At 46.9% G+C, this 142,919-nt stretch overlaps 5 protein-coding genes and 1 long non-coding RNA gene across 29 annotated transcripts; 5 read left to right on the forward strand and 1 right to left on the reverse strand.

The window, feature by feature from the left end:
- The first annotated feature begins 1,956 nt into the window (after positions 1-1,956).
- LOC109747723 (disease resistance protein RGA5) lies at positions 1,957-7,841 on the forward strand. 3 transcript variants are annotated; one of them, XM_020306741.3, is made up of 9 exons: positions 1,957-2,208; positions 2,339-2,489; positions 2,599-2,664; positions 2,756-2,840; positions 2,943-3,065; positions 3,169-4,028; positions 4,787-6,798; positions 6,907-6,984; positions 7,466-7,841. In XM_020306741.3, exons 6-8 carry the CDS (start codon positions 3,199-3,201, stop codon positions 6,930-6,932), a joined length of 2,868 nt encoding a protein of 955 aa, XP_020162330.2. In that variant the 5' UTR covers positions 1,957-2,208; positions 2,339-2,489; positions 2,599-2,664; positions 2,756-2,840; positions 2,943-3,065; positions 3,169-3,198; the 3' UTR covers positions 6,933-6,984; positions 7,466-7,841. The 3 variants fall into 3 exon arrangements, with proteins under 3 accessions (XP_020162330.2, XP_040259300.1, XP_045090778.1); XM_040403366.2 differs by having other exon boundaries at positions 2,756-2,831; XM_045234843.1 differs by lacking the exon at positions 1,957-2,208 and having other exon boundaries at positions 2,215-2,489; positions 2,756-2,831.
- A 40,893-nt stretch (positions 7,842-48,734) lies between these two features.
- LOC109747722 (tyrosine decarboxylase-like) lies at positions 48,735-51,040 on the reverse strand. Its single transcript, XM_073506589.1, has 2 exons — positions 50,963-51,040; positions 48,735-49,673 (listed from the first exon to the last, which is right to left on the reverse strand). Exons 1-2 carry the CDS (start codon positions 51,038-51,040, stop codon positions 48,735-48,737), a joined length of 1,017 nt encoding a protein of 338 aa, XP_073362690.1.
- A 1,614-nt stretch (positions 51,041-52,654) lies between these two features.
- On the forward strand, positions 52,655-73,298 carry LOC141026756 (uncharacterized). Its single transcript, XM_073503605.1, has 3 exons — positions 52,655-53,009; positions 71,285-71,559; positions 73,095-73,298. Exons 1-3 carry the CDS (start codon positions 52,655-52,657, stop codon positions 73,296-73,298), a joined length of 834 nt encoding a protein of 277 aa, XP_073359706.1.
- Positions 73,299-82,190: 8,892 nt separating this feature from the next.
- On the forward strand, positions 82,191-88,429 carry LOC109747728 (wax ester synthase/diacylglycerol acyltransferase 11). Of its 5 annotated transcripts, XR_002229213.4 has the most exons (8): positions 82,230-83,144; positions 83,224-83,290; positions 84,494-84,567; positions 84,685-84,900; positions 85,077-85,214; positions 85,394-85,554; positions 85,630-85,709; positions 88,136-88,429. XR_002229213.4 is itself a non-coding variant. In XM_020306763.4 (7 exons), the coding sequence occupies exons 1-6, from the start codon at positions 82,254-82,256 to the stop codon at positions 85,538-85,540; spliced, it is 1,533 nt and encodes a 510-aa protein (XP_020162352.2). In that variant the 5' UTR covers positions 82,230-82,253; the 3' UTR covers positions 85,541-85,554; positions 85,630-85,762. The 5 variants fall into 5 exon arrangements, 4 of the variants coding, with proteins under 4 accessions (XP_040259727.1, XP_045090932.1, XP_020162351.2 ...); XM_020306763.4 differs by lacking the exon at positions 88,136-88,429 and having other exon boundaries at positions 85,630-85,762; XM_020306762.4 differs by lacking the exon at positions 88,136-88,429 and having other exon boundaries at positions 82,219-83,144; positions 85,394-85,762.
- A 2,812-nt stretch (positions 88,430-91,241) lies between these two features.
- LOC109747726 (disease resistance protein RGA5) lies at positions 91,242-100,839 on the forward strand. Of its 18 annotated transcripts, none has more exons than XM_020306757.4 (14): positions 91,242-91,823; positions 91,932-92,113; positions 92,233-92,338; positions 92,671-92,888; positions 93,741-93,871; positions 93,987-94,058; positions 94,147-94,264; positions 94,419-94,517; positions 94,606-94,713; positions 94,871-94,960; positions 95,031-95,873; positions 96,909-98,902; positions 99,016-99,100; positions 100,454-100,839. In XM_020306757.4, exons 11-13 carry the CDS (start codon positions 95,047-95,049, stop codon positions 99,054-99,056), a joined length of 2,862 nt encoding a protein of 953 aa, XP_020162346.1. In that variant the 5' UTR covers positions 91,242-91,823; positions 91,932-92,113; positions 92,233-92,338; positions 92,671-92,888; positions 93,741-93,871; positions 93,987-94,058; positions 94,147-94,264; positions 94,419-94,517; positions 94,606-94,713; positions 94,871-94,960; positions 95,031-95,046; the 3' UTR covers positions 99,057-99,100; positions 100,454-100,839. The 18 variants fall into 18 exon arrangements, with proteins under 18 accessions (XP_020162346.1, XP_020162342.1, XP_020162344.1 ...); XM_020306753.4 differs by having other exon boundaries at positions 94,629-94,713; XM_020306755.4 differs by having other exon boundaries at positions 94,797-95,873.
- Positions 100,840-106,284: 5,445 nt separating this feature from the next.
- LOC109747730 (uncharacterized) lies at positions 106,285-109,175 on the forward strand. The gene is made up of 2 exons (XR_002229214.4): positions 106,285-106,896; positions 108,719-109,175. It is a non-coding gene; the product is annotated as an uncharacterized lncRNA (long non-coding RNA).
- Positions 109,176-142,919: the final 33,744 nt, after the last annotated feature.

Here is a 142,919-nt window from a genome sequence, read left to right on the forward strand (position 1 = left end):
GGCACTAGCCATACAACCCTATACCTTGAACAAGGTGGGACTCCGAGCCATTTACAACTCAAAAGAACACTAACAAAAACTAATTAGTGGTTTGATTAACTCTTACCTTATTACCTTACATGTAAAAAGAGGGGGTAAGAGGGAGCATATTAAAGATTGCCAAAAGTAAACTGACCAACCCAACTGGCAGGGGTACGGGCATCTCAAACGACGGTAGTCACGCATACACCCCCCAAATGTCTGCAAGGCACTAGCCATACAACCCTATACCTTGAACAAGGTGGACTCCGAGCCATTTACAACTCAAAAGAACACTAACAAAAACTAATTAGTGGTTTGATTAACTCTTACCTTATTACCTTACATGTAAAAAGAGGGGGTAAGAGGGAGCATGTTAAAGATTGCCAAAAGTAAACTGACCAACCCAACTAGCAGGGGTACGGGCATCTCAAACGACGGTAGTCACGCATACAAAAAAGTTAAACTTAAATGCCCTACTCCTCTATATTGGAGGTGAGGCTGATAACACCCCGAACCCCCCCCACCCCCCCCCCCCCCCCCCCCCCCCCCCCCCCCCCCCCGCGCACGGTGCCACAACCCTCATTATCGTTGGTCGCTTGCGCGAACCCACAGAAGCCACTGACGTGTGCCATTTTTGCATCATTGTTGTGCATCTCCGGTCCTCGCCCTCACGAGCCTTGAGCATTACCTGGTTGTTGTGGATGGTCTCCGGGTCCTTTTCAGGAGCACCCACAACGACAATGTCATCTATGTCCTCTGCCTTGAGTTGCGCCACGGCCGCAGGGTTCTCCTCCAAGAGCATGACGCAGACTTGCTTCTCCGCCTCTACCATGCATGGACAGGAATCCATCCACCCCGCCGGCTAGAGTCGCATCCTTAACAGTCATTGCCTATGCCTTCTCCTTAGGAACATCCTCCTTCGTGAGCAAGTCTTCCCCTTAGACCTCTGCCATCACCTTGGGGTCGCAATCGTCCTCCTCATCCTCCTAGCCCGCCTAAATGCAGGCATGGCTCCGAGCATTCGTGCCATACACCTCGGCTGTTATTTTGGTGCGGCGCTCCTACGTCAGCTGCTTGTACCAACTGATCTTATGGCTGCCCTTAGCGACGACATTCGGCGTCCGACAGGGAGGTGGGTGTGAGCGCGGGGGGGGGGGGGGGGGGGGGGGGGGGGGGGAGGGGAGGGGGCTCTACTATGAGCGATGTCGGTGTGGATAGGTGGAGAAATGAGAGACAAAATTTTTGTTTGGGGGGTCGTCGGCCGACATTTAATAGTTGGAGTAGGCTCCTCAAGCGGCTTGCCGCCTGCCCGACAATGATAAATGTGGTAAGAGGAACGACTGGGCTTCAATTTGGGTAGGTGGATAACTGGTGTGAATGCGACGACAGTTCATGAGCCAGCGAGGGTTTTCGGTGGCACCAGTGTGATGTAGTCCGGCGTAACAGACCTCTGGACACACTCCCCTCTCTATTTGGGGCCACCTTGAGGATTTCGGATGTTTGGACCGGTCTATCCAAAATGGGCATTTGTGGTGGAAGAATAAAAGTGTCCGGACCATTCCCTCTAAACATATATGGTCGATTTGGTGAGCCGCGTCGGAGGTGCCCTTAATGTAGTGAAGCATGTGTTGTTTCCCCTAAATGGCCCTTTCTAAACTTATTTGTTTCATTGGCTTCTTGAAAAACTTTTTTCAAAATATGGCCTTATATATAGATGCTAAACCGTTTGATGTTTGGTTTAGCATCACTACATTTGTATCTTTTTTCGAAAAGGAGGATAACCCCGGTTAAGCATAACTTCAAGCTGTCAAATGGTTGGATACGTTTTTGGAGGATTATGCTTAAATTTTAAAAGGGCAATTTAGGGATGATGATAAGTGAAGTGAAGCATGGCTGGTGGTACTGCATTATATTTCTCTGAATGTGTGTCTCCAATAAGCACATCAGGCTTTGCAGAGGGGCTCGGTATCCCCTCCCTCTAGTACTATTCCAAGAGCGTGCCGACTGAGTAGAGTAGTAATTTTCTCTCTTCATTGACTGCCGCCTGTGGTCTTCATCTGCTCCTCGTCTCCACTGAGCGCTCCCGTCCTCTCCTCCACTGATCGATCCGCCCTATTGGTTATCTCATCCAGCCTCCCCGGACCACGCCCCTGCCAACTGACTGCCACAGACCGTGGACATTTTTGGGTATATTTCCTATCGACTTGTTTTGCAGCTAAAGTAGCAATGCTTGGATCTAAATGTTACAGTATTAGTTCTCCTGCTTGAGATTCTGATCGATTTGTGTTGAGATCATGCCATTTTCGAGCGTCAACAGATTGAATCCAGGGTGGGATCGTGGGGCTCTGTATCTATCTAGTACAGAGTAGAGTACTACTGTATTCCTGTGCTCCTCGTCTCCGCTTCCTCTCGGTCTCCTCCATTGCGCTGCTGTTGCTGATCTTGTCCAACCTCCGTGGACATTTGGGGTATGTTTCTTGTCGATTTGTTTTCCAGTAAAGTAGCAATGCTTGGGTCTAAAAGGTTATTGCTTCTCCTGCTTGACGAGTCTCATCGGTTTGCATTGGCGGAATCCAGGGTGGCGGTTTCCTGTCATTATCCAGAGCAGCATGCATCGAAGGCACTGACCCAGATAGCGGCCTGGTAAAAATTTCCCTCCCATCTTTCTTGCTATTCTTTTCTTATGAATCTGCTGATTTGCTAGATCTTAAGTTCTCATTACTTATTCTTCCAGATCGAGTCAAGCGACCTCTGTTCTGCTCTGCCGATGACGCCGCCGCTGTCTTCTGCTCTGTCGTGAAGTATCAAAGGTGGGCTTGGTATGGATCTCGCAGTTCTGATTGGGAACTCAGTTCTAGAGGGGCTCGTTGAAATTAAAGCTTGGATTGGATTACAGCTCCCCATATTCATCTATTTTGCAGGTTTCCGGTTATTATTCAGAGCCTTTGGTGCCCAGCCGTTGCTCCCGCTTCATAGTTATTATTCTGACGACCATCCGACGAGGACACCGCCGCTGTCTTCTGCTCTGCCGCGAAGCACCAAAGGTGGGTGGGCTTGGTCCAGATCCCCACATTCATCGATTTGGCTTGGCAACTTAGTTCTAGAGCTTGGATTGTGTTACGGATCCCTACATTCATCGATCTGCAGGTTTCCAGCTGATTGATCCAGAGAGCTCTCATGAATATTGTCACGGGGGCCATGGGCAGCCTGATCCCCAAGTTGGGCGAGCTGCTCGTGGAGGAGTACAAGCTGCACAAGCGCGTCAAGAAAGATGTCGAGTTCCTCAGGAAGGAGCTTGAGAGCATGCACGCTGCCCTCATCAAGGTTGGCGAGGTGCCGCGGGAGCAGCTCGACAGGCAAGTCAAGCTCTGGGCCGACGAGGTCAGAGACCTCTCCTACAACATGGAGGATGTCGTCGACAAGTTCCTCGTACGCGTCGACGGCGACGGCATTCAGCAGCCCCATGACAACTCCGGCAGATTCAAGGAGCTCAAGAACAAGATGATCGGCTTGTTCAAGAAAGGCAAGAATCACCATCGGATAGCTGACGCCGTCAAGGAAATCAAGGAGCAACTCCAGGAGGTGGCTGCTAGGCGAGACAGGAACAAGGTAGTTGTTCCTAATCCTACGGAACCAATTACTATCGATCCTTGTCTTCGAGCTTTGTACGCAGAAGCAAGAGAGCTAGTTGGCATCTATGGGAAGAGGGATCAGGAGCTCATGAGGTTGCTCTCCATGGAGGGTGATGATGCCTCTAACAAGAGACTGAAGAAGGTCTCCATTGTTGGATTTGGAGGGCTGGGCAAAACCACTCTTGCTAGTGCAGTATATGAGAAGATTAAAGGTGATTTTGATTGTCGGGCATTTGTTCCCGTCGGTCAGAACCCTGACATGAAGAAGGTTTTAAGGGATATCCTCATTGATCTCGGCAACTCTCACTCAGATCTTGCGATACTGGATGCTAATCAGCTTATTAAAAAGATCCATGAATTCCTAGAGAACAAGAGGTATGCATCAGTTACAACAAAAATGTACACTATATGATATATTTGTTTCGCATGCTAGCTGTACAAGTAATACTGTAATAGTAGTGTGTAAATATATTGTACTCACACGGAAGGGTTCAGAATAATTTTCAAGGTCACCTTTACTGATGTATGCAGTTTGCAGTAAACTGTAAACCTTATAGGTGCTCTATTTCAAGCCTGTATAAGTATATATGTTTGATTCTTCCCTCCTTTCTCGAAATAATTAGTAACTACCTCTTGTTGCATTTGTTACAATGGCTGAAACTTATTGGCATTGGTCCAAGAAATCCATCTAAACTTCTTTAGAATCTTACTATCAGCAAAATATAGACAAAAGGATAATGCTACACAATTTGAGTGAGTCTCCAAGAGGTTCATTAGCTGTCATATATTAAATTGGTGGGCTAATCTGTACTAGGGTCGTCCCAATATATCTACCTGACCATTTTAACTTCCGTAGTTAATTGTATTTTACGTGTGATCACTGATCCAGCAATTTGCTATTTGCGTTTTACTCCCTTGAATCTTAAATATTAGTTTATTTTGTTCATCATCTGATTGTAGGATCATAATGCATGCTTCATGAGAATCAGATTATCGAGTTTGAGACGCACGCTTCTTACTAGTTCATTTTTTAATATATGCCCTTATCGATGTATAGTTCCATCCATATATTCGTATGGCCCTCAGCTTTGTGATATGTATAGACCTTACACTGATACTCTGAACTAATGTAGGTATCTTGTCATAATTGATGATATATGGGATGAAAAGTTGTGGGAAGGCATCAACTTTGCTTTCTCCAACAAGAATAGTCTAGGTAGTCGGCTAATCACCACAACCCGCAATTTCGATGTCTCCAAATCATGTTGCTTATCGGCTGATGATTCAATATATAAAATGAAACCTCTTTCTACTGATGACTCCAGAAGGCTCTTCCATAAGAGAATATTTCCTGATGCTAGTGGATGTCCAAGTGAATTTCAACAAGTGTCTGAAGACATATTGAAGAAATGTGGTGGAGTACCACTGGCCATCATTACTATTGCAAGTGCTTTGGCTAGTGACCAGCAAGTGAAACCAAAGCATGAGTGGGATATTCTACTCCAATCCCTTGGCTCCGGAGTAACCACAGATAACAGTTTGGTTGAGATGCGGAGAGTACTATCTTTGAGCTATTATAATCTACCGTCTCATCTGAAAACTTGTCTACTATACCTATGTATATATCCAGAAGATAGCACCATTGATAAAGATAGACTGATATGGAAGTGGGTGGCCGAAGGATTTGTCCACCATGGAGATCAAGGGACCAGCCTGTTATTGGTCGGATTAAACTACTTCAACCAGCTCATTAATAGAAGTATGATCCAGCCAATATATGATGATTTCGGCCAGGTACATGCTTGTCGTGTACATGATATGGTTCTTGATCTTATTTGCAACTTGTCACATGAAGCAAAGTTTGTTAATGTATTGGATGGTACTCGTGATAGCATGTCTTTACAAGGCAATGTTCGTCGTTTGTCCCTTCAAGATAGAAATAAAGATCATCAAGGCACACCTCTCAGAAATTTCACGGGTATATCACGAGTGAGGTCAATTACTATCTTTCCACCTGCTGTTAGTATCATGCCAGCTCTGTCAAGGTTTGAAGTTCTGCGTGTACTTGATATGTCGAACTGTAACCTTGGGGAAAGTAGCAGCCTGCAGCCTAACCTCAAGGGTGTTGGACACTTAATTCACCTAAGGTACCTAGGTCTATCAGGTACCGGAATTAGTAAACTCCCGGCTGAGATAGGAACCCTGCAGTTTCTGGAGGTGTTGGATCTTGGATACAATCATGAGCTAGATGAATTGCCGTCCACTGTTTGTAATTTGAGAAGATTAATCTGCCTAAATGTTTTGAACAATAAGGTGGTTCCAACTCCTGGTGTGTTGCAGAATCTGACATCCATAGAAGTGTTGAGGGGGATCTTGGTCTCTCTGAACATTATTGCACAAGAGCTTGGCAACCTGGCAAGGCTGAGGCAGCTTCGGATTCGCTTCAAGGATGACAGTTTGGATTTGTATGAAGGTTTCGTGAAGTCTCTATGCAACCTGCGTCACGTTGAAAGACTACGTATTGATCGCAATTCCGGAGAAACATCTTTTGAACTGATGGATCTCTTGGGAGAACACTGGGTGCCTCCTGTACATCTCCACGAATTTGTATCTTGGATGCCCAGCCAACTCTCTGCACTGCGAGGGTGGATAAAGAGAGACCCCTCGCATCTCTCAAACCTCTCCAAGTTAATCCTCACGGCAGTGAAGGAAGTGCAGCAGGAGGACGTGGAAATCATTGGGGGGTTGCTGTCCCTTCGACGTCTCTGGATAGCGAGCACCCACCAAACATCGCGGCTGCTAGTCATCCGTGCAGATGGGTTCCGCTGTATGCTAGACTTTGAGTTGGTTTGTGGATCAGCCGCACAAATAATGTTTGAATCAGGAGCTTTGCCGAGGGCGGAAAGAGTTGAGTTCAGTCTCGGCGTGCGGGTGGCGAAAGAGGATGGTAACTGTGGTTTCGACTTGGGCCTGCAGGGGAACCTGCTCTCCCTTCGGCGGCGTGTCTCTGTTTATGTTTTTTGTGGTGGAGCGAGGGTTGGGGAGGCCAAGGAAGCGGAGGCTGCGGTGAGGCGCGCCCTCGAAGCCCATCCCAACCATCCCCCGATTGAAATTTACATGTTCCCGATCCCGCATATATTAGAAGGTACTGACGCTCCACCCAACTAATTCCTCGTGCACTTACGAATGTGTTCTCTCATGAGCGCCTGACCTTATTACTTTCTGCATTGATTTGATCTCCAAATCTATCAAGGTGCTCAAGATGATGATTTAATGTGATTACCCGGTTGGAGGACCGATTTCTGACCCAGAGTGACTGACATTGCTTCAGGTGTGTTCTCAATCTGTTCATATTTACTCATCATATTATTCTCCACCTTTTTTTCCATCTCTAGAGCTCAGCTTGTCATTGCATTGTTCAATTGTGCTTCTCTAGCAGCTACGGAAATTCTGAACAGGCAAAGGTAATTTTACAGAAGTTTCTTTGGCATAAGTATCTGAGAAAAATGCACTTGGCACAATTTACCTTTTCGCAGTAGAAAAGAGTCAGTGGATCATACCTTCTTAATTGTTCGATTGCTCGTAATACTTGGGGGCACTCTATGATTGCTGTGTGCTTTTAGTTTTGATATAGTTCCTGTTAGCATGGACAGACTGTGTGATTGGTTCATGAATTTCAGGGTGGTTCTAATGAGGAAATGATGCTTGCTTCAGAAATAGTTTCCATTTGTACCTAAGCTGTGTAGTTGGTAAAGTTGCATTTTGGATGTTCTGTTGGTATAGCTTACAGAAGAAAGACTTGCGTTGTGCAGGTACCAGGGGCGCAGGTTACTGCTAGTGGCGTCTGAGATGTTTCATAAACGTTGGGTGGGCACCGGTCATGCAAAAAATTGAAGGATAAAAAGGTTCCGAGAGGTTGTGTGATGTGCTCCTTTTAAATGGCAGTCGCTTGCATAAAGAGATGTTGCTTGGTTTTTTAGTAAAGCGTTGTAGTAAGTTGCTCTGTTTCGGCTGAGAGCCATCGTTGTTGCTGTCTGTTACATCGAATGGCTGGCTCATGTCATGTTGATGTTTTTTTTATCTGAACCGGACAAACCTGAGGGTGTAGTATCATGTTTGTAATGACTGAAATTCTGGGCTCACCCGAGCTCCTTAATTCGTAAACAACTGCGACTCATTGTTGGATTCCTTACTTCAGAAAATATTTACTTGCTCTGGCTCATACAGCTCTGCATGTTTTGTAGTGGTTTGTCGCTGTTTAGGTGCTGCTTCAGACTCCTGGTACCTTTGGCCGCTGCTGCTACTGCATGAGCTTTGTATGGCATTGTTAGTATAGTTTGGTATCATTGGGTTTTCGCCCCATGGTGAGTGTCCATTGCGCGCACTCGCAGCGGTTTCCTGGCGATAAGTTGAACTTGATCTTTCTCTTTCCCACCTCCTAAACGTCTATTCAGACTTGTGTATATTTGCATTACGGGGATTACCCGAGTTCAAAAATAAATATTATTTACTAGTTCTGCCAATGTGTTTCCGTTACATACAAATAAAAGGGTGCTTCCAGCTACAAGTATATTTTTGAGAAGGGCCATTGCAAAACGAAATGAAGCCCAAATTCTACCAACATGTTTCTGTCACATATACATTAAAAAAACGGTGTAGATGTCCCGTCAAAAAAGGGTGTATGTAGGAAAAGGAGTTCGACGCCGCCAGCTCCCTCCTAATGAGGTGAGATGACAAAGGAGAAGGTCACCGCTCGAGTTCCTAATGAGTAGCCAAACTACATCAGCACCAGCCGACTGTCTTTGTTACAGTCAAATAGAATTAGGCCTTTGGCATAGATCTTTTGAGTTTAGCACTCTGTTTATTTCTAGGATTCAGTATCAGTACCTGGTTATGAAGACTTCCTTTTGTAATTCAGTGTCAGGATCATGTAATACTAGATCATATGGATATGATCTGTCCTCTGCAGTATTTTTCTTAGCACTATGCACTCCATCATTTATATATTTCAGACCTTACTATGAGCTACTCAGCAGTTAATCAGTTATGTCAGCCTACAGTGCATGGATAATATTTTCTTATCTGAATATATATGATCAACCTGCCTGCCCCAAATGCATATTGATAGAGACATACTGATGATAGTGTTCAGCACCATTTTCATATGCTCAGCAACATATCTATGTAGTCCCCTGAACTAGCCCACTGAATTTTACAATTTTACTGCACACCTCAAGACTGGAGCGCCGCGTTTGGAGGAACATTCAAGACAAACATAGATGGAAGAAGCTGAACACTTCCTACCATTGTGAGTTTGCTTTTTGTGTGTTCTGTTTCCTCTCTTGCAGTACTGTTTGCAAGGTATTTTGCTGCCACTGCCCAATTACTGGCCTTTAATACTGTAAGGACAAGCAGAGTGACTACACAATTCAAGATTTTGGTGTATTTGGTTGTATTGTAAGGACAGGCAGAATGACTACAGAATTTCAAATTTTTAGTAGCCTTAATTAGTTGTGCAGTACTAGTTACAAATAGTGTGTGTGTAGTACCTAAGGGTAGTGTCAGAAAAATATAATGCTGAACTGGATAGCCTTTCTCTGATTTTAAGTTTCCTTCTAGACAATAAAACATATATTTGTTCATGTGTGAACGAGAGGTACAATCATCAATGCCGTGTAGGTTTCCGGGAGCTTAGCCACAATTTTTCCCAAATGGTAACCACACCACCATCAGTGATATGAGAATACCTTGAAGTGTATACAGATTGATCAAACACTCAATCTTCATCCCCTAGCTAGCCTCACAAGTATCAGCAAGTGAGTGCCTCATACATATTTTTTTCGAAAAGGGGATCTCTCTGGCCTCTGCATCAGAGTGATGCATACGGCCATCTTATTAACGAAATAAAAGGTTCCAACAAGGTTCCAAGGTCTCTGACTGAAAAGTAATAAAAAGACAACTCATACAGAGCAAAAGAGGCTGGACACACAGACTAGCCAAGATAAGATGCCACAACCGGCTGGCTAAAGATAGATAGGTAAACTAATTGCCTATCCTATTACATGACCGCCATCCAAACCGGTTGAAGATATCCCGAGCTACCATCTTCCAGCGGATAGATCCAATAACCAAATGCTCCCTGGCCGCCATCGGAGTGAGTAGCGACCATGAACGGATCATGGCCGTGGCTCGGAAAATAACCTGCAAAAAATGAATACGTGATGTTCTGTTAAATACCAAATCATTTCTGCAAGTCCAGATAGTCCACAACATAGCGCAAACTCCAACACGAATATGTTTCGTTAATTCAGGCTCAATCCCAGTGAGCCATGTCCCAAATAACGTAGTGACAGAATTCGGTGAAGTAATATTAAAAGCAATGTGAACCGTCCGCCAAAGTACTCTGGCAAGCGGGCAATCAAAAAAGAGATGTTTGATCGTCTCGTCCCGATCACAGAAGCTACACCGCGTAGGTCCTGTCCAATTACGCTTAATCAAGTTATCCTTGGTTAAAATAACCTGTTTATGGACAAACCACATAAACACTTTTATTTTCAAAGGAACTTTGACATCCCAAACATGCTTGGAGGTAGGAATGGAGCTCGAATTAATTACATCAATATACATTGATTTAACCGTGAATACTCCAGACCTAGTCAGTTTCCAGCGCAATTCATCGGGTTGTTGAGAAAGATGGACATCCATTAGTCTCCGAACTAGACGGAGCCAATCTTCCCAACGATTGCCCACTAACGACCGTCTGAACTGAATATTAAGGGGGATGGATTGAAACACCGTAGCAACAAACACCTCACGTCGTTGAACAATACGATATAAAGACGGATATTGAATGGCCAAAGGTGTCTCACCGAGCCAAGTATCCTCCCAGAAGCGTGTACTAGCGTCGTTGCCAATAACAACCTTTGTCCTATAAAACAGAGATTGTTTGACTTTCATCAGGCCTTTCCAGAAAGGCAAGTCAGTTGGCCTGACTGTGACCTGGGACAAGGACTTTGTCTGTAGATACTTGCTGCGAAGGATTTGGGCCCACATGGCATCAGTCTCAAAAGAAAGCTTCCACAGCCACTTGCTAAGAAGGCATCTGTTCTTGACTTCAAGATTCTCAATACCAAGACCCCCTTGGTCTTTCGGTCTACGGATGATATCCCATTTTGCAAGTCTGTATTTTCTTTTTAGATCATCACCCTGCCAAAAGAAACGCGATCGATAAAAGTCCAGTCTTTTCCTAACACCAACTGGGACTTGAAAAAACGATAAGAGAAACATAGGCATACTCGTGAGCACCGAATTAATCAGAATTAATCGGCCTCCATATGACATGAGCTTGCCCTTCCAGCAACTCAATTTCTTCTCGAACCGGTCTTCGATGCACTTCCATTCTCTATTGGTCAGCTTTCTATGGTGGATTGGAATACCTTGGTAAGAGAAAGGTAAATCCCCCAAGTCGCACCCAAACAATTGCCGATAAGCCTCCTGCTCGTCTTTGGCTCTACCAAAGCAGAACAGCTCGCTCTTATGAAAGTTAATCTTTAACCCGGTCAATTGTTCGAAAAGGCATAACACCAGCTTCATATTTCTCGCCTTGACCAGGTCATGCTCCATAAAGATGATAGTATCATCAGCGTACTGAAGGATGGATACACCTCCATCAACCAGATGAGGTACCAAGGCACCCACTTGACCGTTCTCCTTAGCCCGTCCTATCAAGATGGCTAACATATCAACCACAATGTTAAACAAGATAGGGGACATCGGATCTCCTTGTCTTAGGCCTTTATGTGTCTGGAAGTAATGACCAATATTGTCATTCACTTTAATTCCCACACTCCCTTTTTGCGTAAATGATTCAACCTGGCGACGCTAGGCTTCATCAAAACCTTTACGCAATGCCTGTTGGAGAAATGGCCATTTAACCTTATCGTACGCTTTCTCGAAATCCACCTTAAAAATGACACCATCTAACTTCTTGGAATGGATTTCATGGAGCGTTTCATGAAGGACGACCACCCCTTCAAGGATGTTTCTGTCCGGCATGAAAGCAGTTTGGCAATGCTGCACCACAGAATGTGCAATCTGTGTGAGCCTATTAGTCCCGACCTTGGTAAAAATTTTAAAACTAACATTGAGAAGGCAGATCGGCCTGAACTGCTCAATTCTCACAGCATCTGTCTTCTTCGGAAGCAGTGTGATAGTTCCAATGTTCAAGTGAAATAATTGAAGCTGTCCAGAGAACAGATCATGAAACATAGGTAGCAAATCCCCCTTAATAATATGCCAGCACTTCTTGTAGAACTCCACCGGAAATCCATCCGGTCCAGGAGCCTTATTATTTTTCAACTGTGCTATAGCATCAAACACCTTCTTCTCCGAAAATGGAGCAACCAGAATATCATTTTCAGCAGCCGAAAGTTGAGGCACATCCTCAGTTCTGGACTCATCGAGAGATACACAATTATCCTCCGGAGGTCCAAACAACTGCCTATAATACTCGGTTATATATGTTTTCAGGTTATCCTGTCCTAAAATAGTGCCCTCATCTTGTTCAAGTTGGAATATTCTCTTCTTTCTGTGCTTACCATTAGCAATCAGATGAAAGAATTGAGTATTCGCGTCCCCTTGGACCACTTTGCGAACCTTAGCCCGCAAAGCCCACTTCAATTCTTCTTCGCGGAGAAGTTCTTTCAACCTCTTCTCTGCGTCAGTTTTAACCTGGCACTCAGCAGGCATCAAAATCGTGGATTCAGCCTTAATGTCCAGATTCTGTATAAGAGAGAGGAGCCTGTCCTTCTCAACCTTATATACCCCACTAAGGTGCTTAGCCCAACCCCATAAGAAACTTCTCAAGCTCCTAATCTTATTTTGCCAACGCTCGACCGCGGTCCTACCGCCTACACCCTTCGCCCATTCCCTAGCGATCAGGTCTAGGAACCCTTCGCGTTCGAACCAGCCCATCTCAAAAAAGAAGGTATTTTTGTTTCCCACGTGGTTCGGCTCCCCTGAGTCAACGAACAGGGGTGTGTGGTCGGAAAAACCCCGTGAAAGAGCTTGAACCGTCACAAGCGGGAACTTCTGTTCCCACTCCACACTCGCAAGAACGCGATCAAGCTTTTCGTAAGTCAGGTTGGGCAAAGAGTTAGCCCAGGTAAACTTTATACCAGAAAGCTCTATCTCTCTCAGATCCAAGCTTTCAATAATAGTATTGAACATGAACGACCACCTGCCGTCAAAGTTATCATTATTCTTCTCCTCTCTCCTCCTAATGATGTTGAAATCACCCCCAACTAAGATTGGAAGCAGCTCGGACCCACAAATCCGAACAAGATCCGCCAAAAATTCCGGTTTAAGCTCGGGCTGTGCGGCACCATAAACCGCCACTAAAGCCCAGTTGAAACCATCAACCTTAGACCTGACTCGAAACTTAACCGCAAAGTCGCCCATCACTACACTCCGAACCTCGAGCGAATCACATCTCACACCCAGCAAGATACCACCCGATCTTCCTCGCGGAGGGAGGCAATGCCAATCAAAATCAACACCACCCGTAAGAGAGGAAAGGAACTGGGGCGCAAAGTTGTCTCTACCAGTTTCTGATAGAGCAATAAAATCTAAACGATGCTCCAGAGATGCCTCAGCAAGAATCCTTCTTTTAGCCAAGTCTTTCAGACCTCTGCTATTCCAAAAGATTCCTTTAATCACTCATCATGAAATTTTTTAGTAGTCCGAATCCTAGCACTCCGACGAACTGCAGAATCGGGGTAAATTTTCCGTTTCCACTTACGCTTGGGTTTACTAGGTCCTGACTCCCGATCCTCATAACCGGGCTCAGCGGAACAAAAAACTGCATTCTCTATGGGCATATCATCATCCTCAAACTCATGATTGGATGGTGCTAGATCCACACACATATTATCGAGCACTCTAACCCCTAATGCATCAATCTCATTGTCATTCATTGGTTTAACCGCTGCAATATTACGAATAGTTTCTAAGGCACGCTCCGCCTCCAAATCTAACAAATCATTCACCAAATTGGAAACCTCACTATATGTATCCCCGAGTGAAACTCCCAATTGGTTTGCATTATTTATAATCTCCTCATTAGAAAAATGCAATAAAGAATTAGATATGTTGACGGACATACCAGCAGAAATAGCAGCGTCCTGAAGCTTGGCGGCCCTCATAGCGCACCGCTGCTGCATATCATCCACCTCCGGAAGCTCGTGGACGCGCTCACTAAACCGTCTCCCCATCGAGGCAGGGTCTGGGATCCCGCCAAAAGCAACGACCTCCTCCATGGTAAAGCCTCGCACTGAGTCCCTCAGAGGAGCAACCGAGGTTACCGTAGGAGGTGGCTGCGGGCTCCCAAACCCCACCGGGGGATCCACGTCCACGGGGATAGACGGATAAGAGACGGCGGGGGCCGCCTGCCCGTGCCCTCCTCCCACCCCCCTGCCGATGTAGAGGGTAGAGCCGTCGGTGAAGGAGTGACGGTCCTCCTGACCGCAGGGGAAGAAGGGAGAGCCAGGGCCACCTGCCCCGCCCCCCCCCCCCCCAGCGCAGCAACTGGCTCGGGTGGCAGTGCCCCAACCGGGGTTGCAAGAGCCGAGGCCGCCTGCCTCGGGCTCCCTCCCCCGGCGCTAGCCGACCCCACCTGGATCGGCGTCCCCACAGGGGGGAAGGTTGGGTCCTCCTGACCCATGCAGCCCTCCCCACAGCCGACCATCACCGGCTTCACCGGTGCCACCGGCGCCAGACGAAGAGAAGGAGAAACCGGAGCCACCTGCCCCCGACTCCCCTCCCCATACCGAACCACCAAGTCAGTGGACGCCTGTCGTCCCGAGACCACTGAGATGGTAGGAGAGAGCACTCCCACGGGCGTCCCCAACACCCCATCCTCCATAGGACTAACCACAACATCAAGCTCCAACGGTGGAAGCATACACTCAAAGCTATCATCAGACTCCACCCTGTCGCTCCAGAGCCGGGGAGGAGCCGATGCTGACTCAAAGGATCCAAACCTCAGCGTATTCATTGGTACCGCCGGGTCCAAGGGAGACTCTACTCCAGGACCATCACCAGGCAACTGAGCATCCGGACTCGACCCCTTGGCCTTGTCGCGACCCGGCTCATTATGCGGGTTCCCACGAGCACCGGCATCATCATCCCCCTCGTGCAAATCCATAACATCATCGGAAACCACCTCGGCAAACAGCTCCGAATCCTCGAACTCAATCTCAAGAGGAAACACCTCTCCCCCATAGAACCAGTTGACCATATCTGGGACAAAATCGATGTCCAAAACACCCACTAAGAGCCGAGCCACCCCATGGGAACGGGTGAAAGCCATGTCCACATCCTCAGTCTTACCAACCATCATACCCAAACTCGCCACAACGCGAGCATCTGTCAGAGCCTCAGACGGGGCCCCTGAAAACCGCAGCCACACCTGAGCGAGCGGTTTGCCCTTAGGTTCCACCTTTTTCCACTCGTGAAACTCCAGGATGCACTTAGTACCCGGCACCTTACACAACCCAAAACTCTGCAGCTTCTGCAAATCATCCACCGAAGGGAAATCAACCCTAAACACATTGTCCTCAATCTGGACGAGCTCCCATTGAAAATCACCTCGAGCCAGTTCATGGAGGCGCTGCACAATTTGAGCCTCAGAAATCACTTCACATGTAGCTTTCACAAGTCCAGTAGTCAAACTTTGAGTCTCAACTCGAATCTGTGAAGTGATTTCTGGACTTGTGACTCAAAGTTGAGACTCAAAGTTTGACTACCGGGACTAAAGGGGTCTGACCTATAGTCCCGGTTGAAGACACAAACCGGGACTATAGGGCAATTTTCAAACTCTACCACCCCCCCATGTATCGCTATTTCAGTTTTGAAAAAATCAAAAGAAAATGGTAAAACTTCAAAAAATAAAATCCTTCGAGAGGTAGTTATATTACTACATCTACTAGTTAGGAAAATTTGAAAACTTCAATTTGGACATGTTTTGCAAAAAGTATAGGGAAAATTTAAAACGGCTATAACTTTTGCATACGATGTCAGAAAAAAAGTATAATATATCAAAAAATTCAGCACGAAAATCCGCACACGATTTTGACAGCCTACGGCCTGTTTGCAATTTTTTAGAATCCTCAAATTCAAAAAAGGAAAAAAAGATATGCTCAAATTTTAGTTTTTTTGGTTAAATCTGGTCAAACTATGGTCAAACTACTTATTCAAGAAGTATTAATGTTACTACATAATTATTCAAGAATATTAGTGTTACTAAATAATTATTTCAATTTTTTGAATTTTGGTCAAATCTGGTCAAACTATGGTCAAACTGTGGTCAAACTTATTCAAAAAATATTAGTGTTACTAAATAATTACTGTTTTTAGAATAATAGTTTCAAACTCAAACGGTGAAACGAGTGACCTAATGCTCAAGCTAAACTGCTGAGGGTTAATAGGATTGTCAGCTTACATTTGTCAGGAAAACAACAAGTGCAGACTTGAAAAGTAGAGGGAATAGAACTCCGAAGTTAAGCATGCTCAGGCTAGGGGAGTGAGAGGATGGGTGACCGGCCGGGAAGTTAGACGATTTGGAATGAGTGATCCACACTTGAGTAGTTAAGAGGGGTGATTAGAGAATAAATCATCAAATAATTCAGAAAATTGAAAATAAAAACCCAAAATTTTCAGAAAAAAATTTCAAAAAAAAACCTTAAGTACCGGTTGGTAACACCAACCGGTACTAAAGGTCCCCCATACCACAGCGCGAGCTCACGCCACGTGGTGGGCCTTTAGTGGCTGTTCGTGCCAAACCGGTACTAGGGGGGGGGCTTTAGTCTCCACTCTTTAGTGCCGGTTGCCCTTACGAACCGGTGATAAAGCTTCGTTTTCTACTAGTGTCTCTCTCCGATGAAGTGCTGCAGCAGGTGCATCGCTTTGAAACCTCTCGCGCTGTCTGGGTGCATGTCGAGGAGATGTACAACATCCACTACCGTGCCAGCATCGTCCAGATCAAGCTGGACATGGCGGTCTTCCGGAAGGGCAACCTCTCCATGGCGGACTACTTCGCGAAGATCCGCGCCAACGCCGACCAGCTTGCTGCCGTCGGCCATGCCATGCGTGATGAGGACATCATCACCGCTGTCATCACCGGTCTCGACAGCGACTACGAGCCACTCATCACTGCTACCACGACTCGTCTTGATGGCATGTCTCTTGGGGAGTTTTATTCCCACGCCATCGCCTTCGAGCGCCGTCGTGAGTACAACGCCGCTCGCCTTCATCCCAGCGGCTCCTCCGTCAACTACGTCGCTCGGGACTCCAACAGCAACACCAACAACAACCCTCCCAATCGGGGCAAGGGAAACTTCCGCGGCAAGGGTCGCGGCAACGGCGGTGACCGCGGCGGCTACAACAAATCTCGCGGAGGTGACCGCGGGAACCGTGGCGGTGGTGGTGCGCGCCAGCAAGGCGACTTCGGCGGCAACCAAGGCGGTGACCGCGGCGACTACGGCGATTGCAGTGACAACCGCGTCCAGTGTCAGCTCTGCCGCGGCCCTGGGCACTATGCCTGGGAGTGCGGCCAGCGCTACAACCACGCCTTCCAACCCCAACAATCCAAGATGGCTGGTCTCGCTGCTGCATCTCCTCCTTCCATCTTAGGAGATCCCGCCTGGTTCACTGACACCGGCGCCACCGACCACATCACCGGCGACCTCGATCGCCTCACGATCCGGGAGAAGTATCCAGGGAGGGATCACATCCACACAACCGATGGCTCAGGTTTGCACATAGCTCATCGTGGTCATGCAATCCTTCCTACTCCCTCTGCCAATCTGAAACTTCGTAATATCTTGCATGTTCCTAATGCTGACAAAAACCTTCTTTCCGTTAATCGCCTTGTCGTTGATAATCATGCTTATCTAAAGTATTACCCTACTCATTTTCTTATGAAGGATTTGATCACCAAGAGGGTTCTACTTCAAGGCAGATGTGAGAATGGGCTCTATCCCATTCGGCCATCACCTCCTCGTGCTTTGTCTTCGGTTAGGTTATCTGCTGAAGATTGGCATGCAAGACTTGGCCATCCCTCCACGCAAGTTGTTCAGCAAGTTTTATCTTCAAATAAGCTAGCTTCAGCTAGTCGGTCTTTGACCCATGTGTGTAATGCTTGTCAGCAAGGCAAAGCACACCAGCTACCTTTCCCTAGATCATTGAGTGTTTCTTCCTTTCCCTTAGAACTTATTTTTTCGGATGTGTGGGGACCTACCAAAACCTCTTCTGGCGGGTTCCAGTACTATGTATCATTCATTGATGATTATAGTAAGTTTGTTTGGATTTATCTTCTCAAACGGAAATGTGATGTTTTTGATGTCTTTCGTGATTTTCTTGCTCACGTTGAACGCCTCTTGTCTCGCAAAATTCTATGTGTTCAGTCTGACTGGGGTGGTGAGTACGAGAAACTCAGCAACACCTTTTTTCGCCAACTTGGTATTATGCATCACGTTTCCTGCCCACACACACATTAACAGAACAGTTCTGCCGAAAGAAAACACCGTCACATTGTTGACATGGGGTTATCTCTGTTATCACATGCGTCTATGCCTCTTCGTTTTTGGGATGAGGCATATCTTTCAGCTTGCTACCTCATAAATCGACTTCCTAGTCGTGTCATTGGCAACATAAGTCCTATGGAAAAACTGTTTAACACCAAACCTGACTATACATCTCTCCGTACGTTTGGGTGTGCTTGTTGGCCCAACTTGCGCCCATACAACACACACAAACTAGCTTTTCGATCTCAACAGTGTGTCTTTGTTCGGTACAGCATTCGTCACAAGGGCTACAAGTGCTTACACTTGCCCACTGCCCGCGTGTCCATCTCTCGCGATGTCATGTTTGACGAAAAGGTTTTTCCATTCGCTAGTCCTCTCCCCTCTCCCATACCACCCAGGGTAGCCGAACATGCCATATTATTATTTCCGCATGACCACATGAACTATTGTACACCTGGTTTGCGTGCTAACTTGGATGCAGGATCTCCCACGGCACAGAAAATCCCAGGTGAAACCACCACGGGATCCCAGGAGGATCCTGGTGACCGATCCGAGGCTGATCCGGTCATGGATCCCGCGCTGTCGGCGGACAGCGACGCGTCTTCCCCCGCGCCAGGCAGCGGCGGTGCAGCAGCCTCCACAGTGGGCCGCGTGGCGCCTACTGACGGGCCGGCCTCCTCTCCACCCGCACCCGCGGCTCCACCCGCGCCAGTGGCGGGGTTCACACCTAGGCCGGCCTCCCTCCAGCCTGACATGCCTCGGGCCGAGCCACAAGTGGCTTCCGGGCGGGCTGCCGCCCCGCCAGCTTCCGGCTCAGGATCCCAGGCGGATCTCGGTCCCGCTCGCTCTGCCGCTGGTACGGTATCCCAGGAGGATCTCCCGCCTGGATCTTCTGCTCCGTGCGGATCCGATGCTCCGCCCGGCCACACCATGGTGACTCGCCTACGTGACAACACCCGCAAGGCCATGCAACGTACCGATGGCACGGTCATGTATGACCCGTCTCGACGTGCGTTTCTCGCCTCGCGGGAACCTACCGATCATCGTGAAGCTCTCCATTCTCCCGCGTGGCGTGCGGCCATGCAACTCGAGCTTGCGGCTCTTCATCACAATGGCACTTGGTCTTTGGTTCCACCACCATGGCATGTCAACGTAATTGACTACAAATTGGTTTTCAAACTCAAGCACAAGGCGGATGGAACAGTTGATCGTCATAAGGCACGACTCGTTGCAAAGGGGTTCAAACAACGATATGGCTTGGACTATGATGATACGTTCAGTTCTGTCGTCAAACCGGTCACTGTTCTCTTGGTTCTCTCCATTGCGGTCTCTCGTGGGTGGTGTTTGCCTCAGCTGGATGTCCAAAATGCCTTTCTTCATGGTGTGCTTCAAGAAGATGTGTACATGGGACAACCACCTGGTTTTGTGGATCCCAGGGCCCCACGACATCTCTGCAAGCTCAGGAAGGCAATCTATGGTCTTAAACAAGCTCCTCGAGCGTGGTATTCCAGGCTCAGTTCTCGTCTTCTTCAACTTGGTTTTGTGGCATCTAAGGCGGACACCTCCTTGTTTGTCTTTCATCATGCTCGTGTCACCATGTTTATGCTTGTTTATGTGGATGATATCATTGTGGCCAGCTCGTCTCCTACTGCTACCACCAAGTTGCTTGCTGATCTTCAGGCTTCCTTTGCTATCAAAGATCTCGGTCCTCTGCATTACTTTCTTGGAGTTGAGGTGAGATCATCGTCAGGGGGGATTGTACTTTCTCAACAGAAGTATATTGGCGACATTCTTCATCGAGCAAATATGGAGAATTGCAATATCTCTACCACACCCATGTCTTCGGCCGAGAAGCTCACCAAGGAAAGTGGGTCGCCATTGTCTCAAGATGATAGCACCAAGTATCATAGCCTGGTTGGTGCTCTTCAATATCTAACACTTACCAGGCCAGATATATCATTTGCAGTAAACCGTGTTTGCCAGTTTCTTCATGCACCCACAACTATACATCTCTCAGCAGCCAAACGGATTTTGAGATACTTAAAGTATACTCGGAGCATGGGTCTCTCTATAAGGAAATCTCCTTCAATGTTGTTGAGCTGTTTTTCTGATGCAGATTGGGCAGGGTGCAGTGATGATCGGAGATCTACTGGTGGTTTTGCTGTCTTTCTTGGTCCTAATCTTGTGTCCTGGAGTTCGAGGAAACAAGCCACGGTTTCTCGCTCAAGCACAGAGTCTGAATATAAAGCACTTGCAAATGGAACAACTGAGATAATCTGGATCCAATCAGTCCTTAGTGAACTTGGGGTTTTCATGGCAAGATCACCTGTGTTGTGGTGTGATAACTTGGGAGCTACTTATCTATCTGCCAATCCAGTATTTCATGCCAGGACTAAGCACATAGAAGTAGACTTTCACTTCGTTCGAGAGAGAGTTGCAGCCAAGGCACTAGATGTTCGGTTCATCTCTTATAAAGAGCAAGTTGCTGATAAATTCACAAAGCCATTGGCTGAGACAATGTTTGTCTCAAATAGATACAATCTGAATCTTCTTGAGGGAAGTTTAGATTGATGGGGGATGTTAAACAGAATATTGTTACATATTAGGAGGCTGTTAATGTTTGTAGTTATCTCCTTATCTCTCGTAACAATCTATGTAATCTCGGCTATGCCGTGCCCTAGAGGCTGCATATATAAACACTCCCCCGGCCGCCCTATGGGCTGTGCCGAATCCCAATCTCTTTCTTCTGTTTCACACCACTGGCCCGCCAGTCGGTGACACATCCATCCCATTTCCCTCCCTTTCCCAAAAAAACTCCGGCCCGCTTGATCTCCCGGCCGCTCGCCATGGGCGAAGCGCCGATCCTCGATGCCGCCGCAGGCCTCGCCTCCACCGTGGACAAGCTCCGCCTCATCTGATTTCATGTCTAAATAGTTTAGTCACTCAAAACATTTTCAAAGTTGCATATTGGAGTATTTCAATTTCAATAGTATTTCAAAATCTATGCTTCAACTATTAGGTAGCAACATAAATATTTCTCTAGCCACTTTCCATTATTAAAGCTGTCAGTCGGTTTTCTGCATGGCTTCCCTATTATTCATATTATATAGTGATAATATGCATGAAGGACACTTGCTACAACCAAATAAAAAACTTAGTACATCCGTGTTATACTCATGTTCATCATTTTCCTCCGCCAGATCCCTCCTCCTTTGCCACCTTCCTACGCCACACCTTCCTCCCCCACCACAACTCCACTCGCCGTCGCCTGAGGCGCCCTCCGGCAAAGTCTGGATGGCTCTAGGGAAGGTGGCGGCGGGGCCCTTCTCTGGCTGCTCGGGCTGCCCTGGGTGGTAGGGGCGGATGGTGGAGCTCGGATGCCGAGGCGGCGGTCCGAGGGTCCTCAGTTGTGGCCGTGGCTGCGCCCGATGGCGCGGTGGCTCGGTTCCTCGGTTTGGCGGGCTTGTTGATCATGGTTGGCTGTGGTGTGCAGCGGATCTGGAGGCGGCCGGCTCATTAGCGTGGTAGGAGGTCCAAAGCAATTGACCAGGTGGCAGCGCGGGAGGGATTGAGGCCCTTGTGCCCGGATATGATGATCGCGACTGCGGTTGCCATTGTATGGGCGACGACAGTGGCTAGTGCGATGGTGGGTTCTACCTATAGAGTGAGGAATCGGGGCAGTGTCCCCTCTTCTTCAACGGCGGCGGACTCCGTGGACGTGTGGGCATCTCAGAGACTAGATCTTGAGCTAGTGATGGCCTTTCTAAGGCCGGCGGCAGTATGCGACAGCCCCTCCATCAACAGATAGGGTTTATGCGGCTCAGCATGTGACACATGCACCTCTTTCGGAGGGGTCAACCAATGTCTGTCGCCGGCAGGTGAAGCCATCGGTGGATGCTATGCACAACGTCTAATGCAGACACGTCAAGTCATGCCTGCTCCTGGCTGGTGTTGAACGGTGGCTCTGGCAGAGGTGTCAGGTTTAGCATGTTGCTACTAGATCAAAGGTGGCGCGACAGTACCGGGAGGCAGGTGGTATGGGATGCCTTTGTCTTCAGGTGTCTTCTCTAGAGGTATCTGACTATCGAGGCGTTGTAGCCAGATAAGCGATGATGGTACATATGGCTTCAACGACGAGTTTATGCACTCTGGTGGAGACACAAGAATTCCGATCTGGCTATGTTGACGCGGCTGCGTCGTGACCTTACTGAAGGCTGTGGATTAAAGCTTGGCTTCAGGAATGAGAATCCAGAATTCAACCTGGTATTGGACTCGCCATCATTGGTGCATGCGCGACGATTCCTTGTTGAAGGCGTAGTCTAGAACTTGTGTATTTTTCGTTTCCGATGTCGTCTTATAACATAGGGTTAGTGGCTATCTGGTGGAGCTACTGTTGCGAGGCATGCATCCTCAGGTTTTCTTTTAGCTTTTTTTCCGGATTGACGTTGCTTGGCTGCTAAATTTTCCATTATTAATAATATATGGTTGTATGCATCATCCTGAGGCTGAGGCCGGGGTAATCGTCCTTTTCAAAAAAAGAAAAAATCCCTCCAATGGTGTAGCATCATAGAGCTTTCAAAGAACCAGAGTATTTGCGGTTGAGTGGAATAGCATGAGTGGGAAGATATTAAAAAAAAAGAGAAATATTAGTGGATCAAATATTAATATTCGCTTCTTGCACGTGTCACTAACAAGTGTATGTATTTATGGTTCTGATATTCACTTCCAAATCCAAAGTGAAAAGATGCACAAAAATGTATGTCCTTGAATCAGCTGTTCTCCATATTTCTTTGGTAACCAATACTTTCTAACTGTTTACATCTTTTGCTTACAGTTTTTGGGAAAGAGATATATTATGATTTTATACACAATTATGTTATTTACAAAAAATACACTAAATTTATCAAAATATGACAATGTAACTATGGAATGTTGAAATATTAGGGTGGGCCTTGGGCTCATCTAACAATTTCATAAAATCTCTAAGGACCCATGTGGGTTATATGGTTTGCTCAATAAAAATGTGGGTTATATGGCACTAGGTGTAGTGGAAAGTTTAGTCCCACCTTGCCGTTGGAAGAGGAGTTGGACCACTTTATGAGGGATTCTCTTCCACATGCTATTGGAGCTTGAGAACAGAGGAGGTCATCGAGCGCTCCTCCACCGCCGCCCACCCCGCCACGGGAGTGAGCCGAGCCGAGCCGAGCTCACACTTATGCGCTTATTTTTGCTTTGCCGGTCAGTAACGGAAAATCTTTGACAGGTGGACCATGATCTGAAACGTCAGATCGTGGGCTGTTACCGACTCAGACGTGGGTCCAGCCCACGTCTCTCCACGCGGCTTCGCATATATATGTGGGGCGTCTGCCAACCCTAGTCGCCGTGCGAATCAGACCACATATGCCTCCACGCCCACGCCGTTCCTTTGCTGCTGCTGCCGCCGGTGACTCCATGCCATTCACCGTGTACACGGTTGACGGGCGAGCATGTCTCCGAAACCTGTGTGTGCGGATCCTGTACATGAGAGGGACGATTCGATTTTTTGGGAGGCGACTACGCGATTGCTCGCCACCCATCCACTGCTTCCCATACGCCTTCGTCATCACCATGTCTCAGCCAACCGACGCCGACCGTGCCAGCCGAGATGCTCGAGGCCGAGAAGAAGGCTGCCGCTCCTGCCAGCTCCGCCGCCGCGGCCTCTGCCAGGCCTATTGGAGGGTATAACTCGTTTATCCCGCTCCTATTGATTTCTGCTTTAGCCATGCTAGTGTTATACGTAGATGGATCTGCTATTAGCGTAGTATGTGCTTGCATGATTGAATATCAGCATGTGTTTATTTCTGTCAATGCGAAGCTAGTGATTTATTCTTGGATTAAATTAATTGTAAAATTGCCTATTTACTCAGCATGGAATATTGTTAGAGTAGATGACACAGTAACTTTATGGGATTTTTCAAACATAATTATGAAAAAAGGAACTATTGACAAATATCATTACTGCCCACGCTTTTTCACTGTCCACATTGCTAGTTTTAATAATGAACAGATGAAGTCTAATCTATATAAATTTCTACACTTTTCTCGAGGAGTTATTTTGAAGCAATACTCTTACTTCCTCCCACTAGTAGAAAAAGAGGCTTCCATACGCCCCCATTAGTCCCCAAAACAATCGAACCGCGACAAAAGGGGCCTTTAGTTGCGGTTCGGGAGGAGACCCGCGACCAACTATCTGGGCCCAGCGCGCTCGGTCGATAGCTAGCGGACGGGAGGGGCTTTAGTCCCGGTTGGCCTGGCCAACCGGGACTAAAGGTCCCTGTTGAGGATATAGACCTTAGAGTCACCCGCCAGGAGGGGCCGGGTTACTCGTAGGGTCGATGCCAGAAGCCCGGAGCCAAGTTTCAAGATAATGGGCCAGAGATGGGCTGAGACCCGGATATGGCTTAAAGCCTGTAGTTACAATCATTGTTATAGTAGACTTGTAGTGTAAGGCAAGTATTGTTTAGAGTCCGGGCCGGATGCTCTTATGAGCCGGCCGGGACTCTAAGGGCTGCTGGGCGTCAGCCTCCCTATATAAAGGGAGGACCCGGCAGCAGTTTAAGGGCGACAACAATCTGATCGAGAGCCGGGCATAGTTGTTAGCTCCCTGGCGATCGTAACCCTAGACAATAACATCTCGAACTGGACGTAGGCTTTTACCTTCACCGTAAGAGGCCGAACCAGTATAAATCCCCGTGTTCCTTGTCCCACATAACCCCTTTAAGCTTCCTAGCTGCGATGGCTCCACGACTAAGTCCTAGCTCGAGGACATCTGCCGAGACAATTCCACGACAGTTGGCGCCCACCGTGGGGCCAGCGCACGGTGGATTTGAGTTCTTGGAGGGCGGCTTCGATGGGCTCAAGGGATACGCTGTGGGCCGGATGACTAAGAGTCGTCGCGGCAAGCTCTACATCGACGACGAGGGCTGGGGCCCCGACGCCGGCTCAATCGAGTACGGGTACCGGGTCCCCTTTGGCGGAATTCATGTCTTCATCGGCAAGATTGGCGAGCCGGGCCCCGAGCAGGATTTCTGCGCCGATCTCGTCGAAACGGCTCAGCGCGCACGACCCGCCCGGGCCCGGCCTGCCTTAAGGCGCGCTTTTGTGGGATGCATCCATGGAGGGCCCTCTGATCCATCCGGGTCTGGTGATGAGGCGGCCGCCGGCTCTGACGGCGAGTCGGCCACTGGTGAATCAAACTCGTTGTACCAACTTCAAGATGGTAGGCTCATGGGTTGTTCCGATGGCGACAGTATTCCGGACCTTTTTGAGCCGCTGAGTCAGGTTGGAGTTTTTATGGCCGGTGCGCAGCCTGTTCAGAACCCCGCTGCTGGATCGGGAAACCCGGTGCCTTCTCCGGCCCAGGTGCTGATGGATCTCACGGACAAGATGACGGCCCTGCTAACCGCCACGGTCGACCCGGCGGATCAAGCCCAGCATGATGCGGAGGTGGCACAAGTAAAATTAGATCTGATAAAGGCTAAGGAGGATCTTGCAGCGGAAGGGATCAGGCTGGCTGCGGAACGGGCGGCTCTTGATACCCAGACTCAGCTAATTCAGGCGCAGTCCTTCCAGCTCACGATGGATCGGAACGCGGCCAACGAAGTCATGAGGAGGAGGCATCAGAAGGCCCAGTCTCGACTCCCGCCGGTCTACGATCCACGCAATCTCTTCAACACGCCGGGTGCAGGGTCTAGCAACCCGCCAGGGATCATCGCGCCCGGGTCTGGACCCCTTATTCAGCCGCGAGTGATGGGGCCTCCCCAGGTGCCCCCTGCCCCGCCTTAGTATGTGCCAATACCCCCGGGACATTATGATAACCCGCTGGAGAACATGGTGGCTGCGGCAGCACGACTGGCGGCTCTCCCCGTTGACGGCGACTCTCCGGCGGCCATCGAAACCCGCCGGGTCAGGGAACTCCTGCAGACGGCGCTGGCATAGCAAGAAGCGTACTCCTACAGCCGGGATAGGATCCACTCGACCCCTCGTCCGGGTCAGAGCCCGAGTTACAGCCGACACATGGTCTCAGCAACCGGCTCAAGTAATGTCCGGCGCCATGACCCGCCCCCTGGCCATGGCCCGGCGCATAACGGAGCCTTCTACGCAGCAGACCAGGACAAGGCACGCCAAGAGGCGGAGCAGGTGCCTCAATTGACGGCTTACCAGACCCCCCCGGCTTATCCGACGACCTCTGTTGATGTGGGTATCCCTACCAGGACTGGGGGTGTCCCTTGTTTGGTGCCAGCTATCCGTAATGAACGTCTACCCAAGGACTTCAAAGGCCCTAGGAAAGTGCCTAACTACACAGCAGACTTGCAGCCCGCAGCCTGGATCGAGAGTTACGAGATGGCCATGGAGCTCCTGGAGGTCAGTGAGGCGGCCATGGCTAAGTACTTCACCATGATGCTGGATGGGACTGCCCGCACTTGGTTGAAAGGGCTACCACCGAATTCCATTGGGTCTTGGGCGGAGCTGAAAGCCCGGTTCATCCAAAACTTCAAAGATACCTGCAGGCAGTCTATGTCAATTGTGGACTTGACTAACTGTAAGCAGCAGGAGGGTGAGTCCACGACCCATTGGGTTCGTCGGGTCAAGGAAATCATACATTCATCAGATAAGATGGATGCCGGCTCTGCAGTCTTAATGTTGGAACAAAACTGTCGCTTTGTGCCCCTTAAGATGAAGCTTGGGCGGCTCAAGCGCGACTGCGCCGATATGGGTACCCTAATGGCGGCTCTTGTCAAGTACGCCGATTCCGATGGTACCAAGGATCCCCCTTCAGACGATGAAAGGGCAGGGAAGGGAAAGAAGAACGGCAACGGCAAGGGTCCCCAGTTTAACCCGGGGAACCAAGGAGGAGGCAAGCGTAAGGCCGATGGCAGCCTAGAATTTGTAGCCAACACCAACTCTCAAGGTAATAACCAGCGACGCAAGGGGAGGCCCCCTCCCCGAGGCGGCGGGTCAGGACCTTCTCTGGAGCAGCTGTTGAATGAACCTTGTCCGAGGCACGGCTCTAGAGAGAAGCCAGCAACTCATCTGTGGAAGGATTGTGCCATCATGAAGGCCTTTAAAAACTACAATGGTCCGGGTGGCGGCTCAGGGGCCGGCGGCTCAGGCGCCGGCGGCTTTCATGGCCCTGGGGGCGGCTCAAATTCCGGTCCTCAGAACGGTCAAGGGGGCTTTAGTCAGCAGTCTGGCCAGGGTCACCAACAGCAGCAGGGGGGTTGCCAGACCAATCCAAAGCAGCTAAGCGGTGGACAATATCATGTATTTACCACTAGTCTGTGCAAGCGAGATCAGAAGATTCACAAGAGGGCTGTGAATGCTGTTGAGCCGGCAGTCCCACGCTACTTACGATGGTCTGAGCAGCCCATAGTATGGAGTAGGGAGGATCATCCTCCTCGGGTGGATAACCCGGGCCACCTGGCCTTGGTGGTAGCTCCTCAGGTGGGAGGATATAAGTTCACGAAAGTACTCATGGATGGAGGCAGTAGCATTAACATCCTTTATTATGAGACTTTTCGCCGTATGGGGTTAGTTGATAAGAACCTCAGCCAGTCAAACACTATCTTCCATGGGGTAGTGCCTGGTAAGTCGGCTTACCCAGTTGGCAAGATCGAATTGGAAGTGGCTTTCGGTGATGACAATAATTACAGAGTGGAGAAGTTGACCTTTGAGGTGGTTAAAATAAGGAGTCCATACCATGCTATATTTGGACGGCCGGCTTACGCCAAGTTCATGGCACGGCCGTGTTGTGTGTACTTACAGCTCAAGATGCCGGGTCCCAATGGGACCGTTACGGTTCACGGCAGCCGGAAGGTGGCTCTGGAGTGTGAGGAAGGTGATGCAGCTTATGCAGAGTCTGTTTGTGCTACAGAAGAGTTAAAGTTTTATAAAGACAATGTCGACCCGACAGACATGACCTCTCTGAAGAAGCCAACTACGGAGGCTGAGCCGGCGATGAAATTTAAATCGGCTGATGAAACTAAGCTTGTTGATTTTGTTCCAGGAGATTCATCTCAGCAGTTTAGCATCAGTGCCAATCTGGATCCAAAATAGGAAGGCGCGCTCATCGAGTTCATCCGTGAGAATAGGGACATCTTCTGGTGGAAACCTTCTGACATGCCAGGTGTACCTAGAGAACTCGCTGAGCACACTCTCAATGTTGATCCGAAATGTAAGCCGGTCAGACAGTTCCTTCGGCGGTTTAATGAAGACAGGCGAAAGGCTATTGGTGAAGAAGTGGCCCGGCTCTTGGCGGCCGGGTTCATTGTTGAGGTTTTTCACCCAGAGTGGTTGGCTAACCCGGTGCTCGTACTCAAGAAGAACGGCACCTGGCGAATGTGTGTGGACTACACGGACTTGAACAAGGCGTGCCCGGCTGATCCTTTTGCTCTCCCCCGTATTGATCAAATCATTGATGCTACGGCAGGTTGTGCACGCTTAAGTTTCTTGGATGCTTATTCCGGGTATCATCAGATCAAGATGGCAGTTAAGGACCAGGAGAAGACGGCGTTCATCACTCCCTTTGGAGCCTTCTGTTATGTGTCTATGCCCTTTGGACTCAAGTGTGCACAGGCGACTTACCAGCGTTGTGCACAGAATTGTCTTCATAAACAGATCGGGCGCAATGTTCATGCATATGTGCACGATATTGTGGTTAAATCCATCAAAGAGGAAACCCTGATAGATGATTTAAGAGAAACCTTTGATAATCTCCGGGTCTATAAGATGATGCTAAACCCGACCAAGTGTGTCTTTGGTGTTCCTGCAGGCAAGCTCTTAGGTTTCTTGGTTTCTGACAGAGGCATTGAGGCTAACCCGGAGAAGATCAAGGCCATCACCTCCCTGGCTAAGCCGGCGTGTATAAATGACGTTCAGCGCTTGGCGGGTCGCATCGCTGCTTTAAGCCGGTTCATAAGCCGCTTGGGTGAGAAGGCTATGCCCTTATATCAGTTGATGAAGAAAACTGATAACTTTGTCTGGAATGATGCAGCTAATACCGCCTTTGAGGATTTGAAAAAGCAACTGGCAGAGCCCCCCGTCCTTGCTGCTCCGGTTGATAAGGAGCCCCTGCTACTGTATGTGGCGGCAAACACACGAGCCGTCAGTGTGGCTATTGTGGTGGAGCGAAAGGAGACGGGTAAGGAGCATCTGGTTCAGCGGCCGGTTTATTATGTCAGTGAGGTGCTTATTGAGTCCAAGCAGCGGTACCCGCATTGGCAGAAGCTCGTATATGGTGTGTTCATGGCAAGCCGGAAACTCAAACATTATTTTCAGGGTCATCCTGTCACTGTGGTAAGTTCTGCCCCTCTTGGGGATATTATCCAGAACAGAGAGGCTACAGGGAGAATTGCTAAGTGGGCTATAGAGCTTGGACCTCATGGCCTCAAATATGTGCCACGCACTGCTGTTAAATCTCAGGCTTTGGTGGACTTCATCAACGATTGGACAGAGTCACAAGTGCCCGAGCAAAAGCCGGATAATACATATTGGACTATTCACTTTGACGGGTCCAGGCAGTTGGAGGGCTCGGGGGCTGGCGTTGTATTGGCTTCCCCTAGGGGTGACAAGTTCCAGTATGTGCTACAATTGATGTTTCCTTGCACTAACAATGCGGCTGAATACGAGGCTTTACTCCATGGTCTTCGAGTGGCTAAGGAGATGAACTTAAGCCGGGTAAGGTGCTTCGGGGACTCATATTTGGTGGCTCAACAAGTATCAGGCACCTGGGATTCTAAGGATCCTCTCATGGCGGCTTATCGCCGCGAGGTTGATGCCATTGCTGGGCACTTTCAGGGATATCAAGTGGAGCACATTGATCGCAGGAAGAATGAGGCGGCTGATGCTTTAAGCCGGCTAGGCTCTCAGCGCAAGCCGGTGCCGCCGAACACTTTCCTGGATGTCCTGTATAACCCTTCGGTTAAGTTGCCTACAGAGGAGGACTTGGCTATCCCTGACCCGGAGGCACGGCTAGTGGCGGCTCTTCACGTCATACCAGACTGGACAATGCCATATCTGGCCTATATAACCCGGGGAGAGTTGCCTGAAGATGAAACTTTGGCCAGGCAAATAACCCGGCGGGCCAAGTCAATGATTGTTATTAACGGCGAGTTGCATCATCGCAGTGTTTCAGGGGCGTTTCAGCGTTGTGTCTCCCCTGAGGAAGGTCAAGAGATCTTGCGCGAGATCCATGAAGGGGATTGTGGCCATCATGCCGGTTCAAAATCTCTTGTGGCCAAGGCTTTCCGTCATGGTTTTTATTGGCTGACGGCTCACGCTGATGCAGAGGACTTGGTCAGTAAATGTGATGGCTGCCAAAGGTTCTCACGACGGGCTCATGTGCCGGCTCAGGAGTTGAGGATGATCCCAATCACTTGGCCCTTTGCGGTATGGGGGCTTGATATGGTTGGGCCTTTTAAACGGTCCAAGGATAAGAAGACCCACCTCTTGGTGGCGGTTGACAAATTCACAAAGTGGGTGGAGGCTGAGCCAGTTAGCAAGTGCGATGCAGCCACGGCGGTTCAATTTATGAAAAATGTGATTTTCCGCTTCGGCTTTCCGCACAGCATCATAACTGACAATGGCACCAATCTATCCAAGGGCGCTATGGAAGAGTTTTGTCAACGAGAGCATATCCGGCTTGATGTTTCCTCAGTAGCTCATCCCCAATCCAATGGTCAAGCTGAGAGAGCTAACCAGGAGATTCTGAAGGGCATCAAACCCCGGCTTTTGGTCCCTTTGCAACGGACGCCGGGTTGTTGGGTGGAGGAGTTGCCCTCCGTCTTATGGAGCATCAACACTACTCCTAACAGGTCTACAGGCTTCACACCTTTCTTCATGGTTTATGGAGCAGAAGCAGTCCTCCCCAGCGACATCCGTCACGATTCACCTCGTGTGGCGGCGTATGTTGAGACGGATAATGAACAGGCGCGCCAAGATGCTCTGGACTTGTTGGACGAACAGCGTGATGTGGCAACAGCCCGTTCAGCGATTTACCAACAGGACCTGCGCCGTTATCATAGCCGCCGGGTCAAGTCCCGGGTCTTCCAGGAAGGCGGCCTTGTGCTCCAGCTCATCCAGGATCAAACAGATGCACACAAGTTATCCCCACCTTGGGAAGGGCCCTTTGTGGTCAGTAAGAACTTGCATAACGGGTCGTATTACCTCATTGACATTCGGGAGCATAAAGATTCACGTAAGTCTGAGGAAGAGACCCGTCGGCCATGGAACATAGCTCAGCTTCGGCCTTACTACACTTGAGCTACCGGCTCTTGTGGTGTACATACCTATCTCAGCCATGTATATATTATGATAAGCAATAAAGCAGGACCTCTGTCCTTTTTCTCCTCCAATTATGTGTGTCATTTTTTACATGCTAAATTGAAAGGAGGATCCGGCTTATGATCGTATTCGAGTCTAGCCGTAAGCGGTAAGGTCACTTGGGGGCTTCCTGTTCAAACATGGGTCGTATTCGAACCAAAGAGAACATAGCTGTCGATACCCATTTGATTGGTAAAGTGCCGAGCTCATTGGGAGGTGGCCTTTGGTCATATTTGAATCACAGTGCAACCCCTCTGAGAACCGACGTGGATCATATTCGAATCAGCGTCGTTAAACAATTTTCAGAATCACTTGGGGGCTTCCTGTTCAAACATGGGTCGTATTCGAACCAAAGAGAACACAACTGTCGATACCCTCTTGATTGGCATCGCCACACCCACTGGGGGCTATATGATCGCATCCGAATCTTAGCTTAACCCCTTTGGACTGGGTTTCTGGTCGTATTCGAATTGGAAGCCCCTAAGTTTTTATATTTTATCATAAGTCTACTCTGATCATGTCAAAGTATGTACTGCCGGGTCTCACTTGCCGGCTTAATTTTGGTTTATCTTGTTAGTTGAACATCAGGGATGTCATCAAGACAGGTAAATTCGAGTTACGGTACCAACCAAGCTATCCGGGTTATTTAAACCGGAAGTATGTTACAGGCCGTTAAGTGTGTTATCACGGCTATGTTCAGAGTATATTTAACGACCAGTCTTTTTGGGTTCGTTTGCCGGGTTATACATTTTAAGCACCTGATTCTCAGGGCGGTAAGCCGCCTCGAGACTTGTGATTTACCTTTCTATGTAGATATTTGAAGGTACTTTTTAAGGTGGAGAAGGACAAAGGGATAATTATAACCCGGAGGAACACCAAAAGAATAACTTCAAGGGGTTTCAGCATTCATTACGTGCACGATGGCACGGCAGAGATAAATTGTTGCACCTATTCTATTACAAAAATCTTTCAAAGTCTCAAGGGTGGAGCATTGCTCGGTGAAACGCCAGCCACTTTATGACGCCTGCTGAGTTGAAGTCCCCGGCTCGTCTTTTGCTCCGGATGATCCCAAGACCCCGAAGGTTGATGACTTCCAGTCGATGCCGCTGAGAGCTTCGAACTGGGCTTCTTCGTCGATTAACCCGGCCGGGTCAATCTCCGGGGCGAAGGTGTGCTGACGAGCCGGAGGGATCAGGTTGAGGGCTTCATAGCGTGGGGTTGGAATCCTTCGATTCTCCGCGTCAAAACCCGGCTGGTACTTGGTCAAGTCGGTGTCGTTCCCAATGAGGGTAGCCACCGGGCGTACAGCCTTCACGCATGCCGCGAAGTCCTTTTGGTCGAAGGCTGAGCCGTCTTCTTTCAGGCTGGGGTAGCCCAGGGCGATATCGGCCGGGTCTAGCTCTGGTAAGAATGCCTTAGCCCGGCTCAGCGCGGCGATTGCTCCGGCTCTCGCGGATGCTCGTCGTAGCTCCTGGATCCGCTGTGGCAGAACTGCGAGCCCGCGCAGGACTTCAGCCAGGTGTGTTGGCACCTCATTCGACAAGGCCACCACCGCTAGGGCCCGCTGTGACCCGGTGTAGAGCTGCTCCACCAGGGTGTACACGGCCTTTAGTTTGGTGACCACGCTCTGGTTCAGGTTGGCGCTTCTGGAGCCTGTTTAATAAAGATTAGGTAAGTCGGCGACAAGGATGAATCATAACATATACAGACTTGATGAAAGCTGGCGAGGCGACTTACCGAAGATGGCAGCCACCATTTGGGAAACCTGGCGCTTTAGGCCGGAGAGTTCAGCGGTCTTCTCAGTGAGGGCCTTCTCCGCCTGTTCGGCCCGGGTCACCAGTGCGTTTTTCTCCTCCGCCCAGGACTTCCGCTCAGCATCGAATTCAGTCTTCAGCTTCTCTTGAGCGGCGATGCTGGAGACAAACTTGGCGTTTGCCTTCCGGGTCTCCATCTCTTGTGTTTTCAGCCGGCTCTTCAGATCCGCGAGGTCCGACTCTAATTTTTTGCCAACAGCCTGCATATATTTCCGGGTTATTAACAGTCATTTTATAAGTCCCAAGCACTTTCCAAGCAAAGACACTTGGCACTTGGGGGCTAATGTGTATTGAATGTATCTATCTACATACTGCCGGTTCAGTTAAGTAAGCCGGAATCTAAGTCTACAGCATATTCAAGTATAAGTTGTAGACTTGGGGGCTGGCATGACAAGGATCATTATGCAGAAAATAAGAAGACAGCAGAAGGTTACCTCAGATTTTTGTTGGATCTGGTTGACCATGGCGATTTCGGCGTCCCGGCTCTTGTGAACTTGGCTGATGTAGCCAGAGACGAGCTCTCCAATGCTCAAGTCAGTATAGTTGGAGAAGTCCAGATTCACCTGGTGGGGCTGTAGCAACTCCCCCTTTGCAGAGCATTTGGCCAGCACGGTCGGTCTCCCCGGCTCAACGTACTCCGTCCGGGTGATCACCACGTCCGGGTCGTCCGTTGATGGGGCGGAGCCGGAGGCCTCCGGGTTAACCGACGTTCCGGTTGTTGTCTTGGTAGTTGGGGCAGAGGCTTCAGGTGCCGTGTCCATAGGACTGGTGGCTTCGGGGGCGGCGGCAGCTGGCGGCTCTTGAGCCGTCGTCTCCGGCTCAGGCAAGTCTGGCACTCCGGCTGACCTGGTCTTCTTTGCTCTTTTGGTGAGCTTTGCCTGGGCACTGAAAAGACAGAAGTGTTAGGCATACAAAGAGTAAAGTACAGACGGATAATGTAAGGGGATTGTTATTACCCGGGTGCAGTTTTGAAGGCCGGCAGACTTGACTGCATGGAGTCACCCGAAGAGGGGGAGGTCTCCTGGTAATTAGAGTCAGAAGAGTTGAGTGGCTGATGGATGACACCCGCCAACGGATGAAAAGGGTACAGGTGAGAAAAAACCTCAGTACGATGCTTCCTTGTTGCGTCGGGTAACCCGGCGGAGAGGTCGGTGTCCTTGTGGGCCCGGGTGTGACGCCGGCTTTCGTGAACCTGCTGCTTCAAAAGAAATTGAGGGTCTTGATGAGCTAACGGATGAGAAAAGCTTACTTTCCGGGTTACTCTTCGGACTTTCAGCTGTGGCAAAGGCTCCGAGTCGGAGGAAAGTGATGTTACCTCTTCAATCACCGGGTTACTAGCGCCGGTGTCATCCTGTCAATAAGCAAAACGTTGATAAGGAGGACAGCAGCAAACAAAAAATATGGCAAGAGTTTAAAGGTTTACGGGTTACCTCTGACTCGGAGCTATCGCTTAATTGCAGCAGCTCCGAAGCGGTGGGTCTGCTTCCCTTTCTGCGAGGGGCGGCTTTCTTGGCGGCTTTCTTCGCCTTCCTGGCCTTCTTGGCCGCTTCATGGTCGTATTTGACCCGCCAGAATTTGTCATCAGCCTGAGAGGTACAGTAATGAATTCTTAAAGCGGTCCAGATCAACGTGATGTGCAAAAGAAGTTGAAAGATTAAAGTCAGCGGCTTACCACTGGTGCTGGATTGGTCTTGCAGAACGGGGCTAGCCCGGTTCTCCCACAGTCAGCCAGGCTCTCGTTTAACAGAGCCTTGGTCTCTTCTTCAGCAACGTCTTCCGGAAGGTCGTTGCGACTGTGCCTCTGCGGGTCATCCTTTCGCCCGGTGTACTCACACATTAAGCCGGGGCGGCAGCGCAATGGGATCACCCGCCATGAGATCCAGACCCGGACTAGGTCAATTCCGTTCAGACCGTTGCCTAGTAGAGCCTTGATCTTGTTGATTGTTGGAAGCAGAGGCTGGCGTTCCGCGGCGGTAAGTTTGTCGGATAACGGGTGCGTGGATTCCAGGCGTGTTGGGCGAAAGCCGGGCAGTGGATTCTCGTCAGCCGGGGACGTTTCTTGGCAGTAGAACCAAGTCATATTCCAGTCTTTAGGGTGGCTCGGCGGTTCTGCATAAGGGAACAGGCAGTCCCTACGTCGCTGGATGGAGATGCCGCCTAACTCTAGACTTGGCCCGTTGGCACACTCATTTTGGCGGTTCAAATAGAACAGCTCTCTGAAGAGTAGCAGGCTCGGCTCTTCTCCAAGATACACTTCACAGAAGACTTGGAAGTTGCAGATGTTGGATATGGAATTGGGTCCTATATCCTGAGGCTGAAGGTCAAAGAAGTTGAGCACGTCCCAGAAGAATTTTGAGCCGGGCGGTGCGAAGCCCCGGCTCATGTGGTCCGCAAAGATCACTACCTCCCCGTCCCTCGGCTGTGGTCTTTCTTCTGATGGATCAGGGGCACGGTAGGACATCACTTCTTTCTTGGGCAGATACCCGGACTTAACAAAGTTGGCTAGGGTCTCCTCAGTGACATTGGATCTCGTCCAGTTGCAAGTGATGGGGGCCTTGGGAGGCATGGTGAAGGTTGGTGGTCTATAATAAAGAGAAAAGTATCCGGGTCAATTATAAGCCGGAGATCTATTGTTCAAGTAAAAGTGGCGGCTTATGAAGGGGACTAATGATATATACTCATGTACGGTGAGTTATTTGAGCCGTAGGAACATTCAGAATAAGTTGGTCATCTACGGTTTACTACAGTTAAGCCGGAGGAGTCTACAAGAGCATGGTTCTCTTTAAACCGGAAAGTTCTACGGCGCGTGTTTCTTTAAGTCGGAAATATAAGCCGCCAAGATTCGAGGGCTGCAGTTTTTACTAAGTGTGGTAAAACAGATTTCACATATTGCAGTAACTTTTTCGGATCAAAATGGTCGGGCGAGATGAAATTTTTCTAGACCTAAAAACAGAAGCAGGGGAAGTTCTTGAGGTTGAACACAGTCCTTATGCAGTGAAAAGAGGTGTTCTTGCAGATGAAATGAGTCTCAAACATCTACCGCGGTGGTTCTACGCAAGGCTAAAGATCAACTAACTACGGTGACTACAGGAGCTACTGAAACTTGTGGCTATGGTGACGAACACGAAGAGCACAGACAAACTCTATCACAGATCTATGCTAGTAAGGCAGAGGGGACTCACCGGAGCTGGAGAAGAGCGGAGGTCGCCGACGTTATCTGGTCCGAGTCAGGGTGATGCAGCGGCCGGGTTGATGAAGGACGAGGGAGCGACGGCGGCGGCAGTGACAGAGCTCGGGCAGAAGAGCGACGGCGCGAGGAGGAAGAAGGAGAGCGTGAGAAGAGAAGTGTTGGGCCGGCCTATTTATAAGGCAGGGTCATAAGTGGGCGCGAGATTCAAGGAGACCACGGCGTGGTTATCTCCCCCTCACGGCGCCTCGATTTTCGGAAAGACAGTAAAAGCGAAGATCTGTTGCGGATCTGGCGGAGTAAAAAACGGACTTAATGGAGGATGACGTCACGGCGGATTATCCGGAGTCCAGAGGATGATGTCACTCCGGGTTATGGCCTCCACATGAATGGTGAGCCGGAGATTTTCTCGGTCGGCAGAGTTGAAGATTGACATGAGCCGGCTCAAGTCAATCTGGGGCCTAATGTTGAGGATATAGACCTTAGAGTCACCCGCCAGGAGGGGCCGGGTTACTCGTAGGGTCGATGCCAGAAGCCCGGAGCCAAGTTTCAAGATAATGGGCCAGAGATGGGCTGAGACCCGGATATGGCTTAAAGCCTGTAGTTACAATCATTGTTATAGTAGACTTGTAGTGTAAGGCAAGTATTGTTTAGAGTCCGGGCCGGACGCTCTTATGAGCCGGCCGGGACTCTAAGGGCTGCTGGGCGTCAGCCTCCCTATATAAAGGGAGGACCCGACAGCGGTTTAAGGGCGACAACAATCTGATCGAGAGCCGGGCATAGCTGTTAGCTCCCTGGCGATCGTAACCCTAGACAATAACATCTCGAACTGGACGTAGGCTTTTACCTTCACCGTAAGGGGCCGAACCAGTATAAATCCCCGTGTTCCTTGACCCACATAACCCCTTTAAGCTTCCTAGCTGCGATGGCTCCACGACTAAGTCCTAGCTCGAGGACATCTGCCGTGACAATTCCACGACAGTCCCCGAGGGCCTTTAGTCGCGGTTGGCCAGGCCAACCGGGACTAAAGGCCCATCCAGCTGGCGGACGGGAGGGGCTTTAGTCCCGGTTGGCCTGGCCAACCGGGACTAAAGGTCCCCGAAGGCCTTTAGTCGCGGTTGGCCAGGCCAACCGGGACTAAAGGCCCATCCCTGTATATAGGACTCAGCTCACTTCACTTCACTCAGCTCACTTCACAATTTTCAGAAGGGGGTGGTGGGTTTGCTTTTGGTTCCTCCTATGCACACAAGGTGTTCGATGAAATGCCCGAGAGCCTGAAACAAACATGATGTGAAGTGTCCGAGCCACACTTGAGCTTTCTCATTTATTTTTCCTCCGCGATCGCGGTTAGCAACTTGAACCTTTCATGTGTCATTGATAAAATATGCATGTGTGTAGTTCATTGTTTAATTTGTATTATTTCTAGCTAGTTAGTTTAACAAATGCATGATGGTTAATTGTATACTTTATATAATAATAATGCAGATGAATCGGCAATGGATGTACGGTCCCCGACTCTCCGGCGAGTTCACTACGGGTTTGAAAGATTTCCTCGTAGTGGCAAATGCGAACAAGCAGCAAGGTTTTATTATCTGTCCATGTGCTGTCTGTAAGAATCAGAAGGGTTACTCCTCCTGAAGAGACGTTCACATGCACCTGCTTCGGCACGGTTTCATGCGAAGCTATAATTGTTGGACCAAGCATGGAGAAAGAGGGGTTAGAATGGAAGAAGATGAAGAAGGGGATGATATCGATGACAACTATCATGATCATTTCGGTGATACTTTCATGGAGGATGATTCTGAAGGTGGGGAAGGGTTAGGTGAAGGTGAAGAAGAGGCACATGATGAGCCCGCTGATGATCTTGGTCGGACCATTGCTGATGCACGGAGACGCTGCGAAACTGACAAGGATAGGGAGAATTTGGATCGCATGTTAGAGGATCACAAAAAGTCGTTGTATCCAGGATGCGATAATAGTCTGAAAAAGCTGGGCTGCACACTGGATTTGCTAAAATGGAAGGCACAGGAAGGTGTAGCTGACTCATCATTTGAAAATTTGCTGAAAATGTTGAAGAATATGTTTCCGAAGAATAACGAGTTGCCCGCCAGTACGTACGAAGCAAAGAAGGTTGTCTGCCCTCTAGGTTTAGAGGTTCTGAAGATACATGCATGCATTAACGACTGCATCCTCTACCGCGGTGAATACGAGAATTTGAATGAATGCCCTGTATGCACTGCATTGCGTTATAAGATCAGAGGCGATGACCCTGGTGACGATGTTGAGGGCGAGAAACCCAGGAAGAGGGTTCCCGCCAAGGTGATGTGGTATGCTCCTATAATACCACGGTTGAAACGTCTGTTCATGAACAAAAAGCATGCCAAGTCGTTGCGATGGCACAAAGAGGACCGTAAGTCCGACGGGGAGTTGAGACACACCGCTGATGGAACGCAATGGAGAAAGATCGACAGAGTGTTCAAAGATTTGGCAGCTGACGCAAGGAACATAAGATTTGGTCTAAGTACTGATGGCATGAATCCTTTTGGCGAGCAGAGCTCCAGCCATAGCACCTGGCCCGTGACTCTATGCATCTACAACCTTCCTCCTTGGTTGTGCATGAAGCGGAAGTTCATTATGATGCCAGTGCTCATCCAAGGTCCAAAGCAACCCGGGAACGACATCGATGTGTACCTAAGGCCATTAGTTGATGAACTTTTACAGTTGTGGGCCAGACCTGGTGTACGTGTCTGGGATGAGCACAAAGGAGAGGAATTTGACCTACGAGCGTTGCTTTTTGTAACCATCAACGATTGGCCTGCTCTCAGTAACCTTTCGGGACAGACAAATAAGGGATACAATGCATGCACGCACTGCTTACATGAGACTGAAAGTGTACGTTTGTCTAATTGTAAGAAGAACGTGTACCTGGGTCATCGTCGATTTCTTCCCCGAAATCATAACGTAAGAAAGAAAGGCAAGCATTTCAACGGCAAGGCAGATCACCGGCTGAAGCCTGCGGAACGTACTGGTGCTGAGATATTTGATATGGTCAAGGATTTGAAAGTCATCTTTGGAAAGGGTCCTGGCGGACAATCAGTTCCGCGGGGAGTTGACGGGCACGCACCCATGTGGAAGAAGAAATCTATATTTTGGGAGCTAGAATATTGGAAAGTCCTAGATGTCCGCTCTGCAATCGACGTGATGCATGTTACGAAGAATATTTGCGTGAACCTGCTAAGCTTCTTGGGCGTGTATGGGAAGACAAATGATACAAAGGAAGCACGGCAGGACCAGCAACTTTTGAAAGACCCAGATGACCGGCATCCGGAATGGTGTCAAGGTCGTGCCAGCTACGCTCTTACCAAAGAAGAGAAGGTCATTTTTTTTGAATGCCTGAGCAGTATGAAGGTCCCGTCTGGCTTCTCGTCGAATATAAAGGGAATAATAAACATGGCGGAGAAAAAGTTCCAAAACCTGAAGTCTCACGACTGCCACGTGATTATGACGCAATTGCTTCCGATTGCTTTGAGGGGGCTCCTACCGGAAAATGTTCGAGTAGCCATTGTGAAGCTATGTGCATTCCTCAATGCAATCTCTCAGAAGGTAATCAATCCAGAAGATCTACCACGGTTACAGAACGATGTGGTCCAATGCCTTGTCAGTTTCGAGTTGGTGTTCCCACCATCCTTCTTCGATATTATGACGCACCTCCTGCTCCACCTAGTCGAAGAGATATCCATTCTCGGTCCTGTATTTCTACACAATATGTTCCCCTTTGAGAGGTTCATGGGAGTATTAAAGAAATATGTTCGTAATCGTGCTAGGCCAGAAGGAAGCATCGTCAAGGGCTATGGAAATGAGGAGGTAATTGAGTTCTGTATTGACTATGTTCCTGACCTTAAGCCGATTGGTATTCCTCAATCGCGGCACGAGGGGAGACTAAGTGGAAAAGGCACGATCGGAAGGAAATCAACGATATGTATGGACGGTCATTCTATGACTGAAGCACACCACACAGTTCTGCAAAATTCCAGCTTGGTGGCTCCGTTCTTCGAGCAACACAAGAATATTTTACGCTCGGACAACCCGGGGAAGCCTGAATCCTGGATTACAAAGGCCCACATGGAGACTTTCGGCAGTTGGTTGCGAAAACATTTAATGAATGACAATGATGTTGGAGATCAGCTGTACATGTTGGCCAAGAAACCATCTTCGACTATAACGATTTTCCAAGGGTACGAGATAAATGGGAATACATTTTACACCATCGCCCAAGATAAAAAAGAGCACCAACCAAAACAGTGGTGTCCGCTTTGATGCAGCAACCGAGAATGGGCGAAAGGTCACATATTATGGTTACATAGAGGAGATATGGGAACTTGACTATGGACCCTCCTTTAAGGTCCCTTTGTTCCGGTGCAAATGGTTCAAGCTAACAGGAGGTGGGGTAAAGGTGGACGAGCAATACGGAATGACAATGGTGGATTTCAACAATCTTGGTTACCTTGACGAACCATTCGTCCTTGCCAAAGATGTCGCTCAGGTTTTTTATTTGAAGGACATGAGTAGCAAACCGAGGAAACGGAAAGATAAGAAAACGATCAGTACATCATGCGATGATCCAAAGCGCCACATTGTTCTTTCAGGGAAAAGAAACATCGTGGGAGTGGAGGACAAGACAGACATGTCAGAAGATTATAATATGTTTGGTGAAATTCCGCCCTTCAAAGTGAACACTAACCCAAGCATTAAGTTAAATGATGAGGATGCTCCATGGATATGGCACAATCGTAAGCAAGCAGGGACACAAGGGAAGAATTGATGTGTAATAATTTATTGTACCAAACTTTGTATTTGGTCGATGAACTGAATGATGTATCAAACCTTTTGTCAAACCTTCAAGGGATCGATGAACTGAATTTTTTGATATATTATTTGTATTTTTAAGATTTTAAAATGAATTAGTTTTATTTTTCTGATTTTTTTGATATATAATTGTATTTTTAAGATTTTAAAATGAATTAGTTTTATTTTTCTTATTTTTTTGATATATTATTTGTATTTTTAAGATTTTAAAATGAATTAGTTTTATTTTTCTGATTTTTTTGATATATAATTGTATTTTTAAGATTTTAAAATGAATTAGTTTTATTTTTCTGATTTTTTTGATATATTATTTGTTCAAGATTTTAAAATCGAAGTATTTTCTGTTCAAAAACATTGAAAGCTAAAAGAATTTTCATAAAGAACTTTTTTTGTTAGAAACTTTAATAGCAAAAATAATTATCATAAAGTAAAATAAATAAGTAATTAGAAACAAAATAAAATAAAATAAATAAGTTTCTTGTTGTAAGTAGAAACAAAACAAAATAAATAAAGCAAAAAAGAAAACAAAAAACAGGCAAAAAATAAAAAATATGCCACCTACTGGGCCACCACGGCCTGAATACGACTAGAAACCCATCGATGGGCCAGGATTCAGGCCCGCAGAAGGCCTAGTAGGCCCATCAGGCATAGCAGTGACAATTAGGCCCGTAAGCCTGCAATGGAGAGGAACTCAAGAGGGGAGCGGCAGTGTGGCTTATAAACCACTGCGCGCCCCTCTCAACTAGCGAGGTGGGACTAAACTTTCGACGCGGGCGTAGCAGCACAATGCCTTTAGTCCCGGTTGGGGAGGCGGACCGGGACTAAAGGTACCCTTTAGTCGCGGTTGTTGTCCCCAACCGCGACTAAAGGCTCTTTGTGCGCGGGAACAAGCGGCGCCAAAACCCTTTAGTCCCGGTTGGGGAGGCGGACCGTGACTAAAGGTACCCTTTAGTCGCGGTTGGTGTGGCCAACCGCGACTAAAGGGTACCTTTAGTCGCGGTCCGCCTCCCCAACCGGGACTAAAGGTATGTCTATATATACTGCACTTAGCAGTTTCCGCCACTTCCCATTCTCCTCTCTCGACGCGGAAGCCCTGCCCCGACGCCGATCGACGCCGAAGCCCTGCCCCGACGCCGACGCCGACGCCGAAGCCCTGCCCCGACGCCGACGCCGACGCCGACGCCGAAGCCCTGCCCCAGTGAGCGCCGCCGCCGCTCGTGCCCTGCCCTTAGCGCTCCGCCGCCGCCGCAGCATGCCCCTGCCCTTGCCCGCCGCCCGCTGCCCCTGCCTGCCGTCCTCCGCGCGCCTCCCGCCGCCGGAAAAGGAAAAGAAGAAAAAAAAAGGAAGAAGAAGAAAGAAAAAGGAAGAAGAAGAAGAAAAAAGGAAGAAGAAAACAAAAGAAAAACAGAAGAAAAACAAGAAAAAGGAAGAAAAAAGGAAAAAGGAAGAAAACAAAAGAAAAAGGAAGAAGAAAGAAAAAAGAAAACAAAAGAAAACAGAAGAAAAACAAACAGAAGAAAAAAGGAAAAAGGAAAAAAGGAAAAAAGAAGAAAAGAAAGAAGAAAGAAAGAAGAAAGAAAAAGGAAGAAGAAAAAAGAAAGAAGAAAAAAAAGGAAGAAGAAAAAAAAAGAAAACAAAACAAAAGAAACCAAATGAAAACCAAAAAGAAAGAAGAAAGAAAACCAAATGAAAACCAAAAGAAAGAAGAAAAAAAAGGAAGAAGAAAAAAAAGGAAGAAGAAAAAAAGGAAGAAGAAAAAAAGAAAGAAGAAAGAAAGAAGAAAGAAAAAGGAAGAAGAAAGAAAGAAGAAAGAAAAAAGGAAGAAGAAAGAAAAAGGAAGAAGAAAAAAAAAAGAAAACAAAACAAAAGAAACCAAATGAAAACCAAAAAGAAAGAAGAAAGAAAACCAAATGAAAACCAAAAGAAAGAAGAAGAAAAAAGGAAGAAGAAAAAAAAGGAAGAAGAAAAAAGGAAGAAGAAAAAAATGAAGAAGAAAAAAAGAAAGAAGAAAGAAAGAAGAAAGAAAAAGGAAGAAGAAAAAAAGAAGAAAGAAAAAAGGAAGAAGAAAGAAAAAGGAAGAAGAAAAAAAAGGAAAGAAAACAAAAGAAACCAAATGAAAACCAAAAAGAAAGAAGAAAGAAAACCAAATGAAAACCAAAAGGAAGAAGAAAAAAGAGGAAGAAGAAAAAAGGAAGAAGAAAAAAAGGAAGAAGAAAAAAAGAAAGAAGAAAAAAAGAAGAAAGAAAAAGGAAGAAGAAAAAAAGAAGAAAGAAAAAGGAAGAAGAAAGAAAAAGGAAGAAGAAAAAAAAGGAAAGAAAACAAAAGAAACCAAATGAAAACCAAAAAGAAAGAAAACCAAATGAAAACCAAAAGAAAGAAGAAAAAAAGGAAGAAGAAAAAAAGGAAGAAGTAGAAAAGGAAGAAGAAAAGGAAAAACAAAATACTTGGCAGTGCTCAATAATCTTATTTTTTAATTACTCCTCCTCTATGTCCCCTGCATCTTATTTTTTAATTCCTTTATACTTAAAGAATTTTTACTACATGCAGGAGTGACATATGGCGGACGATAGAGCCGAGCCGCTTAGGGATCCGGAGGCTGAACATTATTTAATGGGCATCATCAACAACGAGATTCCTTATGTGCCGGGCTCAGAATATGAGCAAGAAGAGGATGTAGTCTCTTCTTTTCTGAACCTTGACGGTGGAACAGAGATTGTCGATGATCAAGAAGGTGAAGGAACGGACATTGTCGACGGAGGTCAACCGTCAACAAACGACGATCTCGAATTGCAAGTAGTAACCACCTCCGGCGAGGTATATATATACATTGAGCCTCTCGTGATACAAACTTACTGAAATGTGAATACATATGTATTAACGCGCGCGACTCTCTTTCTTTTTTTAGCCCTCCGGATCGAGTACGACAAAGCGTGGCAAATCCAAGGCGATGAAAACAGGAGAAACATATGCCATTGAGTTTGTCAGTGAAACCGGCAAGCCCCTACAGCACACCTCAAAGTTTATCAACCAATGCGGAGTCGTTGTTAGAGACAACGTCCCGATCACCGTCCAGGAATGGAAGGAGCCAAAGAAGGCACGTCTTGGTTTCAGTTTTGTCGACAAGAGAACGAAAAAGGATTGCTGGAGAAAGCTTATGGAACATTTCATTCTACCTCCGGAATACAACAAAGTCGATGAATTCGGTAACGAGGTTCCGGGTGGACGTCAGAGGAGGAGGCTAGTTAAAGAGTTCGCTCTTCAGAAGATGGGCGAAGCATTCCGGAACTTCAAGAAAAATTTAACCCGTGACTATGTCAACAAGGGCAAGACTCCGGATTTCAATGGACAACATGAGAAACTGAAAGATGATTGGCCAGAATTTGTGAGGCAAAAGCAATCGGAGCATTTCAAGGAAATATCGAAAAAAAATAAGGATAATGCGAGTAAGAAAAAGTTCCATCATATTATGGGGCCAGGAGGATACCGCCTTTCGGAGCCTAGGTGGCAGAAGATGGAGGAGGACCTGAGGGTGCGAGGAATCCCTCTAGGTACAGAGGGATGGGACCCAAGGGCCAAAAGCTGGTGGTACGGGCATGGGGGATCGCTAGACCCGGAGACAGGGGTGTGTGTTCACCGGCAGAGACAGTTTGCTCCCACCCAAGCCCTTATTGACGCAATGACCCAAGCTCAAGAGGGCTTGATCAAGTTCAACAGAGAGAAAGACGCACTGACAACAGCCCTTGGGAATGATGAACATGGAGGACGTGTACGAGGCAAAGGCAAAGTTCCGTGGAAAGTAGGGTTTTCCCAGGACAATGGCCCGTACTGTTACAGAAGCCGTAAGAGAAAGGCGGACCGGGATGCAGATCTTATGACGAAGTTTGCATCGGAACTCCATGAGTTGAAGCAGACCGTGCATGAACTAGTAAAAGAAAAATCGGCTGCAGGGCCTCATGAAGATCATGAAGCGGATCGCGGAAGCCAGCAGCGGAGAAGCAGCGTGGCTTCCACGGATGCCCCGCCTGGTGCTCGTGCACCGATGATCGAGATTCGTGCACCGGAGCCTCACTACCCCGTGGATGATGTAAAGGAGATGAAAGAATGTGATCTGCATTATCCCGTGGGGAACGTTTCCACGAAGGTAGCTAGCGGCAGTGCTTTACCCTGTACACCTGGAGCACTCCACCACAACAACCCCATTGCATATGGCTATGCTCGTGTCACGGTGGAAGATATAGTCCAAGGGTTTGAGGACCTGGAGATTGACAAACCTACACCCGAAGGGGAGAGAAGACTTGGAGATGTCAAGCGCCAGATCATTCTATGGAAAAAGAAGTACATAGTGTTTCCAGGCGACGCGCCAATGCTAACAAGTCCACCCCCCTCCGATGGTGGTGGTGGTGGCGGTGGTGGCGGTTGTGGTGGTCGTGGTGGTTCACCTACACCTCCTTCACGCCATTCGACGCCGTCCCCCGATCCACAACCTCCGGCGGGTACGACGCCCCCCAATCCACCTCCGGCGAAGAAGCAGAAGCAGGCGGACAGCAAGGAAACCCGCTCCTGGACTATTAACCCGGACCCTTATGTACCTAAGACCACAAGGGTACCGGAGCCATCACTGAAGCCTCTCCTCCCAAGGCCTGGGGAACTTAGTGAAGCTGAAACCAAATTGGCCGCGTCTGCTGATTATGAGAAATGGAAGGCGGATATGAAGGCGATAAAAGAGCCTGAGCCCAAGCAAGTATTCACTGAGAAGCAAAAGAAGTGGGCTAAGGATTTTTTGACGACACCGTCCCAAGCCGAGCTGAATATGCCTGACGACTATGGACATGAACTTCGTAGGCAAGCAAAAATATTGAAGGAGGAGAAAGAAGAAAGTAAAAAAAGCGGGAAACAAGTTGACCAGCTCGGGATGCAGAAGAAACAATCGATCCCCCCGCTCATAGTGAAAGCCGGTCCGGAAGAGGACCCCGAGATCATAGCAGCTGCGGCAACACTTGGATTGACTGTAGCGAGTGCCATGAAACAAGCATCCGAGATGGGTTTGACTCTTCGTGCCTTCTTAGGCCTTGAGGATGCGCCAGTACGTGAGATAGCATTACAATATGTGCGGAATGGGCCTCTCGTCGAGCCTGCGCGGGAGAAGAGTCTACCGCCACAAATGCGAAATCTGCTACGTTGGTACAAGCAATTCATAACATGGGCCGACAAAGAATATATTTATGCGGATGTTACAGGGGAGCATCACACCAAACGGTACTCTGTACAAGTTCATATGAGTGAATTGTTCCAGCTGTTCAATCTGCGCGACCTCGACAAATCTATGCTGAGTTGCTACGTTCTGTAAGTGATTTATTTCTACCTCATCTCGTTCTTCATTGCCTGCACTATATATATATATATATATATATATATATAATATAATATATATATATATATATATATATATATATATATATATATATTGTCCTAACTATATTGTTGCGTACGCTATTATGCAGATTGAAGATTTGGGAATGCAAAATAAGAAACATCCATGATGTTGGGTTCATTGACCCACATATCGTTAATGGACATGTGTTACAATATCACCCCGAAGACGTGGAGAAAGACTTGTACAAGTTTCTTAGAAAGCATCAACTCAAAAGTCATATTCTATTTCCTTACCATTTTGGGTGAGTGTTTCTCTCTTGTGCCCATTCTCTTTTGTTTACTCCATGCATGGTATGTCTAATCGATGAGTTATGCATGACTGTGCATGTAACGTGTCCGCAGGTTCCACTGGATTCTGCTAAATATTGAACTTCACACCTCCAGAGTTCTAATCATGGACTCTATGGATTCGGATCCAAAGCGTTGGGCCGACATGAGAAAAATGCTGCAAAAGTAATTATTTTCAATCATTTGAGCTCTATATCGATCGGTCTCTTTCGTTCATTTCCTAATATCAAGTAACTAATAACTCCCTTGTTCATTTAATTTTCTTTGCCATGTAGGGTTTGGAGACGGTTCTCAGAAGAAATTGTCGGTGAATTCAAACATGAGCTAGATTTTAGAAGGTTAGTTAATGTGGATAAGTAGCCACCGGGGACCAATCTATGTGGATACTATGTTTGTGAGAACATCCGGAGACTAACCTCTGAGCGGAAGGCATCGGATAGCGTGCGGAAGGCGACGGATAACTTGCGGAGGAGGCTTAGTCCAGAAGCTCGCTTCCGACCAATTCAAGATGAATTAGCAGGATTTTTCTTGAGGGAAGTCATCAATCCTAAAGGAGAACACTATACCGAGGACGCAGACATTTATATGCATACCCGAGATTGAAACTTGTTCGAAGTTGTATATGGTCCTCCATCATAATTGTGTATGGAAACTTGTTCGAAGTTGTATATGGTCACCCGAGATTGAATATATATTATATATTCCTCTTGAATTCTTCTTGTTTGAAATTTCATATGCATGTATATAGTATCGTAGAATATGTGTACTGAAACTTCATCAAAATTAAAACAAAACACAAAATAAAATATAAAAGAAATAAAACACTACAAATTAAAAAGAAACCAGGTTTAGGGGGGCTAAAACCCTAAACCTGCGGACGAGGCCTTTAGTCCCGGTTAGCCACGAGAACCGGGACTAAAGGTCCTCCGCCCCGACGGACCCCTGGCGGCCACGTGGACGGGCCTTTAGTCCCGGTCAGCCACGAGAACCGGGACTAAAGCCTTTAGTCGCGGTTCGTAAGAGGCGCGACTAAAGGGGGGGTCTTTAGTCGCGCATATTTAGTCCCGGTTGCACAGCCGGGACTAAAGGCCTTTGCGAACCGGGACTAAAGGGCTTTTTTCTACCAGTGTCCGATTCATATATTAAGTAATGTGGATAGGAGGGAGTACCATAATTAACTCTCAGACAATTAAGCATGTAGCAAGTTTGTGATACAGTAGAGAAATGGAAACAATTGACATGCAATAGTAATAGTTTTCCACATTATTGCCAAATCAATATAGAGCGTTTACAGTCCACTTTACGTTTTTTTGTAAAGTCCTGTTTACGGGTAGGATGATTACAATACTTTCCCGCAAAAAAAAAGGGGGGATGGATACAATACTAGATTTCTTTTATGTAATGTGTATATGTTTCTTTTGAGGGAAATGAAATGTGTATATGTATAATGTATCACTTATTTAAGGCTAAAATGTTGCAGCCCAGCCCATGTGCCCGGGTCTAGTTAGGTGAAAAGGGAAGCATTTTGCATGCACGCGCGCTCGTTTGCTGATCAAGCATGCATGTTTTGCATAGAGCTGGCGAGGATGAGTGTCGCATGCTCCTGGACGACCTTCCACGCATCCCGGACGTGCCGCTCCTCTGTGAGCGTGCTCCCGACGGCGAACCGGAGGACGTACGCGCCGCCCACGACCGCGCAGCTCATATACGGCCCCTCACCTGTCGCGTTCACCTCCGCGAGAAGTCTCCGGTTCAGCTCGTTGTCCTCCGGCAGCGTCGTGGTCATCGTTGGTCGCCGGAGCCGGAAGCACACCAGAGAGAACACCCTCGGCGCAACCACCTCGAACCTTGCATCGGCGCCCACCATGTCCTGGAACGCTGCGGCCATGCGGACGTGGGCGCGCACGACGTCCCGCAGGCCGTCAGTCCCGTAGCCTCGGAGCACGAGCCAGACCTTGAGCGCGCGGAACCGCCGCGTCAGCGATATCTGCCAGTCCTTGTAGTCCACCAACATGCCGTCGTCCGCGGTGGCAGCAGTGTCCTTGAGGATCACGTCGTCGTCTGTGCCCAGCGCTGCCACGAGCGCCGACGGCTGCTTCAGCCACAGAGCGCAGCAGTCGTTGTTGGAGAGAAGCCACTTGTGGGGGTTCATGCTGAGCGAGTCCACGTCCTCGACGCCGTTGACCAGGTGGCGGAACACCGGGCAGATCAACGCGGAGCCGGCGTAGGCTGCGTCCACGTGGACCCATACGCCGTGCGGCGACGCCACCGCGCAGAGTTCGTGAATGGAGTCCACGGCGGTTGTTGCGGCGGTTCCGATGGACGCGCACAAGAAGAGCGGGGTCATGCCGGCCTCCGCGTCAGCCTTCATCGTGGCTTCGAGCATCGCCGGCGGCAGCGCGTACATGTCCTGCGAGCCCGCCGGTATGGCGCAGCTGTTCTCGTTGCCGATGCCGGCGACGTGGGCGGCCTTACGGAAGGCGAAGTGGGTCTGGTCGGAGCAATAGACAACGAGGTGTCCGACCCTGTTGGCACCACGGGCTGCAGCACTGGACGGCGATCACCGGAGACACACTCGGGGAGGAGGAAGAACACAGAGGATTTTTCCGGCGCACGAACGCCCCCGCACGTACGGGTTTTTCTTTATTTCAACTCGAGCTCGAACTCGATCTCCACAGCGATTACACAGGGTTGGAGAGGGTTTTATACCCGCGAGCTCCGACATGCCGGGCCGCGCTCGAACGCACCCACCTGCCACTCGCCACGCCCCGCGCGCTCCGGCTCACGCGCTCCGATCGTGCACGCACGCGATCGCCGCGGCCATGCTGCGCGCCCAACGCAGTCCACTCCCCCTGATCCCTCGCTAGCTAACCCGTGCGGCCACGCGCACACACGCGCTGACTCGCACCCACACTCACACCTACACTCGGTCACCCATGCACGCACCCGAGTACGCCACGGGCCGAGCCCGGCGCGGCCACCGCACACACACGCGCGCACGCTGCACCCAAAGCTCGTCGTCGCTTAATTTTCCTACATTTCACCCTCTAAGCCACGGCCTAGAGGAGGCCGGCGTCCTTGACGCCGACGTCCGCCAGCAACGCGCGCTCCGCCGCCGGCTCCCTCCGCAGTTGCGGGCAGTCCCGCTTGAAGTGGCCGCGCTCGCCGCACTTGTAGCAGCTCCCGCGTCTATTGTCGCCGCTGCCCGACGCCACGCTCCGCCCGTCGTCATCGTTCTGAGCGCCTCCCTGCTCCCGCTCCCGTGCCTGCCACTGCGCCATGGTCAGGAGAAGTTGATCACCCCCGCGCTCGCCGCCGTCTTGCCCACGGCGCCGCGTCCTCTCGTCAAACGCGCACAGCCGCCCGAGTGCCTCGTCAAACGCCATGGTCGCCACATCGTAGAACTGCTTGATGCTGGCGACGACGGGGAACAAGCGGTCGGGGACAGTGTCCAGGAGCTTCTTCACGAGCGCTGTCATCCCCGCCAGCCTCCTGGCGTACGCGTCCAGTGCCTCGCTGTCCACCATCTTCAGGCGATCAAACTCCCCGCGCAACGCCGCCAACCTCGCCGCGTGCACCCGATCGCTGCCGACGAACCTCACCTTCACGGAGTCCCATACCTCCCTGGCGGTAAGCTTCGTCGCCACCTGCGGCGACACATCCTCTGGCAGCCCGCCGAGGTTCATGGCGCGTCGTCTTGCACTTCTTGCCGTTCACCGGCGTCTCCCGCCGGCGCCACCGCCTCCCACAACGTGTGGGCGTCGAGGATCGACTGCGCACCGTGTAGTTGTCCGGCGTGAGCATCGGCATCGCCATCGACACCGAGCCCGCGCCTCCGCCGTGCGGCACGATCGCCATCGCCGTCGACGAGCTCCCTCACCTCGCTCTGATACCAAATGTTGGCGCCACGGGCTGCGGCACTCGACGGCGATCACCGGAGACACAATCGGAGAGGAGGAGGAAGAACACAGAGGATTTTTCCGGCGCACGAACGCCCCCCGCACATACGGGTTTTTCTGTATTTCACCTCGAGCTCGATCTCGATCTCCACAGCGATTACACAGGGTTAGAGAGGGTTTTATCCCCGCGAGCTCCGACATACCAGGCCGCGCTCGAACGCACCCACCTGCCACTCGCTACGCCCAGCGCGCTCCGGCTCGCGCGCTCCGATCGCGCATGCACGCGATCGCCACAGCCATGCTGCGCCCCCAACGCGGTCCACTCCCCCTGATCCCTCGCTAGCTAAGCCGTGCGGCCACGCGCACACACGCGCTGACTCGCACCCACACTAACACCTACACTCGGTCAGGCACGCACGCACGCACGCACCCGAGTATGCCACGGGCCGAGCCTGACGCGGCCACCGCACGCACACACGTGCACGCCGCGCCCAAAGCTCGTCGTGGCTTATTTGCCCTAAAGACCCTACCCTCGCCGACCTCAGCAAGCTTCCTGTCCCTGGCGGCGACGAGAACGCATAGGATGGCCTCAGAGGAGGTGCCCAGCAGAGTGACGCCGCCGCCCTCGAACAGCAGGCTCTTCGGCAGGTGGAGCGCCTTTCCAAGCCAGTCCACGACGACGATCTCGCGCTCGGTGGCGGCGGGCGAGGCAGCCCATGTAAATGGCACGACGTTGATGCCGGCGGTGAGTGCCTCGCCGAGAGCGCCCATGTTGCTGCTAGACGCCGGGAAGTGCGCGAAGTGGCGTGGGCTCTTCCAGTGCGTGATGTTCGGGAGGATGAGGCCGCGCACATCGTTGAGCGCCGCAGAGAGCACGTTGGCTCCGGTCGAGACGGTGCGGTATCCGGTAGGCGGCGGCGCAGGAAGCCAGGGACGACGTCGGGGTGGACGGGGTAGTCAGCGACGTGACCGTAGTAGTCTACGATGAAGTCGATGACCTGGTTGTTGGGTGAAATAAGCCGCGGCGACGACCTTGACACGACAGGTGCGTGTATGGGCGCGCGCCGGGCGTGCTGGGCGCGTCGGGTCCACGGCGGGTAGCGTGTGCGTGCGTGTGGGTGCAGCACGGGCGTGTCCGTGCGGGTGTGCACCGTGTGCGTGTGTGTGGGCATAGGCTGTTGGCAAGCCGTGCGGGGGTGATCGCATGCGGTCCGTTGGAAGCCACCGTGAGCCGCGCGCGTCGGAGCGCGTCGTGGGCACGGGAGAGGCGGGCGGACCGCGGGCGCGAGGGGGGAGGGAGCATGGGTACGTGCCCGGTCGCTGGCTCCAGGTACAAAGCCCCACGGTGATTGTTGTGGTGTAGCTCGAGTTTGTGCTTGAGGAAAACTTGGTCATCGTTGCGGCAGTGGCGTTCGTGCGCCGGGAGCACCACCGTGTCCATCTTCCCCTCGTATCTTCTTCTTCCTCGTTTCGGTTTGAGCTAGGGCGAGGTGACAGAGAGAGAGAGAGCTAGGGCAAGGAGCTGCACCAACAATTGGCATCAGAGCCACGTTGCGGGAGGAGCTCGACGGCGATGTCACTTGTACCATACGCCGGCGGAGCGGGCAGCTCGCTGCCGCAGCCGGTGCCTATGCTCACCGACGAGAACTACATGACGTGGGCGATCAAGGTCGAGGCCAACCTCGACGCGGCCGGGCTGTGGGAGGCGGCGGTGGTGCCGGAGGACGCGGTCGCGGTCGTGATCGCGAAGAAGGATAAGCCGGCGAGGGCTTACCTGCTCGGGGCGCTCGCGGAGGACCTGCTGCTACAGGTGGCGTCCAAGAAGACGGCGGTGGAGGTCTGGGCGAGCCTCAAGGCCAGGTTCGTCAGCGGGGATCGCGTGCGGGCGGCGCGGCTAGGCACGCTCCGCGGCGAGTTCGAGCTCCTACGCATATGGCGGACGGCGACACGCACTAGTGCAGAACCGGGCTTTAGCGCCGGTTCGTAAGGGCCTTTAGTGCCGGTTCCACAACCGGCACTAAAGAGTGGGGACTAAAGGTCCCACTTTAGTACCGGTTCATCACGAACCGGCGCTAAAGTGCCACCACGTGGCACGAGCCAGGCCCGGGTGCGTGCAGGACATTAGTACCGGTTGGTAACACCAACCGGTACTAAATGTTTGGGGGTGTTTTGGTATTATTTTTTATTTTTCCTTTAATTTTGTGTTTTCAGTTTAATTTAGTGATTATTTTAGTTGTTAAATCATTAGGTGAAAGTACCGCAGATTAGTTTCGACTGGATGCATGTGGATCCTAGCTAAGTGATCAAGTATATGCCATATCCATATTATACTTGATCACCTATAATTAAGTGATCAAGTATAATATGGATATGGCATATACTTGATCACTTAGCTAGGATCCATCCAGCTGAAACTAATCTGCGGTTTCTTTTATAAATGATATAATAACTCATCATCATATTAATATAAAAACTCTTGCATCATATCATCAACAACAGTAAACTAGCTAGCTAAAAATAATCATAGTCGTCATTACCACTGTTTAATCATCATAGTCATTACCGCTATCTAATCAGCACCAACACTAGCTTAAAGAAAAAACATTCACTTGTACCAGAAGTGTTGAGGATATAGACCTTAGAGTCACCCGCCAGGAGGGGCCGGGTTACTCGTAGGGTCGACGCCAGAAGCCCGGAGCCAAGTTTCAGATGATAGGCCAGAGATGGGCTGAGACCCGGATATGGCTTAAAGCCTGTAGTTACAATCATTGTTATAGTAGACTTGTAGTGTAAGGCAAGTATTGTTTAGAGTCCGAGCCGGACGCTCTATGAGCCGGCCGGGACTCTAAGGGCTGCTGTGCGTCAGCCTCCCTATATAAAGGGAGGATCCGGCAGCGGTTTAAGGGCGACAACAATCTAATCGAGAGCCGGGCATAGCTGTTAGCTCCCGGGCGATCGTAACCCCAGACAATAACATCTCAAACTGGACGTAGGCTTTTACCTTCACCGTAAGGGGCCGAACCAGTATAAACCCTCGTGTTCCTTGTCCCATATAACCCCTTCAAGCTTCCTAGCTGCGATGGCTCCACGACTAAGTCCTAGCTCGAGGACATCTGCCGTGACAATTCCACGACAGTTGGCGCCCACCGTGGGGCTGCCGCACGGTGGATTTGAGTTCTTGAAGGGCAGCTTCGAAGGGCTCAAGGGATACGCTGTGGGCCGGATGACCAAGAGTCGTCGCGGCAAGTTCTACATCGACGACGAAGGCTGGGGCCCCGACGCCGGCTCAATTGAGTACGGGTACCGGGTCCCCTTTGGCGGAATTCATGTCTTCATCGGCAAGATTGGTGAGCCGGGCCCCGAGCCGGACCTCTGCGCCGATCTCGTCGAAACGGCTCAGCGCGCACGACCCGCCCGGGCCCGGCCTGCCTTAAGGCGCGCTTTTGTGGGATGCATCCATGGAGGGCCCTCTGATTTATCCGGGTCTGGTGATGAGGCGGCCGCCGGCTCTGACGGCGAGTCGGCCACTGATGAATCAAACTCGTTGTGCCAACTTCAGGATGGCAGGTTCATGGGCTATTCCGATGGCGACAGTATTCCGGACCCTTTTGAGCCGCCAAGTCAGGTTGGAGTTTTTATGGCCGGTGCGCAGCCTGTTCAGAACCCCGCTGCCGGATCGGGAAACCCGGTGCCTTCCCCGGCTCAGGTACTGATGGATCTCACGGACAAACTGACGGCCCTGCTAACCGCCGCGATCGACCCGGCGGACCAAGCCCAGCATGATGCAGAGGTGGCGCAGTTGAAGTTAGATCTGACAAAGGCTAAAGAGGATCTTGCAGCGGAAGGGATCAGGCTGGCTGCGGAGCGGGCGGCTCTCGATGCCCAGACTCAGCTAATTCAGGCGCAGTCCTTCCAGCTCACGATGGATCAGAATGCGGCCAACGTAGTCATGAGGAGGAGGCATCAGAAGGCCCAGTCTCGACTCCCGCCGGTCTACGATCCACGCAATCTCTTCAACACGCCGGGTGCAGGGTCTAGCAACCCGCCAGGGGTCATCACGCCCGGGTCTGTACCCCTTATTCAGCCACGGTTGATGGGGCCTCCCCAGGTGCCTCATGCCCCGCCTCAGTATGTGCCAATACCCCCGGGGCATTATGATAACCCGCTGGAGAACATGGTGGCCGCGGCAGCACGATTGGCGGCTCTCCCTGTTGACGGCGACTCTCCGGCGGCCATCGAAACCCGCCGGGTCAGGGAACTCCTACAGACGGCGCTGACACAGCAAGAGGCATACTCCTACAGCCGGGATAGGATCCACTCGACCCCTCGTCCGGGTCAGAGCCCGAGTTACAGCCGGCACATGGTCCCAGCAACCGGCTCAAGTAATGTCCGGCGCCATGACCCGCCCCCTGGCCATGGCCCGGCGCATAACGGAGCCTTCTACGCAGCAGACCAGGACAAGGCACGCCAGGAGGCGGAGCAGGTGCCTCAATTGACGGCTTACCAGACCCCCCCGGCCTATCCGACGACTTCTGTCGATGTGGGTATCCCTACCAGGACTGGGGGTGTCCCTTGTTTGGTGCCAGCTATTCGTAATGAACGTCTACCCAAGGACTTCAAAGGCCCTAGGAAGGTGCCTAACTACACAGCAGACTTACAGCCCGCAGCCTGGGTCGAGAGTTACGAGATGGCCATGGAGCTCCTGGAGGTCAGTGAGGCGGCCATGGCTAAGTACTTCACCATGATGCTGGATGGGACTGCCCGTACTTGGTTGAAAGGGCTACCACCAAATTCCATTGGGTCTTGGGCGGAGCTGAAAGCCCGTTTCATCCAAAACTTCAAAGTTACCTGCAGGCAGTCTATGTCAATTGTGGATTTGACTAACTGTAAGCAGCAGGAGGGTGAGTCCACGACCCATTGGGTTCGCCGGGTCCAGGAAATCATACATTCATCAGATAAGATGGATGCCGGCTCTGCAGTCTTAATGTTGGAACAGAACTGTCGCTTTGTGCCCCTTAAGATGAAGCTTGGGCGGCTCAAGCGCGACTGCACCGATATGGGTACCCTGATGGCGGCTCTTGTTAAGTACGCCGATTCCGATGGTACCAAGGATCCCCCTTCAGACGATGAAAGGGCAGGGAAGGGAAAGAAGAACGGCAACGGCAAGGGTCCCCAGTTTAACCCGGGGAACCAAGGAGGAGGCAAGCGTAAGGCCGATGGCAGCCTAGAATTCGTAGCCAACACCAACTCTCAAGGTAACAACCAGCGACGCAAGGGGAGGCCCCCTCCCCGAGGCGGCGGGTCAGGACCTTCTCTAGAGCAGCTATTGAATGAACCTTGTCCGAGGCACGGCTCTAGAGAGAAGCCAGCAACTCATCTGTGGAAGGATTGTGCTATCATGAAGGCCTTTAAAAACTACAATGGTCCGGGTGGCGGCTCAGGTGCCGGCGGCTCAGGCGCCGGCGGCTTTCATGGCCCTGGGGGCGGCTCAAATTCCGGTCCTCAGAACGGTCAAGGGGGCTTTAATCAGCAGTCTGGCCAGGGTCACCAACAGCAGCAGGGGGGTTACCAGACCAATCCAAAGCAGCTAAGCGGTGGACAATATCATGTATTTACCACTAGTCTGTGCAAACGAGATCAGAAGATTCACAAGAGGGTTGTGAATGCTGTTGAGCCGGCAGTCTCACGCTACTTACGATGGTCTGAGCAGCCTATAATATGGAGTAGGGAGGATCATCCTCCTCGGGTGGATAACCCGGGCCACCTGGCCTTGGTGGTAGCTCCTCAGGTGGGAGGATATAAGTTCACGAAAGTACTCATGGATGGAGGCAGTAGCATTAACATCCTTTATTATGAGACTTTTCGCCGTATGGGGTTAGTTGATAAGAACCTCAGCCAGTCAAACACTATCTTCCATGGGGTAGTGCCTGGTAAGTCGGCTTACCCAGTTGGCAAGATCGAATTGGAAGTGGCTTTCGGTGATGACAATAATTACAGAGTGGAGAAGTTGACCTTCGAGGTGGTTAAAATAAGAAGTCCATACCATGCTATATTTGGACGGCCGGCTTACGCCAAGTTCATGGCACGGCCGTGTTATGTGTACTTACAGCTCAAGATGTCGGGTCCCAATGGAACCATTACGGTTCACGGCAGCCGGAAGGTGGCTCTGGAGTGTGAGGAAGGTGATGCAGCTTATGCAGAGTCTGTTTGTGCTACAGAAGAGTTAAAGTTTTATAAAGACAATGTCGACCCGACAGACACGACCTCTCTGAAAAAGCCAACTACGGAGGCTGAGCCGGCGATGAAATTTAAATCGGCTGATGAAACTAAGCTTGTTGACTTTGTTCCAGGAGACTCATCTCAGCAGTTTAGCATCAGTGCCAATCTGGATCCAAAATAGGAAGGCGCGCTCATCGAGTTCATCCGTGAGAATAGGGACATCTTCGCGTGGAAACCTTCTGACATGCCAGGTGTACCTAGAGAACTCGCTGAGCACACTCTCAATGCTGATCCCAAATTCAAGCCGGTCAGACAGTTCCTTCGGCGGTTTAATGAAGAGAGGCGAAAGGCTATTGGTGAAGAAGTGGCCCGGCTCTTGGCGGCCGGGTTCATTGTTGAGGTTTTTCACCCAGAATGGTTGGCTAACCCGGTGCTCGTACTCAAGAAGAACGGCACCTGGCGAATGTGTGTGGACTACACGGACTTGAACAAGGCGTGCCCGGCTGATCCTTTTGCTCTCCCCCATATTGATCAAATCATTGATGCTACGGCAGGCTGTGCACGCTTAAGTTTCTTGGATGCTTATTCCGGATATCATCAGATTAAGATGGCAGTTAAGGACCAGGAGAAGACGGCGTTCATTACTCCCTTTGGAGCCTTCTGTTATGTGTCTATGCCTTTTGGACTCAAGTGTGCACAGGCGACTTACCAGCGTTGTGTACAGAATTGTCTTCATAAACAGATCGGGCGCAATGTTCATGCATATGTGGATGATATTGTGGTTAAGTCCATCAAAGAGGAAACCCTGATAGATGATTTAAGAGAAACCTTTGATAATCTCCGGGTCTATAAGATGATGCTAAACCCGGCCAAGTGTGTCTTTGGTGTTCCTGCAGGCAAGCTCTTGGGTTTCTTGGTTTCTGACAGAGGCATTGAGGCTAACCCGGAGAAGATCAAGGCCATCACCTCCCTGGCTAAGCCGGCGTGTATAAACGACGTTCAGCGCTTGGCGGGTCGCATCGCTGCTTTAAGCCGGTTCATAAGCCGCTTGGGTGAGAAGGCTATGCCTTTATATCAGTTGATGAAGAAAACTGATAACTTTGTCTGGAATGATGCAGCTAATACCGCCTTTGAGGATTTGAAAAAGCAACTGGCAGAGTCCCCCGTCCTTGCTGCTCCGGTTGATAAGGAGCCCCTGCTACTGTACGTGGCGGCAAACACACGAGCCGTCAGTGTGGCTATTGTGGTGGAGCGTAAGGAGACGGGTAAGGAGCATCCGGTTCAGCGGCCGGTTTATTATGTCAGTGAGGTGCTTATTGAGTCCAAGCAGCGGTACCCGCATTGGCAGAAGCTCGTATATGGTGTGTTCATGGCAAGCCGGAAACTCAAACATTATTTTCAGGGTCATCCCATCACTGTGGTCAGTTCTGCCCCTCTTGGGGACATTATCCAGAACAGAGAGGCTACTGGGAGAATTGCTAAATGGGCTATAGAGCTTGGACCGCATGGCCTCAAATATGTGCCACGCACTGCTGTTAAATCTCAGGCTTTGGTGGACTTCATCAACGATTGGACAGAATCACAAGTGCCCGAGCAGAAGCCGGATAATACGTACTGGACTATTCACTTTGACGGGTCCAGGCAGTTGGAGGGCTCGGGGGCTGGCGTTGTGTTAGCTTCCCCTAGGGGTGACAAGTTCCAGTATGTGCTACAATTGATGTTTCCTTTCACTAACAATGCGGCTGAATACGAGGCTTTACTCCACGGTCTTCGAGTGGCCAAGGAGATGAACTTAAGCCGGGTAAGGTGCTTTGGGGACTCAGATTTGGTGGCTCAACAAGTATCAGGCACCTGGGATTCTAAGGATCCTCTCATGGCGGCTTATCGCCGCGAGGTTGATGCCATTGCTGGGCACTTTCAGGGATATCAAGTGGAGCACATTGATCGCAGGAAGAACGAGGCGGCTGATGCTTTAAGCCGGCTAGGCTCTCAGCGCAAGCCGGTGCCGCCGAACACTTTCCTGGATGTCCTGTATAACCCTTCGGTTAAGTTGCCTACAGAGGAGGACTTGGCTATCCCTGACCCGGAGGCACGGCTGGTGGCGGCTCTGCACGTCATACCAGACTGGACAATGCCATATCTGGCTTATATAACCCGGGGGGAGTTGCCTGAAGATGAAACGTTGGCCAGGCAGATAACCCGACGGGCCAAGTCAATGATTGTTATCAACGGCGAGTTGCATCATCGCAGTGTTTCAGGGGCATTTCAGCGTTGTATCTCCCCTGAGGAAGGTCAAGAGATCTTGCGAGATCCATGAAGGGGATTGTGGCCATCATGCCGGTTCAAAATCTCTTGTGGCCAAGGCTCTCCGACATGGTTTTTATTGGCTGACAGCTCACGCTGATGCAGAGGACTTGGTCAGTAAATGTGATGGCTGCCAAAGGTTCTCACGACGGGCTCATGTGCCGGCTCAGGAGTTGAGGATGATCCCAATCACTTGGCCCTTTGCGGTCTGGGGGCTTGATATGGTTGGGCCCTTTAAACGGTCCAAGGATAAGAAAACCCACCTCTTGGTGGCGGTTGACAAATTCACAAAGTGGGTGGAGGCCGAGCCAGTTAGCAAGTGCGATGCAGCCACGGCGGTTCAATTTATGAAAAAGGTGATTTTCCGCTTCGGCTTTCCACACAGCATCATAACTGACAATGGCACCAATCTATCCAAGGGCGCTATGGAAGAGTTTTGTCAACGAGAGCATATCCGACTTGATGTTTCCTCAGTGGCTCATCCCCAATCCAATGGTCAAGCTGAGAGAGCTAACCAGGAGATTCTGAAGGGCATTAAACCCCGGCTTTTGGTCCCTTTGCAACGGACGCCGGGTTGTTGGGTGGAGGAGTTGCCCTCCGTCTTATGGAGCATCAACACTACTCCTAACAGGTCTACAGGCTTCACACCTTTCTTCATGGTTTATGGAGCAGAAGCAGTTCTCCCCAGCGACATCTGTCACGATTCACCTCGTGTGGCGGCTTATGTTGAGACGGATAATGAACAGGCGCGCCAAGATGCTCTGGACTTGTTGGACGAACAGCGTGATGTGGCAGCAGCCCGTTCAGCGATTTACCAACAGGACCTGCGCCGTTATCATAGCCGCCGGGTCAAGTCCCGGGTCTTCCAGGAAGGCGACCTTGTGCTCCGGCTCATCCAGGATCAAACAGATGCACACAAGTTATCCCCACCTTGGGAAGGGCCCTTTGTGGTCAGTAAGAACTTGCACAACGGGTTGTATTACCTCATTGACATTCGGGAGCATAAAGATTCACGTAAGTCTGAGGAAGAGACCCGTCGGCCGTGGAACATAGCTCAGCTTCGGCCTTACTACACTTGAGCTACCGGCTCTTGTGGTGTACATACTTATCTCAGCCATGTATATATTATGATAAGCAATAAAGCAGGACCTTCTGTCCTTTTTCTCCTTCAATTATGTGTGTCATTTTTTACATGCTAATTTGAAAGGAGGATCCGGCTTATGATCGTATTCGAGTCTAGCCGTAAGCAATAAGGTCACTTGGGGGCTTCCTGTTCAAACATGGGTCGTATTCGAACCAAAGAGAACATAGCTGTCGATACCCATTTGATTGGCAAAGTGCCGAGCTCATTGGGAGGTGGCCTTTGGTCATATTTGAATCACAGTGCAACCCCTCTGAGAACCGACGTGGATCGTATTCGAATCAGCGTCGTTAAACAATTTTCAGAATCACTTGGGGGCTTCCTGTTCAAACATGGGTCGTATTCGAACCAAAGAGAACACAGCTGTCGATACCCTCTTGATTGGCATCGCCACACCCACTGGGGGCTATATGATCGCATCCGAATCTTAGCTTGACCCCTTTGGACCGGGTTTCTGGTCGTATTCGAACCGGAAGCCCCTAAGTTTTTGTATTTTATCATAAGTCTACTCTGATCATGTCTAAGTATGTACTGCCGGGTTTCACCTACCGGCTTAATTTTGGTTTATCTTGTTAGTTGAACATCAGGGACGTCATCAAGACAGGTAACTTCGAGTTAAGGTACCAACCAAGCTATCCGGGTTATTTAAACCGGAAGTATGTTACAGGCCGTTAAGTGTGTTATCACGGCTATGATCAGAGTATATTTAACGACCAGTCTTTTTGGGTTCGTTTGCCGGGTTATACATTTTAAACACCTGATTCTCAGGGCGGTAAGCCGCCTCGAGACTTGTGATTTACCTTTCTATGTAGATATTTGAAGGTACTTTTTAAGGTGGAGAAGGACAAAGGGATAATTATAACCCGGAGGAACACCAAAAGAATAACTTCAAGGGGTTTCAGCATTCATTACGTGCACGATGGCACGGCAGAGATAAATTGTTGCACCTATTCTATTACAAAAATCTTTCAAAGTCTCAAGGGTGGAGCATTGCTCGGTGAAACGCCAGCCACTTTATGACGCCTGCTGAGTTGAAGTCCCCGGCTCGTCTTTTGCTTCGGATGATCCCAAGACCCCGAAGGTTGATGACTTCCAGTCGATGCCGCTGAGAGCTTCGAACTGGGCTTCTTCGTCGATTAACCCGGCCGGGTCAATCTCCGGGGCGAAGGTGTGCTGGCGAGCCGGAGGGATCAGGTTGAGGGCTTCATAGCGTGGGGTTGGAATCCTTCGATTCTCTGCGTCAAAACCCGGCTGATACTTGGTCAAGTCGGTGTCGTTCCCGATGAGGGTAGCCACCGGGCGTACAGCTTTCACGCATGCCGCGAAGTCCTTTTGGTCGAAGGCTGAGCCGTCTTCTTTTAGGCTGGGGTAACCCAGCGCGATATCGGCCGGGTCTAGCTCTGGCAAGAATGCCTTAGCCCGGCTCAGCGCGGCGATTGCTCCGGCTCTCGCGGATGCTCGTCGTAGCTCCTGGATCCGCTATGGCAGAACTGCGAGCCGGCGCAGGACTTCGGCCAGGTGTGTTGGCACTTCATTTGACAAGGCTACCACCGCTAGGGCCCGCTATGACCCGGTGTAGAGCTGCTCCACCAGGGTATACACGGCCTTTAGTTTGGTGACCACGCTCTGGTTCAGGTTGGCGCTTCTGGAGCCTGTTTAATAAAGATTCGGTAAGTCGGCGATAAGGATGAATCATAACATATACAGACTTGATCAAAGCCGGCGAGGCGACTTACCGAAGATGGCAGCCACCATTTGGGAAACCTGGCGCTTTAGGCCGGAGAGTTCAGCGGTCTTCTCGGTGAGGGCCTTCTCCGCCTGTTCGGCCCGGGTCACCAGTGCGTTTTTCTCCTCCGCCCAGGACTTCCGCTCAGCATCGAATTCAGTCTTCAGCTGTTCTTGCGCGGCGATGCTGGAGACAAACTTGGCGTTTGCCTTCCGGGTCTCCATCTCTTGTGTTTTCAGCCGGCTCTTAAGATCCGCCAGGTCCGACTCTAATTTTTTGCCAACAGCCTGCATATATTTCCGGGTTGTTAACAGGCATTCTATAAGTCCCAAGCGCTTTCCAAGCAAAGACACTCGGCACTTGGGGGCTAATGCATATTGAACGTATCTCTAAACGTACTGCCGGTTCAGTTAAGTAAGCCGGAATCTAAGTCTACAGCATATTCAAAGTATAAGTTGCAGACTTGGGGGCTGGTATGACAAGGATCATTATGCAGAAAATAAGAGGACAGCAGAAGGTTACCTCAGATTTTTGTTGGATCTGGTTGACCATGGCGATTTCGGCGTCCCGGCTCTTGTGAACTTGGCTGATGTAGCCAGAGACGAGCTCTCCAATGCTCAAGTCGGTGTAGTTGGAGAGCTCCAGATTCACCCGGTGAGGCTGTAGCAGCTCCCCCTTCGCAGAGCATTTGGCCAGCACGGTCGGTCTCCCCGGCTCAACATACTCCGTCCGGGTAATTACCACGTCCGGGTCATCAGTTGCAGGGGCGGAGCCGGAGGCCTCCGGGTTAACCGACGCTTCGGTTGTGGTCTTGGCAGTTGGGGCAGGCGCTTCAGGTGCCGTGTCCATAGGACTGGTGGCTTCGGGGGCGGCGGCAGCTGGCGGCTCTTGAGCCGTCGTCTCCGGCTCAGGCAAGTCGGGGACTCCGGCTGACCTGGTCTTCTTTGCTCTTTTGGTGAGCTCTTCCTGGGCACTGAAAAGACAGAAGTGTTAGGTGTACAAAGAGTAAGGTACAGCCGGATAATGTAAGGAGATTGTCATTACCCGGGTGCAGTTTTGAAGGCCGGCAGACTTGACTGCATGGAGTCACCGGAAGAGGGGGAGGTCTCCTGGTAATTAGAGTCAGAAGAGTTGAGTGGCTGACGGATGACACCCGCCAACGGATGAAAAGGGTACAGGTGAGAGAAAACCTCAGTACGACGCTTCCTTGTTGCGTCGGGTAACCCGGCGGAGAGATCGGTGTCCTTGCGGGCCCGGGTGTGACGCCGGCTTTCGTGAACCTGCTGCTTCAAAAGAAATTGAGGGTCTTGATGAGCTAACGGATGAGAAAAGCTTACTTTCCGGGTTACTCTTCGGACTTTCAGCTGTGGCAAAGGCTCCGAGTCGGAGGAAAGTGATGTTACCTCTTCAATCACCGGGTTACTGGCGCCGGTGTCGTCCTGTCAATAAGCAAAAGGTGGATAAGGTGGACAGCAGCAAACAAAAAATATGGCAAGAATTTAAAGGTTTACGGATTACCTCTGACTCGGAGCTGTCGCTTAATTGCAGCAGCTCCGAAGCGGTGGGTCTGCTTCCCTTTCTGCGAGGGGCGGCTTTCTTGGCGGCTTTCTTCGCCTTCCTGGCCTTCTTGGCCGCCTCATGGTCATATTTGACCCGCCAGAATTTGTCATCAGCCTGAGAAGTACAGGAATGAATTCTTAAAGTGGTCCGGATCAAGGTGACATGCAAAAGAAGTTGAAAGATTAAAGTCAGCGGCTTACCGCTGGGGCTGGATTGGTCTTGCAGAACGGGGCCAGCCCGGTTCTTCCACAATCGGCCAGGCTCTCGTTTAACAGAGCCTTGGTCTCCTCTTCAGCAACGTCCTCTGGAAGATCGTTGCGACTGTGCCTCTGCGGGTCATCCTTTCGCCCGGTGTACTCGCACATTAAGCCGGGGCGGCGGCTCAATGGGATCACCCGCCATGAGATCCAGACCCGGACTAGATCAATTCCGTTCAGACCGTTGCCTAGCAGAGCCTTGATCTTGTTGATCGTTCGAAGCAGAGGCTGGCGTTCCGCGGCAGTAAGTTTGTCGGATAACGGGTGCGTGGATTCCAGGCGTGTTGGGCGAAAGCCGGGCAGTGGATTCTCGTCAGCCGGGGACGTGTCTTGGCAGTAGAACCAAGTCGTATTCCAGTCCTTAGGGTGGCTCGGCGGCTCTGCATAAGGGAACAGGCAGTCCCTACGTCGCTGGATAGATATGCCGCCTAATTCTAGACTTGGCCCGTTGGCACACTCATTTTGGCGGTTCAGATAGAACAGCTCTCTGAAGAGTAGCAGGCTCGGCTCTTCTCCAAGATACACTTCACAGAAGACTTGGAAGTTGCAGATGTTGGATATGGAATTGGGTCCTATATCCTGAGGCCGAAGGTCAAAAAAGTTGAGCACGTCCCGGAAGAATTTTGAGCCGGGCGGTGCGAAGCCCCGGCTCATGTGATCCGCAAAGATCACTACCTCCCCGTCTCTCGGCTGTGGTCTTTCTTCTGACGGATCAGGGGCACGGTAGGACATCACTTCTTTCTTAGGCAGATACCCGGACTTAACAAAGTTGGCTAGGGTCTCTTCAGTGACATTGGATCTTGTCCAGTTGCAAGTGATGGGGGCCTTGGGAGGCATGGTGAAGGTTGGCGGTCTATAATAAAGAGAAAAGTATCCGGGTCAATTATAAGCCGGAGATCTATTGTTCAAGTTAAAATGGCGGCTTATGAAGGGGACTAATGATATATACTCATGAACGGTGAGTTATCTGAGCCGTAGGAACATTCAGAATAAGTGGGTCATCTACGGTTTACTACAGTTAAGCCGGAGGAATCTACAGAGCATGGTTCTCTTTAAACCGGAAAGTTCTACGGCGCGTGTTTTCTTTAAGTCGGAAATATAAGCCATCAAGATTCAAGGGCTGCAATTTTTGCTAAGTGTGGTAAAACAGATTTCACATATGGCAGTAACTTTTTCGGATCAAAGTGGTCGGGCGAGATGAAATTTTTCTAGACCTAAAAACAGAAGCAGGGGAAGTTCTTGGGATGGAACCCAGTCCTTATGCAGTGAAAAGAGGTGTTCTTGCAGAAGAAATGAGTCTCAAATATCTACCGCGGTGGTTCTACACAAGCCTAAGGATCAACTAACTACGGTGACTACAGAGCTACTGAAACTTGCGGCTACGAACATGAAGAACACAGATGAACTCTGTCCTAGGTCTATGCTAGTAAGGCAGAGGGTACTCACCGGAGCTGGAGAAGAGCGGAGGTCGCCGACGTTATCCGGTCCGAGTCAGGTTGATGCAGCGGCCGGGTTGATGAAGGACGAGGGAGCGACGGCGGCGGCAGTGACGGGGCTCGGGCAGAAGAGCGACGGCGCGAGGAGGAAGAAGGAAGGCGTGAGGAGAGAAGTGTTGGGCCGGCCTATTTATAAGGCAGGGTCATAAGTGGGCGCGAGATTCAAGGAGACCACGGCGTGGTTATCTCCCCCTCACGGCGCCTCAATTTTCGGAAAGATAGTAAAAGCGAAGATCCGTTGCGGATCTGGCGGAGTAAAAAACGGACTTAATGGAGGATGACGTCACGGCGGATTATCCGGAGTCCAGAGGATGATGTCACTCCGGGTTATGGCCTCCACATGAAAGGTGAGCCGGAGATTTTCTCTGTCGGCAGAGTTGAAGAGTGACATGAGCCGGCTCAAGTCAATCTGGGGCCTAATGTTGAGGATATAGACCTTAGAGTCACCCGCCAGGAGGGGCCGGGTTACTCGTAGGGTCGACGCCAGAAGCCCGGAGCCAAGTTTCAGATGATAGGCCAGAGATGGGCTGAGACCCGGATATGGCTTAAAGCCTGTAGTTACAATCATTGTTATAGTAGACTTGTAGTGTAAGGCAAGTATTGTTTAGAGTCCGAGCCGGACGCTCTATGAGCCGGCCGGGACTCTAAGGGCTGCTGTGCGTCAGCCTCCCTATATAAAGGGAGGACCCGGCAGCGGTTTAAGGGCGACAACAATCTAATCGAGAGCCGGGCATAGATGTTAGCTCCCGGGCGATCGTAACCCCAGACAATAACATCTCAAACTGGACATAGGCTTTTACCTTCACCGTAAGGGGCCGAACCAGTATAAACCCTCGTGTTCCTTGTCCCATATAACCCCTTCAAGCTTCCTAGCTGCGATGGCTCCACGACTAAGTCCTAGCTCGAGGACATCTGCCGTGACAATTCCACGACAAGAAGCAAAGATATCATTGAGTTCAACATGGTCATCATATTATAAGCGTTCATAACACCACAAAAGCAAATCACCCTTTGAGATTAAGTTCAGGACGAAGAACACGGACATGAGAGGACAAAAGTACTAAGAGCATGAACTAGCTAAATCACTCCTGCTGCTCTCTCTCAGGTAAAATAGCATAGAACATGTATAGCTCTCCTGATTCATCCTACTGGAGCATGCAGATGAACCTGTCTCCTAATCATGGGTTGCGCTTCTCATTGCTGCCCCCTAGTACTTCTCTGGGATCGTTAACAATTTTGCTCCAATCTTTCACTATTAAGCATTCATCGCTTTTAAAAATCCTGAATGCACTCATGTGCAATGTAGGATATCTTGGCCCTAAGCTAACCATTGACATGTGACCTTTAGTCTCGATCCACTGAGGCACAACTGTCATCGGGAGTCCCTATTGAAGAACATCGTATAGTAATTAATATACTTAGCAATGAAAGTTTAGCAACAAAATAATGTATGCAAAAGATGCACTGAGGACAAATGGTAAAAATCTTACCATCTTTCGTAAATAGATGTGACCGTAGTTCAATACGATCACTATTGGTCGCACGTTTTGAGTACTAACGTTTCTAAGTGCAGGAAGAAAATTTGTTTTAACAGTATGAAGATTCTCAAGCCATGAAACATAATGACGTATCTCCTCGCAGTTTAATTCAGCTCCGGGACAGTAGTAGGTCCTGTCTACCAAGCGCCGGACATGTTTGCTTGAATGGAAATAAGCTATCAATAGAAATTAGTTGTCAACTATTTTTGAATAAACAATATCAAAGACATAAATATGGTTGAGAAACTCACATAATGGTAGAACTGGAGGCGTCTGCACATCGACCCAGATGTCTCTATTACCTTCAATATCATCTTCTGGACGAATATCAAAGGTGATAACCATATCAGGCTCAAATGCATAAGCCTTGCATAGTGCTTGCCAAGTTTTGCATTCAAAATAGGTGTACGTATCTGCATTGTATAATTTGACGTTGAAAGTATAACCATGTTTGGTCTTCAGGTAAACTCTCTTTACCTCCATAGTTTCCATAGCACTGAAACCTATCTTATCCAAGACAAAAATTCTTGCATGGCCGGGGATGCGCTAGTAGAATAGTGAAATTTTAAAATTATAAGTTGAAGCAAATGAAGCATATATAAGTCATGCTTAATTACGAAAAAAGACTTGTCGTTGTGACTTACTGTATCCACTTCGAAGGTCTCATCCAGCTTGATGCTGAAGCGCCTATCATCAACAAGGAAATTTCTGTCGCACAGGCCGCGCTGGTCTTCACAGTATTCGCACTTCATGAAATCTTTTTCGTTGTCAAACGACATTTCCTATGTTCATATAGGTGAAACATTAAACACTTACTAGTTCTATTAATTCAACTAATTCAACTACTTCTATTAGTTCAACTAGTTCTATTAATTCAACTAATTCAACTAAGCATTTAATAAAAATAAACTTGTTCTATTAATTTTCTTACTAAAATAAAGTAGCTAGTTCTATATAGTAATATTTTAATTAGATCATCAAATCTCATATATCTAAATTTTCTTACTAAAAATAAACTAGTTCTATTAATTCAACTAATTCAACTAAGAATTTACTAAAAATAAACTAGTTCTATTAATTTTCTTACTAAAATATATAAAGTAGCTATATATATAGTAATATTTTAATTAGATCATCAAATCTCATATACCTAAATTTTCTTACTAAAAATAAACTAGTTCTACTAATTCAACTAAGCATTTACTAAAAATAAACTAGTTATATTAATTCAACTAGTTCAAATAATCTCATATACCTAAATTTTCATTTTTACTAAAAATAAACTTGTTCTATTAATTTTCATACTAAAAATATATTAGTTATATTAATTCAACTAGTTCAAATCTCATATATATATACCTAATTAATATCTAGCTAATTCATCTAAAATTGACATTAATATTTAACATCTTTTCCATATAATTCATCTAACATTCTTATCTATGTAATTCATCTAACATTAATCTAAACAACAGAAAACAGAAAATAAGTAAAAAAATATGTGTGTGTGTGTATGTGTGTGTGTACGAGCGGGGGGCGGCGGCGTACGAGCGGCGGCGCGAGACAGCGATGCGATGGGGACGGCGCGACAACGGGGGGCGGGCCGGGGGCGACGGCGTGATCGAGACGGCGACGTAGTATGCGGCGGCGGTGACGGCGTACGACGGGCAGCGGGGGCGACGGCGATGACGGCGACGACGGGCGGCGGGGGCGGCGAGGGCGGCGGGGCCGGCGAGGGTAGCGCGCGATGGGCGACGGCGCGGCGGCGGCGGCGATGTCGCGCGAAGAAGTTGGAGAAGAAGTGGGTCGCTGAAACTGATTTTTTCGTAAGTGCCATATATATAGGAGGGCCTTTAGTACCGGTTGGAGTCACCAACCGGTACTAAAGGCCAATTTTCGCCAGGTCAAGCGGCGGGAAACGGCCCCCTTTAGTACCGGTTCGTGGCTTGAACCGGTACTAGAGGCCCACACATTAGTACCGGTTGGAGCCACCAACCGGTACTAATGGTTGTGCGCTGCCACCAGCGGTGCACAATGTTTAGTCCCACCTCGCCGAGCAAAGGGCAGCCGCACTGGTTTATAAACCCAGCCGCGGCTGCTCCTTCGAACTTCTCTATATAGCAGATTTCTGGGCCTAACTTCGGCGCGCTGCCCTGTGAGCCTGCTGGCCCTTCTGGGCCTGTATTTGCAAACCCTAGGTCTGGCAGGCTCACTGGGCAGCGCCCCAATAATTTTTTATATAATTTTCTTCTATTTATTTCTGAGTAGTTTTTTTTTGCTGTATTTAGTTTCTTTGTGAATATAACAATTTTTTATATAGTTTTTTCTTTTTTGCATTATTTATTTTCTGCTATTTATTTGAGTAATTTTTTATATAGTTTTTGTCTTTTCTGTTTTATTTATTTTCTGTTTTATTATGATGCATACTGAACGCAAAAATAGGCTGGAGTTCAAAAAAGTTTAAAAAAACATTGAAGTGCCCGTGTAACAGATGAGTTCTCATCCGAAACCCTGATACTCCGAAAGAGATTGTCCAGTTTGTACACGAGGTGCGTCCAGTTTTCGCCGTGACCCTCTCTACTCTTTTGCACATGCTATGCGAGTGAAATGATGATACCATGCCAAGTTCCTACATTTTCAGAGTTGATTTTGTAGTGATTTTCAATTTCACCGTCATTTAGCTCTCTAAATAAATCGGTAAATGACTAAAACAGCAAATGATGTCAGAACATGTTGGAAATTGATGACGTCGCTTTGAATGATGCATACTGAACACAAAAATAGGCTGGAGTTCAAATAAGTTTAAAAAAACATTGAAGTGCCCGTGTAACAGATGAGTTCTCGTCCGAAACCCTGATACTCCGAAAAAAATTGTCCAGTTTGTACACGAGGTGTGTCCAGTTTTCGCCGTGTCCCTCTCTACTCTTTTGCACATGCTATGCGGGTGAAATGATGATACCATGCCAAGTTCCAATATTTTCAGAGTTCATTTTGTAGTGATTTTCAATTTCACCGTCATTTAGCTCTCTAAACAAATCGGTAAATGACTGGAAAACAGCAAATGATGTCAGAACGTGTCGGAAATTGATGAAGTCTCTTTGAATGATGCATACTGAACGCAAAAATAGGCTGGAGTTTAAAAAAGTTTAAAAAAACATTGAAGTGCCCGTGTAACAGATGAGTTCTGGTCCGAAACCCTGATACTCCGAAAGAGATTGTCCAGTTTGTACACGAGGTGCGTCCAGTTTTCGCCATGACCCTCTCTACTCTTTTGCACATGCTATGCGGGTGAAATGATGATACCATGCCAAGTTCCAACATTTTCAGAGTTCATTTTGTAGTGATTTTCAATTTCACCGTCATTTAGTTGTCTAAACAAATCGGTAAATGACTGAAAAACAGCAAATGATGTCAGAACGTGTTGGAAATTGATGACGTCGCTTTGAATGATGCATACTGAACGCAAAAATAGGCTGGAGTTCAAATAAGTTTAAAAAACATTGATTATCATAAAAAATACATTGATTATCAATGATCTTTTTGTGTACTATCTGAATTGTCAATATGAGTTCTCAACGGTTTAGAAACCGGTGAAGACTCATATTGCGACCACAAATTCTATACATAGAGTTCAATGAAGACCAAGTGCTTGTGATAGTTTGAGAAGTAACATATTTAAGGTGGTAAAAATCTTGCTAGGGGAGCGAGGTTGGACTAAAAACAGCCTGCCACAACCTCTTTACTACCGGTTCGTGCCACGAACCGGTACTAAAGGTGCTGGCCGGGCCACATCCTCTTTAGTACTGGTTCGTGGCATGAACCGGTACTAAAGGTTCGCCCCGAACCGGTACTAAAGATCTCCTCCCGCCTAGCCGTTTGAACCGGCACTAATGGACACATTAGTGTCGGCTCAAATGCAAACCGGCACTAATGTGTCTCACATTTGACCCTTTATTTACTAGTGACGTTGGACGGGTTCGCCGACAAGCTTGAAGCCATGTCAGCACGCTTCACGGGGCTCGGCTCAACCCTGGAGGACGCCGCGCTCGTGAAGAAGCTGCTCGACTCCGTGCCGGACTGCCTGTACGCGGCGGTGGCCGGGATCGAGAAGTTCTCCGACGTCACGACCATGCCGTTCGAGGAAGCGCTCGGGCGGCTGAAGGCGTTTGACGAGCGGCTACGGCGACGCGGGCAGGCGGACGGCGAGCGAGCAGATGGCATGCTGATGTACACGGCGGTGCAATGGCGTGCTCAGGAGCGGTGATACGTCCATTTTGCATCATGTTTTGTTACTGTTATTTATGTTGTTTTTATCCATAATAATGCTTTTTGGAGTAATTCTAATGTCTTTTCTCTCATAATTTGCAAGGTACACACCAAGAGGGAGAATCTGGCAGCTGGAAATCTGGACCTGGAAAAGCTACGTCAGGCTACCTATTCTGCACAACTCCAAACAAGCTGAAACTTCACGGAGATTTTCTATGGAATATTTGAGGAATATTTGGGCAAATAACTACCAGAGGGGGCCCACCAAGTGGGCGCAACCCACCTGGGTGCGCCAGGGAGCCCAGGCGCGCCCTGGTGGGTTGTGCTCACCCAGGCCCACCTCCGGTGCCCATCTTCTGGTATATAAGTCATTTTGACCTAGAAAAAATAAGGAGAGGACTTTCGGGACAGAGCCCTACCGTCTCGAGACGGAACTTGGACAGAAGCACTTTTGCCCTCCGGCGGAGCGATTCCGCCGGGGGAACTTCCCTCCCGGAGGGGGAAATCATCGTCCTCAACAACTCTCCCATCTTGGGGAGGGCAATCTCCATCAACATCTTCAACAACACCATCTCATCTCAAACCCTAGTTCATCTCTTGTGTTCAATCTTGTTACCGGAACTATAGATTAGTGCTTGTGGGTGACTAGTAGTGTTGATTACATCTTGTAGTTGATTACTATATGGTTTATTTGGTGGAAGATTATATGTTCAGATCCATTATGTTATTTAATACTCCTCTGATCATGAGCATATTTATCATTTGTGAGTAGTTAATTTTGTTCTTGAGGACACGGGAGAAATCATTTGGCAAGTAATCATATGAATTTGATATGTGTTCGATATATTGATAGTATGTATGTTGTGATTCCCTTAGTGGTGTCATGTGAACGTCGACTACATGAAACTTCACCATATTTGGGCCTAAGGGAATGCATTGTGGAGTAGCAATTAGATGATGGGTTGCGAGAGTGACAGAAACTTAAACCCTAGTTTATGCGATATTCCGTAAGGGACCGATTGGATCCAAAAGTTTAATGCTATGATTAGAATTTATTCTTAATACTTTTCTCGTAGTTGCGGATGCTTGTGGGAGGGTTAATCATAAGTAGGAGGTTTGTTCAAGTAAGAACAACACCTAAGCACCGGTCCAACCACATATCAAATTATCAAAGTAGCGAACACAAATTAAACCAATATGATGAAAGTGACTAGATGAAATTCTCGTGTACCCTCAAGAACGCTTTGCTTATCATAAGAGACCGTTTTGGCCTGTCCTTTGCCTCAAAAGGATTGGCTACCTTGTTGCACTTTCGTTACTACTATTGTTACTTGCTCGTTACAAATTATCTTACTATCAAACTACTACGCTACTTACAATTTCAGCACTCGCAGACATTACCTTACTGAAAACTACTTGTCATTTCCTTCTGCTCCTCGTTGGGTTCGACACTCTTACTTATCGAAAAGTGCTACAATTGATCCCCTATACTTGTGGGTCATCAAGCGGCAGCAGGGAGGTGCGCGGGACGACGACGACGACGACGTGCGAAGCGTGGAGTCAGGCAACGAAGTCAACCGGCAAGGCCGGTGCTACAAGTGCGGCGAACGTGGTCACTTCAAGCGGGAGTGTCCGCTGCTGCGGAAGGCGCCGGCGGTAGAGCGCGCGCTGCTGGTGGACGACGGCGTCAAGGACGCCGGGCTGCTCTGAGCCACGGCTTAGGAGGTGAGTGTTGGGTGAAATAAGTCGCGGCGACGAGCTTGACACGACTGGTGCGTGTATGGGCGCGCGCCGGGCGTGCTCGGCGCGTCGGGTCCGCGACGGGTAGCGTGTGCGTGCGTGTGGGTGCAGCACGGGCGTGTCCGTGTGGGTGTGCACCATGTGCGTGTGTGTGGGCATAGGCCGTTGGCGAGCCGTGCGGGGATGATCTGGAAGCCACCGTGAGCAGCGCGCGTCGGAGCGCGTCGTGGGCATGAGCGAGGCGGGCGGATCGCGGGCGCGAAGGGGGAGGGAGCGTGGGTACGTGCCCGGCCGCTAGCTCTAGGTACAAAGCCCCCACGGTGATTGTTGTAATGGTGTGGTATAGCTCGAGTTTGTGCTTGATTAAAACTTGGTCGTCGTTGCGGCAGTGGCGTTCATGCGCCGGGAGCACCACCGTGTCCATCTTCTCCTCGTATCTTCTTCTTCCTCGTTTCGGTTTGAGCTAGGGCGAGATGAGAGAGAGAGAGCGCTAGGATAGAGAGAGAGCTAGGGCAAGGAGCTGCATCAACACTGGTGGCCCTGCCGCCGGAACTCGTCGGGATCGAGCGGCAGCGTCATCTTGGCTTCTACCGATTATTTTTCGGCTAGATATGCCAAACAGGCCAGTGCATCGAATCTGCCGATGCTGGCTCATGCACGCATGCTGAGAGACGATAATAGCAACACACCTCTGGTTGTTTGTTTCTTCTAATCTGATTGGCAGGGGTAGTCACGTATCGATCGGTAATTCGGTATATATAATATATATTTTGAAACACATTACAGACGCAGATGCCCATACATACGCACATGCACTCATACCTATGAATATATGCATGCACACCCTATGAGCACCTCCCAATCCCTGAAACCTTGAACTTGTAGACGAAAGAATAATCGAACCTTGAACTCGCAATCCCTAAAATCAGCACACTGAATTCATTGATCCCGGTCTATTTTGAACCTTGAGATCGTTCCCAAACAGGAATTGCTGACGTGGCAAATTAAACCCGGGATTGTTGCCTGTGAATGAGGGAGAATTTATTTTTTTCGGGGCAAATTACCGTCATTTCACACCCACCAGTCGCGATGGGCCGGCGTGTTCGCGCCAGATAAAATGTAAGAAAAAGATAAGCGAGCTGCAGGAATCGTACACGGGGGCTACAGCTAGAAGCGCGGGATGATAACCAATAGAGTTAATAAACATTCAGGTTTATCAGTCAACGCGACAAGTTAAAATAAGCTAACAGCAGCGCCTGATCCTAAAAACAAATGGTAAACACTCTGTTTAAAACAAGTGAATATTTTTTAGAACGTGAATATTCTGAAAAGTTCTGAACAAAAAATTTGAACTCAACATTTATTTCGAATTTTGAACATTTTTTGAAAGTACAAACAAATTTTAAAAATATAGGAAGTACTGTAGCGAACATATTTTTTTAAACACAAACATTTTTTGGACTAGGACTTTTTTTTACTAAATTGAGAGGTACTGTAGGGATTAATTTTTTAAACGCGAACCATTTCCTCTGGCTCCTCAAAAAGATCTTAGATGGGCTAGTGGTTTTTGAATTTGCGAGCATTTATGTAAAATATGAATACTTTTTAAATGCGATTTTTTAGAACACGAACAATTTTGAAAACCTAGGAGGTACTGTAGCGAACAACTTTTTAACACGCAAAAAAATTCAAGTTTGTGAGCACTTCTTTCAAACAAGAACATTTTTCTAATTTGAACATTTTTTTAAAACCTAGGACTTACTGTAGTGAACATTTTTCTAAAGCACAAACATTTTCCGAACTTTGAACGATTTTTGAAAATGAGATTTAAAAAACTGAGGTATTGTAGTGAACAATTTTTTAAAACACAACCATTTTTAAAATTTATGAGAATTTCTGTAAAACACGAATATTTCTTGAATTTAAACATTTTTAAAAGCCTCGAAGAATTTTTGAAAACAATAACATTTTCTCGAGGCAGCGATCAAAATGAACAGAGGAACACACGACATAGTCAACGATCCCAGGGTTTGACTTGCCACATCAGCAAATACCAGCTAAACGCTCTTAAGGTTCAAAATAGACCGGGATCAGAGAGTGTGATGTGCTAATTTCAGGGATTACGAGTTCAGGGTTCGATTTAACTTTCGCCTACAAGTTTAAGGTTTATTTTGGACTTTTTCCATGAGACGATAATAGCAACCGATCGGTATATATAATATATATTTTGAAATTCATTATAGACGCAGATGCATATACGTACGTACATGCACTCACACCTATTAACATATGCATGCACACCCTACCCTATGAGCACCTCCCAATCCTTGAAACCTTGAACTTGTAGGCGAAAGCTAAATCGAACCTTGAACTCGCAATCCCTGAAATCAGCACACCAAATTCATTGATCCCGGTCTATTTTGAACCTTGAGACCGTTCCCAAACAGGGATTGCTGACATGGCAAATTAAACCCGGGATTGTTGACGGCGAATGAGGGAAAATTTATTTTTTTCGGGGCAAATTACCGTCGTTTCATACCCACCAGTTGCGATGGGCCGGCGTGTTCGCGCCAGATAAAATGTAAGAAAAAGATAAGTGAGCTGCAGGAATCGTACACGGGAGCTACAGCTAGAAGCGCGGGATGATAACCAATAGAGTTAATAAACATTCGGGTTTATCAGTCAACGCGACAAGTTAAAATAAGCTAACAGCAGCGCCTGATCCTAAAAACAAATGGTAAACACTCTGTTTAAAAAAGTGAATATTTCTTAGAACGTGAATATTCTGAAAAGTTCTGAACAAAAAATTTGAACTCAACATTTATTTCGAATTTTGAACATTTTTTAAAAATACAAACCATTTTTAAAAATATAGGAGGTACTGTAGCGAACACATTTTTCTAAACACAAACATTTTTTGGACTAGGACTTCTTTTTAATAAACAGAGAGGTACTGTAGGGATTAATTTTTTAAACGTGGACCATTTCCTCTTGCTCCTGAAAAAGATCTTAGATGGACTAGTGGTTTTTGAATTTGCGAGCATTTATCTAAAAGATGAATATTTTTTAAATGTGATTTATTATAACACGAACAATATTGAAAACCTAGGAGGTACTGTAGCATACAACTTTTTAAAACGCAAAAAAAGGAAAGTTTGTGAGCACTTCTTTCAAACAATGATATTTTTTCTAATTTGAACATTTTTTGAAAACCTAGGACTTACTGTAGTGAACATTTTTCTAAAGCACAAACATTTTCCGAACTTTGAACGGTTTTTGAAAATGAGATTTAAAAAAACTGAGGTATTGTAGTGAACAATTTTTTTAAAACACAACAATTTTTTAAATTTATGAGAATTTCTGTAGAACACGAATATTTCTTGAATTTTAACCTTTTTGAAAGCCTCGATGAATTTTTGAAAACAATAACATTTTCTCGAGGCAGCGATCAAAATGAACAGAGGAACACACGACATAGTCAACGATCCCAGAGTATGACTTGCCACATCAGCGAATACCAGCTAAACGCTCTCAAGGTTCAAAATAGACCAGGATCAGAGAGTTCGGTGTGCTAATTTCAGGGATTACGAGTTCAGGGTTCGATTTAGCTTTTGCCTACAAGTTTAAGGTTTATTTTCGACTTTTTCCTTATTTTTCGGCTAGTTATATGCCAAACAGGCCAGTGCATCGAATCTGCCGATGCTGGCTCATGCACGACACGCTGAGAGACGATAATAGCAACACACCTTTGGTTGTTTGTTTCTTCTGATCTGCTTGGCAGGGGTAGTCACGTATCGATCGGTATATATAATATATATTTTGAAACACATTATAGACGCAAATGCCCATACATACGCACATGCACTCATACCTATGAACATATGCATGCACACCCTACCCTATGAGCACCTCCCAGAGAGTAAGCAGGTGCATCATCTTGAGATTGATGATGTCGTCACGGACGTCTTCGTACTCAACGGGAACATCACCTAAAAGGCTGAAATAAATCAAGAAAAATACGAGCACCGATGTAATCTAGGACTTGTACTCTGGTGCGCTGGGGATACCATTGTCTTCCTAGCCATCCCACATGTTAATATTAGGTATAGATATCGAAAAGGACTATAGTGAAGTATTTGACGAGACTACAAAATTTGGTACCACCCTTATGATAATGAAACACGCTTCATAAAAAGCATCACGGTGTTATGGTAGTATAATAAAGGTTGGAAAGTAACAAATCAGGTCAAAAGCAATATATATTTATATTTATATGTCAGAGCGACAAGCAATAACGATCTGTACTTTCCATGTTCGAAAGCATTTAAATGGGGTAACACCGAAGTGATAGAATAATGTAGCTACACACAATTCCGTTGATGATGGGGCAAGTGGAGAATGGGAATCGGTTTTTAGGGTAATACACAAAGTCAAATTTACAATTTTGGTTATTCAAAATAAAAAATTGTTTTGTTTCGAGAACATAAACCGTACCATAATATTAATTATGGATTCAATCTGAAATATAATAATTTAATTATGTGAATATTGAAAATATTCTATCATCTATTGTAGAGAGTAACGATAACCGTCACCGTAGAAATTGTGACCGTTCCACCAAATGCGATTTTCCACTTTGCACCGACCCAATGATCTGATTGAACCCGAGTCATCGTTGTCACCTTTATGTTGTACGGTGTATGGTTAGCAGGGGAGCACTGGATACAATTAATTATCTAAATAGTGGCCCTATTTATTGACAGGATGAACCTAAAAATCTAGGATCCCTGTCCTGTCCGATCATCAATGCACGCCATGGACGTGTCAACGAACTCCACGAAATCTCAAGACACACCTAACTGAAAACACACCTTGGAGCATATGTAGTTGTTGATAAGGCGGTCTTATCTTAAGGCATCTACAAATATTTCTTTTTTATTTTTACAAAGGCTACGTGAAAGAAAACAACCGACGGAAAAAAGACCATATAGGAAATGACCCATACGAGAAAAAGGACGACGCACGAAAACGAATCGATGAACAGAGAAAATGGAGAAAGAATCCTACCTTTATACTTAGGCATACAAAAGGGGTGTGGCGAAGTATTTGACGAGACTACAAAAATTCGTATCACTCTTATGATAATGAAACTAAAGTAATGTTCGCTTACTAAAAATCAACACAGTCTTATGGTAGTATAATAAAGGTTGGAAAGTTAGCAATTAATCATGACAAAGGCAATATAGAACAACAAGCTATAACGATATGAACCGCCTGAGAATAAATGTCTCAAAATACTTTAACACATGGGTGTACTTTTCATAAGATGTTCGTATTAGACAAATATGTCCATGTTTGAAATCATTTAAATGGGTAACACCAAAGTGGTATAATAATGTAACTATGCACAATTCCATTGATGATCGGGCAAGTGGAGAATGGAACATGACTAGCCATAGTGGAGAGTAACAAGAGTAACACACACATTATCCTAGGCTATGTTACTACCTTCATAGTGGGTAGTGACATAAGTGTGTTGTCATGCAAAGCTTCATTTATTATGTTATAGACTCATATTGTATTGGGATATGTGATGTTATGGTAACTAGCTAAGTTTCGCAATTTGCCTCTCTCCTCATTAACTCAATGCCACATAGTCAGAGGGTGCTTGGATCCAAGGGACTTATTTTAGTCTGACTAAAAATAGTCTCTTTAAGAGGCTAAAGTTCCAAGCACCCCTGACTAAAGAGGGGCTAAAACTAGTCTTGAGACTAAATTTTTTTAGTCAGGGGTACCCCTACTAAAATGTGGATTAGTCCTCTCTCTCCTTATATAACTCCTCTCCTTTAACACATGCGAGTTCTGGATTGGAGGGTTTGGAGGATAATAAATGCTCATTAACTTGATTTTAGTCTCTTTAGTATTTGGATCCAAGCATGGGGGAGGCTGGCAAGTTTTAGTCCCACTACTTTTAGTCATGAGACTAAAACGTATCCAAGCACCCTCTCAATTTTGCTGAGTTGGAGCTTATGTTACTCTTGAAGTTACACCACTATGGCCAGAATTAGGGAAATACATGAAGTCAAATTTTCAATTTTGGTTATTTAAAAAAATATTTTGTTTCCTGAACATAAACGGTGCCATAATATTAGTTATGGATCCAATCTGAGATATAATAATTTCATTATGTGAATATTGAAAATATTATATCATTTATTTAACAGAGTAAACATAACCGTCACCATAAAACCTGTGACCGTTCCACTGAATGCGCTTTCCCACATGGCACCGACACAGTAATGATCTGATTGAACCCAAGAGTCATCAGCATCACCTTTATGTTGTACGGTGTATGGTTAGCAGGGGAGCGCTGGATACAATTAATTACCTGAATAGTGGCCCTAATTATTGACAAATTGAACCTAAAATATCTAGGATCCCTGCCCTGACCGATTATCAATGCACGCCATGGACGTTTGAACGAATGCCAGCAAATCTCTAGACACACCTAAATGAAAACAAACTGTGGAGAATATAGTTGTTGAGAAGACAATCTTATCTTAAGGCATCTACAAATATTTCCTTTTTATTTTGACATAGGCGACGTGAAAGCAAACGACCGACAAAAACAGACCACAAACGTAATGACCCACAAAAAAAGGACGACATGTGAAAACGCTTCGACGAAGAAAACAAGTAGACAAACAAGCCTACCTTTAAAATTAGGCATAGAAAAGGGGTGTGACGAAGTATTTGACGAGATTACAAAAATTCGTACCACTCTTACGATAATGAAACTACAATCCTACTTCTTTGTCATCAGTTAATCTTCCCACTTTCATTGACACACATAACCTGATCTCCTCTCCCGAGTTCGACTCTGATAGTTCATCAACACTAGAAGGGTTGGACGCGCTTTGCTGCGCCATTGATATTGTTGGGATTCTTAAATTTCTTTACTCACTCTATTTCAAAATATATGGTGTATTATTATTTTTGAAAAATCAAACTTGTTTAAGTTTCATCAAATTTGTAGAGAAATATATCAGAATTCATAATATTAAATCAGTGTTATTAGATTCATCATGAAATGAATTTTCACATATTTTTGTTAATATTGTGGATGTCGGTTTTTTTGCTCTAAACTTGGTCAAAATTAAAAAAATTGACTTTCCAGAAAAGAAATACCCCTTATATTTTGACATGGAATATTTAGTTTGGCCAGTGTTGGAGACGATGAAGTGTGTTTTATGTTTATTTATAATGAGGTTATTTGGTGGGCCTTTCGCGGCGTGATTCTGCGTTATCCACTAATTAACCCATATTTATGTGGGAATTTTTTTTTTGCATCGGTGGTTGCATGTACTATATTCATGCCATAGCATCACATGGTGGCGCTTTTTTCGGGTGATGGGAGTCCGCGAGTGGTTGATATGTTTTTATAGGCCGGTTGCTGCTGATTGATTTGAAAAATCGTTGGCCCGATTAGAATCATAAATCAAATCCAAAATTGAATACCTCAATCGAATAAAAGAGCTTTAAAATTAGGAACATAGAAAATTAAAATAATTAATCGGGAAAGCTCCTTCGGAAATTGTTGACCCGGTCAAAATCGGGTGGCCAATTTTAAATTGAAGCCTCAATTAGTTGCAAAGCTTAAAAAATTAGGAAGCATAGTGTATTGTATAAAAAAATGAATGGGAGAGTTTTGAGAAATTGTTGATCCAATCAAAATTTGGTTACCAAATTTCAGTTGGAGACCTCAGCTGATTGTGAGGCCTCCAATCGTTGGGAACTTAGTGATATAGTATTCCTCTACCACCTCATAGTTTTCTAGAAACACAGAATATCTAATCCCTCCAGTCCATCTCATCTGTTTTCCTAAAACTCTATCAGTCTAACTAAGTGGAAAAACAGAATTGGGTACTAATAATAGTTTGCACGTCACCTGACACAACAACCTCGCTTGATGGAGTTAATGTGTAAGCATACTAATATAGTATGTGTACATGTCGTGTCAGGCTATAATTGTAATTGGTCACACTAGAGCCGGGTCGGATCCTGCGGTCTGGGTACGCTGGTGGGTGGGGGCGAGTTAAAGGCGTGGCATTGGTCCTACATATTCACACTATGGATTGGTAAAGCGTGGCATTCAAGTTGTGTGTCGGACTGTAGGCGGTTTGCGGTTGATACTGTATCAACGTAGTACATGGGGTGAAAAGTCCAAGCGCAATAATGCATGTGCAGCTACAACATGTGGAACAGCCCGGCGTTTTGTCACTTGTCACATGGTCGCCAATGACTCCTTGACCAGAGTGAACAGTGGATGATATGCAGAGTGGAGCGGTAGTAGTAGAATCTATCTTCAGTGCAGCTGGCTGGAATGCTAGCTGATACTATGTAAACATCCGGGCACTCCAAACCCATCTCAAACGCCCGAACTGAGATATGTAAAAACCTTCACGACCGTGTTCCTACGGATTCTATCGTGTGTTTGAAAACAAATGCTTTGCATATTCCACGGAGAGGGCAAATCTTATTCACTCAAATGCTGTTTTTGTGGGTGATTTTCTTTTGCCAGTGTGAACTCACATAAGTCCTTGTCACTGGCAAGACCAAAGTTTTGGTCACTCGGTGGTAATTTTTTCAAAAATACTAATAAAATTCAGACAAATTTAGCAAAAAGTATGCTTGAATGATCTACCCATGTGTAAATTTTCATGAAGAAGTGACATCTGTGGTGGTCTGAGAAAAAAGAAAACAGTGCTTCAAAATACTTTTAAAATAACATTTATTAACGGGACAGTGCAGTATGTGTGGGGTAGCATTAGCATGTGCATTTTGCCCGGCCGCACGTGACGTGAGTCTTCCTGTCCTATTTATAGGAACGGAGCGTACATACAAAGTTAATTTCAGAGCCGACCGATGCATGCAAGGACCAGTCGAGCACGTACGAAAGTGACAATGGAGGACGCTGGTGGTAGTACTGCACGAAGGCAGCCTTCACCCTCCGTCAACGCCTCAAGAGCGCCGTCCGGCCACTGGCCGCCGGCGGATCAGGGGCCGGTGAGCCCTACCGGGAGGCTCATGGACGGCTTCTACATCGTCGTCAGCATGGGGCTTGGGGTGCCCCTAAACTTCCCCGTCCTCCGCGCCGGCATCGAGACCCAGCTCGCGCGACACCCGCGGTTCCACAGCATCCAGGTGACCAAAGATGGCAAGCCACCACGGTGGGTGCACGCGTCGGCGTTGAACTTGGATGACCACATCACCACCCCACTGCTGGACGGCGCCGCCGTGGCGTCCAACCCGGATAAGGCCGTGGAGGACTACGTGGCCTCGCTGTCCACGGCGCCCATGGACCGCTCCCGGCCGCTCTGGGAGCTCCACTTCCTCAACTACCCGACCACCGAGGCGGCGTCCACCGTGGTGATCCGTGTGCATCACTCCCTCGGCGACGGCATGTCGCTGCTCACCCTCCTCATGGCGTCCACGCGCAGCGCTGCCGACCCGTCGAGGCTCCCGGCCATGCCGGCGCAGCCCGCTCGCTCCGGATCCATCTACGCGCGACCGCGGCCCCCGTGGTCCGCAGGCACTCTGGCGTTCGTCACGTGGGCTTGGTCGTACGTCGTGCTCGCGTGGCACACCGTGGTGGACGTGGCGCTCTTCGTCGCCACAATCATGTTCGTCAGGGACCCACAGACACTGTTCAAGCCTGCCGACGGCGGGGGCGGCGAGCTCCCCCGCCGCAAGCGCTTCGTGCACCGGAGCCTTAGCCTCGACGACGTCAAGTTCCTGAAACATGCCATGAACTGCGTACGTACGTGCACCTTCATTCATCGATCGACTCCTATATATAGCAACATACTCCATTTTATCGTGTTTGCATGCGCAGACTGTGAACGATGTGATAGTTGGAGTGACTTCCGCTGCTCTGTCGCGATACTATTTCCGAAAATCTGGTAACTGCTCTTTCATGTACTATGATTTTCTTTTCCGAAGTATATACTACAGTATGGAATTTAGATATTATGCTGCTAGCGCTATTACTGCCTCCGTCCTTTGATGATATCCTAAAAATGTGTAGTCAGATCTTTCTAACAACATATCCTCCCTCTTTCTCTTAAAATATTATCATACTAATTTTGTGAATGTACTGATAAATATGAGAATGGCTAGATGTAATTTGCCTGATTTTCGAATTTGGGTCAGTCAATTGTTTTGGGACGTCGGATGCAGATCCAACCGCGGGCAGCCCTTCTTCTTCCTCCAGCTCATCTCCTTCCTTCCAACCGCCCAGCAGAAGCCGGACTAACCGCCTGTTGCCGGCAACGCTCCCGCACCACCCTCCCCACAACTGCGGCCCACCGTCATGTTGCCCTCCGCCTGACCGCCTCCTGCCCCCCCCCCCCCCCCCCCCGCCATCCCTCTAGCCCCGACGCTGACAGAGATTTTCTCTGGCAAAGTTGCACCACCATTGTGCTGCCACACCCCCACCCTAAGATAGATGTTGGGATAGCCCTCCGGTGAGCTTGTTCCTTCTCCTTCCTTCCCTCCGGCGAACTTCAAAAGAGATTGACCCAAAACCAAAAGTCTTGTCGACTGACATCTAGCTATTGTGGATCAATATAATAATAGTTAGAATAGATGAAAAGTATGAGTAGATGTCTTCTTCACACAAGAAAAATCTATCACGGAATATGTTTTTATCGTGTGTTTATTCGTTAGTATGTATAATGATTTTTTTTCTACTACATCCTTTATATGTTATAAGGTACATTTTCTTTCCAAAAGTAAAACACTTGTATCTTGGATCAAGTTTATAGAAAAACAATCAACATCTGTTATACTGAATCATATTGATTTTAATAGATGCATCATGAAACATATATTCATATCTGGTTTATTTATTAGTGTAGTTATTTTTTAAACTTGGTCAAAGATCAAAAGTTTGGACTTTAGGAAAAAACAATAAATCTTATAAAATGTAACCGAGGGATTATTAATTTGGACAAAGTTGAACATGGTTTTCTAGGATTTTTTTAGATTCCGTCAATCTAGGGAGTAAGATATATATTAAGATCAGTAAACCAGAAATTGTATAATTAGGAGTAATATAATATATAAATTTACTAACTATCCGCTATCTCTTCCATATTTGTTAGGTGACACTAATACCAAAATTATATGTTTGCGATCGATCCTCCTTGTGAACATGAGGCCAACCAGTGGCCTACAGGTAAAACTTTTTTTGGCCAAGGAATGTCTATTTGTAAGACATACAGAAACATGCTCGGTCCTCAACACTTTTATTTTGTAGTGTATCAGTATTTAATTCTTTTACCATTCTGAGCAGGAATATGTCAATATGATGGAGTCCGGTAAGAGTAACGATATGACACGGAGAAATCAACTTGGCTACATAATCCTACCATTTCAGATTGCTGTGCACAAAGATCCACTTGAATATATTCGCAAGGCCAAAAAGATTGTTGATAGGAAGAAAAGCTCACTGGAAGTGATGTTCACGCATATGCTTGCCGAAGTTATAATCAAAACTCTTGGTGTGAAGGTATAACGATTTGCTGGTCCTTTAGTTTGTACTTGTATACTGTTGTCTGTAGAATATGTTTTTCAAAAAGGAGAGCAAGCATTTAATTAACAAACCAATTAATTAATGTGATTTTCTAAACAAATTAATTAACAATTTTTAATCTAATTCAGTTCCATGATTGTCAATCCAAGTAGGCAGCAGGTGTTATTTTCCACCGTATGATATCACACACGACCATATCATTTTCGAACATGATTGGGCCAGCAGAGCAGGTAGAGTTCTATGGGCACCCAGTTGTCTCCATTGCGCCTAGCGTCTACGGTCCGCCAGAAGTAAGTAGTCGCAGTCCAGCCATAATCTCACATTACAAAGTCTACTCTTAAGTCGTTCTCAGAAAGAAAAGAGAATTACTATAGTAGTGGAATTTACTTGTGTGAGTTTAAAAAAAAGAATTTACTTCTGTGTACTCCCTTTGGTACCTAATGGAGATTAATGCTTCCTGTGTGCATAGGCTCTGACGGTGCACTACCAGAGTTATAGTAACACCATCAAGGTAATTCTAGCTGTTGATGAGGCACACTTTCCAGATCATGGTCAACTTTTGGATGACTTCACCGAGTCCCTTAGGATCATCAAGGATGAGGCTTCAAGATTGTAATGACAATCGAGGATGTAAGGGAAATTAATTGGATCGATCAGTGAACTACTTTAAGTCCTACACATGTGTACTGAATAAACACTATATAGGAGAATTTTGCTGGTGTCAACAACATGTTTGTAAGGCGAACATGAAGAACAGATGACAATTTTTGCTTCGATTGAGCCAGGTACATACTACAGACTACATATATAGTAGACTTGAGAGAAAATGCCAGTTTGCTACAAGGGTATTTCTGTGATTTTTTTACTGAAATCATTAAGAAATATTTTACATAAGAAAATAGGGAAAATTATCAAAAAACTCAGTGTAATATGGGCAATGTGGACACCAGCAAAATCAACTATGTTCTACAAAGTAGACTTTGAACGATTTCCGACACCGTATGCAAGTTGCGACACGTCCGGCCATTTATCGCCCTTTTTGACCGAGAAAACTCCAAAAGATGCAAAATTTGTTGAAAACCAAGACAACTCGGCATGGTGCCTTGAATTGGTCATACATTTGACGGATGTCGAGAAAAAACGTGGTCTCAAACGGAGCCTTCTGGCCGACCCGGACACCCTACATTGAACATAGTAACTGATACTTTGAAGGAAAATGTATTTAAAATCATAATTTGAACAGGTACTTAAAACTGATACTTTGAGTTTTTAACATAACTAGTAAATACATTGAAAATAGTAAATGATTTCTTTCAAAATCATTCAAAGAATATTTTACGGAAACAAATTAAAATCATTATTTAAAACAGTTAACTAAAACTTGTATTTTTGGTATTCAAAAAGGAGAAAAATGAATTAAACAAAAAAAGCGAAACTGGAAAAATATAAAAGAAAATAAAACACTTAGGTCTGGGCCTAGCTGGGAGACGACATCGCTCCCGTAGGACATGTGTTGGGTGGCCCAAGCGCTCGCAGATTTGAAAAAGTTCTTCACTTTTAAAAAATATTCATGGATTTGAAATATTCACAAATTAAAAAAAAACTTCACAAATAAAAACATGCAAAAAAGCGTTCCCGGTTTTGCAGCCTCAGCTTCCCAGCCGGGTCTTTCCAGTTTTGGGAACCCTCTTGGACGTCGTGAACCACATTTTTTTCTTTTTCTTTTTATCTTCTCTCCTGCTTAGTTTTCTCTGTTTGTTCCTTTTCCATTTTCGTTTTCTTTAACCTTTTATTTTCTTATTTTTTGTTTATATTTGCCATAAATAAAAAATAGAAATAGAGATTTTATTCAGAATTTAAAAATATTTCATGTTTTTTCAAAAATTTCTCGTTTATAAAAAAATGTTCATTTAAGAAAAAGATTCAGAATTTCCAAGTTTTCATATTTATTAATTAATGTCTAGAAAATCTAATATTTTAGGTTTCAAATTTGTTTATTTCTTAATCATTGTTCAGAAAAAAAATACGTTCACAATTAAGAAAAATGTTCGTGTATTTGGAAAAAAGGTTGACAATCCATAAGATGTTCGCTTTTCCTAAAAAAAATCTAAATTTAAAAAATGTTCCTGTTTTCTTGTTTTTCACAAATTCAATAAATGTTCCCTGTTTCGAGAATTTTTTGGATAGTTTCAAATAATGTTCGTGCTTTCAAATGTATTTTGGAGTTTCAAAAGCGTTCCTATTTTGAAAACAAAACTAGAAAAATACAAAAAATATTCAGGGCAATTGAAAAACATTTTTTAATGTTTTTGTTCGTATATTTCTATTTTTTGGAATTCTAAATTTGTTAGAGTTTTCAAAAAAACTATCATGTGCAAAATTTCCTCATTTTTTTAAGAATGTTCGTATTTTGAAAGATATGAACATTTTTATGAAATTTGTATATAATTTTTTTAATTGTGATTTTTTATATATTTTATTAACAAGGATGGAAAAATAAAACCCCGAGCGAAAATCATGCATAGAGAAATGAAATAAAAACTGAAGAGTGAAGGTGTTGTGTTTTTGTTCTCAACGTTATCTATCTCACCCTCAAAAAATAATTTATCTATCTCGCACAACAAGAAGAGAACACGGTTAGTAGGCACGCCGGATAAGCTATCCCACATGGTTTGTGCGCTTACAGATAGTCCATGCTTAATTTCGTTCGAATCCCATGTTGGACATCTATATCTTTTGAAGGTTAAAAACAAAAACAAAAATTTAACGGGCTGAGCCCAGGAGGGAGGGGATGAGCGTCGGGAATTGTACGAATCGTATGTAGCAGCTCTAAAGTTTTGAGCATACATCAACGCTGAACTTCAAAAGATTGAAAACCTGGAAAAAAGAAGAAAAAAAGCCATTACCGCCATCTATCTCTCATCACTCAACTATGCTTAAAGTTGTGGCCACCACCGCAGTCGGGCTGGGTGGCACTTTCTGTTGATGGCTCTTTTTCGAGCATGGATGACCGGGCAGCAGTCGGAATGGTCTTACGAAGGAAAGATGGCTCATTAATTTTCGTGACATATAGATACATAATTCATTGCAATGACGCCCTTGAAGCGGAAATACATGCGATTATGCAAGGGATGGCAACTGGCCATTCAACATTCGAATTTTCCCGTCGTGGTACAATCAGATTCTGTTAATGCTTTAGCCATTCTTGCAGGCGACACCTTGTCCAGGTCGGCTTATGGACACTCATCTGCTGGGATTAGAGAAAATATGGCTGTTGGAGAGTTTGTTCCTCTAATGATGATTAGTAGGGAACAAAATAGGGTAGCACATCAGTTGGCATTTTATAGCCGTACCGAAGCTTGTACTTGTTGTCTCGAGATTGTAATCCTATTATTACGGAAGAAAGCTCTCTTTCACCCTGAAAAAAAGGAGGAAAGGAAGAACAAACAAAAGCGGCACCAATAGCTGATAAAAAAATATATGAAATGCTCTGAACTATGCTACTGAACATGATCAACACAGAACTTGCATTGATTTTTTTTTCACCCTGTTCACTGAACTGAACACTGCTACTGAAAATGGGCGCTGCTACAAATCATCCGACTGATTTCCCCAGGAAATCAGTCGGGTCGGTAGCCATCCGATCAATCGTGCTTAAACCGTTCGATAGGTCAACTCTGCCACGTCGCTTCCTTCCTTCCCAGAGCGTCAGTCCATGGCTTCCTTCTTCCCCAAGCACACGCATCAGTTCGCCCCCTGTGTCACCGTCAGTAGCAACGCCTTTGAGCACCGGTGGCCATGGCTGATGTTGCGATGCATTGCACGGTGATGACGACAGAAGCTACGACGCAGCGCCGGCGACGACGGCGAATGTGGTGATGCAGCGCCGCCGACGACGGGTATTGCAACGTAGCACGCGGCCGCCATGGCGGGAGCTGCGATGCAGCGCTGGCGACGAGACGGATGCTGGCGACGACGGTGCAGTGGTTGCTCCGATGCAACGCCGACGACAACGGCGAATGCCGCGATGCAGCACCTGTTGGGGAACGTGGTAATTTCAAAAAAATTCCTACGCACACGCAAGATCTTGGTGATGCATAGCAAGGAGAGGGGAGAGTGTTGTCCACGTACCCTCGTAGACCGACAGCGGAAGCGTTATCACAACGCGGTTGATGTAGTCGTACGTCTTCACGATCCGACCGATCAAGTACCGAACGTACGGCACCTCCGAGTTCTACACACGTTCAGCTCGATGACGTCCCTCGAACTCCGATCCAGCCGAGTGTTGAGGGAGAGTTTCGTCAGCACGACGGCGTGGTGACGATGATGATGTTCCACCGACGCAGGGCTTCGCCTAAGCTCCGCAACGGTATTATCGAGGTGTAATATGGTGGAGGGGGGCACCACACACGGCTAAGAGATCTCAAGGATCAATTGTTGTGTCTCTGGGGTGCCCCCCTGCCCCCGTATATAAAGGAGCAAGGGGGAGGCAGCCGGCCAAGGGGAGAGGCGCGCCATAGGGGGGAGTCCTACTCCCACCGGGAGTAGGACTCCTCCTTTCCTTGTGGGAGTAGGAGAAGGGAAGGGGGAAGGAGAAAGAAGGAAGGGTGCGCCCACCTTCCCTAGTCCAATTCGGACCAGGCCATGGGGAGGGGTGCGGCCACCTTTTGAGGCCTTTCTCTCCTTTCCCGTATGGCCCATTAAGGCCCAATACGAATTCCCGTAACTCTCCGGTACTCCGAAAAATACCCGAATCACTTGGAACCTTTCCGAAGTCCGAATATAGTCGTCCAATATATCGATCTTTACGTCTCGACCATTTCGAGACTCCTCGTCATATCCCCGATCTCATCCAGGACTCCGAACTCCTTCGGTACATCAAAACTCAATAAAACTGTCATCGTAACGTTAAGCGTGCGGACCCTACGGGTTCGAGAACTATGTAGACATGACCGAGACACGACTCCGGTCAATAACCAATAGCGGGACCTGGATGCCCATATTGGCTCCCACATATTCTACGAAGATCTTTATCGGTCAGACCGCATAACAACATACGTTGTTCCCTTTGTCACCGGTATGTTACTTGCCCGAGATTTGATCGTCGGTATCTCGATACCTAGTTCAATCTCGTTACCGGCAAGTCTCTTTACTCGTTCTGTAACACATCATCCCGCAACTAACTCATTAGTCATAATGCTTGCAAGGCTTATAGTGATGTGCATTACCGAGTGGGCCCAGAGATACCTCTCCGACAATTGGAGTGACAAATCCTAATCTCGAAATACGCCAACCCAACAAGTACCTTTGGAGACACCTGTAGAGCACCTTTATAATCACCCATTTTACGTTGTGACGTTTGGTAGCACATAAAGTGTTCCTCCGGTAAACGGGAGTTGCATAATCTCATAGTCATAGGAACATGTATAAGTCATGAAGAAAGCAATAGCAACATACTAAACGATCGGGTGCTAAGCTAACGGAATGGGTCAAGTCAATCACGTCATTCTCCTAATGGGGTGATCTCGTTAATCAAATGACAACTCATGTCTATGGCTAGGAAACATAACCATCTTTGATTAACGAGCTAGTCAAGTAGAGGCATACTAGTGACACTCTGTTTGTCTATGTATTCACACATGTATTATGTTTTCCGTTAATACAATTCTAGCATGAATAATAAACATTTATCATGATATAAGGAAATATATAATACTTTATTATTGCCTCTAGGGCATATTTCCTTCAGCACGGACGGCGACAGGTGTTACAACGCAGCACGTGGCAGCCATGGCGGGAGCTGCAATGCAGCGCTGGCGACAACGGCGGTTGCTCCGATGCAGCACCGGCGACGATGGCGCAGTGGTTGTTCCGATGCAGCACCGACGACTACGGCGAATGCCGCCATGCAGCGCCGGCGGCGACGGGTGTTGCAACGCAGCACGCGGTGGCCATGGCGGGAGCTGCGATGCAGCGCCGGCGATGACGGATGGTGCGACGCAGCACACCGCGGCCATGACGGAAAGCTCGCGTCGCAGCATCCGGCAGCCATGACGGAAGCTCACGATGCAGCGCGCGGTGATGATGGGGGAGCTGCTATGCAGCCACAACGAAGCTTCAATGCATACATGGTGGAGCTTAAAATGCTGGCACGACCGACGGGTCATCCCCTCCACAGCGGCGTTGGTGCTGCCTGTCTTCTCCCCTGCTGTGACAAACGAGAAGGGGAAAGAAAAAGAAAGGAGAGGTTGTAGATTTTGTGAAGAAGATAAGGTGGAGATGAAGGATGCGGTGGGCGGGCCGGTCCCCACTGGACACGTGGTGTGTGAAGAGAGAGGTTTACGGGAGAGAGTTTTCATCCGGCGAAAATACATCAACACTGAGCTATGGTACTGAATTGAACCTACTCAAGTGAGACAGCTTCGGAAGCCACAACTCAGGTGGAAAAACAATCAGAAGGAAGGCTCCCCTGCGACTACGAAGGATCCCCGCAACGACAGAGAGACAGACATGGAAAAAAAAAGAGGGGAAAAGAGCACATCGTACCAGCGACCGGCGGTGATTCCGGCCCCAACGGGAGGGCTCCGCTGGCATGCGCTATCCATATCTTCCTTCCTCCCGCTGCTCCCGGATGCACTCCACAGCCTACCCCCGTCCGCCCGCCACCTGCTCGGCGGTGGGGCGCCCAAGCCTACCTCCACCGCCCCCGCCTCCCTCGTCACCTACGCCCTGACCCTCGCTGTTCTGGAGGCAGCACCGATCATCTGCTAATCGCGGGCATAAGTGAATCCGAAGCACGCCCGGACCCTCGCTGTTGCCATCCGTCTCCTTCCATTAATCCTACATCTCAGTGGTGATGTCTCGGTCACCGCACGGAAGGTGTTTGACAGAATGACCAAGTAAGATAAGCGTGGCTTTCACAGTACTACTAAGTACTACTTTGTGTTTTCCTTTCTCTCTGTAATGTACTAATGTGAGTCTAACATCTCAAATGTGGTCTGTGACAGCGCCGAGTCCGCTCCACCTTCATGGCGGGCACATTGTGCTGTGCCGAATTTCCTGGAGAATGACACCTCGGCCTGCTACAAGAAACAGACCTTGCTTCCGGGAAGCACTCGGGTTACTTGACGAAATGCGCAGGAGAGAGAAACTGCGGTCGACCGCAACGACGCCGTGTGCGTAACATAACGTAACAACTTGCTTGCCTTCACTCTCTTCCAATTTTTCTGTCTGTAGATCAATGTCGTGTGAGGATGCATAGTTTGCAGCATGCCTAGGTTGAAGTTGCCTTCACTCTCTTGTTTTTAGGACAGACGTACCCACAAATTTCAGCACAGGACATAGGCGGTTCAGGATCCTGAACTTCCCATTGTTTCATGACCAAACCATCAAGGTTGTTGGCAGCCATCTTAAGGTAAAGCAACTCACCAAGCACTGGCAGGAGATTTTGTATCACAGACATGCTAGTTGAAAGGGTTAGCTTGGTGAGTTCACGAAACAAGGCAACAAAGTTAGGCAATGGGGCCAAGTTGGAGTTGCCTTGTAGCTTGAGCGAGCTGAGTAGGGCTGATTGGAACAACATGCAGAATGATACTCTGGTTGATAAATGTCTTGAAGTTTTCATCAGCTACAGTTTTCTTTCATGAAACTTTCTATACGAGTATAACACTAGATCAAGTACGATTCCAAAATGTTCCAGAATTTTGTGACCTTTTTTGCAATTTCTAAATTATTTTTTCACTTCAGGTGCATTGGGACCCGAGACCCATTGGGTATTTTCGGTATCGAATGCTTTTGGGTACTGCATAAGACTATTTACCACCTGGCAAATGTCTGCATGAAGGAGAGAGTGGGGTAAGTGCATGAGATGGACTGACCAGCCAACCGAGAGAGATTTAGAGAAGTGAGAGGTGAGTAAATGCAGTGAAGCATGGCTGGTGGCTGCTGGACGGACCAGATACATGGTATGTAATTCTTTTCTCTGAATCCCATGTCTCTCTATGATCCACTAAATAGGCACATCAGCCAAAAGCAGTACTGTTGTTCGGAGGGATCGTGGGTGCTTCTTTCCACGCCCACCCATCGAAAGAACCACTCCCTTTCTTGTTTACCTTCTCCCACACATCCAACGCATCGACCACTGATGAACAAACACATGAGCCAAAAGCATTACGTACTATTCCGATGGATTCGTATCTATCTTGACTGCTGTTGTTGGTCTTCCTCTGCTCCTCATCTCCACTGAGTGCTCCCTTAATCTCGTCTCAGTCCTCTCCTTCATTTCTAAGTTGTGAGCTGAAACTATGTGTTTATTGTTACAGTTTATCGTATGTTCATGATCCCTCGGTTTTGTAGGTAAGGTTTCAGGTTCTGTTACAGTTTAACGTATGCTCATGAACTGAAACCATGCTTTCCCTAGTATACTTGTACCCAAAGGCATTGAGGATTCACTACCAAACCGAAATTTTCAAACTGAACGGAGGGATTCAATTCTTTACCGGTTGCAAAGATGATAGGAGAAATTTTCAAACTATGCTAGTGAGTATAATTAATAGTGTCATTAACTCACAAATGCATGAAGGAGAGAGAGATGGTAAATGACTGAGAGGTGCGTGAGGGAGATACAGAGAAATGATAGGACCATATACAGTACTATGTGATTATTGTCTCTGAATCACTGTCTCTGTATGACCCACTGCACTGAATAATTACATGTGCCAAAAGCAGTACTATTCAGAGGCATCGTGGGGGCTCTGTATCTCTTGACTACTGCTGTTGTTGGTCTTTATCTCACTCCTTATCTCCACCACCGACAGAGTGCTCCCTTTCTCTCATTCTCATCTCAGCCCACTTCTCCATTACGCTGCCTGGAATAAGATCGATCCAGCTTCTTGTTTGGTGAGCTCATCCAACCTCCGAGCTCGCCCTTGACACCTGTGGAGTGCAGGTATATTTCTCTCCAGCTGAAGTACGCTTGGATCTAAAAACTTACTTCTCCTGCTTCACTGCTTGGGAATGGGAGTCTCATGGATTTGTGTTGGTTGAATCATTTGGGGTGGCAGTGGAACAGCTAGCAAGAACCATGGAGTTTCCGGACATTATTCAGAGCACCATGCATCGAATCCACTGACCTGGTAACTTCCTTGCTATTCTGCTCTAGTGAAATCTGCCACATCCCCACCTTCCTTGTTCATCTGCTGATTTCCCAGATTATACTTCCAGATTGAGTGAAGCGTCGTCTTGTCCCCTCACGAATCTGGCCTCTGGTGCCGCCGCTTTTGCTTCGTTGTCCGACGAGGCCACCGCCGCTGTGTTCTGCTCTGCCGTGAAGCACAAAAAGGTGGGATCTTCCTCTGCTCTTTCTCCACTGACGGCGCTCCGACCTTGACACCCGTGGCCGTGGAGTTGTATTTCCTGCCGTTTTTTTACCAGTTGTTGGATCTAAAAAGGGAGTTCTCATGCTTGAAAGTCTGATTTGTGTTGCCTGATTCCAGGGTGTCAGTGGAACAGCAAGCAAGAACTGTGGAGTTTCCACTCATTCAGAGCACGATGCCTCAAATCCACTGACCCGTCTTATTACTCTGCGCTGCCTGGTAAATTTAACTCATCTTCCTTGCTATTCTGCTCTTCTGAAATGTTTCACATTCCACACCTTCTTATTAATCCGTGCTGATTTGCTAGATTATAAACTCTTCCTCTTCCAGATCGAGTGAAGCCGACACTGCTGTGTTGCCGACGCTTCCGCTTCGTGAAGGAAGTGGATCCTCCAACGTGAAGGAGAGAAGTCAGGTAAGCTATAGTGCACTGTAATATGTAATTTCTGTAAATGTACAGTAAATTTGTAATTTGCAAATTAATTCAAGCCATTTTAGGCTTAATCATATGGATGTGAAGGAGGCAAAAGTTACGGCACTGTAGCTTACCTGATTTCTCTCCTTCATGTTAGAGGATCCAGATCGGTACCCTCTGCCTTGACCATCCAAAGAGGGCCAGCCGCTGTGCTCTGCTCTGCTGTGAAGCACCAAAGGCGGGCTTGGTCCAGATCTAGCTAAGTTCTAGTTTGCAACTCAGTTGCATTACAGCTCCTCACATTCATCGATTTGCAGATAAAGAGAGCTGCTCATGGAGGTCGTCACGGGTGCCATGGGCAGCCTGCTCCCCAAGCTGGGCGAGATGCTCATGGATGAGTACAACCTGCACAAGCGTGTCAAGAAAGACATCCGCTTTCTCTCCAGGGAGCTTGAGAGCATGCACGCTGCCCTCATCAAGGTTGGTGAGGTGCCACAGGACCAGCTCGACAGACAAGTCAAGCTCTGGGCCGACGAGGTCAGAGAGCTCTCCTACAACATGGAGGATGTCGTCGACAAGTTCCTCGTACGTGTTGACGGCATTCAGCCTCACGACGATGGTAGCAGATTCAAGGGGCTCATGAAGAGGATGATCGGCGTGTTCAAGAAGGGCAAGAATCACCATCGAATAGCTGACGCCATCAGGGAAATCAAGGATCAACTCAAGGAGGTGGCTGCTAGGCGTGACAGAAACAAGCTTGATGATATGGCTCCTAATCCTGTGGAAGCAGTTCCTATCGATCCTCGTCTTCGGGCTTTGTACACAGAAGCTACAGAGCTTGTTGGCATCTATGGGAAGAGGGATCAGGACCTCATGAGTTTGCTCTCCTTGGAGGGCGACGATGCCTCTAACAAGAAACTGAAGAAGGTCTCCATTGTTGGATTTGGAGGGTTGGGCAAAACCACTCTCGCTAAAGCAGTATACGACAAGATTAAAAGTGATTTCGGTTGCCGGGCATTTATTCCGGCCGGTCAGAACCCTGACATCAAAAAGGTTTTTCGGGATATTCTCATTGAACTCGGCAACCCTCATTCAGATCTTGCGATAATGGATGAAAAGCAGCTCATCGATAAGCTTCGAGAATTCCTTGAGAACAAGAGGTATGCATCACTTACGTCTGTTTCTACTATGCTAGTTGTACAAGTAATGTTGTACAGAGTATAAATATATTGTACGTCTCACGCGGAAGGGTTCAGAATATTTTTTTCAATAAGGTCACCTTTACCGACATATGCAGTTTACGCTAAACTATAAATATTATAGGTATAAATTTCAGGCATATATAAGTACATATGTTTGGTTCTTCCATCCTTTATCAAAATAAGGTCACTTTTCTTGTTGCATTTGTTAATATGGCAGAAACATATTGGCATCGGCCCAAAAAATCCATCCAAACATTTTACATTTCACCAAAGTGAGTGTAATGATTAATGACAACTTTAACATATAATACACCAAAAAGAAAATAAGGAAAGAGGAAGATAAATATTACAAAATTTAAATTAAACTTATTTCTATCTCTGTTCTATCCACACAGTTTTAAAACACATACTTTAAAGGGTGGCAACGCACACCAAAGGCTACCCCTGAAAATTCCTAAAATATTGTATATTTGATCGACGACCAAACAAGAAGTTAAAATTGTCTCTTCATTATAACATTATATTTTCATGCATGCCTTTTTTTGGAAACCTACTATCAGCATAATATAGACGAAAGGATAATGCCACACTATTTAAGTCTCCAAGAGGTTCATTAGCTGTCATATATGTATCAAATTGGTGGGCCAATATGCACCAGGGTCTTTCTGATATATCTAACTCACCATTTGAACTTCTGTAGTTATAGTATTCTATGTATGGTCGCTGATCCAACAACTTGCTATTTGTGCTTTACTCCCTTGAATCTTAAATATTTATTCTTTTTTTGGAGGGCATCTTAAATATTTATTCATTTTGTTCATCATCTGATTGGAGGCTCATAATGCATGCTTCATGAGAATCAGATTATAGAGTTTGAGATGCATGCTCTTACTAGTTTGTTTCTGAATATATGCCCTTGTAGATGTATAGTTCCACCCATATATTCATATGTGATGTGTGTAGACCTTACACCGATACTCTGAACTAATGTAGGTATCTCGTCGTAATTGATGATATATGGGAAGAAAAATTGTGGGAAGGTATCAACTTTGCTTTCTCCAATAGTAATAATCTAGGCAGTCGGCTAATCACCACAACCCGCATTGTCAGTGTCTCCAATTCATGTTGCTCGTCCGCCGATGATTCCGTTTATCAAATGAAACCTCTTTCTACTGATGACTCCAGAATGCTCTTCCATAAAAGAATATTTCCGGACGATAGTAGATGTCAAAATGAATTTGAACAAGTGTCTAAAGACATATTGAAGAAATGTGGTGGAGTACCACTAGCCATCATTACTATTGCTAGTGCTTTGGCTAGTGGCCAGCAGGTGAAACCAAAGTGTGAGTGGGATATTCTGCTCCAGTCCCTTGGCTCTGGACTAACAGAAGATAATAGTTTAGAGGAAATGCGGAGAATACTATCTTTCAGCTATTATAATCTACCCTCTCATCTGAAAACTTGTCTATTGTACCTATGTATATATCCAGAAGATAGCAAGATTGATAGAGATAGACTGATATGGAAGTGGGTGGCCGAAGGATTTGTCCACCATGGAGATCAAGGGACTAGCCTGTTTTTGGTCGGATTAAACTACTTCAACCAGCTCATTAATAGAAGTATGATCCAGCCAATATATGATTATAAAGGCCAGGTATATGCTTGCCGTGTACATGATATGGTTCTGGACCTTATCTGCAACTTGTCACATGAAGCAAAGTTTGCGAAGTTATTGGATGGTACTGGGGATAGCATGCCTTTACATGGCAATGTTCGTCGTTTGTCCCTTCAAGATAGAAATAAAGATGATCAAGGCACACCTCTCAGAAATTTCACGGGTATATCACAAGTGAGGTCCATTACTGTCTTTACATCTGCTATTAATATCATGCCAGCCCTGTCAAGGTTTGAAGTTCTGCGTGTACTTGATTTGTCGGGCTGTAATCTTGGAAAAAGTAGCAGCGAGCAACTTAACCTAAAGGGTGTTGGACACTTAATTCACCTGAGGTACCTTGGTCTATTAGGTACCAAAATCAGTAAGCTCCCGGCTGAGATAGGAAACCTGCAGTTTTTGGAGGTGTTGGATATTGGAAGCAATTTTGAGCTACATGAATTGCCGTCCACTGTTTGGAATTTGAGAAGATTGATGTACTTAAATGTTTTTCCCTGTAAGTTGGTTCCAGCTGGTGTGTTGCAGAATCTGACATCAATTGAAGTGTTGAGGGGGATCTTGGTCTCTCTAAACATTATTGCGCAAGAGCTTGGCAACCTGGCAAAGCTGAGGGAGCTTGAGATTCGGTTCAAGGATGGTAGTTTGGATTGGTATGAAGGTTTTGTGAAGTCTCTGTGCAACCTACATCATATCGAAAGCCTAATTGTTAGTTGGAATACAAAAGAAACATCTTTTGAACCGATGGATCTCTTGGGAGAACGCTGGGTGCCTCCTGTACATCTCCGAAAATTTGAGTCGTGGATGCCCAGCCAACTCTCTGCACTGCGAGGGTGGATAAAGAGAGACCCCTCGCATCTCTCAAACCTCTCCAAGTTAATCCTCGGGTCAGTGAAGGAAGTGCAGCAGGAGGACGTGGAAATCATTGGGGGGTTGCTGTCCCTTCGCCATCTCTGGATAAAGAGCACCCACCAAACACAACGGCTGCTAGTCATCCGTGCAGATGGGTTCCGCTGTATGGTAGACTTTGGCTTGGATTGTGGATCAGCAGCGCAAATAATGTTTGAACCAGGAGCTTTGCCGAGGGCGGAAAAAGTTGATTTCAGCCTTGGCGTGCGGGTGGCGAAAGAGGATGGTAACTGTGGTTTTGATGTGGGCCTGCAGGGGAACCTGCTCTCCCTTCGGTGGTATGTCAAGGTTTGGTTGTATTGTGGTGGAGCGAGGGTTGGGGAGGCAAAGCAAGCGGAGGCTGCGGTGAGGCACGCCCTCGACGCCCATCCTCGGATTCATATTGCTATGGAGCCACGTATAGCAAAAGGTACTCATGCTGCACCTAACTAATCACTTGTGCACATACGTATGTGTTTTTTTCTAAATGATGGACTGACCTTATTACTTTTTGCATTGGTTTTGATATCTGAATCAACCAAGATGCTCATGACGACGATTTGTGTGAGGACGTGGAGAACTAATTTCTGATGCAGAGCGACTCACATTGCATCAGATGTGCTCTCAGGTATGTAGCAGATATTTGCCTGTTATGTTTTCCATCTTTTATTTGCCTGTTATGGTTTCCATCTTTCTCCATCGTCTAGAGCTCAGCTTGTCGTCCTATTGATCAACTATGCTATAGTGGCTGTATGGAAATTAGAAACAGATTAATTTATCTACAAAAATTGCTAGACGTAAGTATCTGATCAGAAAACTGAACTTGGCAGTGTAGTGTGAAACTTGCCCGATCTCTTTCCTGGCAAGGGCTGATAAAATATAAGAATTATTTTATGCAAATTTGTAGAAGGATAGTAAGAAAGGGGAACTGGGGATAGAACTAGATTTTGGGAAGATTTATGGACAGGGGGTGCTGTTTAAGGTGACCAGTACTCCAGGTTATACAACTTATCAATATATAAGCATATCTCTGTGGCTAGAATGCTACACGCTAATTTCACTGCTCTAAAATTTAGCGGGGATCTGTATGGTGAAACTGCTGAGCTATCACATCAATTTCTTGCTGATCGTGAAGATTTTAGTCTTGAGGAATGAGCAAGATTCGTGTAGATGATCCCGTAAAAAAAGGTTAATGTGAATGGCTTTTAGAGAAGAATGTTGTGGTTAGCATTCACCACTATTTCTGTTGATTCAGAAATGAGCAAGATCATAGTATTTTTGTGGTTAGCATTCAGAAATAGTATCAGCACAGTTAATCTGAAGCGTCGAGGTAGTGTGGTATAGGAAAGTGTCTTTTTTATACCACACTATAAGGACTTCGATTTTTTGCTGATCGTCAAGGTTTTAGTCCTGAGGAATGAGCAAGATTCATGTGGATGTCCCCACCAAAAAACATTCATGTAATGGCTTTTAGAGAAGAATGGAGTATTTTCTGTGCATCCTATATTTATAGCTTTGAAAGGTGAACAAATGAAATGACCATAAGAGAAATTTTGGTATGTAAAAGGTCCACTTAAGATCATACTAGTATTTTTGTGGTTACCATTCAGAAATAGTATCAGCAGAGTTAATCTGAAGCGTCGAGGTAGTGTGGATATTAGATGTTTCAGATTAACTCTTCTGAGTAATGATAATGGATTGAAAAATATTTCCTATGCCACACTACATCGACGCTTCAGATTAACTCTGCTGATAATTGCTTGAAAAATATTTTCCCTATGGATATTTTGTTGGGCCACTCTGTTCAGATTGGGAACTCTGTTCTATAGCTCGTTGAAATAGTATCATTGAAGCTTTTTATTGGTCTATCATTGCTTGAAAAATAGTATCATTGCTTGATAATTGCTTGAAAAATATTTTCCCTATGGATATTAGATGTTTTTGTGGTCTATCTTACAGAGAAGAATTGCACGATATGCAGGTAGCAGGGGCACGGGACGGTGGGGTTACTGCTGGTGGCATCAGAGATGAATGTTTCACAAACATTTTGGGTGGGCGCTGGCCGTGCAAAGGTTTCGAACTTTGCTGGAAGTTGTGTGATGAACTTCTTTTAAATGGCAGTCACTTGCAGATTGCTTGGTTTTGTAATGAATAAGTAAGGGTGTTGGGGTGAATTGGTCCTTACAAGGATAGCTTTGCTTTGCTTTACTTGAGGGCCATCGTTGCTCCTCTGTTTTGCATGTTGTTGTCACATGGGAGGGCTAGCCCATGGCATGCTGGTGTTTTTTGTTTTTAAGCTGAACTGGATAAACCTGAGGGTGTATTATCAGTTTCGTGATGAATGAAATCTGAGCTCTTTAATTCAAATAAGAACTGCGGTTTACTGTTGGAACTGTTACATAAAAATTACTCCCTTCCGTCTGGAATTACTAGAATTTACTAGTTTTACCATTTTAGCGTGTATTATCTTTTTTTAGAAAAGGAGGATGACCCCCGGCCTCTGCATCTGGAAGATGCATACGGCCACTTTATTGATTATTCTCGAGGACCTTACAAAGTATTACAACAATGAGCCTGAATCCACCATCTTGGCAACACATGCCGCTACTCCTATCCAAAATGATGAAGGGGTGCTAGCTGGGCCACTACCCAAACCACTCACCTAAGCCTAACATCAAAAGCCGGAAGCCGAAACATATTCGGAAGCCCCGGCCGAGCCACATACCGGGTCTGGGGCACAATCCGGTCAGACGCACTCGTGTGTCGTCGCCGCCATCTTCCACAGGTCCGTCTTCAGATCATATTGAGGCTTCTACCTTGTCTGGCCACTCTGCCATCGACGTCATCATGACGCCAGAAACCTCCTCCTGCGCGAGTCCATCTCCGTGCATCGGGCGGCGAGCCTCCACAGCGCCATGCCGCCGATCTTCGCCGCCATCAATGAGTGAGATGAAGTACCGCTCCACCATGGCATGTACAAGGTGAGGAAGGGCGAGGTCCCCATCGGAGACACGGCCGGAAGAGAAGCATCGCAGCCCCGAGACACTGCCCGGAGCTGCGACGCAGTAGATCAGGCGAGCCGCCACCAGGAACCAGACAAGCTCGCCATGCACACCCAGCATACCCATGCCCAAGTCGACGCCGCCACTTAGCCACCGGGGCTAGGGTTTTCACCCGGGCGCAGGGGGGAGGCAGGGGAGGTTTAGCCTCGGCGCCGCCACCAAGGAGGGAATGGCGTCCGGGACGCCATCGACGCCGTGACCGCCATCGGCGGCCAAGGGTTTCCCCCGGCCAAGCACCCTGCCGCCACCTTCGAACCAGCCACAACATCAGCAGGCGCGTGTACGCCGGAGGTCATGCATCACGAGCGGACCAGATCGCCTCCGATCTGACGAGGGGAGCCCGGGGCCTCCCCGCGCCATGACCTGCGCCCACCAGGACCTCGCTGCCCGCGCAGCCGAGGGGATCCGGCCTACCTCACCGACGAGCACTCCCCGCCGCCGGAGGAGCGCCGTCAGCACCAGCGAGGCCGCCGCCTCAGATCCGGACCCTCACCACCGAAAGGGAGCGGTCAGATTGGGGGGGGGGGGGGGAGGGCTGGATCCAGCCAAGTCGCCCCGCCGCCACCATCCCGGGAGCCGACGCCGGCTTCGCCGGCCGTTCCTCCGGTGGCGGCGAGGTGGGAAGGGTGTAAGGCCGCTGGATCTGGGTTCCCCCGTCGCCGCCAGGGAGGGCGACGCCAGAAAGCAAACATATCTAGAGTGTGCTTCCATTTCAGCATCAAGTAATTCCGGACAGAGGTAGTAGTATTGACTAGTTTTACCAACATGTTTCTGTTACATACAAATGGGAAGTGTGCTTCCAACTACACGTGCTATTTTTAGAGTGTGCTTCCAACTAACAAGCATGTGTACCCCATGGCTGCAAATTATTTTCATATGTTTGAAGCCTAAATCTGACGGTGACAGAAAGGGCTATATAATACTGTCATCACTTCCATATCCATTTCTGACCATCACATTAAGCAAACTGCCATAAGTGATGTCTCTCTCATACATCTTCATAAGGGCATATTTTTTGGCAGCATCTTTAGAAGGAAACTGAAAATATAATGACCATGGCTCCTCAGGCCTACAGAACACAAAACATATTAAAACATATTAATGACCATGACATTTGCAGTAACATTTTCAGGCCTACAGAACACAAATCAAATTCAGGACCATAAGATCTATGCCACAAGAGCCAACAAATGCAGAATAAACTATGATACATTTAGTAATTCAGAAAAAAAAACAAAGAAAAAACTTCATTTTCATCTAGGCATAGGAGCTTCCTCCCCGAACGAAGCAGTATTGCTACAAGTAACCCTAGGTATCCTAACTAAGCGAGTACTCTAACTAAGCAGTATTGCTAGAACCCTAACCCTAGGTTTTTTGCACTAAGATTTACCTGGGTGGAGATGGATGCCCGGGGGGTACTTCCTCCCCCAACGAATCAGCCGCCGCCGACGCCTTCTCTGCGTCCGCAGCAGCCTTCTCTGCCTCCTCCGCATACTACGACGGCGGCGGCAGGACAACTTTTCCCCAATCCGCCGTCGAGTGCGAATCGCCATCGGGGCTGGGACCCAACTTGGCAACGGGGTCGCATTGCGGCCGGCGGCCACCGGAAGAACGACCACCGCCGCCGGAGCCGTCGAGACCTTCTCCGCCATCGCCGCCGCCAGAGCTGGTCACCATGAGCAGAGCGGGAGGAACGCGCGGGAGGGAAACTGAATCGGGGATTGGAGGACGAAACGGCGGGGCGGCGCCTAATACACGTGCGCGGAAACGGCCGTCAACCCTCGTCTAACGTCGTCCGTCAGCCCACGCCACGTCGACCCGACAGGTGGGCCCGACCTGTCGGATTCGCTGTTTCCGCGGCTAAAACGGCCCGTCAATGCTCCTCGTTACCAATTAGTCCCAGAGTTGGTGGTTTTTTGTGACATGGCTCAAATGTGGTACTGACCTGTTACCCTAACCCCAAGTGTGGTGGTTTTGGGTAAATAACTCTACGTCCAGCCTCGTCAGTCAGGACAAATGATTTCTGGCCTCATCGGTAGCAGAAAAGGGAAATGATCTCTTGGCCTCGTCGGCCAAGGAGAAGGTGCGTCCAGCCTCATCGGCCAGGAAAAATGATTTCCGGCCTGGTCGGTCGCGGAAAAGGGAAATGATCTCTTGGCCTCGTCCGCCAAGGAGAAATATGTCTGGCCTCGTCAGCGAGGACTTATGAATATTTCCGGCCTCGTCGGTCGCCGAAAAGGATTTTGCTGCAAGAGACTTGCTATGAAATATCCAGCCTCGTCAATGATCAAATAAGGCGTTGGTACTATTAATTATTTGCAAATGGTGTGAACAATTTAACTTAAATCATGGAGCTATGGTCGTCAATGCATCACTCGATGATCTTGAGTGTGGTATCAAAATATGGGATTTTGCCGCAGCTCAACTCACTCCCAAACATAACATGGAGCTAATGGAACTCCTCGTCGTACCACTCGACCACCGCATGATCCGAGTGTGCGGGGGTCCATGCAGAGAGCATCTCCACTGTCATGATCGGATTGGACTTTTGCAATGCGTTCACGAGTCAACCTGCTACACCTCCAAATGTTTCAGAAACTCATCATGCTTAGGAGGGAACACATTTCTAAGTGTAGTCATGTTATTGCTATGACTCCGCAAATATACAGTCGCCTGTGCTATTTTAAAATGATACTCTGATGCCACACATAATCTGAGAATTTTATAGTGCACCTCAGATCATGTCTTTGTCAACCGGAAGTTTCAGGGCCTAATTCATAATGGTTTGCCCGTGATAATTTTCTAAGTGTGGCCGTGCAGGTTCTACGCATCAGCAAGCGGATCCTGATCTCAGCAATTCTCTAAGGGTATTCCCATACACCGATGGGGCTGAAAATGTTACACGGCCTTCCTTGGCGTGTTTTCTATCTCATGAAATTTGCAGCTCAAAACACCATGCTCACTTTTTTTTAGAAAAGGAGGATGACCCCCGGCTTCTGCATCTGGACGATGCATACGGCCACTTTATTAATTATTATCACAAGACCTTACAAAGCCATACAACAGCAAGACTAAAGGCACCGTCTAAGCAACAACTGTTGCTACACCTATCCAATTGATGAAGGGGCGCAGATAGTCTGGGCTAATACCAAACACACATCGCAGCCAAATCTAAACATCTAAGACCTCAGGTCCCAACCAAGACGCCTGCCGGGTATGGGGCACCTACCAGTCCGGCGCACTCCTCAACCAGGACGACTGCCGGGTATGAGGCCGCCGCAGCCACCTGCCATCAATCCATCTTCAGAGCTGTACTGTTAAATGTACCGTGCCAGGTCTCTCTTCCATCGACGCCACCACGACGCCCGACAGTGTCGTCCTCCTGCGCGAGTCCATCCTCCCACAGCGAACTCCAAATCCGCACTGCGCTACGCTGTCAAGATCCGTCGCCATCAGTGTGTAGGATGAAGCACCGCTCCACCAAAGAATTTGTCCTCTGGTCCCTCGATCACGTGTGTACCTCCAAGAATGACGCCCCCAAGGGAGGAATGACACCCGAGCGCCGCCGTCATCCGATCATCCGATCTAGGGTTTCCCCCGGACGTAGCAGAAAGCGCCGCCACCGCCGGCCTTAGCAGAAGCCGAAGGCAAGTTTTCACCCAGATGATTTCGAAGGGATCCAACTCTCGTGCACGGGCAGGCATCACCACCAACACCACCAGGCATACCCTGGAGTACCGGCAGATCAACGAGCCGCCGACACCACCGCATCCAGATCGCCGGCCACGCCGGGCCGCTGCCATCCCCCGCGCCGTCCGGGTCAGAGACGGACCCGCCGACCGCGCACAGGGACCGCCGCCGCCTGCACACGCCGAAACGCCGCCGAGAGCCCAGCGCCCGCCACCGCTTGCCGAAGCCAACCGCCGCCCGAGCACTGGCGCCACTGTGGAGCCATTAGATCGGGGCGGAGGACGTCGCGCGTCGACCATCCTCGCGGACCCCACCGCACGCCCGAGCGCCGGCGCCACCGCGACGCCATCAGATCGGGAGGAGAAGGAGCCCGCGCCTCGCCGCCCCGCGCAGACCACGCCGCTGCCATCGCCGCAGCGCCACCACATGGGAGCCCCGCAGATCCGCCGGCGGCCCGACCTGCCGCCGAGCCGAGAGCCACCGCGAGGGCCGGCCGTCCCGTGCCGCCCAGGAGCCTCGCGAGGAGGGAGGGAGCCCCGCCGCCGCCGACGCATGCACGGGCTTTGCCCGGCAGCGTCCCCTGGCGGTGGCGAGGGAGAAGGAAGGCGAGAAAGGGGACGGTTCACTGTCTGGAATAAATCACGGATTAAAGCCATGATGACTGTAATCATCATGGACGAAAATTGCATTGCTGACTTGATTTTCCATCCGCAAACATCATGCATGTGCATGCCATATTTTCATCTTCCTTGGTACACACCTGTTTTCTATTTGCTTCTTCTCTGGGGACAAGCATCAAGCCCAAAATATTTGCTTACTCTTGTGGGCACATGCATCAAGCCAACCTATTTTACACACTTGCGGAACCTGTTCGCCCTTTTTTTAACGGAAACGATAAGTGCCGAACGACCTGTATTTTTTGGATGACAGCCCGAACGCCCTAGCTGCCGTCCGATTATCTGCACAAATCCTAGAGCACGTCTTAGTGCCAAGTCAGCAAAAAAATTGTTCGGGATTTTCTTGAACTGACCGAACGGCCACGTCTCCTCCCCCTTCCCTTATCCATTCAGCCACACACACAGGCCACTCACACCACAGTAGCAAGGCGGATGGAGCGGCGCCTCCGGTGATTCCCAACGGGCATTGCAGGGGGGGAGCTGCGATTCCCGGCGTGCACAGCCAGGGAGAGGGGCGATTCAGGCGGTTCCGGCGGACAACGGAGGCGGAGGCCCGGCGACGAGCTTCCTGGGACAGTGCCATGGACGCATACGCGATTGGGCGACACGAGGTCTCCTCCCCGGCGGCGTCCTCTCGTCGGTGAAGAGGGAGTCGCCCACCACGGGCTCTCGCCGCAGTGTGAGGAGTCGCTGGTGGAGGTCCCGCTCGCGGAGGGGAGCGACGACGAGTCCCCATGATTTTGCAGAGGGAGGGGGCGGTGCCGTCTTCAGGTGAGGCGGGGCGTGCCTATGGCGCCGCCCACGAGCCGGAGGCCCTCCTCAATTTGCGCATGCTCGCTTGCTCTTCCACGCCGACGACGAGGAGGACCTCTTCCTCTTCCGAGACGACGACGGGGACCGATGAGGCGCAAGGTGGAGGCGTCGGTGACGACGGGGCCGGGCTCCGCCTGCTGCATGCTCACGCAGACAATAGACGCCATGGAGCTGAATTCAAGGTCTCAACATTTTTTTTGTTATTTGTTGTCATTTTCTCAAAAGTTGCCATGTCTCAACATTTTTCTTCTCTCAAAATTGGCCATGGAAAAAAAAAATCTTTAATTAAGATATTCAAAAACATGGCAAACTTGCCATGGCAAATTAAGATGTTAAAAACATGAAAACTTGCCATGACAAATTTCTCAAAACTTGCCATGTCAAGTTAAGATGTTAAGATGTTCAAAAAATGGCAAACTTGCCATGGCAAGTTAAGATGTTAAAAACATGAAAACTTGCCATGACAAATTTCTCAAAACTTGCCATGTCTCAACATTTTTCCATCTCTCAAAATTTGCCATGGCAATTTCCTTTAATTAAGATGTTCAAAAAATGGCAAACTTGCCATGGCAAGTTAAGATGTTAAAAAACATGGCAAAACTTGTTGCCATGTCTCAACATTTTTCCATCTCTTAAAATTTGCCATGGCAATTTCCGTTAATTAAGATGTTCAAAAAATGCCATGGCAAATTTATTGTAAAGAGCATGGCAAGTTTTTGTTTTAAATATGATGGCAAATTTACATTTTTCAGAACATGGCAATTTTAACTATGTAGCACAGTACATATATTTGTATAGCCATGGCATTTTTCAATTTATTTCCATGACAAAAGTACTCCCCTTTTGCCATGGCAAAAATCAACCCATTTTTGCCATGGCAAATTTTTACTCCATTTTTGCCATGGCAAGTTTAACTCCATTTTTTTCATATCAAAAATACTTTTATTTTCACATGGAAAATTTTAGGTTAAGTCGCCATGGCAATTTTTAGTATAAGTTGCCATTGCAAATTTATTGCAGGGAGCATGTCAATTTTAATTCAAATATTATGGCAAATTTAAATTTATAGGACATGGCAAATTTTACTATGTAGCATCTTAAATATACTTGTGTAGCCATGTCATTTTTTAATTTAATTCCATGGCAAAAAGTACTACTTTTTTGCCATGGCAAAAAATTAAACTATTTTTGCCACGGTAAATTTTTGCTCCCTTTTTGCCATGGCAAATTTAGCTCCATTTTATGCCATGGCAAACTTCTTTAATTAACATGTTCAAAAACATGTCAACTTGCCATAGCAAAGTTATAGTTGTTCGAAAACATGGCAAACTTTGCCATGGCAACTTATGTTGTTAAAAAACATGGCAACCTTTTTGTAGATGTTCACAAATATGAATAAAAGACCATGGCAATTTAAAATGTTCAAAAACATGGCAAAGTTGCCAACTTGCCATGGCAAACTTTAGTATGTGCCAAAACATGGTAACTTTTCTTAGAGAGTTTTTCTGGGGTTTTTTTCGTGTTTCGGTATCTAAATGGGCCTGTTTTTGTTATGTCACTCGTGCAACAGGCCCACGGTGGTGTCTTTGTTAGGCTTTTTTTGTTGCATACGTGGTAAGTGATGAGTTTCTGGAAGTGTTCGGGCTGAGAGAGCTCCTGGGCTGAACGAAATCGTTCGGTCGTTCCCCTGTCCAGCGCGAACGATTCGTTCGGGGCGATCCCTCCCCAGACCGAACGTTCGGCCATTATCGACGTCCTTTTTTAATTGACCCTGTCCATCGCATGTACATGTATGGGTTGGCGAACCAATACCATGATCGGTGTAAACCGATCAAATCTTCGGACACGGCCTTGTTCATGACCTACACCATTGTGGGCTGTGAATCTGTTTGCCTTCTTCATGTGAAATCTGTACGCCATAAGTTTGCACCTGTCTTTGTTTAGATCGGCGAACCAATCTATATTTACAGAGGCATCATATTCTGAGGCAACTTTCATCTGCAGCCAGCATGTTGGATTGGACGAGCCAGTCCTAATCCGAGGCAACGAGGAGTCGGAGCAAGAGAAGGAAACACCATCTTAATCTCACCTTTCTTACCGAGTGTGGCCATATCGATGGGAGTTATGTGTGAGTTTAAGGTGCATGCTTATCCAATTGCTACCAACCAGACGTGTCTATTTCTCATGTATTTTGCTGGCTGTTAGCCGGGCCCAAGCAATACGCGTGCATGTATCTTCAAAAGATAAGCAACCGAGTTGTCAACGCCCTTAAACAACGTGTCAGGCAGATTAGAGGGCTCTGGCCGGAATATTTTATTCATGCAGAATAGTATTGAGGAGTATTCCTACGTAAAAGCACTCATGCTAATGCTTGTGATTGGCCCTTGTAATTAGCATGCCCATGTAACGTAGTTCTTGCCCGTTGCATCACTGTCAAAATAAACAAGCTCAGACTTGTATATTTTTCTTTGACCGCAAACTTGTACGTCTGATCATCATATATCGCCAGCTTGGGGTTGTACAAATTTTCATCGTACACTCCCATGATCATAAATTCCAGGATTCCTCTCGGTGTACACCACATACCTGTTCCACTTCATCTACATAAATAAACAAACAAGCTAACAAGTCAATTTTATAGTTATCCAAACGCATGCATAGAGCAAAGTCACATCATAATCTTCATAGCATATTAGACGATACAAATGACCATGTTGCACAGTTCACTAATAGTTCGGAAGCAAAAGTTTAGCTCCATCATAGCAACTTCGAAATTAAGTTCACACGCATCGATCATATAGATCACATGAAGTCAGTGCACTAGTTGTTCAAAAATGAAAGTTCAGCTCCATCACGAGCTATCCTCGCCTTCCATCCTCTTCGTGATCTCGGCTTGGGTGGTCCTCGCAGATTTGACGACTGCTCTCATGCACTATCGGCGGCTACTCTAGCACTCTCGTCGGCTGCTCTAGCACTCTCGTCGGCTGCTCTAGCGCTCTCAGAATATGCCTGGGCATCCTTGATGGCTGCTCGAGCACTCTCGACATAGGCAAGCACGATCTCCGTGTACTGAGCCACCCTCCGGGCGATGTCTACGGCAGTAGGAATTCCGTCTATGGGTGTAGAAGTCCTGACGATGCCTCTTGGCTTCTCCATCTAAATTGCAATAACAATTTGACATTTAGATAAAACATTTAGATGTCTTCATAAGTAGCTCATCCATAAAAAAGTAATAAATTTACGGAAAAAAAAACAGCATGACCTTTGAGAGAAATTGGACATATTCTGTTCCAGAAATTAAGCGAAACGGAACTTAGTTCACGCTTCACAAAAACATTGGCACTAACTATGAATACCCCGGATCATGAAAAAAAATAATGTACCATATGTTCATCCGATGGTAGTACAGTTTGTGGCTAATTTTTTTAAATAATACATTTTTTTATTAGTTTTCATAAATATTACGTTGGATAAAAAAATTTCAAAAATAATACACCGTCGGCCCACAGCAGGCCGATTGGACTCCAGCCGGCCTACAGCTGGCCGACTGGCCCCTGTCGGCCCACTGTGGGCTGATTGGGCCCTGTCGGCTAGCTGTAGCCCGACTGGAGCTAATTAGCTCGCTGTGGGCTAATTGTTTTTGCAAAAAAAGTAGGCATAAAAAATATATGTTTAAAAAAATATTAATTATGTAATTAAAAAATGTTAAACGTGTATAAAAAAATGTTCCTGATGTATACAAAAAATGTACAATATATATGCAAAAAAGTGGACATAAAAAATATGTTTTAAAAAGTGTTAAGCATGTATTTAAAAATTGTGAAATGTGTGTATAAAAAATGTTCCTTATTTATACAAAAAATATAGAATGTGTATGAAAAAAGTTGACACTAAAAAAATATGTTTGAAAAAAAATGTTAATCATGTATTTGAAAAAATGTATTATTTAAAAAAAATTAGCCAGTTTGTGTAGCACATGCACGCATTCAATTTCAAGACATTTACTTATGAAGATTCAGTGGTATATCATACAACAAATTTTAGCTACACTAATAAAATGTTGTATTATATTTTTATCCATATGTAGTACATTTTAACTACACTAATACAATCACCATTAACAGAGAGGCCGAGTTGGACGAGGCCGAGGTCGATGGCGGAGGCGTCGGCGGATGGTGAGTTCAACGGAGACGAGGACGACGTTGGATGCGGAGGAAGGCGTGGGCGAAGGTCACGGGGAAGTAGTTCGAGGTGGCTTTGCACGGTGACACCGACGAACTTTGAGGCGGGGATGGACGGCGCGGGTGATGGGGAAGATTGGCTCGACGCCGTTCAAGGTGGTGGACCGCGACCTCGCCAGTAGCGACGGAAGACGACATGACGCGGGCGACGGCGAGACAAAGGGAAGAAAGGTTCGGGAATGGGATCGGTGGATAAGGGCGTGTATAACAGTGACGGGCGTAGGGCGGAGCCCACCACCGCAGTACATGCGCGGTAGGCATCAACGCGACCAAATATAGTTGTTGCGGGCGACAACAAGAACCCGCACCCGTGCTCTGAAAATATTTGAATTTTTTGCGCACGTGGGTACCCAAATATAGCTGTAGGGGCCAATAGTAGCTGCCCGCCACAGGTGCGCAATGTAACTGTGGTGGGTGCGCAACCTCGCCCGCCACAGCTGCTTGTCACCCATGAAGGAATTAGATATTGCATAGCTGTGGCGGTTCTCCGGCCGTGCCCGCCACTGTTACCTGTGTAGCCGTGGCGAGCTCCTCTTAGCACCCGCCACTGCTTGTTCTCAAAAATAGTTGTGGCGGGTGCCCCGCCACATCCGCCACTCATTTGGGTTCACCTGTAAGCCATTTCCCAGTAGTAAGAGTACTCGCCGGCGCATGGGGGACGGATGCATGGACGACAACATTGTGCTCGTGCACATTGTGTTCGTTGCCTCAATGCAGCTTCCTTGTTGCGGCACTCCTCGTTACCTTTTCTCAGTGGCGGAGACAGGGGGGACCAGCAGGGGCCCTGGCCCCCCTAACACAATTGATTTAAGCCTAATATACATATGAACAAGTGATTATTTGCTATGAAAATGGTGTATTATGGTGGGCTGGCCCTCCGTGATAAGGCTCAGCAACACTCGGCCCTCCTCATTCTTTTTTCCTGGCTCCGCCACTGCCTTTGCTTGCCCCCTCCTTGCATGCCACAGCTCGGCAAGGTCACAACCACCTAGGAGTCCCGTTTGTGGGAGAGAGATTACCCTCGTCTCTCGGTGGCGAGCATCACAAGAAGCAACAGTATGCCGTGGCGGCGAGCAGCAGCAGTACATCTTGCTTTTTTGTTTTGGAAACTGCCAAGGTAGTTATTACTTCCCCCTTCCCGTAATAGAAGATCATTTTGCAAGCTAAAACAGCTTGCAAAACGATCTTATATTATGAGACGGAGGGAATATATGTGATTATACAGGCCTCATGTATGGAAGCTGTGTGTATTCACGAAGTTGTCAAGGAAAGTGAACATTGATGGAGGGATGCATCCAACGCTCCAGCAAACTTTCATCAACAGCCATCCCCTGGTGTGATGAAAAGCTAGGGATCAAACTAACTGGTTTTCTTATCACACATGCATCATTCACTCAAATCGTTTGTATTGTTACTACGTATTGCACATGGTTTCCTTTATTTAGCCGTGTCCAAAGAATGATCGACACGGCATGTTCATGGAACTTTTTTCTTGAATCACATGATCAATTTTTCTACATTGTATAACTTTCTAAACGTTCACTAGCATATTTCTAACACATGAAGATTTTTCTAAAATGTCATGAACATTTTTATTGAATATTATCAATATTTTATAAAATTTGCACAGACACTTCTTTCACACTACGTGATTTTTTTTAAATGTACAATTATCATGTTTAAGAATTGAAGTAAATTATTGTTTAGAATATATGTACTTGGAATATTTAAAAAGAAAATCAACAGAAGCTCCCCCGGATATCGGGCCCATCTGTGCCCGTGTGCAGAAACACGTTGCAAGGTATTTAAGTAAGGCCAGGGCCCATTATGCGTAAAGGGTCAGTCTGGTACTGGCCAGAACTGAACCACAGTTTGGCAAAAAAGAGCAAGAATATCTTTGATTTTCGCCCATGGAAGGAGGATTTATTTTAGGAAATCCAAAAAGCAATTTAGTGTTCAAAGAAATAACAAATTAATTCAAAAATGCATTTCGTAAAAGCATTAAAAAACATATGGAAAATTTCCAGGTGCATATTTATATGAAACAACCAAACAAGAATAACACAAGTTCAATTCTTTTGCGTGGAGCACACATTCAAATTTACTAGAGCATGTCGTAGATTCGGTAATTTAACCGCCAATACAATATAAAATTTTGAATTCCAAAAGAAAAAAATTGATATTTTTTACATAAATTTCTGATACAAGCTACAAATTTACATAAATACTATTTTTTTCGAACCTAGAGTCCTTATGAAGATACATGTAGCTTAAATTTTAATTATACCCAAAAATGGCTAGATATTAATTTAATAGCTAGATAATATAGAAAATGATTTCAAAAACTTTCGTAACTATGCAATTAACATTATAATGTAGTATGTTCCATGTAGAAACAAATTGAAGTATTGTAGATATGTCCCCCAAAAAAGTATTGTAGATAAATATTTTGAAAGCTAGTACACAAGGTACCTCCACTTGATGTTTCAAACATAAAAAATATAAATGATTAGATATGAAGACAGAACATTAAGATATTTTGGTGCACATTAATGTGAAAGGAAGTTGTATTGCAAACGTTAAGGGAAAGAAATAAAAAAATATGTTTGTGGAGTGCAAGTTACTTTTTGGTGAGTACAAACTTCTTAGCTTGCCTTGGATGTTATAATGGAGAGGTTAGTAACAATAAAGTTGATTATTTATGCTAAGAAAAGTTCTCTATCCGTTTGGTTGAGTTGTATGCAGTGTTGTGTTCTCCTACCAAAAAAGGCCGGGCATGTGATGATTTTTGTTTTGTTTGCAGTGTACGTGTAATCCAGGACCAAGATATGACAACCTTCCATGATGCTCCGTGCAAGATTTCATTTACGCTTTTCTGTTCGAGGTAGATAAGCATCACTTTATCTGATGATGTGTAGGCACGTAATACTCTAAATAAAGCCAAATGGGCTATCTTCGTTCAAGCTACCACCATCCATGTGAAGCTAGCAAGGAGTACACCGTTAGCTTACTTTGTGTGCACAACTACACATTATAAGGAGTCGAGATTGATTTCCTTTAAATACACATTAAGCCGAGGACATGACAGTTCAACATCTCACAGTCACACAGGCGATTTAATCAGTCTCACAGGTCAGGATGTGCATGTTTGATCTTATCTTTTATTATAGTTTTCTGCAGATGATTTTCTGTGTCAATTTCGGTTATTTGTTTTGATCAAAGGAAGCAAGCGTCACAAGCATGAGTTCTGTGGTGAAGAAGCCGGAGGGAGGGAACACCGATACGGGTGGCCATCACAACCAGAAGACGGAGTGGCCAGAGTTGGTGGGGAAGAAGGTGATTTTGCAGGACAAGTCAGAGGCGCGGATCGTAGTTCTGCCGATGGGGACAATTGTGACCATGGAATATCGAATCGACCGTGTCCACCTCTTTGTTGACAGTCTCGACAAAATTGCCCAGGTCCCCAGGGTCGGCTAGCAAGCTTAAGAGCTAGCCTGCTCCTGGCGTCTATGTATTGTTGCTTGATAATCTCTTCTTGGATATAGCAAGATTGAGATAAATAGATCATATACAATAAGAGTTGCTGCATGGTAAGTGAATGGATAATAGAATAAGTCAGAGAGCGCGTAATATGGTTAAGGTTTGTATGTAAACATGCTTGGTGTCATCTATCTCTTTATATATGGATACCATATACCCCATCCGTTCTAAATATAAGTCCATTAGATATTTCAATAAGGACTACATAGGATGTATATAGGCATATTTTAGAGTGTAGGTTCACTCATTTTGCTCCGTATGTAGTTCCTTATTAGAATCTCTAAAAAGACTTATCTTGAGGAACGGAGTGAGTATTTGAGAAGGTAGAATTGAAATAGCTTATGTGGAAAACCAGAACGTGAAGCTTGAAAAACACGGTTATGAAAGATAACCGTCAAAACCATAAAAGTAGGAGAACCACCTAGTAAAACTAGAGCTGAACCAAGGGCAAACAAGTAACGATGATGGTATCCTAGTACTGCCCACCTTTTGCCAGGACCCGCGTCCCCAGAGAAAAAACAACTACCCAAGAAGTTGGCCTCCACCACCAAAGCACATACATCGACCATGGGTAGGGTGTGAGCTCTTTGGTGACTATTCCATGAAAAAATGAGAACTATGGATGCCACTATCACCGGAAACACCTTGGACTCAAGTATTTCGCTTAGATAATTGCACATGACCGCCTCAATGAGTCCATGGGAAGGTCCGACATATCTTACCATTGGTGTGCCCCCTCATATCCAGATGACCATCATCCAACAAAGAAAATCAAACAAACTATTTTGATGATGCTTTCAAGGAGGACAAGACGCCCCACAAGCACCGCCAATGGTGGCGTAGACACTTGTCGACTCATAGTTTTTGCCCAAAGTGCTGCTTCATCTGCCCAATGAACCTCAGGGAGGAGGCCTAACACCACACTACTAGGGAAAACCTTATACACAGAAGCTTACCAGTGGCGCTTGTTAAAATGAGGTGCTACTGCTTAGCAGTAGCGCGTGGTCTCAAAGGGCGCTACTGCTATCCACATAGCAGTAGCGCGTCAAGAAGAAAGAATGCTACTACTATAATTGCACCGCCATTGCCGCCAGATTAGGTATAGTAGTAGCGCCCTTAGAGAAACTGCGCTACTGCTAACCAAATAGTAGTAGCTCGTTTTTAGGTTAGGGCGCTACGGCTAAGTTTGAACTTGGCCACATGGCGGGCCTCACTTAGCAGTAGCGCGTCTACGAGAAGGGCGCTACTGCTACATCTTTAGCCGCAACGTGTTTTCCTTAAGCGCGCTGCTGCTAAAGCGCAGCCACCACCTTTTCCTCCCCCTCCCCCTCCCCCACCCTCTCTTCCTTTCACTTTCCCCTAGCTCCCACCTCCTCTCTCCCTCACTTTGCTTCTTCCTCACTACTTGTCCCCTATTACTCTCTTTCTTCTACCTCTCTTTCTCTCTCTTTATTACTCCTAACTAACTACATCACCTCCATTAATGCAACTCCTTTCTCTTTTTCCTCTCCTCCACTAGTTAAAGTCATCTCCTTCCCCAACTAGCTCACTAGATCTACCCATTTAATGAATTGACCTATGTACCTCCCTAACTAGATCTAGCCATGTCAAGAAGCAAGCTTTGTCCACTTTCGATCATTCCCTAGGTGTGTGGCGACACCGATCGACATCATCATCACCGTGCTAGCTATATATCTTGAGATAGGTGATTAAAAATTTGTGCTTTTGGAAGAAAGGAAATATGTGTATGTGTGCGATATGACATAATCAGGCGATATGATGGAAATTGTGTGTGTGGCATGAGTTGCCGCCGAATTGTGCTTGAGTTGCCTATGTTTTGCCGAAATGTCGATTTATTCCCGTTTCGGCGAATTCCGGGCAAACTCTATATGTCCTATTTTTAGGGAAGGTCATGCCGAATTTTGTATGACTTTGATGCATGCATGCATTTTTATAATCAATTTGTTTATTATAACCGCGCAGGCGTTCATGATAGTCAGTGGAATGATGGTGGAAAGGTGGTTGCGGTCGGCGGTGCAGGACATGAATGAAAATAACCGGACAGAGATTTTATGTCCGTGTCGAAGATGCAAAGGAGGAGTTTGTCTCGACCCCTATGAGGATGGTCGTTTGATGGCGCACCTGCTCATGACTGGTTTCATGGATGGCTATACTCGGTGGATAATTGAAGATGATGATGATGATGATGATGATGAGGACGCCGATGGGGCAGGCAATGACGACACGGGGCAAGACGAAGAGATGACCGATAATGGCGGCAGAGAAGGGGCCGGACATGGCAGCGGAGAAGGGGCCGGACATGGCGGCGGAGAAGAGGTCGGACATGGCGGCGGAGAAAACGTGGACACGCCGTAGACTTCGTCGCTACTAAGTTCAATCGTGCGGGACCCTCATGTTTGAGAACTGCTTCGCAAGGAGACGAGTACTGACATAGCTGTTTCTAGAGAGGAGGCCAAGCTGGAGCAACTGGTGGTAGTCTCGAAGACTTCATTGTATGATTGTTGTGATCCCGAGGTGACCCGCTTGAGTTTCGCGCTCGAACTTCTAAAGACGAAGGCTAAAAACAAATGGACCGACACTAGCCTCGATGAGCTTCTCATGTACCTAAAGGATGTTCTTCCCGCATGGAATCTATGTCCTACAAGTGTGGATGAGGCCAATAAGATCGTGTGCCCTCTTGATCTGCCGCACGTTAGATACCATGCATGTATCAACGATTGCATAATTTATCGGAAGGAGCACGTGAAAAAAACCAGCTGTCCGGTGTGCAATGCTTCTCGATACAAGAAGGCCAGAAAGAAATCTCCCCAGAAAGTTATATGGTACTTACCGATCACTCCCCGTCTGCAATGTTATTTTGTTAATCCCAAGGAAGCAAAGCTCATGCGTTGGCACGCTAGGACAAAGCCCGACGATGGAGATGATCTGAAGCTGAGACACCTCGCCGATGCAAGCCAGTGGAGAGCGTTCGATGACGAATATCGATATTTCGCATGTGATGCAAGGAACATCGTGCTTGGCGCGTGTACCGATGGCATGAATCCGTTTGGCAACCAGAACACCAGCCATAGCACATGGCCCGTGTTTGTATGGATGTACAACATCCCCTGGTTGGGCATGAAGTCAAAGTACATACACATGAGCATGCTGATTCAAGGGCCGAAACAACCAGGAAATAATATTAATCTCTATCTGGGGCTACTTCAAGAGGAGTTAGACAAGTTATGGAAAACACCGGCCAAGACATGAGACGCCAGTAAAGGCGAGTATTTCAATATGAGAGTCGCTCTGATCACAACGGTGCACGACTATCTCAGTTACGGATATGTCGCAGGCCAGGTGTGACACGGATATTGCGGATGCACGCCGTGCATGGATGATACGATGTCTCAGCAGCTAACGTCAAGGAAAGAAGGCGGGTCTGGGAAAATCGTGTACATGGGGCATCGAAGATGGCTCGAGAAGGATGACCTGTGGAGAAACCATGGAGATCTATTTAATGGTGAGGCTGAGCATCGAGGACCTCCACGTAAGCGGAGCGGCACCGAAATCGATGAGCTATTGAAAAACTACGAACAGTGCCCCGCACCGGGAAGGACGATGAAAAAGGCGCCAGAGCCGCTGCTAAAGGTATGGATGACGAGGTCTCTTTTCTGGGACTTGGAGTACTGGCACAAACTCGACATGCGTCATTGCCTTGATCAAATGCATATTTGTAAGAATGTCCTTGAGAGCTTGCTTGCGACACTTATGAACATGCCAGATAAGACCAAGGATGGGCCGAAGGCAAGAAGAGACTTGCAAGATTTGAATATCAGGGCAGATCTGCACATGCCGCCCCGTAAAAAGTCAAAGGAGACAGAGACAGAGACAGAGGTGCGGGAGAAGAAGGGCAAAAAAGTGAACGAAGAGGATTATTGCCCCCTTCTTGCTTCACCTTAAGTCCGGCTGAGATTGATCAATTCTTCAAGTGCCTTACCAGAATCAAAGTTAGTTCCGGTTACTGTGGGAAGATAAGCAGATTTCTAGACACGAAGAAGAAAAGGTTCAGCGGGATGAGGTCCCATGACTGTCATGTGATGATGACGCGTATACTACCTGTTGCCCTTAGAGGGATAATGGACAAGCACGTCTGTGACACGCTTATTGGTCTCTGTAACTTTTTCGACGTCATCTCTCGAAAGTCGATCAGTGTGAAGCAGCTCTGAAGGCTACAGGAAGAGATCGTTTTGATACTAAATGAGCTTGAGATGTACTTCCCACATGTGTTGTTTGATGTCATGGTGCATTGATACGTCTCCAACGTATCTATAATTTTTGATTGTTCCATGCTATTATACTATCTGTTTGGATGTTTTATATGCATTAATATGCTATTTTATATTATTTTTGGTACTAACTTATTAACCTAGAGCCCAATGCCAGTTTCTGTTTTTTTCCTTGTTTTTGAGTTTTACAGAAAAGGAATATCAAACGGAGTCCAAACGGAATAAAACTTTCACGATGATTTTTTTTGGACCAGAAGACACCCGTAGGACTTGGAGATGAAGTCAGAGGAGTCCTGAGGCGACCACAAGCCTCAGGGGCGCGCCCTAAGGGCTTGTGGGCCCCTCGGAACTCCTCCAACCCTAATCTTTGGCCTATAAATTCCCAAATATTCCCAAACGACCAGAAGCGTCCACCAAAATACTTTTCCGCCGCTGCAACCTTCTGTACCCGTGAGATCCCATCTTGGGCCCTTTTCCGGCACCCTGCCGGAGGGGGATTCGATCATGGAGGGCTTCTACATCAACTCTACTGCCCTTCCGATGAAGCGTGAGTAGTTTACCACAGACCTATGAGTCCATAGCTAGTAGCTAGATGGCTTTTTCTCTCTCTTTGATCTTCAATACAATGTTCTCCTCGATATTCTTGGAGATCTATCCGATGTAACATTCTTTTGCAGTGTGTTTGTCGAGATCCGATGAATTGTGGATTTATGATCAGATTATCTATAAATATTATTTGAATATTCTCTGAATTCTTATATGCATGATTTGATATCTTTTTATTTCTCTTCGAATTATCGGTTTGGTTTGGCCAACTAGACTGGTTCTTCTTGCAATGGGAGAGGTGCTTAGTTTTGGGTTCAATCTTGCGGTGTCCTCAACCAGTGACAAAGTAGGGGTAGCGAGGTACATATTGTATTGTTGCCATCAAGGATAAAAAGACGGGGTTTTCATCATATTGCTTGAGTTTATCCCTCTACATCATGTCATCTTACTTAAGGCATTACTCCGTTCATATGAACTTAATACTCTAGATGCATGCTGGATAGCGGTCGATGTGTGGAGTAATAGTAGTAGATGCAGGCAGGAGTCGGTCTACTTGACACGAACATGTTGCCTATATTCATAATCATTGCCTTGGATATCGTCATAACTTTGCGCTTTTCTATCAATTGCTCAACAGTAATTTGTTCACGCACCGTATGTTTTCTTTCAAGAGAGAAGCCTCTAGTGAAACCTATGGTCCCCGGGTCTATTTTCCATCATATATTTTTAGATCTATAAACCAAAAAACCCAAAAATACCTTGCTGCAATTTATTTGGTTTTTACTTTATTTTACGTTTTAGTATTCTTTTATATCTTTCTCTATCAGATCTCATCCTTGCAAGTAACCGTGAAGGGATTGGCAACCCCTTTATAGCATTGGGTGCAAGTGTTTGATTGCTTGTGCAGGTGCATAGATTGGAGACTTGCGTGTACCTCCTACTGGATTGATACCTTGGTTCTCAAACTGAGGGAAATACTTATCTCTACTTTGCTGCATCACCCTTTCCTCTTCAAGGGAAAACCAACGCAAGCTCAAGAAGTAGCAGGAAGAATTTCTGGCGCCGTTGCCGGGGAGGTTCTACGTCAAGCCTACCAAGTACCCACCACAAACTCTCATCTCTTGCATTACATTATTTTCCATTTGCCTCTCGTTTTCGTCACCCCAATTCTAAAACGATTTCAGAAAAACACAAAAATATTTACCGTTTTATTCGCCCTTCTTTCGTTCGTCTATTCGTTTGCCTTTATGTCTTACTTGGTTTGTTTGCTCGTTCGCTTGGTACAATTGTGTATTTATTGAAAATCAGAAAGCAAAAAGTTTATGGATCCTCATCCACTTGCTAACCTTTTTGAGAGATCCAATTATGATGAACCAATTGCTAGTGAGTTGAGTGCAATAGATTATCTTTATGAAGTTTTGCTTGAAATTTATGAATCTGAAAATTCTGATGAAATTTATGTAGTGATTCACGATAGCTCCTTGAATGAAAAGCATTATTGCAATGATGTTATTATAAATTTTATTAATGTTAATTGTGCTAATAATATGCAAAACCCCAAGCTTGGGGATGCTAGTTTTGCTATGTCCACCACTTTTTGCAATGATCATGATTGGGGTGATAATGCTTCTTATGATCTTGAAAATTTATTTAAGCCTCATGAGAATAATGTTTGCAATAATATTGAAAGTGGATTTGGAAGAGTGTCAACTCTAGGTAATAATGATCCCACTACTTTGGAGTATGATCAATCTTATGAAATTTTTGATAAAACTGGGCTTGGAGAAGTCATGACTTTATTTTATGTTCATCCCACTATTTTGGAAGAGTGTCAACTTTGCATGCATGTGGATCATGAAGAGAAAATTTTGTGTGATAGCTATATTGTTGAATTTGATTATGATCCTACATGTAATTATTATGAGAGAGGGAAATATGGTTGTAGAAATTTTCATGGCACCAAATTACCTCTTGTTATGTTGAGATTGCTATTGTTTCTTTCTTCTTCTTTGCATATGCTAGTTTTTGCTTGCCTTGATAATTTATTTGCCTATAAGATGCCTATGCATAGGAAGTATGTTAGACTTAGATGTGTTTTTCACATGCTATATGATGTTCTCTTTGTGCTTCAATTCTCATCTTTCATGTGAGTATCATTAAAATTATCAATGCCTAGCTAAAAGGCTTTAAAGAAAAGCGCTTGTTTGGAGACAACCCAATATTTTTATTTTCTGTTTTTATGAGTATACACATTATTACCTCTGTAGTAATTGTGTTTTGGTGTTTTAGTTAGTGTTTGAGCCAAGTAAGACCTTTGGGATGGCTTACGGTGATAGTTGATTTGATCTTGCTGAAAAACAGAAACTTTTGCGCTCAGTAAAACAATTTAAAAAAAATCACAGAAGTGTGCTTTTGATCTGAATTTTTTACACAAGATTGATATACAAATTTCCCAGGTTTTCCTAATTTTTCAGAATTTTTGGATTTACAGAAGTATACGAAGTTTACATATTGCTACAGACTATTTTGTTTTTGACAGATTCTGTTTTTGACAGATTCTGTTTTCTATGTGTTGTTTGCTTATTTTGATGATTCTATGGGTAGTATCGGAGGTATGAACCATGGAAAAGTTGTAATACAGTAGATATTATGCCAATATAAATAAAGAATGAGTTCACAACAGTACCGAAAGGTGGTGATTTATTTTCTTATACTAACGGATCTCATATTTCTGTTGAGTTTTGTGTTGTGAAGTTTTCAAGTTTTGGGTAGAGATTTGATGGACTATGGAATAAGGAGTGGCAAGAGCCTAAGCTTGGGGATGCCCAAGGTACCCCAAGGTAATATTCAAGGACAACAAATCATCTAAGCTTGGGGATGCCCCGGATGGCATCCACTCTTTCGTCTTCAATCCATCGGTAAATTTACTTGAGGCTATATTTTTATTCACCACATGATATGTGTTTTGCTTGTAGCGTCTTGTATGATATGAGACTTTGCTTTTTAGTTTCCCACAATCATCCTTGCTGTACACACCTTTTGAGAGGGAAACGTATGAATCGTGAATTTATTAGAATACTCTATGTGCTTCACTTGTATCTTTTGAGCTAGACAATTTGCTCTTGTGCTTCACTTATATCTTTTTAGAGCACGGCGGTGGTTTTATTTTATAGAAATTTTTGAACTCTCATGCTTCACTTATATTATTTTGAGAGTCTCTAAACAGCATGGTAATTTTCTTAGGTTATGAAGTTAGTCCTAATATGATGGGCATCCAAGAGGGATATAATAAAAACTTTCATATAAAGAGCGTTGAATACTATGAGAAGTTTGATTCCTTGCATTTGTTTTGAGAGATAAAGATGGTGATATTAGAGTCATGCTAGTTAGTAATTGTGGATTGGTAGAAATACTTGTGTTAAAGTTTGTGATTCTCGTAGCATGCACGTATAGTGAACCATTATGTGATGAAGTTGGAGCATGATTTATTTATTTATTGTCTTCCTTATGAGTGGCGGTCGGGGATGAGCGATGGTCTTTTCCTACCAATCTACCCCCCTAGGAGCATGCGTGTAGTACTTTGTTTTGATAGCTAATAGACTTTTGCAATAAGTATGTGAGTTCTTTATGACTAATGTTGAGTCCATGGATTATACGCACTCTCACCCTTGCACCATTGCTAGCCTCTCTAGTACCGCGCAATTTTCGCCGGTGCATTAAATCCACCATATACCTTCCTCAAAACAGCCACCATACCTACCTATTATGGCATTTTCATAGCCACTCCGAGATATATTGCCATGCAACTTCCACCGTTCCGTTTATTATGACACACTTCATCATTATCATACTACTTTGCATGATCATGTTGTTGACATAGTATTTGTGGCAAGGCCACCGTTCATATTTTTTAGACATGTCACTCTTGATCATTGCACATCCCGGTACACTACCGGAGGCATTACTATAGAGTCATATTTTGTTCTAGAAACGAGTTGTAAGTAAATAAAAGTGTGATCATCATCATTATTAGAGCATTGTCCCATATGAGGAAAGGATGATGGAAGCTATGATTCCCTCACAAGTTGGGATGAGTCTCCGGACTCTGCAAAATAAAAGAGGCCAAAAGAAACCCAAACAACAAAATGATAAGAGAAAAGAGAGAAGGGCAATGCTACTATCCTTTTGCCACACTTGTGCTTCAAAGTAGCACCATGATCTTCATTATAGAGAGTCTCCTATGTTGTCACTTTCATATACTAGTGGGAATTTTTCATTATAGAACTTGGCTTGTATATTCCAATGATGGGCTTCCTAAAATTGCCCTAGGTCTTGGTGATCAAGCGAGTTGGTTGCACACCCACTTAGTTTCTTTTTGAGCTTTCATACACTTATAGCTCGAATGCATCCGTTGCATGGCAATCCCTACTCACTCACATTGATATCTATTGATGGGCATCTCCATAGCCCGTTAACACACCTAGTTGATGTGAGAGTTTCTCCTTCTTTTTTTGTCTTCTCCACAACCACCATATTCTATTCCACCTATAGTGCTATATCCATGGCTCATGCTCATGTATTGCGTGAAAGTTGAAAAAGTTTGAGAACATCAAAAGTATGAAACAATTTCTTGGCTTGTCATCGGGGTTGTGCATGATTTAATACTTTGTGTGATGAAGATGGAGCATAGCCAAACTATATGATTTTGTAGGGATACCTTTCTTTGGCCATGTTATATTGAGAAGACATGATTGCTTTATTAGTATGCTTGAAGTATTATTGTTTTTATGTCAATATTAAACTTTTGTTTTGAATCTTATGGATCTGAACATTCTTGCCACAATAAAGAAGATTGCATTGATAAATATGTTAGGTAGCGTTCCACATCAAAAATTCTGTTTTTATCATTTACCTACTCGAGGACGAGCAGGAATTAAGCTTGGGGATGCTTGATAGGTCTCCAACATATCTATAATTTTTTATTGTTCCATGCTATTATATTATCTGTTTTGGATGTTTTATATGCATTAATATGCTATTTTATATTATTTTTGGGACTAACTTATTAAGCTAGAGCCCAGTGCCAGTTTCTGTTTTTTTCCTTGTTTTTTAGTTTTACAGAAAAGGAATATCAAACGGAGTCCAAACGGAATAAAACTTTCGCGGTGATTTTTCTTGGACCAGAAGACACCCGTAGAACTTGGAGATGAAGTCAGAGGAGTCCCGAGGCGACCACAAGCCTCAGGGGCGTGCCCTAGTGGGGGCGCCCTGAGGGCTTGTGGGCCCCTCAGAGCTCCTCCAACCCTAATCTTTGGCCTATAAATTCCCAAATATTTCCGAATGACCAGAAGCGTCCACCAAAATACTTTTCCGCTGCCGCAACCTTCTGTACCCGTGAGATCCCATCTTGGGGCCTTTTTCGGCACCTTACCGGAGGGGGATTCGATCACGAATGGCTTCTACATCAACTCTACTGCCCTTCCGATGAAGCGTGAGTAGTTTACCACAGACCTACGGGTCCATAGCTATTAGCTAGATGGCTTCTTCTCTCTCTTTGATCTTCAATGCAATGTTCTCCCCGATGTTCTTGGAGATCTATCCAATGTAATATTCTTTTGCGGTGTGTTTGTCGAGATCCGATGAATTGTGGATTTATAATCAGATTATCTATGAATATTATTTGAATCTTCTCAGAATTCTTATATGCATGATTTGATATCTTTGTATTTCTCTTCGAATTATCGGTTTGGTTTGGCCAACTAGATTGGTTCTTCTTGCAATGGGAGAGGTACTTAGTTTTGGGTTCAATCTTGCGGTGTCCTCACCCAGTGACAAAGTAGGGGCAGCGGGGCACATATTGTATTGTTGCCATCAAGGATAAAAAGATGGGGTTTTCATCATATTTCTTGAGTTTATCCCTCTACATCATGTCATCTTACTTAAGTTGTTACTCCGTTCTTATGAACTTAATACTCTAGATGCATGTTGGATAGCGGTCGCTGCGTGGAGTAATAGTAGTAGATGCAGGCAGGAGTCGGTCTACTTGACACGGACGTGATGCCTATATTCATAATCATTGCTCGACAGTAATTTGTTCACCCACCGTATGTTTTCTTTCAAGAGAGAAGCCTCTAGTGAAACCTATGGCCCTCGAGTCTATTTTCCATCATATATTTTCAGATCTATAAACCAAAAAACCCAAAAATACCTTGCTGTAATTTATTTGTTTTACGTTTTAGTAATATTTTATATCTATCTCTATCAGATCTCATCCTTGCAAGTGACCGTGAAAGGATTGACAACCCCTTTATCGCGTTGGGTGCAAGTGTTTGATTGTTTGTGCAGGTGCATAGATTGGAGACTTGCATGTACCTCCTGCTGGATTGATACCTTGTTTCTCAAACCAAGGGAAATGCTTTGCTGCATCACCATTTCCTCTTTAATGGAAAAACAAACGCAAGCTCAAGAAGTAGCATGCATCTTTGTGTCCATATTGTGGACGACATAATAGACCTGGGGCCGTCATTCCTGCACAACATGATGCCGTTCGAGAGGCTGGATGGGGTCATCAGAGGATTCATTCGTAACATGTCCCGTCCGGATGGAAGCATCGTCCAGGGGCATCTGACACAAGAGTGCATCTCTTTCTGCGAGAATTATCTATATGGCGGAGACCGGCCTGGTGTTGGTTTGCCCGTTAAGAAACACCTTGGGAGGCTCGAAGGAGAAGGTCACTCCAACGGTCGTAGGGAACTGCATGTTGGTTACTCGGATTGACGCAACGACTGTGACATAGCAAACTTAGTACTGCTACATCACCTAGATGAGGTAGATCCTTACGTGACACTGCACAAAGAAACCATCGCAAAGAAGTATCGTGACCGTTGGCTATGTAGGACGGACACCGAAGTTACTAGAGAGCACAACTCCACTTTCTTGCATTGGTTCAAAGAGCATATTCTTGCTAATCCCCCGGAAGAGGGCTCTAAGGATGGATTGCTCATATACGCCTTAGCACATGGCCCCGCGGCCAACCTCGCGACCTATCAGGCATACGATATCAATGGATAAACGTTCTACACGGAGGCCAAAGATATGAACAGTGATTTTCAGAACTCAGGGCTGACAATGGAATGCATGACCAGCGATAACGGCGCAACTGAGAGATTCTACGGAAGGGTCAAGGAGATCTGGGAGCTTTACTACTCTAGACTGCACAGCGCGACGATGTTCCATGTCACATGGGCTAAGAATATCGAAAGAGAAAACTGGTATTTCACTACCTTGTCTATACCTAACGCCAAGAGCGCTACCGTGAACGCCATCGAAAAAACGAGCCATGGGTACACGCTAAGCACATGACACAATGTTTCTTCATAACCAACCCGAGCAATCCCAGTCGTGTTGTCATGAGGAGAGGCAAAAGGAACATCATTGGAATGGATGAAGTCGCCAACGAGGAAGACTACAACCAGTACGGCAACCCGATGAGGGAAGATGATGATGACGATGATGTATACGTCAAAAGAAGAATCAATACTACATTACCTAAGAAAGATCGTACTCCATGGAAAAGGAAAAGTCACAATGAGGGGCTCAATTATTCGTCAACGAACAAGAAGGGAAAGAAGCTCACTCAAAAACGAAAACGTCAACGTTGAGAAACCGTTACCGGTCAAATGATGTAATATATGTGTTCCTATTTTGTGTACACACTTAACCGTTATGCATGGGTCAAATGATGTAATATATATGTTCCTATTTTGTATACACACTTAACCGTTATGGGTCAAATGATGCAATATATATCGCCTTAGTTATATACATTGTATCACCTTCCCTTCGTTCCGGCTCTCAGAAAAAAAGGAAAAAAAAAGAAAAAGAAGCAAAGGAAAGGAAAAGAAAATAAAGGAAAATAAATAGTAGAAACAAACAAGAAAAGAAAAGAAAAAGAAAAAAATGAAACAATAGTAGAAGCGCCTGTTGAAGAAAAGCGCTATAGCTACTGACGATAGCAGTAGCGCGTTTACGGAACACGTGTTGTAGCTACTCTGGATAACAGTAGGGCTCTTTCGGGAAACGCGCTATAGCTATCTTAGATATAGCCTGTGTTTTAGAACTGTGCTACTGCTATGTTGACATAACCCCCCCGCGGGCTTCCCTCCTCTGCTTCCTCCCCCAAATCCCCACTCTCTTCTCCCCACTCGTCGCCGCCGGAGCCCGTGCCCTCGCCGTGCCCCTGCCTCGAGCGCCGGCCGGAGCCCTACCCTCGCCCTTGCGGGAGTCTATGCCTCCTCCTCCTCGACCTCGCCGGAGCCCTGCCCTCGCCCTTGCCCTCGCTAGAGTAGCCATCTCCCCCGACCCCGCCTCGCCTCTGACACGCCTCGGTGCTACCGTCTCCCCCGACCCCATCTCTCTCTGCTCTCTGTAAGCCCTCTCCCCTCCCCTCTTCTCTACTCTCTCTCTCACTCTGTTAGTATGAACCCTAGCTATTTAGTGCTAGTTAGTTTGAATTAGTATGAACCCTAGGCTATTTTTAGTGCTAGTTAGTTAATTAGAATTAGTATGAACCCTAGTTAATTAGGTAGTATGAACCCTAGTTAAAAAATACCTAGGACAGATTAGTGGCTATTTTTTAGTGGTAGTTAGTATGAACCCTAGGTTTCAAACTATTGCTATTTTTTGTTAAAGCAACTGTTGCTATTTAAAAAAACAGAATTAGTATGAACCTATAGTTACTTAGGTGGTATGAACCCTAGTTAAAAAACAATTAGTATGGGTTAAATGAATTCTAGGTATTTTAGGTGTTTCGGGTGTAGTTAACAGAATTCTAGGTATTTAATTTTTTTAGTTAAAGCAATTGTTGCTATTTAAATATAAAATAGAATTGATTAACCCTAGGTGAATTAGTATGAACCCTAGGAAAGAACTACTATGGGTTTCAAATTAGGACAGATATTTAGCTAGGTTTCAAATTAGGACAGAAATTTAGGTAGGCTGAATTTAGTTTCAAATATTGTGAAGAAAAAGGACTTCTTGCATTTTCTTCAAGTTCTATATTTTTCTTGTTGTTATATGCAAATTTGAAGTGGACATGTGATATGTGGACATGTGATTTGGAAATGTGATATTTGGAATTTGGACATGTGATGTTTGGAAAATGATGGTTATGTGCAGGGTATGTTTCGCCGGAATGTTGATTCATTTCTGTTCCGGTGAATTTCGGGCGCTCGATATGTCCACTTTTTAGCAAAGGTCATGCCAAAATTTCCCGTGAATTTTGGCATGACTTGTGCTAGAAAGTAGGCATGTCAAGTGCCAGGATTTGCTGCGATGGGAATGAAACGGCATTCCGGCAAACCATAGACCCTTTTTTATGTCATTTCTCATTTTATTATAGTTTAAGAATTAAACGAGGAGACTTAATCATAGAAAACATGTCGAACAACGAAGAAACCGGGCCTTCTGACCACGGTGCAGACGAGATGGATTATGAGGGTGAACATAACTACCTTGACTATTTGGTTGCTAAGCACAATCAAGGTTTGCAGGGCGGCCTCGGTGATGGTACTGACACCGACATCGACACCGATGGCAGCTCCGAGACCGGCGGGGAAGGTACCGCGCCGAAGCCGCCAACGACAAGAAGAAGCAGAAGAAGCAGCGGATACGAAAACCTAACAAACTCGGCATCGGACGACTGCTCATCACAAAGATGGCCCCTGGCAAGTTTGAGCCATTAGAGCCAGATGAACCTCGCAAGTGCTACGAGAACCAACTGGGATGCATCCTAAGGGAAACCGCGAGCATCAACGACGATGACTTAAGGGGTCAAGAACATTTGAAGTAGTTGCTCCTAATGAAGCTGCATAAGAGATTCCAGTTCCTCGACCGGGATGACAACATAGAATTCCCGTGGGATGATCCGAAGATGAAAAAGATTAACAATCACGCCATGGGCATGTTCAGCAATGATTTGGCCTCCTGGAAAGGGAGGGTTAAACGAACTATTGAGGCTGATGAACCCCTCTCCAAGATTCTAGAGGAAAATCCGACACTTACGGAAGAGGAGTTCCAAAAGTTCAAGGACACTTGCGCTACCGAGGACGCCAAGGCTAAGGCTATGAAATTCAAGAGCCTTCAGCAAAGGAACACGGGGAACCAACACCTCGGAAGCCGTGGCTACCTTGCAAAAGGCCCATATGGGATAAGGAGGATGCGGAACGTGAAGCCGCGGGTCTCCCAGACCCCTTCGTGAAGTTCACCGCCCCCTTGAAGCGTGACTTCATCAGGGCCCGCTACAAGTTGGACAAGGAAAAGAAGGTTTTTTACATGGACCCGGTCACGATGAAATAGATTAGAATACTGGTAATTATTCTTTTACCATCTTACATTTAGTTTCTGATCAAGTCGACTACACACTCGTAAATGGTTCACCTTCCTTCTGCAGGAGAAGCAACACAAGCTTGCAGTCGAAAGTGAGTCTTCGTCGATGAGGCCCAAGTGGGACACCCCTCTCAACCGGGCCATGAACGAACTTAAGGGACTCCCTTTGGACCAGCGTCCGCAATATGGACGTGTGCACGGTGCCGGAGACGGCGCCACATGGAAGGTCTTTTACAATGAGGGCCCGGAGGCCAAGAAGCAGAAAAAGAAGTTCAGTCAGGTGGACATCGGCGAGAAGGTGAAGCTTGCATTCGAGAAAAAAGCAGCTGAGGACGCGAAAAAAGCAGCTCGGGAGAAAAATGAGTTGGTCCAGCAGGCAATCGCTGCAGCTATAGATGCCTGCAGAAATGATTTTGCTACTAACTTGATCCCGGCTATCATCAACTAGACGAAGGAAAATCCAGACAGGATGGTAGATGATGTCCCCATGCCCATCTTCGTCGGGAGCATCTCGGTGAACATCACAACCGTACCATCACCTGCTCACACAACCGCGCCCGCACCCGCACCCACTCATAGCAGCCCGTCCTCAGTCTCTGGTAATTACACGTCGCACCAACATATATCTAGAATATTCTGTTTCCGTTGCCTTTTGGAAGTTTTATGCCGTAGACATGTCTTTGCAGGCCAACAAAACCCCGTGCACCACACTCTACTTGATCAAAGGCCAGAAGGTGGACGTGGAAAGGCGGTGATAACGAAGCCCTTGGAACTCTTGTTCCACAGCCAGCCGATCCCCGATGGCCACTTCAGGGTTACCTTATCGAGTGTGAAACTGGGCACGAGGATTTTCCTCCTCTAGTATGGCTCGGGAGAGAAGACGACGAGACCCCGCCACGGCTTGGAAACTGCAAGGGTTGGATGTTGCTATGGCCGAAGAATCTTCTTCGTCTGGAGGCGGCCGAGAGCACACCAATAACCACACATCAGCAAGCAGGTATGAACACCACTACCCCGCCTACGCAATTACCAGCGCCTGTAGTGCCAGGTGAGAGTAGCGGACGACGCGAGGAAGGGGGTCAAATAGTGGCTGATGTAATCGCCCCCGTACAACAAAGAATGGATGATGAGATGGACGAGGATGACCCTCTTCGGTACCTCAATACAGGCGCCTATGATGATGATTTAGGTATGATGAGTCAGCCATATGATGACTCGGGCTATCAGCATGCTGATGAGGAGATGGATGATGTGCCCGGGAAGGAATGTCCTAGCAGGGTTGATTGCAAGAAGTCTCTCTTTATGCAATCCTCACAGGACACACCTGAAGATGCCGCCTCAACGCAGGCTCAACTAGCCGAGGGTCATACAGTTCTTAGCCCCAAAACACTGGGGTAGGGGTTAAGGAAGGGTCTGGAAGGTCAGCCCAAGAAAAAGGAGAGGAGGAGACCAGCGAAGAAAGGCTCTGCTGCCTACAAACAAGCTAGAGCACATAGCAGCCAGACGGCAGATTTTGAAGAGCGTGTACCCGTCAAAGGTGCGGCCATGTTCCATGTCACGAGCGAGCCGATGCTACTGCCGAAACCGCTGGAGGCCATATCAGGGGATCTCAGGAGACTGCACGACCATGTGCTGTCGACCTAGATAAGCCTACTAGCCTCGAAGGATCCAGGATATCCGACATACGCGACCCGTGTGCCTGAGGAGAAGTGCTACGTCGACACACAGCCCGCGGAGGTGTTCTTCCTGTGGTTTGAGCATATCTTTGAGATGTTTCTCACAAGGCGGCTCGATTTTACAATCGTCCGCCTTTTTGCGCTACATATGAGCTCCGTCATGAAGAGAGAACAAGTCTCGCAAATCTGTGTGACAGATCCATACTACATGCACGAGTCCTTCTTGAGTCTCGGCCACTTTGAGTGTAAAACTGCTAGGGAGTACCTCGAAAACTTCATGATACAGAATAAGGACCAGGAAATTGTCCTCCTGCCTTATCATCCAATGTAATTCAGTGACGGACAACCCTTTTGTACATTTCAATCATTCTCGCTCATATGGAGAATAATTTGAGGTGTTTTTCCCCGCAGCAATGGGCACGCCATCCTTATCATTCTTTACCCGTGAGTCTCCCGCGCCGTGTATTTCAACCGTACCATAAACTACGAGAAGAAGGACTACACCCACGTAATGAATATACTAGATGATGCTCTCCACGGCTTCAGCTTGAGGGGTGGCCACCTGTAGATCAGGAAACAAAGGAACCACAAGCCGGGTTTCTCGCATAAAACTAACTTCTGCTGCATCCATATCCTGAAACCAAGCAGGAACGATGGATTCTACCTCCTTCATCTCATGATGGAGTTCAGAAGGGATCACCAAAAACTTCACATGACAACCAGAAGCGATGATCATATCTGCAAGTGGGTAGAATCTCATGGAGAAGCGGATTATAAACTTAGAAATGACTTCTTTCGCATCCAGAGGGACACTGCGACGATCATCATGAAAGAATTCGTCGAAGAGATGGGGATGTTCCACCACGGCCCTATATCACGAGCTGACGTCCGAACTCGCTAGGCATGCAACGTCAGGACCTCACGCCGTTCAAGAAGCTAGGGTGTATCCTCGATGATGCAGAAGGACGGAACTTCTAGTGATTTACGATGCCGATGATGATGATATCTGTCGGTTGAACTTGTATACTTTCTGTAGCGATGAAACTTTGTGATGTCCACGGTCCCTGCCGAAGTTGTGTAACACTACTTTGTTAGTCTGGGTACGATAACCTGCGTACCTCTAGTTAATTAGTTTGTGTACAATGGAACTGCGTTGATTATTTATGTTTACTATATGTTGCATCTATTTGCTAACCCTTTCTTTTTCGTGTTGCTCAAGTATATTTTGTTGCATATGATTGTACATTGTCTTGATGAAGATACATCTCTAACAGGTACCTAAATCCTTGATGGCAAAGAAGCAGTGCTATGTCGTGTACACAGGGAAGGTTCCGTGAGTGTCCGATGAGTGGTCCGAGTGTCAGGCGCAAGTGGACAGGTTCTCGGGCGCCACCCATAAAGGGTTCAAAAGCAGACAAGAAGGAGAAGCTAGTTACTTGAGGTTCACACTAGCACGAGAGAGGACTCATAGCCGCCGCCTCATGTACTGCATAGTTCCGCTCTCACTCATAGTGATAGCTCTTCTCGTGTATATCATTGTTTAGATGGATGATGATGTAGTTGCAAGTATTCGAGACTTGTATTGTTATTTCGAGATGATGACGAGAGACCACTTTGTGTTGGATGATGATTATGATGATGACATGATTTGATTAGACTACTTGTATGTGTATGCTATGATTACATTTGTATGTGTATGATATGCTAGAGATTATTTTATAAAGCCTGTACAAATACAAAATAAATATGCAAAAAAATCAAAAACTAATAAAACTAGCAGTAGCGAGGGGAATGAAGTTAGCAGCAGCGTGCACTTAGCAGTAGTGCTGCTTATGCTAAAGCGCTATAGCTATTGGCAGCAGCGCATTTCGGTGAAGCCCGCCACTGCTACCCATGTATAGCAGTAGCGCGGTTCAACCCACGCTACTACTACAAGTTAGTTGTAGCGCCGTATCAGTAGCGCGTGGCCCCGCGCTACTGATACACCTTAGTCCCGCGCTACTGCTAGACTTTTCCCTAGTAGTGCCAACTGATGCCATACCTGATATCAGTAACACCCGACGACACATGATTTGTGACAACGGTCTCAATTACAACACAATCTCTTATCTAACCATTGTCAATGTTAGGAGATATATTCCATGTCAATCACACCTAAATCAGCACCACTCACTATCTCCTATGTTATTATCTTTCGGTCCATGAAGCTTAGACAATATGCATCAAACTTTGACATTTCTTGATTATGGATCCAATCCTTATGTCAAATATGTTAGAATAATTTGAGGCACATCATCGATCGTTTGAGGACCAAACAATCACACGAGGCATAACACCAAGATGAAGGAAATATATCATAGAGGCAATAATAAAGTTGTTATTTTATATTTCCTTATTCATGATAAAGGTTTATTATTCATGCTAGAATTGTATTGATCGGAAACTTAAATACATGTGTGAATACATAAACAAACACCGTGTCCCTAGTGAGCCTCTACTTGACTAGCTCGTTGATCAAAGATGGTTAAGGTTTCCTAGCCATTGACATGAGTTTTCATTTGATAACGGGATCACATCATTAGGAGAATGATGTGATGGACAAGACCCATCCGTTAGCTTAGCATAATGATTGTTCAGTTTTTTTGCTATTGCTTTCTTAATGTCAAATACATATTCCTTCAACTATGAGATTATGCAACTCCCGAATACCGGAGGAATGCCTTGTGTGCTATCAAACGTCACAACGTAACTGGGTGATTATAAAGATGCTCTACAGGTATCTCCGAAGGTGTTTGTTGAGTTGGCATAGATCGAGATTAGGATTTGTCACTCCAAGTATCGAAGAGGTATCTCTGGGCCCTCACGGTAATACACATCATAAGCTTGCAAGCAAATGACTAAGGAGTTAGTCACGAGGTGATGTATTACGGAATGAGTAAAGAGACTTGCCGGTAACGAGATTGAACTAGGTATGAAGATACCGACGATCGAATTTCGGGCAAGTAACATACCGATAGACAAAGTGAATTATGTATGTTGTCATAACGGTTCGACCGATAAAGATCTTCGTAGAATATGTAGGAGCCAATATGGGCATCCAGGTTCCGCTATTGGTTATTCACCGGAGAGGTGTCTCGGTCATGTCTACATAGTTCTCGAACCCGTAGGGTTCGCACGCTTAACGTTCAATGACGATATAGTATTATATTAGTTATGTGATTTGGTGACCGAATGTTGTTCGGAGTCCCGGATGAGATCACGGACATGACGAGGAGTCTTGAAATGGTCGAGAGGTAAACATTCATATATGGGACGATAGTATTCCGACACCAGAAATGTTTCGGGGTGTATCGGGTACTTATCAGGTCACCGGAAGGGGTTCCGGGCACCCCCGGCAAAAGATATGGGCCTTATGGGCCAAGAGAGTAAATGCACCAGCCACAAGGGGCTGGTGCGCCCCCATAGCAGGCCGGCCAAAGGAGGAGAAGGAAAGGGGGGAGGGAAAGGAAAGTGTGGATTAGGATTCCCACTTCCTTCCCTCCCCCCTCTCTTTCCTCCCCCCTTGGGAATACATGGCGGGGGGCGGCCAGGGTAGGAGCCCTAGGGCCGGCCGGCCACCTATGTGGTGCGCCAGGCTGCCTCCCCTCCCCCTCCCACCTATATATATGTCGGAGCGGGGGGTGCCTAGCACACCCCAGATAATAGCCTAGCCGTGTGGGGCGCCCCCCTCCACTGTTTACACCCCCGGTCATATTTTCGTAGTGCTTAGGCGAAGCCCTGCGGAGATCACTTCGCCATCACCATCACCATGCCGTCGTGCTGACGGAACTCATCTACTACCTCGATGTCTTGCTGGATCAAGAAGGAGAGGGACGTCACCGAGCTGAACGTGTGCAGAACGCGGAGGTGCCGTGCATTCGGTACTTGATCGATTGAAGCGCGAAGTAGTTCGACTACATCAACCGCGTTGTGAAATGCTTCCGCTTACGGTCTACGAGGGTACATAGACACACTCTCCCCCTTGTTGATATGCATCTCCATGGATAGATCATTGCGTGTGCACAGATTTTTTTTTTGTTTTCCATGCAACGTTTCCCAACACGAGATCGTTAATGAGGCTCACCAACATGGCTACATCAGGGGCATGACTATGGGCACTCATCCCGTGACACCACCACAATACCACACTCCGGCCGCCCAGGCGTCGGCACAAGCCGCCAACTCTCCCAACTTGCTTATGCTATTATGTTGGCATAGGTTACTGATACGTCCGTTTTGCATCATGCTTTTATGTTGATATTTATTGCATTATGGGCTGTTATTACACATTATATCACAATACTTATCCTTTTCTCTCTTATTTTATAAGGTTTACATGAAGAGGGAGAATGCCGGTAGCTGGAATTCTGGACTGAAAAAGGAGCAAATATTAGTGACCTATTCTACACAACTCCAAAAGTCCTGAAACTTCACGGAGAATTATTTTGGAATGTATAAAAAATATTGGGCGAACAAAGCACCAGAGGGGGCCACCTGCCATCCACAAGGGTGGGGGCGCGCCCTACCCCCTGGGCGCGCCCCCTGCCTTGTGGGCCACCTGGCAGGCCCCCGATGCCCATCTTCTGCTATATGGTGTGTTTTGACCTGGAAAAATCATAAGGAAGCTTTCGGGACAAAGCGCCGCCGTCTTGAGGCGGAACTTGGGCATAACCAAACTAGGGCTCCGGCGGAGCTGTTCCGCCAGGGAAACTTCCCTCCGGGAGGGGGAAATCGAAGCCATCGTCATCTCCAAGGATCCTCTCATCAAGAGGCACTAGTAGGAAAAGGGCTTTTACCCCGGTTTGTAAGGGCCTTTTGTCCCGGTTCTCGAACCGGGACTAAAGGGTCGTTACTAAAGCCCTAACCCTTTAGTCCCGTTTCTTACACGAACCGGGACAGAAGGTCCTCCACGTGGCCGCTGCTGCCAGCCCAGGCAGGGGGGCCTTTGGTCCCGGTTGGTGCCACCAACCGGGACCAATAGGCAGGGCCTTTTGTCCCGGTTGGCGTCACCAACCGGGACCAATAGGCAGGGCCTTTTGTCCCGGTTGGCGTCACCAACCGGGACCAATAGGCATCCACGCGTCAACAGCTGGCAAGAGCTGAGGTTTTTGTTTTTTTTGAAAGGGGGTGGTTTAGGGGTTTTGGGGGGTTAATTTAGGTGTTTCATATATTGTGTTAGCTAGCTAATTAATAGAGAGAAGTGTCCTCTCTTATCTCCGTGCTTGGTCGACGCTACGTACTATATACATATGGAGAGGAGTAAACACGCTAGCTAGTAATCAAATGAAGGAAACAGAAGATCGTCATGAACATATGCATACAGAGAGAAGTGATATCGACCACCTCTCCTTCTCCGTGATATTGGTCGAACAACAAGTTCTCGTATATCTATCCGACACTACCGGCTACATATATACAATAATTATCTCTTATAATACAATCTCCTAATTAAATTGTAGGAACACAGGGTCCACATAGTATTCTCCGTTTTCAGCGATCACGTGGTCAAGGAAGAATGCCGCCAATTCCTCTTGAATTCCTCGCATACGATCTGGTGCTAGGAGTTCATCCTGCTTCCGAAACATCTAATTTGAAGAAGGGGGTCAATACATATATATATACATATATATATATATATATATATATATATATATATATATATATATATATATATATATGAATAAATGAAACTCAACACAAATGATGGTAATAAAATAAAATTGTGAATATTATTGCTTAGGCACTTCATATTGTTCTTCAGTGTAGCCCCGCTCATACGTCGTGTAGCGGATGGACTCGCAAACGTAGTATCCACAGTAATTATTCCCGGGTTCCTGCCACAACCACTTTACAAGAAATAGAGGTCAATCAAACTGATAAGAAAGCATGCTAAATGGTATTGATGAAACTAGCGCTTGAATCACTAGGAGATGCGCGGAACATGCTACTATAGTACTTACTTTCGGGTGATTAAATTGTAGCTTCTTCGGCAGTCCCGGAGCTTTTGAGGTGAATTTTCTCCAAACCCTACTAGACAAAGAAAACAATTACTTGATATCAGGAAATGAACAAAGTTGCTGATATGGTGGATAATGATCGATTTAACTTACTTCTCGAGCATTTGAGTCATGTTCGCAGTCCTGGGGATCTTTTCGTCTCGAGTCTAAGACGGTTACTACTCCCTGCTCAAGCTTAATCTCTAGGAGAATATAGTGGAAGCTGCGCATGCATGCATAAGTCATCAATTACATTACCATAACCTGAACTAATAAGGGAAACCGAATATGCACAAGACAGTAACACTCACTTGAAGTTGTAAGGAAAGATTATTATATCTTTGTTTTGATTTAATACCAACGATTGTAGCAAGTTGGCCTCGGCTTCTTTGGGATGTTTTTCAACCGTATATGCATCTATGAGATTTGTGTTAATGAGCCCAATATCACCGATTTGTCTTTTCTTCAATTTGGCGATCTTCAATCTGCATAATATAGTGAGGATAATTATAAATACATGCAATGAAAGAGCTGACCTATATAGAGAGACTTAATGACAGAAGTAGTACTACTTACGGACAGTAGCAAGTGATCGTTGTTTTATCGAGGGTCTTTTGATTGTAAAACTGGAAGAAATCCTCAAATGGAACATTCAGCAGATCAATTCCAACGAGGTCATGCTCCGTTTTAACTCTCAGCGTCAAAGTATCCATCCCATCAGACTCTCTGCAGGTTTTCATGTACCAATCATGTAGTCTTCGCATCATCGTTGTTAGAGATCTTTCATCTTTGACGAGAGGCTTCCCGTAATGGTATTTGTGTTCGTCCACCTCCATGATTTCATAATGTACATCGTCGGGCAGGTAATCTCCAAGATTGCTATAACCGGGCACCATACTCGGATCATTAGCGACGATGTCTTTTGACACCTTGAGCGGGGGGGCACAATTGGTTCGCTTGTTCGCCGAGCTGGGCAATTTTTTTCCCAGCTCGTCGTTCTTTTAACCTTTGATCACTGACAGTACTTCCCGACCGCTCCGCTTCGGCATATGTCTTTGCAAGAATGCGCTCATAGTTGCCTCTCGGCGGAGACTTTGGTGGTTTTGTCAGGGCAGCCAGAGTGCGCTTTGCTTTCACCGGATCTACCTTCTCCTCCGGAGGTGGATGTTTCTTTGCTTTCACCCCTTCAAAGAAGTTTGTCACTTCGGCTCGCACGATCTTCCTGGTTTCCTCCTCGGTCCTCTCGTATGGTAACTTCTCTGGAGTCTTCAGAGAAGGACCAAATCTGTATTGCCTCCCGCCTCTGGCAGCTGTACTGCTAGACGCCGGCAGAGCAGACGGAGCGGCTGCGGCTGTCTTCTTTCCTTGCTTACGAGGCGGAGGAGAAGGACCACGACGCGTCGGAGCAGCCGCAGCGGCGGCGGGTCTCTTCCGCCCTTGCTGACGAGGCGGAGAAGGAGGAGGCTGGCTGCTCTGGCGCGCCGGCGCTGGCGGAGAAGGAGGCAGAGTGCCGCCACGCGCCGGAGAAGGAGGCTGAGTGCGCTGATCACTCGCCGGAGGTGGAGGAGGAGGAGGTGGCGGAGTGCCCTTACTCGCCGGAGCCGTCCAGTTCGGAAGCTTGATGAGCTCCTTCCGCCATAGGCATGGAGTCTTCAGAGCAGAACCCAGCCGAGTCTCCCCTTCACCGGTAGGGTGGTCAAGCTGGAGCTCCTCAAATCCCTCCGTTATTTCATCCACCATCACCCTAGCATATCCTTCTGGAATCGGCCGGCAGTGGTAGGTTGCGCCGGGTTCAGGAGGTAAAACAGAGCCAACAGCCGCCTTGACTTTGAAGTTCTGCCATTCCGCCATAAGGTGGCAATGTTGAGACTCCGTGATAGCATCCACGGGGTAGCTAGCAGGAGCCGCATGCTCCAGCTGAAGCAGCTCGGTGGAAGCCACGCTGCTTCTCCGCTGAGATGGCGGTGTAGCTTCGGGGGCAGTTTGGGCATGTCGATTGCCGTCTCATTCCTCTAGCGCTTGAACCCTTTCGTGCAGCTTCTGAATTTGGATCTGCTCCACTTTTTTCCTCCTCTCCTGGCTTTTGTAACCACCCGCGTCCGGAAAACCAGCCTTCCACGGAACGGAGCCTGGCGTGCCTTGTGTCCGTCCAGGGTGCTCAGGATTCCCGAGGGCCATTGTGAGCTCGTCGTTCTCTCTGTCTGGAACGAACGTCCCTTCCTGCGCTGCATTGATATATTGCTGAATCTTCTTGACTGGTATTCTGAAAAGCTCGTTCGTCCAAACGCACCTCCCTGATACAGGGTCTAAGGTTCCGCCAGCCCCGAAGAACCAAGTCCGGCAACGGTCTGTCCAGTTCATTGTCTGTGGTTCGATCCCTTTTTCAAGCAGATCATTCTCAGCCTTGGCCCACTTAGGTCGGGCTTTGAGGTAGCCACCTGACCCCGTGCGATGGTGAAGCTTCTTCTTTGCAGCATTCTTCTTGTTTGTCGCTGACATCTTCTTACTCTTTTCCGATGTCTTGTGGGCCACAAATGCGGGCCAGTGATCTCTGATCTTCTCATACCGGCCGATGAATTCTGGTGTCTCTTCTTTGTCGACAAACGTTTTCAGCTCATTCTTCCACCTCCTGAATAGGTCTGCCATCTTCTTAAGAGCATGAGACTTGATTAATTGCTCTATAACTGGCTTCTCCGGATCCTCCTCTGGCGGTAGGGTGAAATTTGCCTTCAGCTCAGTCCAAAGATCATCTTTCTGCATATCATTGACATAAGACACCTCAGGGTCTTCCTTCTTAGGCTTATACCATTGGTGGATGCTGATCGGGATCTTGTCCCTAACTAGAACCCCGCACTGAGCAGCAAATGCATCCTTTGTCTGGATGGGTTCAATCGGTTGGCCGTCGCGCGCGATTGCTGTGATCTCAAACCTTTCATCCGAGCGCAACTTTCTCTTCGGGCCTCGTCTCTTTACCGCAGTTGTGCTCGATCCGGAGGGCTAGAAAAAAGAAGAAAGACGAGTGTTAATTAATATGTGTACATACCAAAACAATGAATGCATCAATTAGCTAGTCAGCACAGGCTTAACTAATATATTTACCTGGCCGAACTCTGTTCGGTCACCGGAGCCGTCACCACGGGCTCCTTCTTGCACCAGCATTGGGTCACCGGAGCCATCATAATCATGTATTTCCTCCTCCACTCTTCGATCACCGTAGCCTGCTTCTTCACCCTGTTCTTACAGACCATCATTGTCGTTAAGATACGACAAGATATCACCTCCGGCTAAGATTATGTCCCCCAACACCTCTTCTGCTTGCTCATCTCGTCCGTGCTCTATTGTTTCTGCAAATATTACAACATGGCAATTATTACACAAACATGACAGCAGGTGGATATATTACTGCAAACGTAGACCTAGCTTATTCCGGGTTTGGGGTGGCCTAGGCAACGCTTCAAGGGTAGGGGCGCGGCGGGAGGGGGTAGGAGACCGACATCTTGTTTTCTAGGGTTTGGGTGTCCTCGAGAGTTTTGGTCGAGCGAGAGGGCCGGGGGGTGCTCCCGTGGTATAAGTTATCACGGTTGAGAGGGGGTATAAATATCGACCGTCCATCATGTCAAAGTTATCTGGGAGGGAGTTATATATATCGACAACGACGACATACATACATGGGAAAATATTGTTATCGGGGAGGGGGTATATCGACCCCCCCACGTGTTGAAGTTATCGGGAGGGGGTTATATCGACAACGACGACATACGTACATGGGAAAATAATATTATCGGCGGGGAGGGGGTATATCGACCCCCCTCGTGTTGAAGTTATCGGGAGAGGGGTATATCAACGACGACAGACCCGATAAAACATAAGAAAACGAAGAAGAAATAGAAAGAGGAGAAGAAGAAAAGGAATAGAGGAGAAGATCGAAGAAAAAAAAGAAGAAAAAAAAAGAGGAGAAGAAGAAAGGAATAGAAGAGAAGAAGAAAAAATAGAAAAAAGAAGAAGAAAAAATATTTCTTCTTCTCTTCTATTCCTTTCTTCTTCTCCTCTTCTTTTTTCCTCTTCTTATTTATTTCTCCTCTTCTTCCTCTCCTCTTCTTCTCCTTTCTTCCTCTTCTTATTTTCCTTTTTATATGAACATATCATCATATATATGGACATACATTTTCTTTGCATATGCACATGAACATACATTTTCTTTGCATATGCATATGAACATACATACATACATTTTTCTTTCATATGAACATACATACATACATTTTCTTTGCATATGACCATACATACATTTTTCTTTGCATATGACCATTCATACATTTTCTTTGCATATGCTTTGCATATAAACATACATACATACATATAAACATAACATACATACACAAAAAATTCTAAAAATCTGCCTAAAAAAATTATATGAAAAAAGCATACATCATCCATCCATATAATCAACATATGCATATGAAAAAAAATTATATGAAAAAAAATTATATGAAGAGGATCGAGGGGACAGGGAGGAAAGGGGGTCGCCGGAGCCGGACCGAACGGGGAGGAGGGGCGGCGTCGAGGCAGGGGCGGCAGTGGGGGCGGGCGCCGGCGACGACGACAATGGTGGGGGCGGGCTGGGGCGCAGGGGCGCGGCCGTGCGTGCTCGGGGACGGGGCAGGGGCACGGGGAGGCGGCCGGCGTGGGCTCGGGCGCGGGGCAGGGGCACGGGGAGACGGGGATGGCGGCCGGCGGCGGCGACGGCGACGAGGAGCGCGCGAGCGATTTGGGCAGCCTGGCGGCGGGGGCAACTGGCGAGGGAGGCGACGGAGATGTGAAACTTTCACAAGTCCTGGTTATATAGCAAGGGCATTGGTCCCGGTTCGTGGCACCAACCGGGACCAATGCCACCCTTTATTCCCGGTTGGTGCCACCAACCGGGACCAAAGGTCCCTTTTCAGCAGCGCAAAGGGCGGGAAGCGGTGGCCTTTGGTCCCGGTTGGTGGCACCAACCGGGACTAAAGGGGGGGCATTGGTCCCGGTTGGTGCCACGAACCGGTACCAATGCACCCCTTTAGTCCCGGTTGGTGGCACCAACCGGGACCAAAGGCCTCTTGCTGCCCGCGTCGCGGCCAAAAGTTTAGTCCCACCTCGCTAGTTGAGAGGAGCTCGGAGTGGTTTATAAGCCCCGCTGCGGCTGCTCTCTCGAACTCCTCTCTATAGCAGGCTTCTGGGCCTAAATTTGGCGCGCTGCCCGTTGAGCCCTCTAGCCCTTCTGGGCCTGTATTTGCAAACCCGAGGGTTGGAGGGCCCAGCGGACAGCGCCCCAACAATTTTTGTTGCTGTTTTTAGTTTTTTGTTTTCTTTTTTGCTTTATTTATTTTGTTTTGTTTCTACTTACAACAAAAAACTTATTTATTTTATTTCTAATTACTTATTTATTTTACTTTATGATAATTCTTTTCAGCGGCGCAAAGGGTGGGAAGCGGCAGCCTTTGGTCCCGGTTGGT

This window comes from Aegilops tauschii, chromosome 1 (genome assembly GCF_002575655.3).
Source record: "Aegilops tauschii subsp. strangulata cultivar AL8/78 chromosome 1, Aet v6.0, whole genome shotgun sequence".
Lineage (NCBI taxonomy): Eukaryota > Viridiplantae > Streptophyta > Magnoliopsida > Poales > Poaceae > Aegilops > Aegilops tauschii.

What these genes read in the sequence shown, in the direction of transcription:
- LOC109747722 (XM_073506589.1), bottom strand. Translation starts at nt 51,040, where the DNA reads ATGGCGATCGTGCCGCACGGCGGAGGCGCGGGCTCGGTGTCGATGGCG. An exon ending in TCACGCCGGACAACTACACG is followed by an intron (nt 49,674 to 50,962) that starts GTGCGCAGTCGA and finishes TGCTCCGACCAG; the next exon opens with ACCCACTTCGCCTTCCGTAA.
- LOC109747723 (XM_020306741.3), top strand. Translation starts at nt 3,199, where the DNA reads ATGAATATTGTCACGGGGGCCATGGGCAGCCTGATCCCCAAGTTGGGC. An exon ending in GAATTCCTAGAGAACAAGAG is followed by an intron (nt 4,029 to 4,786) that starts GTATGCATCAGT and finishes GAACTAATGTAG; the next exon opens with GTATCTTGTCATAATTGATG. An exon ending in GATCCCGCATATATTAGAAG is followed by an intron (nt 6,799 to 6,906) that starts GTACTGACGCTC and finishes AAATCTATCAAG; the next exon opens with GTGCTCAAGATGATGATTTA.
- LOC109747726 (XM_020306755.4), top strand. Translation starts at nt 95,047, where the DNA reads ATGGAGGTCGTCACGGGTGCCATGGGCAGCCTGCTCCCCAAGCTGGGC. An exon ending in GAATTCCTTGAGAACAAGAG is followed by an intron (nt 95,874 to 96,908) that starts GTATGCATCACT and finishes GAACTAATGTAG; the next exon opens with GTATCTCGTCGTAATTGATG. An exon ending in GGAGCCACGTATAGCAAAAG is followed by an intron (nt 98,903 to 99,015) that starts GTACTCATGCTG and finishes GAATCAACCAAG; the next exon opens with ATGCTCATGACGACGATTTG.
- LOC141026756 (XM_073503605.1), top strand. Translation starts at nt 52,655, where the DNA reads ATGTCACTTGTACCATACGCCGGCGGAGCGGGCAGCTCGCTGCCGCAG. An exon ending in CGGCGAGTTCGAGCTCCTAC is followed by an intron (nt 53,010 to 71,284) that starts GCATATGGCGGA and finishes TTTATTTACTAG; the next exon opens with TGACGTTGGACGGGTTCGCC. An exon ending in GCATGCTGATGTACACGGCG is followed by an intron (nt 71,560 to 73,094) that starts GTGCAATGGCGT and finishes TGGGTCATCAAG; the next exon opens with CGGCAGCAGGGAGGTGCGCG.
- LOC109747728 (XM_020306762.4), top strand. Translation starts at nt 82,254, where the DNA reads ATGCATGCAAGGACCAGTCGAGCACGTACGAAAGTGACAATGGAGGAC. An exon ending in TGAAACATGCCATGAACTGC is followed by an intron (nt 83,145 to 83,223) that starts GTACGTACGTGC and finishes TTGCATGCGCAG; the next exon opens with ACTGTGAACGATGTGATAGT. An exon ending in GGCCAACCAGTGGCCTACAG is followed by an intron (nt 84,568 to 84,684) that starts GTAAAACTTTTT and finishes CATTCTGAGCAG; the next exon opens with GAATATGTCAATATGATGGA.